Genomic DNA, 138,221 nt, shown 5'->3' with positions numbered 1-138,221 from the left:
AACTGACACTGCAGAAATACAAAGGATCATGAGAGATTACTACAAGCAACTATATGCCAATAAAATGGACAATCTGGAAGAAATGGACAAATTCTTAGAAGAGCACAACCTTCCGAGACTGAACCAGGAAGAAATAGAAAATATAAACAGACCAATCACAAGCACTGAAATTGAAACTGTGATTAAAAATCTTCCAACAAACAAAAGCCCAGGACCAGATGGCTTCACAGGCGAATTCTATCAAACATTTAGAGAAGAGCTAACACCTATCCTTCTCAAACTCTTCCAAAATATAGCAGAGGGAGGAACACTTCCAAATGCGTTCTACGAGGCACTATCATCCTGATACCAAAACCAGACAAAGATGTCACAAAGAAAGAAAACTACAGGCCAATATCACTGATGAACATAGATGCAAAAATCCTCAACAAAATACTAGCAAACAGAATCCAACAGCACATTAAAAGGATCATACACCATGATCAAGTGGGGTTTATCCCAGGAATGCAAGGATTCTTCAATATACGCAAATCAATCAATGTGATACACCATATTAACAAATTGAAGAATAAAAACCATATAATCATCTCAATAGATGCAGAAAAAGCTTTCGACAAAATTCAACATGCATTTATGATAAAAACCCTCCAGAAAGTAGGCATAGAGGGAACTTACCTCAACATAATAAAGGCCATATATGACAAACCCACAGCCAACATCGTCCTCAATGGTGAAAAACTGAAACCATTTCCACTAAGATCAAGAACAAGACAAGGTTGCCCACACTCACCACTATTATTCAACACACTTTTGGAATTTTTAGCTACAGCAATCAGAGAAGAAAAAGAAATAAAAGGAATCCAAATCGGAAAAGAAGAAGTTAAGCACTCACTGTTTGCAGATGACATGATATTACACATAGAGAATCCTAAAGATGCTACCAGAAACCTACTAGAGTTAATCAATGAATTTGGTAAAGTAGCAGGTTACAAAATTAATCCACAGAAATCTCTTGCATTCCAATACACTAATGATGAAAAATCTGAAAGAGAAATTAAGGAAACACTCCCATTTACCACTGCAACAAAAAGAATGAAATACCTAGGAATAAACCTACCTAAGGAGACAAAAGACCTGTATGCAGAAAACTATAAGAGGCTGATGAAAGAAATTAAAGATGATACCAACAGATGGAGAGATATACCATGTTCTTGGATTGGAAGAATCAACATTGTGAAAATGACTATACTACCTAAAGCAATCTACAAATTCAATGCAATCCCTATCAAACTACCACTGGCATTTTTCACAGAACTAGAACAAAAAATTTCACAATTTGTATGGAAACATAAAAGACCCCGAATAGCCAAAGCAATCTTGAGAAAGAAAAATGGAGCTGGAGGAATCAGGCTCCCTGACTTCAGACTATACTACAAAGCTACAGTAATCAAGACAGTCTGGTACTGGAACAAAAACAGAAATATAGATCAATGGTACAGGATAGAATGCCCAGAGATAAACCCACACACATATGGTCACCTAATTTACTACAAAGGAGGCAAGAACATACAATGGAGAAAAGACAGCCTCTTCAATAAGTGGTGCTGGGAAAACTGGACAGCTACATGTAAAAGAATGAAATTAGAACACTACCTAACACCATACACAAAAATAAACTCAAAATGGATTAAAGACCTAAATGTAAGGCCAGACACTATAAAACTCTTAGAGGAAAACATAGGAGGAACACTCTATGACATAAATCACGGCAAGATCCTTTTTGACCCACCTCCTAGAGAAATGGAAATAAAAACAAAAATAAACAAATGGGACCTAATGAAACTTAGAAGCTTTTGCACAGCAAAGGAAACCATAAACAAGAAGAAAAGACAACCCTCAGAATGGGAGAAAATATTTTCAAATGAAGCAACTGACAAAGTATTAATCTCCAAAATTTACAAGCAGCTCAATATCAAAAAAACAAACAACCCAATCCAAAAATGGGCAGAAGACCTAAATAGACATTTCTCCAAAGAAGATATACAGATTGCCAACAAACACATGAAAGAATGCTCAACATCATTAATCATTAGAGAAATGCAAATCAAAACTACAATGAGGTATCACCTCACACCAGTCAGTATGGCCATCATCAAAAAATCTACAAACAATAAATGCTGGAGAGGGTGTGGAGAAGAGGGAACCCTCTTGCACTGTTGGTGAGAATGTAAATTGATACAGCCACTATGGAGAACAGTATGGAGGTTCCTTAAAAAACTAAAAATAGAACTACCATACGACCCAGCAATCCCACTACTGGGCATATACCCTGAGAAAACCATAATTCAAAAAGAGACATGTACCACAATGTTCATTGCAACACTATTTACAATCGCCAGGACATGGAAGCAACCTAAGTGTCCATCGACAGATGAATGGATAAAGAAGATGTGGCACATATATACAATGGAATATTATTCAGCCATAAAAAGAAATGAAATTGAGTTATTTGTATTGAGGTGGATGGACCTAGAGTCTGTCATACAGAGTGAAGTAAGTCAGAAAGAGAAAAACAAATACCGTATGCTAACACATAAAATATGGAATCAAAAAAAAAAAGAAAAAATGGTTATGAAGAACCTAGGGGCAGGACGGGAATAGAGATGCAGACCTACTAGAGAATGGACTTGAGGACATGGGGAGGGGGAAGGGTAAGCTGGGACAAAGTGAGAGAGTGGCATGGACATATATACACTACCAAATGTAAAATAGATAGCTAGTGGGAAGCAGCTGCATAGCACAGGGAGATCAGCTCGGTGCTTTGTGACCACCTAGAGGGGTGGGATAAGGAGGGTGGGAGGGAGGGAGACACAAGAGGGAAGAGATATGGGGATATATGATATGTATATGTATAGCTGATTCACTTTGTTATAAAGCAGAAACTAACACACTATTGTAAAGCAATTATACTCCAGTAAAGACGTTAAAAAAAATGTATTACAAGAAAAATAAGTCTGTTTAAGTAGGTTTTACAGGCACATGATTAAAAGCATTAAAAATGTATTATAAGAAAAATAAGTCAGGTTCTGTGTTAGTTATCTAACACTGTGTTAATGAATTACCGTGAACTTAGAAGCTTAAAACAACACACGTTTATTATATCATTTTCTGTGTGTCAGGAATATGAACATGGCTCACCTGAGTCCTGGGCGTGGCTCATCTGGGTCGTCTGCTTCAGGGTCTCACAAGCTGCAATCAGGTTATCGGCCAGGACTGGAGTCTCATCTGAGGCTCAACTGGGAAAGGATACACTCCCAAGCTAACGTCATTGTTGCAGGATTTGTTCCTTGTGCTTGTGGGTTACCAGTCAGAGGTATCCTCAGTTCCCTGGCATATGACCTCTCTGAATGGCTGTTTACTTCATAAAATCCAGCAAGTGTGAGGTTCAGTAGAGTCTGCTAGCAAGATGGAAATTACAGTCCTATTTAACATAATCACAGAAGTGACATCCATCACTTTTGTTGTATTCTATTGTCTAGAAACAAGTTGCAGATCCTGTCCACACTTGAAGGGGAACGGATTACACATGGGCATGAATGTTAGGAGGCAGAGATGATTTGGGACCATTTTAGAACCTGTCAGTCACTGCCTCCCACTCCAGAGTTTCAGTTCCTATCTTTAGGGGGCAGCTCCTGTTACCTATTCCTTGTGAACTCATCCAGATATTCTATGCATCTGTGTGAAGTCACCCCGCCCCCTCCAACAAACAATCAAAAATTATAATGTTGTATTCACAGTGCTCAGCACCCAGATTTTTTCATTTAACAATGTATGCCTTGAAAATTCGTTCATATTAGTACCTACAGATCTGCCTCGTTCTTTTTTATAACTGCATACTCTTCCATTGGTTGGATATCCTATCATTTATTTAACCAATTCCTTCTTTCATGGATATTTAGGTGGTTTCAAATCTTTTGCTATTACAAACAATGCTGGAGGATATATATTCCTGACCAAAAAGTATATGCATTTAATATTTTGAGTTATTGCTAAATGGCCTTCCTGAAGAGTAGAACCAATTTACACACCTATCGGCAATGAATTACAGCACCTATTTTCATTCACAGTTTATGTTCTAGAAATACTGATCTATTTTGTATTTTCCCATGCTTTCTCAAGCCTTTTTTCTTTGCCTCATACTGTACTTTTTCTTTGCTTGTAGCATTTTCCTTCTGTTTGCTTTCTTTGAAAACTCCTACACATTCTTCAAGTTCTCTGCTCACATGTTACCCTTCCATGAAACAGCATTTTGCCAAGGATCCTATATGCTTAATGACCTTGTGCATGGCTCTATTAAGGTATGCAATTATCTTTATTTACAATATTATAATTATAATAGATAATTCCTCTCCTCCTCCACTAGAGGGCAGGGACAATTCCTTTCCCCCCCCGCCCCCAGTACACAGCACCACCCCTAGCTTGCAATAACCACCCAAGTATTCACTGAGTTAATTAAGATGAACGTGAATCCACAATGTATTCCAGATCCTTTCCCAGGGATTATTGCATCGATGACACTAAATCAGCTTCCTATAAGTTGTACAATTTGGGGGTTAAAAATATCTCTGGGCCAACCCCTCCTTTCAATAACAAAGCAATAACCTCCTCCAATAACTACAGGAACTTGTAAAGAACCAGAAAACACCAGCAACTGGCAAATAAGCTCAGGTCACTGGCTTTTTCCTCTAAAATCAACCGTGGAGAAAATGTAAAGCAAGAGGGAAGCATAGAATCCAGGAATGAACCACCATAGTCACTACCTCTGTGAGAAACCCTTAGGGAAACTAAAAAGTCTGTCTTGAATTAGAGTGTGTGGGAAGGGGGGAAGAAGGTTGGGTATCGAGGAGAGAAAGAGAGACTGGGGGCTACACTATGGTGGAGAGTAGCAGTGAGAAGGTAGGTGAAGAAAAGCTTCTTAAAGTTCTGCTCTTTCCTTCTGCAGAGTTGTTTTGAGACAGACAGTCACTGCCTGCCCCTTCGTGGTAAAACTAGTGGCAGCATCCTAGACCACTGGGGATGGTATCCATGGGGGTTGTTTCCATGCATGGCATGTCATGATTTTATCTGCTGTGTTCTCTTATCCACCCTACCAATGCTGCACACCAGTTTACCTCCAAATTCCCCGCCCATATTCCTTCAAATTCTTTCTTTTTCTGCTTAAATCAGTGGTTAGTTTCTGTTTTTTGTAACTATTAACCCTGACCATCAGTGGAAACAAGCCTGGAAGAAGGGAAAGCATTAGAGGTTATTATAATAAACCAGATGAGAGGCAATGATGGTGTGGGCAAGAATGTTGGCGGTATAAGAGGTTATTGGATTGGAGATATATTTTGGACATTAAGTAGACCAGACTTTCTAAAGGATTGGATGAGGAAGGGGAGGAAAATAAAGTAATCAAGGATGACTCTGAGGTTTTTGTCCAGCAGAACTGTGTGAATGGTAGTGCCATTAATTGAAATGGGAAAGATTGAGGGAGAAGAGAAGATTTTTTTTAAAGGTAGGAATTAGAAGTCCTGTTTTGGTCATGTTATACATGAGATCCCTATTAGGCATCCAAGTGGAGATAATATATGAGTCTAGGGTTCAGGACAGAGTCATGTCTGGAGATATAAACTGATGGGATCAGCAGCATATAGAGAGTATTTAAAGTCATGGGACTGAATGAGATCATTAGGGAAACAGAGTATATAAAGAAGAGGACCAAGAAATGAAGCCTGAGGCAACTGATCTTTAGAGATTGGGAAGAGAAGGAAGATCCAGTAAAGGAAATTAAGAAGCAGCAGCCGATGAAGTACAAAGAAACCAGGAGAATGTGGAGTCTCTGATGTCAGATGAAAGCATTGTTTCAAAACTAAGGAGGGGTTAGTATGTCCCATGTTGTTGAGAGTTCAATAAGACGAGAACAGAAAATTTAATAAGAAATTTGAAAATATGGACGTAATGGTGAACTTGGCAAAAGCATTTTCAGTACAGTGGTGCAGAGGAAAGCCTAGAATTTACTTCTTTTTTCCCCTCCTCCAATTTTCTACTTCTATTTGCCTGGAACGTAAAGTGTCTGGAGTACAGTAGCCCTATTGGGTCATGAGGTAACCTTGAGGCTGGAAGTTTTATGCTAAGGATGGCAGAGCAGGAAGACAGAGGAGCTTGGGTCCCTAGGGACAATATGAACCCATAATATCTACCTCTGAGCTTCCTTTATATAAAAGAAAACAATCCCTGCCTTATATATACTACTCTATTCTGGATTTTGTGTTATATGTGACTAAACGTAATTCACACTGACATTGACATAGGAGAGCAGAGAAAATAGGCAGTGTCATGGTAGAATCAAATTTTTTTTTCTCCAAAGATGGGAGATACTGTAACATATTTGTAGGCTATAGAGGAAGAAATTGATGGCGCAGAAGAGAGAGGGTATAACTAGAAGAGCAGAGCCCGTGAGTAAGGAAAAGGGATTGGAGTCTTGTACACAAATGAGGGGATTGGCCTTAGATGGTAGTGAGAATAGTTCATCCATTGTAACAGGAAAGAAGGCAGACAGGTATAGGCCCAGGTAGTTCGGTAGCTTGGTGAAGAAGACGAAGTAGTTTTTAGTTAGATTTTCCTATTTTCTCAGTAAAATATGAAGTGAGTCATAAACTTAATTCTAGTTCATCTCTAAAATGTGGATAATAGTGTTTGCTTCCAAGGGTTAATGCATGTGCAGGTAGGTCACGTACAGTATATAGGCCATGGCTAGGTTTGCTGTACTGAAATCTCTAGTAGGCCTAAGTGCCAGCAAGAGATGAAACTTGCAAGTAGCTAAGTTACATAAAATGCTTCATATGGGTTTCTTAGTTAGATTATATTTCTATGGCACAGAAAGGATCTATGAGCCTGGAACTCAGGTGTTAGCTGGGATGATGAGACCTGACAGAACTCCTCTCCCAAGATGGCAGAATGCTGTTCTTGGTTCTTACTACAGAGGTAAGGCCCTTACTGCTACACTGAACTCTGGGTGCAGCCCCATGAGGAACAAGGGAAGGTCTGGGAAGCTGCTTCCGCTTTTTCCTCATTCTCAAAGTCCTCATCCTCTCATTTTCAAAGTTCTTGAACTTTAGCCAGCCCTTGTAGTCTGTCGTAGCCTAAGTGGTCACTTTGGAATTTGTATTATCATCTGAGTTGACATAGTTTTTTGGAGAAAATTAGTGGTTAAAATAGTGCATTAAATTAGTTGTGACTTTTATCAGTCCTTCCTTTTGGTTCTTATAAAATTCCCTCATGCTTACAGGTCATATAGAAAAATTTCACACCCAATGTAAGAATTTTTATGATGATGTCTATGGTATGGCTCTCTAGCCGACTCAAAACTTGCAGTTAATTGGGAATTCTCTGCCTCACGTGGAAGACCATTCCTAACTAATACTAGATGGAAATCTGCCTCCAGATTAGTTTTGCTTACTGGTATCTAGTCTGCTCTCTGGAGTCACACAGGTCTTTATATATGGAGATCACTTTCATTTCCCCAAATTTTCTCTTCAAGCTAAACAACCACTAGACCAGTGTTTTCCAATGTGTAGTTAGTGGATATTTTGCTTCAGAATTGACTTAACAGCTGTTTTTTTAAAAAATAAAAATTCCTGAGTCCCATCCCCTAAAAAATGAATCAGCATTTAAATTAGTACTTTTAATTAATTTGCCAAGTAATTCCCATGCACCCTAATGTTTTAGGACCATCTCACCAAACTCCATGAGTCAAGGGACCATGCCACTCTTGTCCACCACTGTAATCCCCACACCTGGCATAATACCTGGAATGTAGTGCTCAATAATTATTGAATGAATGAATGAATAAATTATGGCAATCAGTCTTGATTATTCCTTCAGAAACCAGAGAACACTTTACCTTAGGGCAATGGTTCTCAAAATTTTTGGTTTCAGGATCCCAAACAGCTTGCCTTAGAAAATTCCAGTAAACACAAGACTATACAAACACATTTTCTATTATCTAGAGTGATGATGTCATCACACCTCCTATAGCCTCTGGAAATTTCCTCTGTATATTCATAAAAACATGAGAATGAAAAAGGAAGAAAAAAAATCTTAGTGTTATTTTGAGAATAGTTTTGACCTCCTGGACTTCCTGAAAGGACTGTCCTTTGTGAACCACAGCTGGAGGGGATGTTTTGGCCATAGAGGCAGTGTAACAGTGGTTAGGTGCATGAACTCCAGAGCAGGGACTCCTGGATGTGAATTGGCTCTTTACTGACTAACTGTGTGACCTTAACTTTCCTGTGCTTTATTTTCCTTAACTGTAAAACAAGGATAATAATGCCTGCTTTTTAGGGATGTTGTGAGGATGAAGTGAGTTAAAACATTAAAAGTGCTTAAGACAGGGTCAAGCACAGAGTAAGCGTGACAAAGGCACATGTAAATATTATCATTAAAAATAAAGGTATTGGGGGCTTCCCTGGTGGTGCAGTGGTTAAGAATCCGCCTGCCAATGCAGGGGACATGGGTCTGATCCCTGGTCAGGGAAGATCCCACATGCCACGGAGCAACTAAGCCCGTGCACCGCAACTACTGAGCCTGTGCTCTAGAGCCCACGAGCCACAACTACTGAGCCCGCGTGCCACAACTACTGAAGCCCATGCGCCTAGGGCCCGTGCTCCACAAGAGAAGCCACCACAATGAGAAACCACGTGCATTACAATGAAAAGCAGCCCCCACTCTCTGCAACTAGAGAAAGCCTGCGCACAGCAACGAAGACCCAACGCAGCCAAAAATAAATAAATTTTAAAAAAAGAAAGAAAATAATAATAATAATTATTATTATAAATGCTACATGACTGCTCATAACTGCTATTTTCTCAGGCCCCTTCTGAAGGCTTTTTCATGAACACAAACCACACTTGCAACCCATATGTCTTGCAACCCAGTTGGCAGCTGTAGTCAGAGGTCACAGATTTGGTCAATAGTTTTCTAATTTCTTCCCTGAGTTCTTTTTTAATTCCCTGGCACTGTTTGTTACAATCTATTGCAAAAGGAACTTCTAGTCTGTACCTCTTAATATGATTCTGTTGCATCCTTATTCTCTTTTCTTTGCTTGCCTTTCTCTTTTTGAAAGGTATTTCTCCCCTGCAATAACAACATCTTTGACTCAGTTAGCTATAAAAGAGATTTTTTCCTTTCTAAGCACATGTTTACTTGTCTCTCTGAATGTTCTCTTCCACCATAATTTTAGTAGTTTCCAGATTCTTTGGTGTTATTTACCTTTAAAACTCTATCAATTTTTCCCCAACTAAAGGTTTAATTTAACAAGTAAAACGAGTTTTGGGCTCAATATAAGGAAAACTTTTTTTCCGCTTCAAGTTGACATAACTTTCATTTTTCAGTTTGATTGGGAAATGGCATATTTATTTTATTTTATTTTTTTTAATTGAGGTAAGTTTCGTGTGTACAACATTATAATTTGACTTCTGAATACACAACAGTGTGCCTTCCACCAAAAGTCTAGTTTCTATCCATCACCGTACAGTTGACCCCATTTACTTATTTCACTCTCCCTCTCAACCCCCTTCCCAACTAGTAACCACCAATCTGTTCTCTGTGTCTATGTGGGGTTTTTTGAGGTTTTTTGTTTGTTTGTTTGTTTGGGTTTGTTTGGCCACGCCATGTGGCATGTGGGATCTTAGTTCCTGGACCAGGGATTGAACCCGCACCGCTTGCAGTGGAAGGGTGGAGTCTTAACCACTAGACCGCCAGGGAAGTCCCCTTGTTTTGTTTTGTTTGTTCACTTATTTATTTATTTTATATATTCCACATGAGTGAAATCATACGATAGTTGTCTTTCTCCATCTGACTTATTTCACTTAGCATAATACCCTCACGGTCCATCCATGTTGTCGCAGATGGCAAGATTTCATCTTTTTATGGCTGAATGGTATATATATACCACATCTTTATCCATTCATCCATCGATAAGAACATAGGTTGTTTCCATATCTTGGCTATTGTAAATAATGCTGCAATGAACATAGAGCTGCATATATCTTTTCAAATTAGTGTTTCTGTTTTCTTTGAATACCCAGAAGTGGAATACCTGAATCGTATAGAAGATCTATTCTTAATTTTTTGAGGAATCTCTATACTATTTTCCACAGTGGCTGCACCAATTTACATTCCCACCAACAGTGTATGGGGGTTCCCTTTGCTCCACACCTCTCCAACACTTGTTATTTCTTGCCTTTTTGATAACAGCCATTCTAACAGGTGTGAGGTGATATCTCATTGTGGTTTTGATTTGTATTTCCCTAATAATTAGTGATGTTGAACTTATTTTCATTTGCCTGTTGGCCATCTATGTCTTCTTTGGAAAATGTCTATTCATAGCCTCTGTCCATTTTTCAATCAGGTTTTTTTGTTTTTGTTGAGTTTCATGTGTTCTTTATATATTTTGAATATTAACCCATTATCGGATATATGATTTGCAAAAGTCTTCTCCCATTCAGTAGGCTGTCTTTGTTTTGTTGATGGTTTCCTTTGCTAGGCAGATGTTTTTAGCTTGATGTTGTCCCATTTGTTTATTCTGTTATTATTATTTTGTGGCCACGCCATGCTGCTTGTGGGATCTTAGTTCCCCAACGAGGGATTGAACCCAGGCCCTCGGCAGTGAAAGCACGGAGTGCTAACCACTGGACCACCAGGGAATTCCTACCCATTTGTTTATTTTTGAGTTTGTTTCCCTTGCCTAAGAAAACATATCCAAAAAGATATTACTAAGACCAATGTTAAACAGCGTATTGCCTATGTTTTCTTCTAGGAGTTTTATGATTTCAGGTCTTACATTCAAGTTGTTAATCCGTTTTGAGTTAATTTTTGTGTATGGTGTAAGACGGTGGTCTAGTTTCATTCTTTTTCATGTGACTGTGCAGTTTTCCCAACACCATTTACTGAAGAGACTTTCTGTTCCCCCATTAATGGTATGTTCTTGACTCCTTTGTCATAAATTAGTTGTTCATATATGTTTGGGGTTTTTTCTGGGCTCTCAGTTCTGTTCCATTGATCTGTATGTCTAGTTTTCTGCCAATACCATGCTGGGTTTTTTTGTTTTTTTAAAAAATAAATTTATTTATTTATTTATTTTTGGCTGCATTGGGTCTTTGTTGCTGAGCGTGGGCTTCCTCTAGTTGCGGCCAGCAGCAGCTGCTCTTTGTTGCAGTGCACAGGCGTCTCATTGCAGTGGCTTCTCTTGTTGCAGAGCACAGGCTCTAGGCACACGGGCTTCAGTAGTTGTGGCATGTGGGCTCAGTAGTTGTGGCGCACAGGCTTAGTTGCTCTGTGGCATGTGGGATCTTCCCAGACCAGGGCTCGAACCCGTGTCCCCTGCATTGGCAGGCAGATTCTTAACCACTGTGCCACCAGGGAGGTCCCTACCATGCTGTTTTGATTACTCTAGCTTTGTAGTATAATTTGAAATCAGGGAATGTGATACCTCCAGCCTTGTTCTTTTTTCTCACGATTGCCTTTTCTGTTTGAGGGTGTTTTTTTTGGTGGTTCCATATAAATTTTAGAATTTTTTGTTCTATTTCTGTGAAAAATGTCATTGGGATTTTGAAAGGGATTGCATTCAATCTGTAGATTGCTTTAGGTACTATGAACATTTAAAAATGGTTCTTCAATTCATAAGCACAAAATATGGTTCCATTTCTTTGTGTCTTTTCAATTTCTTTCAACAATGTCTTATAGTTTTCAGTGTACAGGGTTTTCACATCCTTGGTTAAATTTATTCTTATGAATATGGATAACCAACAAGGACCTACTGTATAGCAAAATAAAATAAAATAAAAATTAAAAAAATTATTCCTATGTATATCGTTCTTTTTGTTGCAATTGTAAATGTGATTGTTTTCTTAATTTCTCTTTCTGATAGTTCATTGTTAGCATATAGAAATGGAACTGATTTTTGTATACTGATTTTGTACCATGCAACTTTATTGTATTCATTTATTATTTCTAATAGTTTTTTAGTGGAATCTTTAGGGTTTTCTATATATAAAATCATGTCATCTGCAAATAGTGACAGTTTTATTTCTTCCTTTCCAATTTGGATGCTTTTTATTTCTCTTTCTTGTATAAATGCTCTGGCTAGGATTCCCAATGCTATGTTGAATAAAAATGATGAGAGTGGGGACTTCCCTGGTGGCTCAGTGGTTGGGAGTGGTTGGGAGTCCGCCTGCCAATGCAGGGGACACAGGTTCGAGCCCTGGTCTGGGAAGATCCCACATGCCGTGGAGCAACTAAGCACCACAACTACTGAGCCTGCATTCTACAGCCCGCGAGCCACAACTACTGAGCCCACGTGTGCCACAACTACTGAAGCCCGCGCGCCTAGAGCCCGTGCTCTGCAACAAGAGAAGCCACTGCAATGAGAAGCCCACGCACTGCAATGAAGAGTAGCCCCAACTCGCCGCAACTGGAGAAAGCCCGGGCACAGCAACGAAGACCCAAAGCAGCCAAAAATAAATAAATAAATTTATTTTTTAAAAAAATGTTGAGAGTGGGTATCCTTGTCTTGTTCCTGATCTTAGAGAGAGCTTTCAGTTTTTCACCATTGAGTATGGTATTAGCTGTGGGCTTGTCATAAATGGCCTTTATTTTGTTGAGGTATGTTCCCTCTGTACCCAATTTATTGAGAGTTTTCATCATAAATGGACATTGAATCTTGACAAATGCTTTTTCTACATCTATTGAGATGATCATATGATTTTTATCCTTCATTTTATTAATGTGGTGTATCACGTTGATTGACTTGCAAATGTTGAACCATCCTTGCATACCTGGAATATATCTCACTTGATCATGGTGCATGGTCATTTAAATGTATTATTGTATTTGGTTTGCTAATATTTTGTTGAGAATTTTTGCATCTATATTCATCAGTGATATTGGCCTGTAATTTTCTTTTTTGTGTTGCCCTTGTCTGGTTTTGGTATCAGCATAATGGCCTTGTAAAATGAGTTAGGAAGCATTGCCTCCTCTTCGATTTTTTGGAATAGTTTGAGGATTGGTATTAAATCTCCTTTGAATGTTTGGTAGAATTCACCAGAGAAGCCACCTTGTCCTAGACTTTTGTTTTTTGGGAGGTTTTTTATTACTGTTTCAATCTCCTTGCTAGAGATCAGTCTATTCAGATTTTCTATTTCTTCATGATTCAGTCTTGGTTGTATGATTCAAAGGATTTATTTTTTAGGTTGTCTAATTTGTTGTTGTATAGCGGTTCATAGTATTCTCTTATAATCTTTTGTATTTCTGTGGTTTCTGTTGTAATTTCTCTTTCATTTCTGATTTTGTCTGAGCCTTCTCTATTTTTTATATTTTCAAAGAGCAAGCTCTTAGTTTCATTGATCTTTTCTGATATCTTTTTAGTCTCTATTTCATTTAATTGTGCTCTGATTTTTATTATTTGCTTCTTTGGGCTTCATTTGTTCTTTTCTAGCTCCTTTAGGTGTAAGATTAGATTGTTTGAGATTTTTCATGTTTCTTGAGGTAGGCTTGTATTGCCACACACTTTTCTTTTAGTACTGCTTTTGCTGCATCCCATAGATTTTGGTATGTCATACTTTAATTTGTCTTTGTGTATTTTTTAAATTTCTCCTTTGATTTCTTCATTGACCCAATAGTTTTTCAGTAGCATGTTGTTCAGTCTCCAAATATTTGTGATTTTTCCAGCTTTCTTCTTGTAACTGATTTCTAGTTTCATACTGTTGTGTAGGGAAAAGACGTTTGATGTGATTTCGGTCTTCTTAAATTTACTGAGAGTTGTTTTGTATCCCAACATCTAGTCTATCCTTGAGAATGTTCTATGTGCACTTGAGAAGAACGTGTATTCTACTGCTTTTGAATGGGGTCTTCTGTATAAATCTATTAAGTCCATATGATTTCAGATTGATATTTTCTTGTTGGATTTCTGTCTGGATAATCTATCCATTGATGTAGTGGGATGTTAAAGTCCCCAACTATTATTGTGCTACTGTCAATTTCTCCTTATAGGTCTATTAATAATTGCTTCATATATTTTGGTGCTTCTATGTTAGGTTCATATATATTAATAAATGTTATATCTTCTTGATGGATTGTCCCCTTTGTCATTATATAATGTCCATCTTTATCTCTTGTTACCTTTTTTTCTTGAAGTCTATTTTGCCTGATATGAGTATTAATTATACCCACCTTCTTTTGGCTGCCATTTGCTTGGAGTATCATCTTCCATCCCTTCACTTTGAGCCTGTTTGTCTTTAGAGCTGAGCTGAGTCTCCTGGAGGCAGCATATAGTTGGGTCTTGTTTTTTAATCCATCCAGCCACTCTTTGTCCTTTAATTAGTGAATTCAATCCATTTGCATTTAAGGTGAGTACTGACAGATGAGGACTTAGTCCTGCCATTTTATCTTTTGTTTTCTGGTTCCTCTTTACCTCCATTGTTTCTTTTTCCTTGTGTTTCTGTCTGTCATTTTGGTTTGGTGGTTTTTCATGATGTTTTTCTGTTTCCTCTTTTTCATGTTTCATGTCTCTGCTCCAAATTTTTTTTGTAGTTACCATGAGATTTGTATAAAACATCTCACAGATAAAATAGTCCTTTTAGGACTATAGTTTCTTTTTCTGCTGATAGCATCTTGTCTTCATTTGCCTATACAGATTTTGTCCTTTTCCTCTTCCATGTTTTTATTGTCACAAATTGTCCTTTTTTATGTTGTGAGTTCATTATCAAATTGAAGTAGCTATAGTTACTTTTAATACTTTTTCCCCTTTAACCTTTATGCTATAATTGTTTAACAATCTATAATCTATTCTGATATAGAGTTCTAATTTTCTGATTCTATTTATCACCTTACTCAGTTTTGCGTACTTTTGCCTTCTTGTTTCAGGTATGAGAGCTCCTTTCAACATTTCTTGTAAATAGGTCTAGTGGTAATGAAATCCCTCAGCTTTTGTTTGTCTGGGAAAGACTTCATTTCTCCTTCATATCTGAATGATAACTTTTCTGGATAGAGTATTCTTGGCTGACAGTTTTTATCTTTCTGTATCTTGAGTATGTCATTTTGCTCTCTTCTGGCCTGTAGAGTTTTTGTTGAGAAATATGCTGATAGCCTATTGGGGTACCTTTCTAGGTTACTGTCTTTTTTCCCCTCAATGACTTTAAAATTCTTTCTTTGTCACTGACTTTTGACAGTTTTAATATAATGTGCTTTGGAAAAGGTCTTTTTTCATTGATATAATTAGGTGTTGTATTAGCTTCATGAACGTATATATCCAGTTCCTTCCCCAGATTTGGAAAATTCTCAGCTATTATTCCTTTAAATAAGTTTTTTGCTCCCTTCTTCCCCCCTTTTCCTTCTGGGGTACCCATTATCCTTATGTTGCTTTTCCTAAGGTAGTTAGATAGTTCTCATAGAATTTCTTCATTAAAAAACAAAACAAAACACAAAACTTAGTTCTATCTCCTCTTCTACATGAATCATTTCTAGATTTCTGTCTTTGAGCTTGCTTGTGAATTTTCTCTTCCATATGGTCTTCTCTATTTCCAGTGCTTTCTAATGCATTCTGCATCTCATTTATTGAGTTCTTCAGCTCCAGATTTCCTACTTAGTTCTTTTTTAGAGTGTCAATCTCTTTGGTAAAATATTCCTTCTGTTCATTGATTATATTTTATTTATTTGTTTTTTTGGCCACACCACCTGGCATGTGGGATCTTAGTTCTGCGACCAGGGATCGAACCCATGTCCCCTGCATTGGAAGGTGGAGTCTTAACCATTGGACCACCAGGGAAGCCCCTGTTCATTGATTTTATTCCTGAGCTCATTGAGCTGCCTTTTTGTGTTTTCTTGCTGAATTTCTTCATGACAGCTATTTTTGAATTCTCTAATAGTTAGATTAAAATCTTCTGTGACTTTAAGTTTGATTTCTGTAGACTTGTCATTTTCTTCTTTTTTTTGATACTGTGTTAGCATGTTTTCTTTTATGGTGCTTGATGAATTGGTCCTCTGCCAGCGTATCTGAAGTAGCGAACACCTTTCTTCTTTAGGTAGTTTTGTTTACTTTGATTTTAACAATTTAACAGATTGGTCACTAGAAGGCCTTTCTTTTGTTTTTCAGTAGGCGGCGCTATAGCACAAGTTTTTGGTTTCTCTTACCTGAGCTGTTCTGTGTATATTTGAGAATCGGCACTTTCCATCTTCCACTGCCTCTGCCAGAGGTGTCACTGGTGCCCTTGTCATAGCTGCTTGTGCCTCTGGCGTTGCTGGCGTCGCCACCAGGGACACTGGGATGGCGGGTACCTTTGCCTTGTCCAGGGTTGACTGGGTTGCAGGCATTGCCACCACAGTGAGGGGAGAGGATTGGTGGGGGATCCAGGGTCATGGGCACCTCCACCATGTCTGGGGTTGTTTGGTTTGCAGGTGTCGCTGCAGTGGGCGAGGGCAGGGGAGCGGGGGGAGAGTTGTGGGCGTCACTGCGGTTGGAGGGACTGAGTCTTGGCCTCACCAGTGCTGCTGCCCAGTTTCCTGTGCCCATAGGCACTGGTACAGCCAGGAGGCTGAAGTTGTGTCTGCTGCCCCTCCTCCTGCCACAGGGTTCTCTGAGGCTCCAGGTTCAGCTGCTGTGGCCAGGGGGCTGGGATCATGGGCACTGCCTCTGCTGTTCCCCCAGCTTCTACCTCCTCTATGTGTTCCAATGCACCCACCTTCACATGCACAGATGTGTGGATCTCTCTAGCATTCTGCTGTGTTGGGTAGGGAAATTTTCTTGAGTTAGGGATGTTTTACTAGTTGTAAATTGAAGGGGTGAGAAAAAGGGAGCTTCTCACACTACCACGATGCTCATGTATCCTCCAGGAAAACTTTAAAATAATATTTAAAACCCAGATTGTGGAGGTAATATATATACATATTAACTGGAAGAATTTTGAAAATGTATTTTTTAAAAGTAAATAAAATTCACCTATAATCACCCCCTGAAATATAACCATTAATATGTTGGCATATATACTTCCAGTAGGTTTTTGTTCTACGCAATATGTGTGTTTTTACAATAAAATTGGTTTTGTTCAAATATACTGGTTTGGATGCACCCCAATGCAGCATTATTCACAGTTGCCAAGAGGTGGAAGCAACCTAAGTGTCTATCAACAGATGAACAAATAAGAAGAAATGGTATAAATATTCAGTGGAATACTACTCAGCCTTAAAAAAAGAATGAAATTTTGCATTTGCAGCAACATGAATGGACTTGGAGGGCATTATAGGATGAACGCTCCTCTCTTTCATTAAATATTATTCTACAGCATGTTTTAAAAAGGAGTCAAGTAATCGAGGATTATTGTAGAAAAGTTAGAACATTAGTCCTAAATGACAACCATGGATGACCAGAGTAGTTTGATATTTATCGTTCTACACTTTTTTTTCCTATGCATATACTTCTAGAAAAACAAAACCAACTATACCTACTGTTTTGTAATGCACTTTTTGTATTGTGGTAAAATTCACATAATATAAATTTCACCATTTTAACTATTTTAAAATATACAATTTGGTGGCATTTAGTACATTTACAGTGCTGTGCAATCATTACCACTATCTAGTTCCAGAACACTTTTAGCATCACAAAAGGAAACCTCATAGCCATTAAGCAGTCATGCCCCATTCTCTCCTTCTCCCAGCCCCTGGCAACCACTAAAATGCTTTTTGTTTCTATGGATTTGCCTATTCTGGATATTTCAAAACTATTTTTTGTTTTAAATAAATTTATTTATTTATTTATTTATTTTTGGCTGTGTTGGGTCTTCGTTTCTGTGCGAGGGCTTTCTCCAGTCGTGGCGAGCGGGGGCCACTCTTCATCGCGGTGTGCAGGCCTCTCACTGTCGCGGCCTCTCCCACTGCGGAGCACAGGCTCCAGACGCGCAGGCTCAGTAGTTGTGGCTCACGGGCTTAGTCGCTCCACGGCATGTGGGATCCTCCCAGACCAGGGCTCGAACCCGTGTCCCCTGCACTGGCAGGCAGACTCTCAACCACTGCGCCACCAGGGAAGCCCTATTCTGGATATTTCAGATAAATGGAATCACACAATATGTGACCTTTTGTGTCTGGCTTCTTTCACTTAGCATAGTTGCTAGGTTCATCCATGTTGTACATAGTGGAATAAGAAGTGTTCCATTATATGGATATATACCACATTTTGTTTATCCATTTATCAGTTGATGGACATTTGAGTTGTTTCCATCTTTTCGCTATGAATATTTATGTGTAACTTTTTGTTTGAACACTTATTTAGTATATATCTAGGAGCAGAATTGCTGGCTCATATGGCAATTCTATGTTTCACCTATTGAGGAATCGCCAAGCTATTTTCCACAGCAGCATTTACGCTCCTACCAGCAGTACATGAGAGTTCCAATTTCTCCACATCCTTGCCAACACTTGTCATTTTCCATTTGTTGCCGTTGTTTTTATAGCTCTCCTAGTAGCTGTGAAGTGGTAAAGTAATATCTTGCTGTGGTTTTGAATTGTATTTCCCTAATGACTAATGATGCGCAACATCATTTTCAAGTGTTTTTTGGTCATTTGTAAATTTTTTGGAGAAATGTCTATTCAAGACTTTTGCCATTTTTTAACTGGATGCAATGATGCAATGTGCTTTTTTTTTTTTTTTTTTCCCACTTAGGAATATACCATGGACATCTTTTAGTCTTTTTTATGCCAGTATAATATAATATTTCAATCTCTACATTTATTATACTTTAAAAATCAACTACCTTATTGTTAGACATTTAGAACTGCTTGCACTTGAAAAATTAATGTTGTACTGAACATTTCAATAGGTAACTCCTTATACATGTCCAAAAGTATTCCTGCAGAAAATTCCTAGATGCAGAATTGCTGGGCCAAGGGTAGGTAATTTTTAACCTGTATATACAAGATGTTAAATTGCTTTCCATTACAGTTGTACCAATTTACCGTCCTATCAGAGGTATAAGAAAGTGCCTATTTCCTTGCACACTCACCAGAGATGGGTTTTGGGCATTTAAAAATAACAATGTGATTGGCACAAAATGGCATCGTACTGTTTTAAATTGCATTTATTTAGGTACTTCCCTGGTGGTCCAGTAGTTAAGATTCTGTGCTTCCACTGCAGGGGGCACAGGTTCGATCTCTGGTTGGGGAACTAAGATCCTTCATGCTGCAAGGTGCAGCCAAAAAAATAAATAAATTGTAGTTATTTAACTACTATGAATACAAATCATCTTTCATAGATTTACTGGCCATTTAAATTTCTTTATTTGGTAAATTGGCTGCTTTGTCTTTATCAGTTTTTCTATAAGAAAAGATTCAATATTAATACTAACAATCTTTTAGCTATATCTTACTCTCAGTCATCCTTTCTTAACTTTACATTTGAACTTTATCTTTATTGTGATTTTTTTGATAGAAAGCCTAAACTTTTTAATGTAAAATCAATCTTTTTTTTAGTTTCTGCTATTAGTGTTATATCTAAAAGCTCTCATCTGCCCCAGGTTATATAAATAATTACCTATATTTCTTCTCATATTTTTATGGTTTTGATTTTTTCCATTTAAGTCTAGAATTTATTTTGGTGCATGGAGTATGATAGAAGTGTAACTTAGTGCAAATAGTTATGCAGTTATTCCAACATCACTTATTGAAAAAAATTAGTTTATGATTAACTGACTGATAAGAAATAGTGCTACTAAAATATATTAAATCTTTGTATATACTTGAGCTCTTTTTGTGACTCTATTCTATTCCATTCATCTATCTGTCTATTCTGATGTCAATACCATAATGTTTTAATTTTTCATCTTTATAATATACATTAATAGCTGATAGACCAAGTCTCACCTTATTACTCTTCTTCTTAGAAGCCCTTTCTTCCTTCTTTCTCCCTTCCTTGCTTCCTTCCTTCCTTCCCTTTCTTTCATTATCATTTGTTTATTCTTCCAGATGCACTTTAGAATAACTACTGAAAACAAAACAAAACAATACAAAAAACTTGAAGCAGAAGCTGTGGAAATTTAGAACTGCCAATAGTAGTATTACGGGGTTGCCTTTAGGATCTAGTTGCAGTTTGAGATCATGAATTTTTTGTGGCACCAGATGCCATGTTTGAGTGATTTTCTCTAGTAGCACCATTACTGTTAATGTTTTAGCAGAGAATGAATGACTATCAGAATGTTACACAGGAGTTTCTGTGTTGAGTAGAATGCCTTCTAAGACTCCTTCTGATTTAATTTATTCATTCATTCAGTAAACATGTATTGAATGTCTCCTTATGCCATTCACTTAGCTAGGTTCTGGGGTTATAAATGAATAAAACACGGTTCTCTCTTCAAAGGTGGGCACATAATGATAATTTCAATTGTAGGGGAAGGAAAAACTTTTCTCTACCCTGTTTGGTTTAGTAGCTGGAGCTTGCAAATTAAATTGACAAAAGGCAAATTAACAGGAGAAAAGGCATACACATTTCACTTGATGTTAATAGTTCAATTTTTATGTACACAGAGGATCTTTACAGAAAAGAAATGAAGGCTCAGGGTGATTAGACACAGGGTATTATATACCATTTTTTTTTTTGCATTGGGTCTTCATTGCTGCGTGGGGGCTACTCTTCATTGCAGTGTGCGGGCTTCTCATTGCAGTGGCTTCTCTTGTTGAAGAGCACGGGCTCTAGGTGCGTGAGCTTCAGTAGTTGTGGCACGCAGACTCAGTAGTTGTGGCTCATGGGCTTAGTTGCTCTGCGGCATGTGGTATCTTCCACATGTGGACCAGGGCTCAAACCCGTGTACCCTGCATTGGCAGGCGGAGTCTTAACCACTGTGCTACCAGCAAAGTCCTATATACCATTTTAACAAAGAGTGAGAAATTGTGGAGAAGTGACAAGACAAAGGAAAAGCATTTTGGGCTTCTAGGGGTCGTAGATTGCAGGAAAGTAAGTATATAGGGGAAATTGATGGAAGATAAGTGTGATTTTAGTAAGGTTTGTTTGTATGGACCCATTCATGGTGCTGACTCTGTCTGCAGTGTAATGGTTGTTTTTCTTCCTCCTGCTATGAGAGAGGGTGGGGAAGACCTTCACAAAGGGAAATTTACAGCCCATTTTTATTGAGATAGGGGGAGGGCAGAGAGCATTTTCTGAGTTTGCTGCTTCTTATTTGTCTTCCAATAAAAACAATCCCCATGCCAATGTGGCACATTTTGGGGTGGTGCATTCTGATCCTCTTCACAATACGTATAGAACTATGTGTAGAGCACTGTAAGAGTACAGTCTTGGTGGTGATGGGAGAGGTCAGGGAAGCTTCCCAAAGTAGGTTAAGTCTAAGCTGGGTCTTAAAGAAACAGTACCAGTTAGCAATATGGGGTTAGGACTAGTTACAACAGCTTGAATAAGGCATAGAAGTAAGAAACATATGTGCCATTGACCCAAGAATTCTACTTCTAGGAATTTAACCTGCTGATAATACTATGAATGTATGAAAAGATGCATGTATAGGAATGTTCAATGCAGCATTATTTGTAATTGCAATAATAAAAATTACCAAAGGTCCAAAAAAAAAAAAAGAAAGAAACATATGTGCCAAAGTGAGATGTTTTGACTTAGCTATTTTGACATGACACGGCTTTGACTTATCACTGGTGTTTTAATTGTTCTGACTTCCTATTAATGTGCGCAACAAACAGCCCTGACCCCCACCCCGCCCATCACTGAGTCATTGCTGTCATCATCATCATCATCCTTGGGCTAATCAAAAAGAAAAAAAAAGAGGGAGAGGGTAAAGCTCAAAGATGGGGTGGAAGTGTTTCTCATACATATTAATAATTAAAACAAAATTTTAAGGCTGCACGCCAATGCCACCTTCTTCAGATTGCTGTCACTGAAGAGTGTAGTGCAAGGGAGGGGATGTGAGAGATGACACTGCAAAGGCGGGGGCCAGATCACAGGGATCATTGCACCATTTAAAAAAGCTTGGAGCTGATCTTATAGGACAGAGATGACTGAAGAGCTTTTAAGCAGGGAAGCTATGTGGTCACGTTTATGTGGCTATGTGAAAGATAGAAACTATTTAGGAAGCTTTTTCTGTAGTAGGTGAGAAGTGGTGGGGGCCTGAACTAGGACAGGGGTGGTGGTGATGAGGAGAAGACTGATTCAAGAGCAGGAAGAAAACCTATAGAGTGTGGTGAGCATTTGGCTACAGGAAATGAGGGAGAGGAGTTTAGCATTCAGCTTATATGACCAAGTGATCACACCAGTTAAGATGGAAAATTCAGGGACTTCCCTGGTAGCGCAGCGGTTAAGAATCCGCCTACCAATGCAGGGGACAGGGGTTTGATCCCTGGTCCAGGAAGATCCCACATGCCGTGGGGAAACTAAGCCCGTACACCACAACTACCGAGCCTGCGCTCTAGAGCCCGCGTGCCTACAGCCCGTGCTCCGCAACAAGAGAAGCCACCTCCATAAGGAGCCCGCGCACCGCAACAAAGAGTAGCCCCCTGCTCTCAGCAACTAGAGAAAGCCCGTGCGCAGCAATGAAGACCCAACGAAGCCAAAAATAAATAAACAAAAAATAAATAAATTTATTTTAAAAAAAAAAGAAAAAAAAATGACGGAAAACTCAGAAGGGAGAATGGGGGCACAAAGAGAAGATTTAAGGTTTTGAGTGTGCAATATGGTTCTTGCAGGTCTTTGTAGGTTCTTTTTAAATATAAGAATCTTGGAGAAGTTAAACACTAAGTTCTTGAAATCTTTCTGATCATATCTCTCTAGGGCATTGGTTTTCATGCCCTATGAGGGGGCAATTTTGCTCCCCAAGGGATACTTGGCAAAATCTCTGGAGAGATTTTTAGTTGTCACATTTAGGGGGAGGAGTGCTACTGGTATTTAGTGGTTAGAAGCCAGGGATGCTGCTAAACATCCTACAATGCAAGGGACAGCCTTCCACAACAAAGAATTATCTGGCCCAAATGTCAGTAGTGCCACAGTTGATAAACTCTGTTCTAGGGCCTAGAGGAATACTTTACACTTTCGCCCAGCGCCGGTCATTCAGATGAGAGAGTATGGATGGGTCTACTAAAAAAACACCACCACTGCTGAGAAACCAAATCTTAGTGTTGGAGGAGAAATTAAAGGTTATGTATTCTAACCATTCAGTTGATATTTGAAAACTTGCTTCAACAACCTATCTGTGCAGAAGTGCATTGCACAAAACACCTCAAACATACCCAGAGGTTGACAGCCTAACTTCAAAGCAGTGCATCTTTTGAAAGGTGTTCAGTTTCTCTTTTTTGGTCTAAAACTGGCCTCTCTATAATACGTAACCATTGGACCCAGCTTCACTTCTTAGGTTCACAAAGAACAGTTTCTCTTCCTCATAATTATCTTTGAGATTTACAAAGACATCCATCCCGTTTCTCTTATGCCATGACTTTGAGTCCTCTCACTTTACCTAAAGCATAAGAGTGGGTGCAAAGCATTTTCCTTATAAAGCGAGCATCTTCCTTATAAAGTGACCACATAATTATAAAGAAGCAAAACAAATTAAATCATATCTGGGGAGCTTGGACTTGTGGAAAAATATTATAAACAAGAAAACTTTACAAAGGCAACGAAAAACAAACAAGAATCAACAAAGACGACTCATTCCCTCTGGACAGAACACAGGAAAGGTTTCTGATAAGAAAAATAAACCAAAGATTCAGATGATAAGTAGAATCAAGAATAACATGCAACACAAAATATAAATATGGCTGAAAAAATGTAGGCAAAGAAGGAAAAATAAGAGAAACAGAAGACAACTCTCATTAAGTAAGCGGCACCTGAATTTTAAAGAGCGGCAATGCACACCAGTTTTAGTAGCCTAGGAAATGGCGGAGGCCATACAAGGAGGCCCTTCCCCCTGAATTTTTATAAAGGGAAAAGCAGATTAAAACAAACACTAAAGGCAGCGGTTTCTCCTCCCCCCTCCTCCTCCTTTTGCTCCTCCTCCTCTCTTCCTTCCTCTTCCTCTTCCTCCTCCAATTCTGGGGTTAGGGATAAGGGGGGCCTGGTAGAGTCAGGGCTCTCCAGAAGAAGCCGAACATGTGTAAAGCATATAGGTGGGGCTAACAACTAAGGGACAGTTCTACACATTTACTTTAACAATTGGAAGGTTTTAAACACATTATTATAATGAAAAAAAATTAGCACCAAATAAGATTTTCCTGCCTTTCCTCCTGCATGAGTCACTCACTGCTCAGTCACCAGTAACCCAGCTACTAGGGCAGTCTCCTAGATTCCCTGTGCCCTGGAGATGGACCTCTGATCACTACAGTGCTCAGATCCTGTCATATTTATAGGAGACACTGCCTAACAGTGACACACTGCCACTGTCCTGCTCAATCCAGCAATCAAACATCGAAATTGAGGCAGCACCGCTGGGCAAGTCAAGAATGAAGCGCGTGTACACAAAGCAACCCAAAATGGGCCTAGACAAGAAAACGAAATCCAGAAACCTGACGGGGTAATCATCTCTTTTCACTAAGATAAAGAATATCCCAGCCCCGGCTGGCGACTGGCGAGAGGCTGCGGGGCATTCATCAGGCCAAGCAGGCGAGGTCAGCTCCGATTACTCCTGGGTAGTTGAGTTTACTGATTTCGTGGCTCGAGTCCAGGATTGCATAACACATAGAGGCCCAAGGGGCTGAGAATGACCCGGAAGGGCCCTGCGCCTCCAGCCTACTCGTGACGCACCAAGCGGCATGTGTGTCTGCCCAGGTGGACTCACAGCAGGGGAGGGATTTGGGAGCACGCCCCACAATGAGCAGAGACTCCTTCTCCAACTAAGCCGCTGACACACGCCATTACCTTGCGGGAAGGCCCTTTGTGAGACCTTGACCGGGGCAGCAAAGAGGCCACAAGATGGCAGCAGAGGACGCAGCCCAGGACACAAAACCTGAACCATCTGCAAAAGCAGATATTTCACTGGGGAAAGGTCACTTGTCTATAATCATGTATTCGAGGCCAGAATACATTACTGAATTTCAAAGAAATGAGGGTAAAATTCATCAACATGGAGAATTTCCCAACCACCACAGAATTCAGCTGCATATGAAGCCACATATTTCTCCAATGCTTAAAGCACGGATAGGGGTCAAGGCCTTTAAAAACTGACGTCAGCAGGAACCTTGTCACAGTCACTTCTTTTTGTGAAGTTCCAATGGGCAGCAATTCAAGTAAAATACGAGTGACTTTCACAGAGGCTGCCAAACTGATGAAGGGGCAGATACAGAGGTTGCTGGGCAGCATTGCAGCAAAGCAGACTGCTTTCATGGAGCAGCTAGGGACTCTGGCAATAGGCAGCGTTGGGTGGGATGGGGGGTGGGCATAATGAGGCCCACAGGCCAAGTCTCACACAGTCTTCACTTGCAGTTGGCAGAGGATAATGCACAGGAAAGGGGGATCAGTAGCACTGGGAGTAAATCTCTGATCTTCCAACTTATCACCTAATGCTCCTTTGGTTATATATTCCTCCTCCCCCCAAAGCTGTCACTACCAAAAACTGCCAAATAACCCCTGGGGGCAAAATGCCCCCTCCCTGAGAACCAATATGAGAGGGATGATAAAAAAAAAGGTTTTAAGAACCTAATGTTAAATCTCTCCAAGACTCTTGAATTTCAGAACAGGCCTCAAGGGCCTACAAGAACCATATTGCATATCTAAAACCTGAATTTCTACTGTATGTTTGTATAATGGAGAGACAATAACTGAAGGACTATGGGCCAAATCTGGTCCTCAATTCTTAAAAAATCAGTTATCAACATTTTAAAATCAGAAGATTTCACATTTAAAAAGTCAGAATTTCTGACTCTTATAGGAAAATTGGAACAATGGCAATACCAAGCCCACAGTCCCACATGGCAATTGGGTAGAGATGAGTGCGGTCAGTCTTTAAACAGAATGTGGGCTCTCTAGTTTGCCATAGTTCCCACCACTCCCTATTAACTCATACCTAATCTGCTTCACTCATTTACACCACTCCTCGTCCCTATAGGCAATTTATTTTCAACCTCTGAAGTGCTTTATAGTTTTAAAGTATTTTTTCATGTGTGATTTTATTTGAGCCTTGGTACTCCAGTAAGGTAGAGAGGGTAAATATTATAATCTCCATTTAAGCAAAATGTAGTTCAGAGAGGTCTGACTTGCCCAAACTTACACATCAAAACCAGAGCCTAGATTTCCTGACTCCCAGTATTATTCTGGGAGGAAAATTTCTATTAAGAACTTCATTTTAGGGGCTTCCCTGGTGGCGCAGTGGTTAAGAATCCACCTGCCAATGCAGGGGACACGGGTTCGAGCCCTGGTCCGGGAAGATCCCACATGCTGTGGAGCAACTAAGCCCGTGCGCCACAACTACTGAGCCTGCGCTCTAGAGCCCGCGTGCCACAACTACTGAAGCCCGTGCGCCTAGAGCCCGTGCTCTGCAACAAGAGAAGCCACTGCAATGAGAAGCCCGTGCACCACAACGAAGAGTAGCCCCCGCTCACCCCAGCTAGAGAAAGCCCCCCGCGTAGCAACGAAGACCCAACGCAAACAAAAATAAATAAATAAATTTAAAAAAAGGAACTTCATTTTAGTGGTTCATGGAACAAAACCAAAGAAGTAGATATGGGCATAACTGCTGGAATGGATGAATTCCAACTGCTAAGCTGTTCAAGAATCATTGCAAATTACTACCTCCCCTTCTTTTAATGAAGTATTTCTACTCCCCTTCCAGGCATCTGAAGAGATTGCCCTTCTAACCATCCTGAAATTGGGTGTGGCTATATGACTTGCTTTGGCCCATGAAGTGTGTGTGGAAGTGATATGTAACCCTTTGAGGCAGAAGCATTTAAGAGCGCATGAACAATTCTTCATGCTTACTTCACAACTGGGGAAGGGGGTGGAGATAGGGGGGATTAGTCTCATGGTTACAAGATAGGATCTCAAAATGGTGGCGCTCCATGGGCTTGGTTACCTGAATCACTTACAAGGAGCAGAGCACCCTGCCAGACTACCCTAGACAAGTAGTGTGAGAGATAAACCTTTGCAGTTTTAGGCCACTGAGATTTTGGCATTGTTACCACAGCATAACCTAGCCTAACCTGATACAAGGTTCATCTGCGTGGTGACTGAACTTCTCCAAGAACTAAAATGCAATTTCTAGACATCTGATCATATCACTAAAAGCTGTTGCTCCTAAGCGGAAGACAGTGAGAATGAATTGATTTTTACCCCCAGCTTCCTCAGCTACCACCACCTTCTGATTTTGAAGAAAGCATTTTGAGTCCTTCACAGATGAGCTTTCCATTACTCTGGCATTTAGACTGGGAGGAGGAGAAGGGGGAGGCCCAGATCTTGTTTTCACCATTCCAGAGCCTAATCCCAGAACTGTCCCCACCCACTAACAGTCACACAATCTTGTCATAGGGCGACTATTACCACTCCCAAGGTGTCACAAACAGAAAGGAGCTGCCGCTGGCGCCACTGCAATGTCAGGGCAACGCAGCCAGGCTGCGCTCTTTCCTCACTGGTGCCTGGGCTTGGCTAAGCCCGGAGAAGCAGCATTCTCTAGGGAAAGAAGCCTTCTCAAGTGGGAACAAAAATGAGTGTGAGGCGCACACCCATCCTGGGCACTATGTGAATTTGGGGTGAGTTCTTTTAGTACTGCAGCTCTGGTCAACTTCTAGTTTTTCTAGCCGCTAGTAAGCTGTTGGGCTGGTGCTACAGGGTGCCCCCGTTTTCCTGGGCTTTTCTCAAGCCCACCTGAGCCTGCCATCCTTGCACACTTGCAAAGATCATAAACGGTGGGGTTTGAGCAAAACCAGAACTTCAGCAACCGCCCCGCAGCTGGGATCAAAGGTCGGCTGGGCTGCCGAGAGGCTGAGCCTGCGCAGTCCCGCTCCCACCTTGGAGAGAAAGGGTGGCGGCAACGCGGGCTCCTTACACCGGCGTGCTCACAAGAGGCGGGAAACCTTAGGTCGCCGTGTCCCTCCCTCTTCCTGCCCGGTCCACCCGTCTGCCCAGCCAGTCCGTCCTCCTCAGGCGCGTAGGCCCCGGGGGAGGGGGATGAGAAGTGCCCTGGCCTTCTGACTCATCATCTCCAACCCCTTTCTCGCGCGCGCTCCAAGTCTCAGGACTTTGCACCTGGGCACTGTGGGAGGGGGCACGGCGACAGCATCTGGGAAACCCTAGCTCTGCCGACGGCCAGCCCTCAGCCCCTGCCCGTCTCCGAAGCTGCCGGATGTAGGAATGTAGACCCACAATCAGCTCTCCGTTACCGAGGTTGGGGTGGTGGCGCCCCCGCGCAGAATAGCCCGTCCGGCTCCTCCCTGCACGCTGGGCCAGTGGTCGCGTCCGAAGAAACTCTCAGCTAAGCCCCGACTTCCAGGGTTTCGCGTCACTTATCAGATGCACAGCGCCCCTACCGCGGAGGGAAGGTTCTTTATTTCCCAGCGGGCCACAGGGTAGCGGGGCATCCTGGGATTTGTAGTCTCCGCTAGAGTAGAAAGGAACCGGATCGAAGCGAGAGAACGAAACCACCCGTTGTGAATCGATTTCAGAGAGGGGGCGTGTACGGGTTTTTAGGGGATGGGATTGTGAAAGGTGGAAATCTTGGAAATAGTGAGATGAGGCACATGTGAAGCAGGATGGGGAGGCAGTGGGGAAGGAGGGTGAGGATAGAAGGGAGAAAATGGGTCTAGCTGAAAGTTGGTTTAAGGATATCCTGCAGGCGGGCAGATTTTCAGGGCGGTGAGGTGGTTTAAGACTCGGTCTAGGTATTGCTTTCCGCAGCAGGGAAGGAAAAAGAAAGGGGCCTAGTCTGAGTGAAGATTGAAGGCACTCCACCAGACTTCAAGTAGGTCTCAGGGGACTCCATCTAGTTTGAGTACGGTGGGATGGGGTGCAGGAGGGTCTGGAGAACGCTCCCGCCGGGTAGGAAAGCAACACCTGTCTGCTTCCCCTTGCCAGCTCACTCATTTGTTCTGTTTGCTCTGCTAGCCACCGTGGGACCAGTCTCCAAATCAGGAACTTCCTCTAATTCTGAGAGACCCTGAAAACCAGACAGGTGTGAGGCAAGCAAACTGTAAGGGTGAGAAATGAGGAATCCCAGACAGATGCAGCTTCCTCCTCTCCCATTTTTTTTCTCGTGTTCCCATAGCCCTTCCAATATTTACGCAGATTTCTAATGCTCTCCCACATTTTTAGCCCCATTTAGATACTCAATTCACTCTTACCCACCACTAGGGGAGAAATGTCCAAAGCCAGAAAACCAATCAGTTTCAGTTTAGGACCCCTTCCTTTCCCTGCTGCCCCACTGTTTTCCCTTAAGTACCATCGACCAGGATAGCCAGTGAAAAAATGAAGTGCTAGCTAGCTGCTTCCTCCCTGCCCTCAATACCTCCTGCAGCTCCTGGTAGTGCAGACTCTGGCTCCAGCAGCATCCTGGCTTCCTCTGGCTCAGCAGGAACAGGGAGTATGCTGAGACCAGCACTCCCCCTAGGGTGAAGGCCTCAGCACTGAGCTCCAGCACCAGCAAGCCGGCTAGCTGTAGGTAGATAGGGCTGAGGGTGTGCTGCAGGGGACCCTGCACCTATTTGCCCCTGCCCTTTCCCCTCCTCTTGCCTCCTCATCCTCCCACATTCTCCTTTATTCACTTGTACCTGGGAGGGGACAGTAGGGGCAGACATCAAGGCTGTCTTCACCACTTCGACCACCAACGCGATGAAGCCCAAGATCAGATTGAAGGTGTTGAATAGCATCATGGCGTGCACCTGCCAGTGAGTTAGTTCAGCCCTGCCCAGCCTAGGGGACTCACTGCAACCCCAAGCCCCACCTGTAGCCTAGCTGAAAACAAAACTCAGCTCCTATTCTTCCACCTCCAAACGGGACCATCAGCCCTCTAACTTCCTTGTTTCCCTCCTCAGTCTTTTAGACCAGTCACGGGCAGATAACTAACACAATTAGTCAACAGTTAGAAATCCACTTCCTGGGCTGAGGTGTGTGTGTGTTTTAGGGGGTGGGAGAATAGTACTGCATTCTCTTCCCCTCTCACCTTCCAGAGACGGGGTGCTCTGCGCAGCTCAAGAGTTACAATCCCAGTGAGGAGACCCTGAATGATGAGAAAGGCAAGTGGTGAGCTCTGGCCCATTAGGGAGGGGCCCCCAGGACCTTCCTTCCACCCTCCCGTATGGTAGTTCTTACCAGTACGCCAGGCCCAAGTGGCAGTGCTGTGGCCATGTGACAAGCAGAGTTCAGGCAGGCAACTGAGATAGCAAAGGGCACCACAGCCACTGCCAGCCATAGCTGGCTCACCTGGAGGCCGGATGCAGGGTAGTTGAAGGAGAACTGTTAGGGGTTCCCTTCCTTCCTCCCAAGTGGTGGAGAGTAGTCAACCAAGAGCCATAAAAGAAGGGGATATCATTTAATTTTTTCTGCCTCATGTCATAGTTCAGTTACTTAACTATGTGTTTTCCCCACATGATGGAAGCTACTTGGAGATGAAGGGTCTTGCATTGTTTATTCTATGTTTCCTCCACCCTCCTCCCACTCAGAGCCTAGCACAGTTTCAGGCAGATGATAGGTGCTCACTAAACATGGGTGGAATTGAATTGGGGTACAAGTTGGGGTGGGGCAGCCTGGCCTCACCGCCAGCACCAAGAGGTGCCCACTCTGCCTGTGCCTGGCCCAGTGCTGTAGCTTTTCCAGACGAAGGCTGGGTCTGTCTTGCTCTCGCTGACCAGCTCTCTCCTCCATGGCTCCCTTGACCACTAGAGCTCAGTGCTTCCTAGCCTGGGAAAAATTCATTATGGCACCTATCAGGAGACAGGACATGCAGCAGCATCTCTTTCAGCTGCCCCTCTGCCTGCTTCCAATATCCAGGGAGTTGAGGCTCAGGGCCTCACACTTACCTAGTCTGAAGCAGCTGCTCCAAAGGGATGGGTCCCAGCTGGCCCTGGAGCTCCTGGTAGGGCCCGGTAGCTCAGAGCAGAAGACAAACTTGTCCTGGCAGAGACAGGCTATCAGGGCTGGGGTGTGGTGGGGCAAAGGTCCCTATGAGGGCCTCAGGATCCAGGGAGTGGTGCTGGGTAGACACCAGCCTCAGTTCACTCCACAAGACACCCAGCCCTAACTCATTCTGTTCCTGTTTCCTACTGACCCCATCTCTGCCCATCCTGGGTTCCTCTTCTGATCACTCACCTTATCCGCTCACCTTATACATGGACACTACCACCCTGGGCCCCAATTTCCCATTTCCATCTAATCTTTCTCCTTTTTTTAGGGGGCTTCCTCCTCAAATTATTTGCTGTTCCCTAGGGAAATCCCACATTACTCTCTGAATTAGTCCCGTCATTACTGCTTGAAGATTTGTCCCAAGACCAGCCAAGACCTGGCTTCCTGTCTCTCACTTTCTGGACAGTTTCTCCTCTCTCATTCCTTTCTTGAAGGATTTACTCTGGATCGGACACTGACTAAGTGGATGGAGAGCTCTATTTATAGTAGGGATTGCTTTTGACTCAGTGATAACCTGCAGCTAGACATGTATAGAAGATGGTCCTTAAATGGTCAGTCTCGGGAAGGACACTATTGCAACAATTAATATTTTTGAGGGACAGAAGTTGCCTTGCAGCCGGGCAAACTCTGCCACTTTCCGAGCTGTGTGGCCTTGGATACATTATTCTACCAATTGAACCTCAGTTTGTTGAAACTGAGTGATTAAAAGTGGGATAATAATATGACTGTGAAGGGTTGCTGACTCAGGGTAGGTGCATAATAACCATTAATGGTGCTGATGAGGTCATACTGATGTACCTCATATACTACAGGGCTTATTCAGAAGCTAAGCTAGGGTCATTTATTCATACAATAAGAAGCAGAATCACATGGGCCCAAATATATATTCTGTACATCAAAAATAGGAAAAGTCCATCTTGGTGCAGAGCCTGAGGTCTGGGGGCAATCAGACCTATGTTCAAAGCCCAGATCTACCTGGGTGACCTTGGGCAAGGTACTTAATCTCGCTGTTTCCTTATCAATAAAGGGAATACCAATCTCAAGAGATTGCCTTAAGTATTAAAAGAGAAAATGCATATGAACCAACCCAGTCCAGCACCTGGCACATACATGCTCAATAAATGTTAGTGGCTATTATTATTATTATTGATTACAGAAGACGACTGAGCCAGAAGACCCCCAGCAGTTAGTACCAGGAGGCAGGGTCCTGGGAGGCAAGTGGCCTTTGTAAGCCACTTCTGCCCTGCTCAGTGCTGGGCCAACACTCACTGGAACACTGTGCCCACTCTTCTTTCCTGGGGAGTGGAAATCACATTTAAAGGGATCCTGAGAACTGTTGTGTGTCTACCCCCTCCTTGATCCTTATGTACATTAATTTTATCTTGTGGCAATGGCCTGATAGAATGTGAGATGTTGGGCTGAGCATCCCTGAGCTGGTAGGCCAGTGGAAAGCGACTCTTTTAGCCTCATTTCCCTTACCTGTAAATGCAGACCAATTATATTTCACAGTGTTATTGGAAGGATTATATACTATTAAATATGTGAACAGGCATTCGGTAAATATTGATTAAATCTAAGTATCCTACTTACAAATTTGTAGTCCCTGTCTGGATTACAATCTCCTCCAGGGAGGGTACTACATTCCCCTCATGTGTTCATCCCCCACGGCGCTGAGCATAGGTGCCTGGTACTTAGTAAACACTCAGTAAATATTTGTTGTATTGAAGAGCCATTAAAGTGACTTAAGGAATGGAAAAACAGAATTCGAGAGGAAGGAGCAGGAATTGTTTATCAAGAAGAGAAAGGACCGGAGAGTAACTTTAATAATGTTTCTTATACGGCAGACATTAACTATCTCTATAATCGCCCCTCCTCCTCCCCCAAAAGAGAGACAGAAATTGTAAGGGAGAGGCTTTGAGATAAAACCCCAGGAAGAACTTCCCGAGTCTGCATGTTGGGGCAGAAAGAGCGGCAGAGCCAGCTCCTTCCCTGGTATGTCCGGGTTTAGGGTGGGAGGGGCAGTCCGCTTGGAGGCTGGGGGAAGGACGAGATGACCTTTCAAAATCTCTTCCAGTCTCCTGTTGGAATCATCCGTGCGCCCCACCCCCGCTCCCTCCCTCCTTCCCTCCGACAGCGCCCCCAGTCTCCAAACGGCCCGCACCCCGCCCCTGGCGGCCGCCTCTCGCGGCTCCCGGGGTCCCCAGCTCCCTGTCCCCGGAGCCAGAGCCCCGCTCCCGCTCTCGCTCCCGCGCGGCTCCCAGCCCCGCCGCACCGCCCCCCGCATGCTAATGGCCGGGCCGCCTCCCGCCGCACACAATGCGGGCCAGGGCCGGGGGCGGGGGACCGGGGAGGGGGCGGGGGCCGGGCCGGGGGCGGGGGGGCCGGGGCCCGGCGCATCTCCCCCGGCCCCACGTAACGCTGACGCCCGCGCCGCCGGCCCGCCGCCCGCCGCCGCCGCCGCCGCCGCCGCCGCCGCCGCCGCCGGCTCCGCCGCCGCCCGCCCGGGGCTCGTGAGTAGCCGCTCCCCCCACTCCCGGCCCCCCCTCCGCCACCCGGCCCCCGCCCCCGGCCCCCGCCCCCCGCCCCCCCTCCCGGAGGGGGGGGCCGTTACGCGCTCCCGGCTCGGAGCAGGTGCAGGGGGCGGGGGCGGGGGAGGGGCGCCGGCTCGGCCCCAAGCAAACTTCGCCCAGAGCTCCTGGGGGGGCGGGGTGGGGGCGGCGGCCACGGAAGCCTGGAGAGCTAGGGGGGCCTCGAGGGAGGGGGGGCAGGTGGGGGAGCCGGGAAAGCGGACACCAAAGGGGAAAGGCCAGCGGGGGTGGGGGGGCGGGCGTCTTTGTGGGGGCCCGAAGGCAGGGCGCGAGGGGCCTGGGGGTGCGGGGCGGCAAAGCTGGGAGCCAGAGTGGATGAGTGCCCCCCGGCCCAGGTAGGGCTGATGGAGGAGGGGGAAGGGACCCAAACTCTCCGGGAGCGGGGGGTGGGGGAGGGGAGAGGATGGGGGGGTGCTTCCCTCTCTGCGTCCCAAACAAAGTGTCACAAAGAGCTCGGCCGGCGGCAGCGGCGGAGGCGGCTGCAACTCAGCTTTTGTTCTCCCGGCCCGGGTAGCTGAGCCCTGGCCTCCCAGTCTCCCAGCCCTGTCCCCCATCATCCTTCTGGTTTATCTTCCCCGGGAGGGGTCTGGGGTGCTGCTGGAAGAACCTCTTGTGCAGGATGAAAGGTCTTGCCCTACTTGCCAATCTACTTCTGGGAGGGAGATTTTCCCAGAGGCTCTCCTACCCACTCCCCACCCCCTAATCTGAGAACTGAGGTTCATATGGGTGCCAAGACTCTGACCTTTCTAGGGTCAGCTCCAGCTAAAGGGGCTTAGGGCTGGCTACATGCCCCCTCCCCCAAATCCAGGTGTTCCAGAACTTTCAGAAGAGGGGTCAAGTTGGGACATGCCCCGGGGATAAGATTCTCCATGGTGGGGTGGCAGTAGGTGAGCAGGTGTACCTTCCTCTCACCTCATGCTGTACATTTGAAACCCATGACTGAGGTCTGTAACCCCAACTCAGGGCAGTGAGGATGGAGGGAAGGAGGCTTTCCCAAGAACTCGATCTAAAAGGTGGGCAAGCTATGCTGTGGGGTCAGTTTGGGGGAGCCACCTGAGCAATGAGGTTCAGAGGGCCATGGAGAGGAGACCATAAAAGTGAACTACTGGCATGTCTGTGTGATAAAGGTGGTCTTGACTCTAGACCACCTAAGGAGTTCCCTTTCCTTTTAACTCCATCTAGTGCAGCGTTAATCAGCTGTTAGGGGACTTGGAAGGTATAAGGATTCTCAGAGGGAAAAACATCAAGTACAATATTAGAAATGACCAGAGGCAGAGACCTAGTCACAAATATACTTCAAGTCCTGAACACTTGCCCCTTACACTTTGGCCCTAAAAACTTTTGAATCACAAAGCTTGAGGGACAATCTTCATGGTCCTCCAGTCAGCAGATGCTTCTATGTACTTGTCCCAGTTGTTTCTAAGAGTCTTATCACCAACCCTTCCATCCTTCCCTACTCAGTAAGGTTTGATGGTCCACACCAGCTCTCCTAGCACATAAAAGGAATTGGCCTGTTGCTTTGGAAAGATTTTAGATCCCTATCCCTGGCCCTGCATCCCTATAGAACCCAAATAAGGGTAAGGTAACCCTTGATTCCCAGTGGGGGTGGAAAGTAGGTCAGTGCTACTGTCTGGCTAAGTCTCATGGCTGGTGTTTAGGGCCTGACTATAGAAAACTCTGACTATTGCCCACAGGCAGTACATGCATGATCTAGGTCCCAGGTCAGTTCATAAAATCTGGGGCTCTGTCAGTGCTTTCTCCTATTGAGAAAAACTCATGGGATCAGGTTTTTGGGACCCCATTTGGTGAGGAGATGATTCAGGAGATCTTGACTGGGCCTAGGAGGGTCTCTCAGTGGTTTTGTTGATTTGAGGCCACCCTCTGGGGAAACTTTCCCTTCTTGGGAATTCAGCTTCAATTTGGGCCTTCTTGTATATCACTGGATTTCCATCCTGGAAACTGCTATGTGCAAAGCAGGTTTTTTGTTTTTGTTTTGTTTTGGGGGAGGAAGCTTTTGCCCAATTCCTACTCTACTTGCCTTGGATATGAGGTCAGCCTCCCGTGAGGTATTTTGTTTACTATCCTATAGGCAGTTTTAGGGGCCCTAGAATCTTCTCAGAATCAGAGTATGTGCCCATAGGTTAGTCAGCTATGACCATGCAGTATTCCCAGCCTCCCCCCTCCTCCCCCACCATCTGCTTCCTCTGAATATACCAGATTGGCTGTACACCAGGATGTTCCGGGAATCCCCAGGAGAGCAACAGAATGTGATGGACCCACATACGATGCCTCAGTAACTCATTCCAGGATGTACAAACTGTAACTGTCAGAACACTCCTTATAGCTAATTAAAATTCTTCTAGTTACATCTATTTTCTATTATATCTGTCTACTTTCAGTGACATCCAAAAGGCCAAAATAATCCCTCTGGTACCACTATTTTTTTTCCCCCTCTATGGTTTCCAGATGGGAATTTTTACAAATCCTCTGGCTTTTCTCAGTGCCTTATCTGTGGTGCTAAAATGGCAAATGTGGCCCCTCTAGTACTTCATTGCTCTATGGTACGGAGGTGGCCAAAGTGGCTCCTCTGGTAGCCCACTGCACTCTCCATGGTACTGAAGGAATGACCATTTGTTTCAGCATCTCTCTGGGGTCCAGAAGAGTCCTGTGACTCAGAACCACAAAACTTTTGAACTGGAAGGGACCATCAGTATAAATCAGTCCAACCCTCTTATTTTACAGATGAGTAAACCAGGAGGTTAAGTGATTTACTGAGGATTGCAGGGCTATTAATGGTCTGACTGGGCCCACAATAGTCTTGCACCCCTCAGTTGTACTCTAATTCACCTTTCATTATACTACTCAGCGAACTTGGCTAGGCTCTTGGTCTCAGGAAAGGGGCTTATTTCGAGGATCCAGAAAATGAGGGTGGATGCCTTAATTTGGAGCTACAGAAATACAGATATTAAAAGTGGTGCTGGAGGTTGTTTACTGATCCTTGGACAAAGACATTTTGTTAATTAATCTCCTCTTAATAAAATTCCCATAACACAGATTCCACATGTAACAGGTACCTGCCCCTTCATAGAGTCTTATCCTATCTACTAAATGTCAAAAATTAAAGAAGCCTTGGATCTCCAGAGCCTTTTCTCATTGCAGGGCTGACTCCTGGCTCAGTTCTCTTCTATTAAAGATCCTTAAGCAAAGTAATGCTGAGTCCTTTTCTTTCTCAGTAACCGATTTCAGTTTCACAATGCCTATTGTAAGGAAGTTCTTTATATCTCAAATATTCTTTCTGTCTCAGGCAAAAAAAAAAAAAAAAAAAGGTTAGGCCCACATTTGTCTAGCCTTGACCAGATACAATTCTATATGTAAGTAAGAAAGATAGACTGGATGACTTCTGGTCCATTCTCCTAGGCCTATCTCCATGAATCTTAATTCTGGGGTTGCTTCTAAGTCCTAATGCTAACCTCCTCTGCAGCTTAGAATCAGGAGGTTCCACCCCCGACACCCCCCCCTCCAGCCACCAAGTCCTCTTCCTCTCACTGCTTTTCATCCTCAGAACTGGAGCTCTGCACATCCCAGGCCCAGAGAATTTTAGCCTGGAGAACTTTAACCCTTTCCAGCTCAGAGTATGTGCTGAGCCCCTATCTGTGCAGATGGCCCAGCCCCGCCCCCCGTCCCTCACTCCAGCCTCTTGAGCTCAGAGCCTGTGTAATCCTCCTCTTGTGTGAGGGAGCCTCTCCCCTGCAGAGAGGAGGAAAGCCTGCTTTGGAACAGCCCTGGACAAAGGGGCTGAGATGCCCCATCAAACTGCAGGCTCCAAGGCTTGAAACAAGGGGATGAATCCTATCCGGTATTTGCAGTTTTTAACCCCTTCCCAAAGCCAGCAGCGCCCCTTAACTTCCACTCCTCCCCCAACTCTTCATTCCCTCTCCCTCTGGCTCTCTCCCCCTTCATGCCCCTCCCCCTCTGTCTGTCTCCAGACTCTCTGCTGCTGGGAGGTGTTTCTCTCCCATGCATGAATGAGTCTCTGTAATGAATGGAAATGAATGGATCAGGAATCCAGGCGGAGGGAGGAAGAAAGAGGGGGAAAGACAGAAAGACAGGGTAAAGGCAGAAGGAAGAACTATGGAGCCTGGAAGAATGTTTGGCTGGCTGGTCAGTTAGCGGTCTGAGAGCAACTGGTCCCACTTGGATAACTGGGGAGCATGGCAAGCCCACCCCATTTGCTCTTCAAGCTGCACCGCCCAACCTAAATGAGAGAAGGGTATACTGTGATGGTCTCCTCCACCACGAGGGTGGAGAGGAAGTGGTGGTGGGGGGCTTGGTGGTGGTAGTGGTTGTTCTGGACAAGGCATTTAATATGAATAGTTTGGGGGAAGAAATCTGGGTTATCAGGGAGACTTGTGGGCAAATAAAGGAGTACAAGTTTTGAAGACAGCAGCCCCCTCCTGTCTCAGGATGTAAGGAAGGAGAAGGGATAGGTTTCAGGGTGCTAAGAGTCTGGGGGTCGGGGTGACTCTTCCCACTGCTGAAAATCAGGGCTCACCTCTTCCTCCAAATCTGTCTCTCTTGCTTTAGCTCTTCAGCACCTGTTGCCTTCACTAGCAGCTTTTCCTCCTCCTCTTCCCTGCACTCCTCAGAACCAAAGAATGTGAAGGGGGTCCATGGAGGTGAGTGAAGCTCTGGCCTGAACCTATGAGTACCTGCAACTATACTTCCTCCCCTCCCTACCTCTCTCTCTTTCTCTCTCTGTCTGGCCTCCCATTATCAGAAGTTGTTTTCGTGGCCCTAACAGCTCAATTCCCATTCATCCCCCAGCCTCCCCAAGGTGAGTGGGAGGGGCACCCGGTGTTCGTGGTTCAGGCCCTGACCCACCCTCCCTCGGGTTCCTCTGGCTCTCCATGCCCTTGCTTTCCCCACAGCTCTCCCTTCTCCACCTTTTGCTCTACTCACATCTTTCTCCACAGGGCTCACGTCCCCGCGCCCCGGGCGGCCACCTAGCGCCGTCGCCACCGGCCTTCGACGGCGAACTGGATCTGCAGCGCTACTCCAACGGGCCAGGCGTAAGCGCCGGGTCTCCGGGGATGGGAGCAGTGGGCTGGTCTGAGAGTCGCACAGGCGAACGGCGCTTCCCGTGCCCTGTATGCGGGAAGCGCTTCCGCTTCAACTCTATCCTGGCTTTGCACCTACGGGCGCACCCAGGCGCCCAGGCCTTCCAGTGCCCGCACTGCGGCCACCGTGCTGCGCAGCGGGCTCTGCTGCGCTCGCACCTGCGCACGCACCAGCCTGAGCGCCCGCGAAGCCCCGCCGCGCGCCTGTTGCTGGAGTTGGAGGAGCGCGCGCTACTGCGGGAAGCGCGGCTGGGGAGACCCCGAAGCTCAGGGGGCCTGCAGGCCACCCCTGCCACTGAGGGCCTGGCGCGGTCCCAGGCTCCTTCGTCGTCCGCCTTCCGTTGCCCCTTCTGCAAAGGCAAGTTTCGCACCGCAGCGGAGCGCGAACGCCACCTGCACATTCTGCACAGGCCCTGGAAGTGCGGCCTGTGCAGTTTCGGCTCCAGCCAGGAGGAGGAGCTGCTGCACCACAGCCTGACGGCCCACGGAGCTCCTGAGCGCCCCCTGGCGGCCACCTCGGCTGCACCCCAGCCTCAGCCTCCACCCCAGCCTGAACCCAGATCCGTCCCTGAGCCCGAGCCGGAGCCTGAACGTGAGGCAACCCCCGTCTCCGCTCCTGCTGCTCCCGAGGAGCCCCCCGCGCCTCCGGAGTTCCGCTGTCAAGTGTGTGGCCAGAGCTTTACGCAGTCCTGGTTTCTCAAGGGCCACATGCGCAAGCACAAGGCCTCCTTCGATCATGCATGTCCTGTTTGTGGCCGCTGCTTCAAGGAGCCCTGGTTCCTTAAGAACCACATGAAGGTGCACGCCAGCAAGCTGGGCCCACTGCGTGCCCCGGGGCCTGGTTCTGGGCCTGCCCGGGCCCCCCAGCCTCCTGACCTAGGCCTGCTGGCCTATGAGCCTCTGGGCCCCGCGCTCCTCTTGGCCCCGGCGCCCACCCCGGCTGAGCGCCGTGAGCCTCCGAGCCTCCTGGGATACCTGAGCCTGCGAGCCGGCGAGGCCCGGCCCAATGGTGAGGGCGCTGAGCCTGGGGCTGGCCGCAGCTTTGGAGGCTTCCGCCCACTGCCCTCTGCTCTCCCAGGCCGGGCTCGCCGGCACCGCGTGGAGGAGCCAGACGAGGAAGAGGAGGTGGTGGAGGCAGAGGAAGAGACCTGGGCCCGGAGCAGGGCGGTGGGCCCTCTGGCTTCACTGCCCCCGCGCCCAGGCGAGGGCCCAGGGCACTCTGCGACTGCTGCGGGGGCCCCGGCGAGGTCCACCGCCACGCAGGGTACGTAAGGGTCTCCTTTCTCTGAGGATTTCGGCATCCTGGGCGCACTCTGACGCCACCACTGCCCTCCTGTCCCCTCCTTTTAAAAAAGGACCTGTTTCTTATTTCCCAATTTTCCTCCCCTGGAGGCTTTACAACCTTTTGAGGGTACATTTCCACTCACAGCAAATCAGACCCCTCAGGTTCCCGCAAACATGCTGTTTCCTTCTGGGCTGGGAGGGGAAGCAATCCTGTGGGTGGGTATGGGGACACACGGCCCTAATAGGGTTAGGGCATAGGGTCCCTCTGACTTCTTTTAATGTGTGTATTGCAGAAGAGAATGGGCTCCTAGTTGGAGGGACCCGGCCTGAAGGTGGCCGGGGGGCCACCGGCAAGGATTGCCCCTTTTGTGGAAAATCCTTCCGCTCAGCGCATCACCTCAAAGTGCACCTGCGAGTGCACACAGGTGAGGGGGGCAGCCTCCGGGGTGGGGAGGGGACTGGAGGGCAGGAAGCGGGGTGAGGGAGCTATGGGAAACGCCGGGAGATGACATTCGGCTGCCTTCGGATTGTCCAGATGAGATCGTTAGGAAACGCCTCTTAATTAAATCGGAGGGGTGGGAGAGGCGCGGTTTTCTTCCTGGCCCGGAGGTCTGTACGTGGAGTGAATTGCGGGTTAGGGCTGGCAGTGATGGTGACTCGGGCCCTGTCGCACCCCCCTCCCTCCAGGAGAGCGCCCCTACAAGTGTCCGCACTGCGACTACGCGGGCACCCAGTCCGGGTCGCTCAAGTATCACCTGCAGCGCCACCACCGGGAGCAGAAGAGCGGGGCAGGCCCCGGGCCTCCTCCAGAGCCGCCACCCCCTTCCCAGCGGGGTGCAACCCAGTCGTCGGGAGCCAAGCCAGCTGCGCAGCCTGCGACCTGGGTGGAGGGCACAGCGAGCTCCCCGCCTCCCTCGAGCGGCGCCGCGTCGGGGTCCCGTCGGAAGCCCGCCAGCCCCGGGAGGACCCTGCGCAACGGGCGAGGCGGTGAGGCCGAACCCCTCGACCTGTCCCTGCGGGCAGGGCCGGGAGGCGAGGCTGGGCCGGGGGGTGCCCTCCACCGATGCCTCTTCTGTCCCTTCGCCACTGGAGCCCCCGAGCTCATGGCCTTGCACCTGCAAGTGCACCATAGCCGCAGGGCTCGGGGCCGCAGGCCGCCCCAGGCCGATGCATCCCCGCCCTATGCCCGGGCACCGTCCGGAGAGACCCCTCCCAGTCCTCCGCAGGAAGGGGAGGAGGGCCCCGGGCTGTTGCGTTCAGGAGAGGCTGGGCTGGGGGGGCAAGAAAGGTAGGGAGCCCTCTTACGGGCTGTTAGCTTAGTGAGTTTACCCCGCAGGAGCGGGGCCGCGCTAGAGGTAGTTGGGTAGAGCAGCCAGCAGGGGGCAGCGTGGGACCCATATCCCAGCCCCGGGCGGACCAGAGGTGGAGGGGGCAGAGGGCGTTAGGAGGGTGGGTGGGCGATACCCACCCAGCCCAAGAGAGAGTCACAGTGCCTTAGAAGTGGCAGGGGTGAGGATCAAAGAACGGGGTCCCAGGGCTGGCAGAGAGGAGTGTTCCTGGTGAGGGGCAGCTTTGCCAGTCTTTGCTGGTCCATAGGCGTGAGAGTTTATTTTTGTACAATGGGTGGGGGTGGGGGCACTGTACCCTTCTAGCCCCTCCAGGGGCCCTGTAGACGTTGCTATTTTTGGTACGATTCCTGTCATCCCTGTCGCAGAGTTGTGTCCCCAATAAACAGGTGTCTTGAGGCACAGGGCACTGTGTCTGCCTGCCTATGTCCTGTCCTCCTTGGGCCACTGTGTCCAGAAAATAGTCATCTCTTCAGGCACTTTTTATCACCCAAAGAGCTTGGTAAGAAACTTGGGCTTTACCTTCAGGCTTTGGCTTAAGTAGCTCAGGGGCGGGGCCCAGGAACGAGCATTTAACAAGTAGCCTAGGGGGTTCTCATGTACTGTGATCTGAGGACCTCATTTTGAGAACTGCTGAATGGTGCTGGACCCCAGCTTGACTGTGACCAGCTCAGCCTCAAGAAGTGGGTGCAGCATGAGAGCAGGAACTTCAAAGGGTGCATTGAGCCTCTGGGGGCCACTCCTCTGGGAGGGCGCACATTCACCCAGGCACGGGCCCAGCTTTGGCCCAGTAAGGGGTACAGGGTACCTTGCAGCCTTGGTTTTATCTTCTGTGTTCTAGTTAATGGTTGGGTGAGCAGAAGTGCTCAAGTTAGTGGTATCACCCCAACCCTGAGGTCTGCTCTAGCTCTTCGGAGACAAAGTGTGAGTAAATATATTTAATATAACAATAGTATTAAAATAACAGTTATTACATATATAAAGTTTGCAGTTCCCTAGCCCACCCTTCTATAATGGTTTGCATAGCTCCGTTTCCTATGACACCCCAGAATGGAGTCACCAGGAACTGGCAGAGATGAGTCTTCTCAAGGAGAGTCAGGGGGCAGGACGAAGGGGCGAACACAGGCTGTCGGGGAAGGGCTGACACGGAGCGGTGTCTTGGGAGTATGCAGTGGCCCCGGATGGGGAAGGACTGGATGAGGGATAATTTCCCCACCTCCAGGGTATGAAGGCAAGCAAGTGTGGACACTCTGGTTCCTGCAGGAAGGCACCTGGCTGGGGAGAGCTAGAGACAGCAGTAGCAGGGAAACACACTGGTCCTTTGACCTCCTTTCTGTCCAAGAAGCAGAGGGAAGGAATTCAATGCTCTTCCAGTCCTCCACTATGTCCCCCCAGCATCCCAGCCCAAAGCGTGCTGAGAGGAGGGGCTGTAGCCAAGTTCCGGATCTTCTCTAGAAGCCAGGAAAGAAGAGGGAAGATGGGTTGGGAGAGAGAAGAAGCTGACTCCCAAGCAGCTGGGGAAGGGAAGAGGGAAGGCTGTAGGATGTGGTAGAAAGCGGGTACCAACTCACCCAGTCACAGAGGTGTGGTGGGGTCACTCAGGGCTCGGGCATGACTCTGAGGGAAGAGAAACTGCGGTGAATTTAAAGGATAAGAAACGACCTCTTATATAGAGAGGTTATATAACCTTTCTCTCTCTCCCAAGCCTGTCAATTAGTTCACCCCTCTTTCCTCCCCAGTGTTCCTGAATTTTGCTGATATAATCCAAGTCCAGGCTGTTGGAATTCTCCCCTTTCTATCACTCCTGCCCTCCACTCCTTATTAAAGATTCACTTCTGACCTTGAGCCCTCTCAACCAGGCCTGGGGAAGAGGAGAAAGGCAGACTGGACAATACATCCATCCAACCTGTAGCCTTGCTGGGAGCACAGGCTCACTGGTCCCCCTGCCCCTCATGGGTTGAATGATCAACCCATGAAAGTGTCCGAAGAGACTACCCCGTTCTCAGCCCTATTGCAAGGACCTACCTGTCGGGATAGCCCTAAGATCCCTCCACTGGCCAAGATGGGAGTGCTGCTCCCAGGGTGTGGGCGTTGCAGGCTGGGGCTGTTTCTTGGTCCTGGGGACACATCTCCAGAAGAGGCAAGTGTTTCTGGGGCTGGAGGGGAAGCTAGGGTGAGAGCAGGGTATAGAACCCCTCTAGATTACCTTAAGTAACCAAGCTGCTCCATCAGGGAAGAAAAAGCTCCAGAGCAACAGGAAGCTGTAAGTCACCATAGCAATCCAGTTGCAAGAGAACCCCCCTACCAAGAGGCAGGAAACTGTCAGCAGCATCATTAGAGCAACCAGAGAGGAAGCGACAGGAAACTATAAGGATTGCCGTGGTGAACCAGGAGGGTACAACAGGAAGCTGAAGCAGTTTCCATAGAAACCCAAGGAGAGCTAGAGAGAGAGAGGTACAGAGGAAGTGCTTCTTAGCAACAGGCTGCTGTAAGCATTACCCTAGCAACCAGATGGAAGGCTCTTTTAGCAATGGGGAAGCTGTACATAGTTGTCATGGCAGCTGGGCCCCTTGGCTAGAGAAAGGAATTGCTCAGCAGCAAGCAGCCTGAACTTCACCATGATGACCCAGCTGTTGGGAGCCACCCCTTGAGAGGTGCCTCACCCAGGGAAATTTGCTTGACGTCCAGATCCCAGGCCTCCTCCTCGACGCGGGCAGGCAGGGAACAGGCTCCCGGGGAAAGACCGGGAAGGGAGGGGCCGGCATGCTCAAAAGAAGACACGGCCACCGAGGCCCGGGTGCGGGCGGCTGCAGAGAGGTGGGGGGTGGAGGGGTGGGGTGCTGGCGTGGGAAAGCCCTCCTGGCTCCCTGAAATGGCCCTCAGCTCATAGAGGGCCTCCCAGTCAGTCCCACAGTTTCTGGGAAGACATATCCACTCATGACCTTTCCTCATTTTCCACCATGCCTCCTTACTGTGCTTTCACTCTCAAGGTCTTGACTGCTGGAGGCCACCCCCCCCACCCCCCCGCCACCAGCACTCTGGCCCTCACCTCTTCCAGTGAGCAGGGCACTCAGCGTCCGCTCCCCAAGGGCCTTGATGTCCAGGAAGGGTTTATTCCCAATGCCCATGGAGACCATCTGCTGCACTCGGAGCTCTAGGGAACAGAGACCCTGTTACCAACCTCTTTGCTCCTTCCCAACTCTCATTCCTCCCTCTCATTCCTCTGGTATCTCTTGTCACTCTTCCTGTTGACTGTTATGACATGGATGGTGATCGTGGTCCTCGACTTCCCCCTCAGACATCTGTCTCTTCTCTCCTATATGTTGCATCCTGCCCATTTGTCATTCCGGCTTCCCAACTTCTCTTCTAATACCTTCTTCCCTTTATCTTGGGCATTAAGGGCAAAACTCACGTTTTTACATACCTTTACAGTTTATCAAGTGCTTCCATATATATCACCTTATTTAATCCTTCCTATCATACCGAGATGTAGATGTTACTTTCCATTTTTCAGATGAGTGGAATGAGGTTCAGAGAATCAAAAACAAAAAACAAAAACTAGCAAAAGACCCCCCAAAACAAAACAAACAAACTAGTCCTGGTAACACCGCAATTAAGTTCTGGAAGGCAGGTCCGGTGAGCAAGCTCTCACTCTCTTTTGCCCAGCCATTTGCACTTGCCTCCCTGAAATTTGCTAGTTTCCTCTTTCCTTTTGGTGCACCTTAGATTAAGTTCTATGTCAGCAATCTCTCTCATGTCAGATCTTCAGTCTTCTCATACGTCGTTCTCCATCCTACATCCTCTTTCCCCTGGGCACTCTCCACACTCTCCAGCTAACCTGCCATAACCTTGATCCCAAGCACACCCTCTCCCGGCTCTGCCTGGTACCCTTGTTGTGGGCCGCCTGTCTCCACAGCAGCTGGGCAATAGAACTTGTCCACTTGAGTTTGATCTCTGGTGAGGCTGCTTGCAGAGTGTACGCCTCTCGTGCACGCCGCCGCCGAAACCACAGCTCAAAGCAGAGCCCGCTGTCCCCAATGTTTTCTGTTAGCCCCATGTCAGCAGTCTGAGAAAAAGCGGAGGAGAGTGGGTGAAGACGGAGTGCATTCTGGCTAGATGGTACCACGTGGAAAAGCACTACACTTAGCCTGGCATCTGGTAGATGCTTAGTAAATGTTTGCTCAACACCTACCATGCGCCAAGTGCTCTGCATTTAGTCTTCATAACAAGCACGATTTACAGAAGGGGGGTGCCCAGACACACAAAGCAACTTGTCCAAGGGCTTATCATAGCTTATTGGAGAAAGAGTTCAAACTCATGGCTATGTTATTCCAAACTTAGGCTTTTTTCTCTATACTGGACTCTGCTGGAACTAGTGTAGGGGGACAAAGTCAGAAACTCTTAAGAGTCATGCCATACCGCCTGATCTGGGACTAGGCCGCTATTGATGTTTATCTGGATATCAAGGCTGTTTCCCTAAAGCAAGGCCTCCCTCCTCTTGGGTTCTTCAGTTCCGTCAAGTTAAGCTATATTTATAGTGTCCTTTCTCTTCCTCCCCCAGGGACCATCCCTAACTTGGAAAGCATGTGTGTTCTTAATGGGAAAGGTCCTCCCCGCTTCTGGTGTGGAATGCCTCATGAATCTCCTGCATGAATAAGGAGAACCCCATGGAGTAGACCAATGACAGGGACTTCTGTCACCTCGACACCCTAACCTGATGTTTGATTACAGGCCAAAGCCTGTTCTAGAGGATATAGATTCTGAACCTGGGTTGGGATTGAATTTCCAGAACATCCTGCGTTCCCAAGAAGAGCATGACTTCCTGTCCCATCCCCATGGTTTCCCACCCCCACCCCACCCCCCAGGCATTGTACCTTAAAGGCCTGCTTATAAACAAAGGTCTCTGACCCGCCCTCAGGGCCCTTGAGCTTGCTGAACAGGAGGAGATGCTCAAAGAGAAAGACGTGGCGAAGGCACTTTTTCCGGCCACAGATGACTGTGAAAGGGTCCCGGTGCAGGAGTTGTCCCTGCTCCTTCAGATCTATCTGGGGAAAGCAAAAGGAAAGGTCATTGGCCCTGGAGCCCTTTGTATATATTATACTGGGAGTAAAAATGGGATTTATAGGGCCAGGGCCCGAATGCACTGGTTCTCAGGCAGAGTCAGGAAATCAGGGAAGCCCTTGGCCTAGAATCCATCCACTGGTCACCATGCACAGCACACCTGGCCCAGAAGCACAGCCCTGCCTCTGAAGATAGAAGGTACATCACACAGTAGGGTTTATAGCCTCCAATGGGTAAGCCTTTGCGTGTTGGGGACCAAAGCACCATTTTGCCCCAGGAAGAGAATCAAATCAGCAAAGAACTGAAGAGAAAAGAGGTCTATCCTAGAGGAGGTAGGTTTCCAACCTGTTCTGGAACCTCAGGACTGGAAAGAGACTAAGGAGAGGAGAATAAGGTATATGTTGAATGTTGAGATACAGTATGAAGTTCAGGGTAGATAGAGATAAGAATTAGGAAAGGAATAGGAAAGCACAGGCAGATATAGGGTCACAGGATGTCGGGCAGGACATAGTTTCTTTATTTATAGACAAGGAAATTGAGCCCCAGTGAAGTTCAGTGACTAGACCAAAGCTATCCAGCTGGTTAGAAATTACAGCCTGGAGCCCTCTGACCTTGAGTCTAATTTTCTGGTCACCAGCCCACACTGCTTCTGAGGCTACAAGGCTAGGCAGCCCGAGCTGGAGCGTCTGGAGCCATGGCCTCACCTCGCAGCCACGCACCGCCTCCACAGCCAGCAGGTCTTTGCCGCGGGTCTCTTGTTCCCGGAGCAGTTGCATGGCAGCCCCAAGGGCCTGGCGCTCAGAACTTGGTTCAGGCCCAGCTTCCCTTAGGAGCTCCTCCAGGAGCCGCCCATACCTGGCCAGCTGCTCCAGGGGCTGCTGCAGGGCCCGGGGCAGATGAGGGCCCCCCTCCATGGTGCCCTAGTTTGGGGCGGAAACAGATAGGAATGAGGGGAGGGGCTGGAGCTGTTCGGGTCTGAGCCCTTCGGGGAAGATGCGTGGTACTCTGGGTTTTTAGGGGTAGGTCAAGCCCAGATACACCCAAAGGTAAGGCAAAAAACCTTCCCCCAGCAAGAAAGGAGGCAGGAGGGCTGCAGGAGATTCAGCTGTCCTCTATATCTTGAAGGGGAGTGGAAGAGGAATACAAGTAATCCCTTATATTCTCTGGCTTTTAACTTTTGAAATCACTTTCACATCTTTTGGTGTGAGGCCTTTTGACCCTCAGAGCACTCTCTTAGTTAGCTAGAGTGAATACTGCCACCATTCACAAGATGAAGAAACAGCGGCCCAGAGGAATCAAGACTATTGCCCAAAATCCTCAGGTGGGCTGGATAAGAACCCGGGTTCACCTGGTTTCCAGTCCAGTGCTTGTCCCACCCTCATCAATTCTGGGAGATTATTGGTAGGTGACGTTCCTGGGTACATCCAGGAAAGATTTTCTTCCCTGAGAGATTTTGAGGTTGGGTGGATTTTAGGTCTTCCTGGCCCCTCCCCTTCTCATAAGGGTTGGAGAAAAAGTTACCTTGGTTGGGGGGCTGAGGGCAGCCAGACCATTCTCCAGTTTGTGCCGGTGCTTCACATACTGGGCGTAAAGGCTGAACTGGTCCCCCTGTGCCGGTAGGGAAGTGGTAAGTCATCTCCAGTGAGGCCCTGCAGACAAGCCTCTCCCTTTCCTCCTCCGCATCCTGTAGAGCCCGAAGGAGGGACAGGCCACCAGGGGACACTCAGTCTGCCTGGGGAATGACAGGCTCCCGTGGAGAGAGCGAAGGCCAGGCGGCACTGGACGTCAGGGACACATGAGCTGAGTGGATCCGGGAGCCCAGCAAACAGCAGTAGGCGCCGGCGTTTGGGGCCACACGTTCTGGTGGTGGGTGGGGTCGGGGGGCGGATACTGAGAAGGAGGGACAAGCAGATGGGGCTGAGACGTGTGAAGGGAGAAGCCCTGGAAGGAGTTTCAGAGGCTGACTCACGTGGCGAAGGAAGCAGGCCCCAATGCGCAGGGGGTGGGTGGCGCAGCCCTGAAGCTCCCGCAGAAAGTGTGTCCGGTGGAAACTGCGGAGCCTCTCCCGGGCACTCAGGGCCGCGGCCCAGGTGCCCCGCAGTTCAGGGGTCAGCTCAGGCCCAGCGGGTGGCACTGGCTCACTCAAGGTGGCCACGTACTCCTGCTCACAGGCAATCAGCTCAGACACCAGACGCTGCTGGGCGCTGCAGGTACAACGAGGAGTGACAGGGGAGGTTGTGGCATGGGAGGAACATGCCAACAGTATCATATTCTTTTCCTGCGGGCCAGCTGGGCCTGACTCTCGGGCACCAGCTGGGCTGGGCTCTCACCTGATGCTTCGCTTGCGCTCCATCCGGGGGGTGCCTACTCCCCAGGGCCCTTCTGGGCCCCCGGCCCGGCCCAGCAGCACGTGTTCCCGGGGTGAGCACGTCCTGTCTACCACCTCCGTACTGGTGACCTCCAGGCCTCGGATCAGCACGGTCCTCGGCGGTCTGCCCTCTGCTTCCGGAGCCAGCTCGGGGCCCTCCTCCTCACAGTCCTCCCCACAGGGGGCCAGGGAGCAGTGGGACGGGGCTGCCCGCGGCCCGGGACTGCTGGGGAGCAGCAGGGAACGGAGGCTGGGTGAGGGGCTGTGGGAGCCCCGCTGGGCCCCTCCGCTGCTGGCACTGTCTGCCCGTCGTCGCCGGTGGCCCCGTGGACTCGCCTCCGCTCCCAGCTGTTGCTGAACTCTCTTCTCCAGCTCTTGGCAGCGGGCCCGGCAGCGGCCCCACTCTCGCAGGGCCGCCGGGCTGCCCAGGTCCAGGGCCAGGGCCCGCATCTCCTGGAAGGTGCCGGCGCTGGGCTCCGGGGTGCGCCGCAGGGCCAGGGCTGCCAGCACTGCTTCCCGCCCCGGCCCAGCTCCTGCTAGCCTCGTGGAACCTTCGTCCACCCATTCATGTGCCTACAAGGCCAAAGGGGTGGGGAGTGGCGAGGGGAAGGAGTGAGGTCCTGTGCCCCTCCCACACACTGCCCGGTGACAGCTCCTGTCCTCCTTCGCTGGTGGCTTCCCAAGGCCCACCACACCCCAGTCCTCTTAGAACACCTCCCCTCACTGTCTCGGCATCATGGCCTAGCGTGTCACTCTGAGCTGGTATGGAGACAGAGGGGCCTAGATGAAAGGATGGCCGATGCTTACACAGAATTTACACGTGGCAGACTCTGTACTAAGTACCTGTTACATACTGCTTATGTAATCCTCACTCAGCCCTGTGAGGTAGGTGCCACGAGGCACACTCAGGTTTAGTATCCTGTCCCAGGTCATTCATCAAGTAGGCGGCAGAGCCAAGAGTCAAAGCCCAGGAGACGGCCTCCTAAGTCCCTGCTTCTAACAACTACCCGATCAGCTTCTCCAGGCAGAAGAAAGGCAGTGGTGGGCATAGAAGGAAGAGGCTCAGCACATACCTGCTGGAAGAAGCGCTGTAGCCGCAGAGCCCGGTGGAGGCCACTCTCAACCTGCTCCAGGCGCTGTTCAAAGATATCCAGAACCTTCTGGGAGGCAGGGTCCTCCTCCAGGGCCAGGGCCTCCCTCGCCTGAGCCAGGCGCTCCTGGAGAAGGGAGGCTGCTCTCAGACCTGGCCCTCAGTCCAGTCAGTCTCCCCTTCCCTCCCCGCGTGTTTCCTCTCACCTGCCCCTCTCCCCCTTCTCACCTGAACCTCAGCACTGAAAGCCCGGAATCGAAGCTCTGTCTCCTGCAGGGCAGACAGGGAGTCCCCGGGCACAGCAAAGCTCACCAGCTGCTCCTCCCCTGGGCCCGAGAGCCACTGCAGCACCTGGGGCAGACAGGGTGGGAGAGTGGGGCCATGAGGGAGAAGGGGCCGTGCAGTGGAAAGGAAAGCTGAGATCCAGCTCTGACCCCACCGCCCCACCCTGTAGAACCTTGGGGGAAACCATTTCATCTCAGCTGTAAAGTGGAAATGATAACAGGGAATGGTGGTAGTTTCCACAAGGGTCAAGTAAAGTGAGTAAGCCATCTTTGTAAAGCACCAGTTGAAGGGGAGGCTGGGCTGGAGGAAGCACTGAGAGACGCATGCTAGGGTTCCAGGGCTATGCCTCCGGGTGAAATAGATAAAACTGGTGTGAGCCAGAGGCACGAGGGCCAGGAGAAATTTCACATTCATAGAGCCTAGTGACAGGGACCAGGCTTGGAGAGACAACCCAGGCGTGTGTGTGTGTGTGTGTGTGTGTGTGTATGTAGCTCCAGTTGCCTATTATGGGGCTCTAGGTACTCTCATGTTTGTTCTGGGATATCTGACCAAAAAGGGATGGTAATTCTTCCCTCTGAAGAAAGGCTGGAATCTGGGGCGAGACAGCCTGAGGACGGGAAGTTTGAGAATGTTCCCAATAACCCGTGCCAACAATAAACACTTCTACAGTCCTTTGCTGAAATCATTTGATCACCCGAACACCCTTGTGAGGTAAGCCTTACTATCACCCCCATTCTGCAGATGAGGACTTGGGAACTCAGAGATGCTTCCAGACTTGTCCAATATCTCACTCCTAGCAGAGAATAACTCAAGCTGAACACTTTAGACTCCAAATCCTGTGTGCTAATAGTTTTTACACAGGAGGAAAACAGCTAATAAGCAAACAAACAGTAGGAGATACAAACCTTTGGATGCTGGGATGGAGGAAGCTAAATATGCAGAAATCTCAGGAACAGAGAGCCCTGCCCCCACCCTCCTTTAACACTGACCCTGAGATGACCTTTCCCCTGAGGCCACATGCAGGTCCATGAGATGTTCACTCACCACACTTAGGAGCTATGGAGGAGCAATCAGATTTCAGTGCCCCTGCTACCCCACAAGGTAGGGTGGAGAGCAAATCCCTATGGGGTTCTTAACCCCAGGAGAAAAGAATCAAGGCTCAGAGAAGCCAGCTTTATTCCTGAATCTTTCCCACAAAGAGGCCTTGGTTTCCAAGGCCTTTAGCAGTTTCCATTGTCCTCTCCTTCCAAGGTGGAGGGAGGTGGGACCTTTCCATCCTCAGGTTTGGGGATGACATTGCATAAGGGGTGGAGGGAGCTGGTATCAATAGACATTTGTTGCTTTTAAGCTAAGGAGGTAGGCACTCAGAATCAATCGGCTCTTCCCAGAATCCCCTAGGGCACCTAAGCATCTCTCACAATCTCTAAGGATCCTTGATCAAACATCAACAGTGGGAGGGGGAGATCTGGCTTCTCTTCTTTGCGGGTGCTGAGATGCTATCTCCCTCTTGTTGAATCTCACAATGACCGTGATCAACTTCCAGGGGAGATGAGGAGAGAGGGAGGGCCGTTCGGCCAAGCCAGGTTAGAAGAACACCATCAACTGTAAGTATCAGTGGGAAAGGGTGCTGGAGGCCAGGCCCCCAGGTGGAGTTAAGAAGCATGGGGGAGGAGGTCCTGGCTCACCTGCTGAAGTCGGTGCAAACGTTGCCGCTCCTCCTGCTGTTGCACATGTAGGTTGGAAAGGCGCACGAGCTGGTGAATGGCTTCGTCCACCTCCTGATACAGTGTAGCTGGGCCTGGGCCCTCCAGCCTGGGTAGGGAGGGGGGCAGAATGAACCACTGCCTTTGTCAAGCCTCCCCCGCAACCCCATCCCATCCTTGCATCCCAACGTGAGGGGTGGCACAGCATCCTGGGTCAGAGTATGGGCCTGGATCTGAATCCTTACTCTTCCATTTACTGACCAACCTTGGCCAAGACATTAAACATTTCTGATCCTCCAAATCCCCATTGATAATCATAACTAGCACCTAGGGATGCTGTGAGAGTTATGAGATAAGTGGAGAAGCATATCTTGTCCAGATACATGCTTAGTAAGAATTATCTGGCAGCTAAGGTGAATTGGCAGCCCTCTGCTGTGTCTCCATCCTCCATGTCCACCTGCACCCACACACCCATCCCTCGTACTTGCTGCTGTGGGTGGAGCGCAGCCTCATCAGGATGGCTCCCCCATCCCTCTGCAGCTCCGTCAGCCGGGGATCTGCCAGTACCTTCTGTAGGGGCTCAGGCATTCCTGCCGCCTCCTGGGGGGTGGGGAGAAGTTGACAGTTGGGGTTCCACCAGGAGGTCCTCAGCTCAGCCCAGCCCCATCCCCACCTCATCCCCTTTTGTCCCATCTCATTTCCTACCTCTCCCTCTGGCTCTGCTGCTCTCTCTAGCTCCTCAATGGCTCGCCGTACAGAGCCCAGCACACCTCGGCACAGGCGGCACAACCTTTCCACTTCCTGAGACAAACACACAGGAATGGAGTCCAGGGACAGAGTTCAGGATAAGGGACCTAAGCCCTAGGGTGGAGGAGGGGCAACCCCAGAGACTTTTATGGGGGCAATGCTGGGTTCAGTTCCTGACTTTGTCGCTTACTAATTGTATGACCTTAGGCAGGTCCAGAAACCTTCCTGAACCTCAGTTTCCTCAACTGTAAAGTCATGATAAGACACACTGGATTTAAAGGTTTAAAGAGATGATGGTAGGTAAGCAGCTATCATGGGCCTGGCACATTTTACAGCTTAGTAAACATGAATCTCCTTTCCCTCATCTGCACTGGCTCTTGACCCTATAAAACCCTTTTTCTCTGCCTCTTCAGATGCACTTCCCCTTTGATCCACAGCTTAGAGACCATGTTACAGACCCCCTTTAATACTTGGCTCAGATCATGCTCATACCTCTTTTCTTGAATACTCACAGAATTTAGATTCATAGAATCAGAGATTATGTCACAGTTGCTGTACTGTGAGGGCAATGATCTTGAGGCTGGAATGCTGGTGCAGGGAGCAGGTACAGAAAGGCACCATCTCCGGAAGTAAGGTACATTAGCTTGCTCAAGGTCACATGGAACCAGAACCAGCCTCTCTGACTCTCAGCTCTTTCTAGAACCCCAGTGATACTATTTTGCACTCTTCTCCAGTTGTTTCTGACTTATCATCCACCAAAAATGATATGCTGTTTAATGTCGTATTAAGAATTGCAAAAAGAGAAAAATACAGGCCAATATCCCTGATAAACATAGATGCAAAAACACTCAACAAAATACCAGCAAACCAAATCCAACAGTACATTAAAAGAGTCATACACCATGATCAAGTGGGATTTATTCCAGATATGCAAGGATGGTTCAACATCTGCAAACTGATCAACGTGATACACCATGTTAACAAAATGTAGGATAAAAATCACACGATCATCTTGATAGATGTGGAGAAAACTTTTCACAATATTCAGCATCCACTTATGATAAAAAACTCTCAACAAGGTGGGTAAAGAGGGAACATACCTCAACATAATAAAGGCCACTTACGACAAACCCACGGCTAACATTATACTCAATGATGAAAAGCTGAAAGCATTTCCTTTAAGATCAGGAATAAGACAAGGATGCCCACTCTCGCCACTTTGATTCAACATAGTTTCGGAAGTCCTAGCCGCAGCAATCAGAGAAGAAAAAGAAATAAAAGGCATTCAAATTGAAAAGGAAGAAGTAAAATGGTTACTGTTTGCAGATGATATAATACTATACATAAAAAATCCTAGAGACACCACCAAAAAACTACTAGATCTCACCAATGAATTCAGTAAAGTTGCAGGATACAAAATCAATATATAGAAATCTGTTGCATTTTTATACACTAATACTGGACTATCAGAAAGAGAAATTAAGAAAACAATTCCATTTACAATTGCATCAAAAAGAATAAAATACCTAGGAATAAACCTAACTAAGGAGGTAAAAGACCTGTACTTGGAAAACTATAACACAGTGATGAAAGAAATTGAAGATGACAGATGGAAAGATATACCATGCTCATGGATTGGAAGAATTATTATTGTTAAAATGTTCATACTACCTAAGACAATTACAGATTCAAGGCAATCCCTATCAAAATATCAATGGCATTTTTCACAGAACTAGAACAAGTAATTCTAAAATTTGTATGGAAATACAAAAGACCCTGAATAGCCAAAACAATCTTGACAAAGAACAAAGTCAAGGGAGGTATCATGCTCCCTGATTTCAAACTATACTACAAAGCTACAGTAATCAAAACAGTATGATACTGGCACAAAACCAGACACGTAGATCAGTGGAACAGAATAGGGAACCCAGAAATGAATCCACACACATATGGTCAATTAATCTATGACAAAGGAGGCAAGAATATACAATGGGAAAAGACCACCTTGGCAATAAATGGTATTGGGAATACTGGACAGCTACATGCAAAAGAATCAAACTGGACTACTCTTTCACACCATGCACAAAGATAAATTCTAAATGGATTAAAGACTTGAATGTAAGACCTGAAACCATAAAACTTTTAGAAGAAAACATAGGCAATACACTCTTTGACATCTGTCTTAGTATTATTTTTTTTGATACTTCTCTTTATGCAAGGGAAACAAAAGCAAAAATAAGCAAATGGGACTACGTATAACTAAAATGCTTTTGCACAGCGAAGGAACCATCAACAAAATGAAAAGACTGCCTACTGAATGGGAGAAGATATTTGCAAATGATATATCTTATAAGGGGTTAATATCCAAAATATACAAAGAACTCACACAACTCAACATCAAAAAAACAAACAACCCAATTAAAAAATGGGCCAAGGATCTGAATAAACATTTTTCCAAAGAAGACATACAGATGGCCAACAGGCACATAAAAAGATGCTCATCATTACTAATCATCAGGAAAATGCAAATGAAAATCGCAATGAGATATCACCTCACACCTGTCAGAATAACAAATGTAGGTGAGGATGTGCAGAAAAGGGAACCCTCATGCACTGTTGGTGGGAATGTAAATTGGTGCAGCCACTATGGACAACGGTATGGATATTCCTCAAAAAATTAAAAATAGAACTACCATACGATCCAGCAATTCCACTCCTGGGTATTTATCCCAAGAAAGTGAAAACACTAATTAGAAAAGATATATGCATCTCTGTGTTAATTGCAGCATTATCTACAATAGCCAAGATACAGAAGCAACTTAAGTTCCCATCAATAGATGGATGGCTAAAGAATATGTGGTATATACATACAATGGAATATTACTTAGCCATAAAATAAGAATGAAATCTTGTCATTTGTGACAACATGGATGGACTAGAGGGTATTATGCTAAGTGAAATAAGTCAGACAGAGAAAGACAAATACTGTATGATTTCACTTATCTGTGGAATCTTAAAAACAAGTGAACAAACATAACAAAACAGAAGCAGAGTTATAGATACGGAGAACAAATGGATGGTTGCCAGAGGGGAGGGGGGTGAGGAGAGGAGAGAAATAGGTAAGGGAGATCAAGACATACAAACTTCCAGTTGCAAAATAAATGAGCGACGGGTATAAAATGTACCATGTGGGGAATAGAGTCAATAATTATGTGACATCTTTGTATGGTGACAGATGACAACTAGACATTATGGTGAAATGATAGAAATATTGAATCACTATGTTGTGTACCAAGAACTAACATAGTGTGGTAGGTCAATTAGACCTCAAAAACAAACAAACAAAACAAACTCATAGAAAAAGAGATCAGATTTGTGGTTACCAGAGGCAGGAGATGAGCGGGAGGGGGAATTGGATGAAGATAGTCAAATTTCCAGTTATAAGACAGGTAAGCACTAGGGATGTGATGTACAACATGATAAATATTAATATAATTAACTCTGCTGTATGTTATATATGAAAGTTGTTAAGAGTAAATCCTAAGAGTTCCCATCACAAGGAAAAAATTTTTTTTCCTATTTCTTTAATTTTGTATCTGTAGGAGATGATGGCTGTTCACTAAACTAGTGGTAACCACTTCATGGCAGTATGTAAGTCAAATCATTATGTTGTACACCTCAAACTTGTTCAGTGCTTGTTCAATTATATCTCAAAACTAGAAGGAAAAAGAGAATTTATTTAACATACTCGTCCCATCTCCCCAGTAGCCCAGGGCACATGCACAGTCTTTTGCTCATAAATACTTGTTGAATTGAATTTGCTCATAAACACTTGTTGAATTGTGAACCATAAATATTTATTGAACTAAATGGAAGGGAAACCACTTTTTCTCAACCCCTTGGTCATGTCTCAGATCTGTCCTCTCTCTCCTAGAATGTCCTCTGCTGGGTCACTCCTGGCTCCCAGTGTCCTGAGTGGGGGAGGTGAAGCTTACCTTGTGTGTCTCTACCCAGTGGCTGGGAGAGGGGTCCCTGTGACCTCCCAAGTCCCACTGCAGCTCCTCTGGCTTGGCCACTCTTTTCAGATCACTCTCTGACAGCAACTCAGCACCCTGTAGACATGTGAAGGCAGGGGGTTTCTGGCCTAGGCACCTAGGGATTCAGGGACTGGCCTGGGGCTTCAGCCAGCCTCTTCTTCTCTCTCCACTACTGATGGGGACTAGGTGGGAGTGAGGGGCTCAAACCTGAAATCCATGGAGTTCAGTTGGAGGATCATCATGAGTGAGAAGCAGCAGCCGCTGAATGAGGGGAGGGTCTCCTGAGTCCTGAAGGCAGAGAAGAATAACCCTAAATTGTGAGCAATGGGGTGGCCTGGAATGACCACTAGGGAAGAGTCAGGACCCAGAAGAAGTACTTGTCTCAAGGGGTTGCTTACCTGAAGTTGACTCAGGACAGGAATGAGTGCTGGAGGCAGTGCGGGTGCCTTGCGAAGGTCCAGCAGGACTGACAGCCCCAGTACCTGTAAGTCAGGCCTGTGGGGGCAGAAGAGCCAAGGAGGCTGTGTGTGTGTGTGTGTGTGTGTGTGTGTGTGTGTGTGTGTGAATGTTACTCATCCTCAGGAAAAGTTAGTTCCTGGCGATGGGCAAAGTGTCAAAGTCTCGGACATATGTCCAAGAGGTAGTGACCTAGCAATTAGGAGTCTATATTCACGTGGCTACTGGGTCATGGGATCAGGGATTAAAAAGTTAGGAATTCTGTACTCTGGAAGGGTATGACTTCAATGCCAGCACCTAGCATACTGCCTAATAGGTTCTGGTGCTCAAGAAAGAGTTGTTGAATGAGTTAATCAAGGTTCTGATAAACTAGGTTTTGTCTCAGGATACTGAAAGTCAGCAGTGTTGATTTTGAGGATTGATGAAGATATGCTGCAAGTCAGGGGTCGGTAAGGTCAGAGAGCAATGACTTGAAAATCTGAGGGTTGAAGAAGTAGGTATCCTAGAGGTCAATGTCTTGAGGAGAGAGGAGAGCAGGGTCCTCACGACCCAGGAGGTTAGTGTGCAAGCTGCCAGCCTGGGCCTCAGTTACCTGAGCAGTGAGTGGAGGTAATGAAGAGCAGTGCTCAGCACGTCTTGGGAGGGTGGAGGCTCCTCAGGAGGGCATGGTGGGGTAATGGTCAGCAGAGCTCGCCCACTCTGATCCACCCCTCCTGAAGACACAAAGTGGTCCCGGCTGGGGGCAGGCCTTGCCTACCTCCCATCCACCCTGCCTCCCTCCCCAGCCCACCCAGGAGGCTTCTCCTTCCTCGACCCCTTTCCCTTCAGCCACTGCTGCCCACTGACCAGTCAGGACGAGACATCCAGACGACATTAAGTCCCAAGCTACACCAGGGTCATCAGAGCTGGAGACTGGAGTGGCCTCTTCCGGGATGCTGTCCCCTTTCACTTCCTGGACAGTCTCTGGGGATGGTGCCAGGGGGTCAGACAGGAGCCCTTCTGGATTGCTGGGCCCTGCAGGCACAGGCAGAGCTATGGGCCTGAAGTGAGGACAGGTCTGGCTACTCTGCTCCCACCCTCACCTCCGCTCTTCCTGCAGCCCCGTTCCCTAGGCCGCACCTACCCTGGCCCTTGCCCCACTGGCCTCGGTGTCATCTCACCTGCCACGCGCACCAGCCTCGGCCCCTCCTGCTCTCTTTCTCTGGCCCTCTCTTCTACAGGCCCACAGGCTTCTGGGGGCCGAGGCTCTTTTTCATCTGCTGGTTTGAGCTCCTCTCTCGGCTCAGGGTCTGGCTTCCCCGAGCCTTCATGCTCCTCCTTAACTGGGCCGCATCCTGGAAGCTCGTGTTCACTTGCGGGGGGCAGACTGACAAGGGCTTCCTGGTGGCTGGTCTCTTCCTTGTCCCCAGGGCTCAGTGGGGCACTGTCTCCTCCTCGGTTAAGAGCCCCTCTGCCTGCAGCTCGCTTCTTTCTTCTGTTTCCTTTGCCTGCTCTCCGAGGGGTACCGGGCGGCCCTTCAGGCCCCTGGCCTGCTCCTCCTCCAACCTCCCCTGGCCTCAGGGGGCAAAACTCAGAGGCTTCCCCCAGCGCCTCTGCTGGGGGCTCAGATACTTCCAGGGCAGCTGCCTCAGGGAGAGCCTCAGCCTCGGCTCCCGGGGGAGACCCAGGGGAGGCTCCAGCGCTGCTCCCCTCACCGGGCGGGCGGGCTCCATCCTGGTCCCGAGGCCCCAGGCCCTTCTGGTGCATCCACGCCCGGTGTCTCCGATGCCGGCCCTTCCCCCCAGCACCCTTGCGTGTGGGTACCGTCCGGGTCCTGGAGAGGCCCGAGGAGCCGGCAGCATCCGTGGGGCTCCCCCTCACAGGCAGCGTCACCTCCAGCAGCTCCACGTACTCGCCCTCAGGTCCTTCAGCAGGGGCATTGTGCCCATCGCCGGGACTCCGAGTGCCCAGGGCCTCCTCAGGGAGTGGAGGGCTGGGGAGCCCTGGGGGTCCGGAGGGCACTTCTGGGGGTAGTGTGCTTGGCCGATGTCCAACCATGAGGCCCCCTTTGTGTACAAATCGAGGGCAGATGAGCTCGGCCCAGGGCAGTCGCTGAATCCCACAGGGTGCGGACAGAAGGCAGGTGCTGAGGCGACCTGTTGGCCTGTCCTTATTGACGCCTTGTAGCCACTCAGGTGTGAACAGGTAAGCACAAGCCTCATTGGGCACAGGCAGTTCCTGCACTCGCCCACCCCCTGGGGCCAGGCACTTGAGTGCCAGGCGGGGCGCTTGGGCTGCTGAGGGCACCACTTGCAGGTAGAAGTCTCCTGGGCGCAGCAGCTGCCAGGGGAGTGCTGCTAGCTGCACCACTACCTGCTCGTGCAGGCAGAGGGGCCAGCCCTCGTGGAAGAAGAGGAAACCGCTGTACTGGGCCTGGGGAGAGAGGTGGCAGGCTGTGCTCAGACCTCTGCTGATGAAACCAGCAGGAGGGGGCAGTTAGAATGGGGCTACCCTAGGCAGGAGTGGCCTTATGCCTGGTGGGTTATAACCCCAGGGGAGCCAGAGGAGATATCTTGGGGTGTGCATGTGACAGAGGAAAGGATTGGGACTGATCAGTTTTCTGGTGGTAGGAAGCTTCTCTAGGAAGCTAGTTCCATGAGTGGGAGGGTAAGAACTGAGTCATTATAAAGACATGGTCAGCAGATGCCATTGTCTTGGAGGAGCCGGAGATTCTTAGGAGTTCTTTATATCTGTAGAAGTGACTCTGTTGAGTCATTTCTGGGGGAGTTGGTATCTTGAAAAATTGATATGAGGAGGGAAATGTCTGGAATTGGGTCTGGAGGGTCAGGGTCTTCGGGAGCTGATGTTTCTTAGGGGTCAGTATTTGGGGAAGATGAGTGTCTATGTGTTAGCATGCGAATGGCAAGTGCCTCTGGGGGGATCAGTATCAGGGGAGGCGATGTCTCTGGGTGAGGGGAAATTAGTCAGTCTGACTGGTGTCTCGGGTGAGGCAGTGGCTCTTAGGGGAGATAGAACAGGGATGCATTCACTCACACAGGCTTCCTGCTGGACCTTGGCAAGCAGGTGCTTGGCGGGCACCAGGAAGTCCAGCGTGTACCTCAGCGCATCCTCCCGATAAGTCCTCTCCACCACCTGGAACACTTGGCCCAACAGTGTAGGGGCTGTTGCCTCGAAAGGTGGGTACAGGGCGGCCAAAGTACTCTGCACACAGTCCTCTACTGGCTCAGGCTCCTGGGAGAGACAAGACCAGGCTGCAGATCCCTAGAGATCACCCGAGCATGGCTCCTTGGAGGCTGGCTGTGTCCCCCAGGGGCCCCATCATGTACAGAGTGTGTGCAGAGAGATGACAGGAAATGCTGGCTGAATGAGATGGGAGTGGGGCTGGCCCAGTCGGAGTGCACAGCCCTAGCAGTGTACTCTGAGACCTTGGCTTTGGAGATCTGAGGAGACTTTTTTGTGAAGGACTTTGATTAGGGCTGCGCCTAGTTCTTGTAAATTGCAAGGATTGCATAGGCCCTCCTCAGGAAGAGATGGGCCCCTGGGCCATCAGGGAAGTCACTGATGGCTGAGAGCTCTGGAGGGTGGAGCCCTTTTACACAGCCCTACTGCCAGTCCCTCTTCTCAGGGCCTCCCACAGAGACCCCCATCTTAAGTAGAGGTGCCACCACCCATGAACAATCATATGCTAGAGATGATCATTGGGTGGGAAGAAGGAGGACTGAAGGGCTATCTGTCTTGAGTCTTTCGAGCACCCCTCATCCTCTCCCAGAGTGGCTCTAAAGCAATCATCCATTCCCGGAGCATGTGGGATTGGGTTACAAAGACTTGGGTGGGGACAGTTGAAAGAGGAAAAAGTCACAAAAGGAACTTGTAGGGAAGGGAGGAGGAGGCCTTGCTGGTATGTATTGGAGCTGAAATATTTTCTGATTCCTGTAGGGCCTCTCCACCAACCTCCACCGGGAGCCACTATCTCAAAAGTCTCAGCCCTGCTTCCTCCAGACTCGTGTCCCTAAGTGAATCAGCTGGATATCTTTCTCCATCTCATACCCTAAACAGCCACCCCTCAGGCTATTCCTCTGCAAACCTATTTGTCTTTCAAGGTGGCTGTGAAATTCCTTTTATCAGATTTCTTTGCTGTAACGGGGCAAGGGGGATGCTCGCTGAAGTGTTTATCTAGTTCTCTACTCCCCAGTGCAACCCGCCCCCACCCCATCCCCCGCCTTCGCCCTGAGGACAATACTGCATATTTCACTTTAAGTCCTCTCAGCCTGAGCGTTGCCTGCCTGTCCCGACCGTCTGAGAAGCGAGGCAGCCACTCCGGAGACGGACAGTCAGTGCGTCAGCATAGAGACCCGGCCCCAAGGTGTGTGGGCGAGCAGACAGACCCCCCAGTGTTCCGGGGACCCGGCCAGCGCCGGGAGCGTGGGTGGGGGGAGGGTGGAGATGGGCGGGGGGGGGAGGCAGAATGGGCCGTCCGCTCCGAGGCCTGCAAGGGGGAGCTAGAGTTGGAGCTGCGAGGCAGCTGCAACCCATTAGGGGCGGTGAGCTCATGGCTGAGTGAGAGTCCCAGCCACAGGAAACGGCAGCGGCAGGAGGGGAGGAGGGGTCTGGGGTGGGAGGGGGCGGGCAGGAGCTCAGAGACCGGCCTCCAGCCGGCCCGGACCAAAGAGGAGACCAGAGAGACTGAGTCAGCTCTCCCTGGCCCAGTTCCTCTTTCTTCTTGTTCCAGCCTCCCTGCCAGGGGGTGCCCTTCCTTCTGTAGAGGAGCAGCCCCGGTGGTGCTCCTCCCCCTCCTCCACCCTGCGGTGAGCGCCCCCTGGCAGGGCCTCTCCCCCTCCTCCGTTCCCTGCGGTGAGCGCCCCCTTGGCCGTGCCCCCCCCCACCCATCCCTCCCGCAGTGGGCGCTCTCCCTGGCAGTGCGCACACCTGCAATTACTCTTCAGAGAGTACTTTTGGAGCGAGAGTTCACAGGATAGTGTCCACTCCTGTTGGCATGGACGTCCCTTAATAGCGCCCTCCTGCTTCCTGTGCCCTGAGTTGCTGCTGCCAGGGTCCCCAACCCGCGGCAGGGAGCTTGTGCCAGTGTCCCCTCCCCTCTGCAGCGGGAATGCTCTGGGACAGTGTTTCTGTTCCCTGCAGCGTGAGCTCGGGGGCACTCCTCTCCCCCCGCACCGCATCTCGTGTCGCCTCTGGCAGCGTCACGCCCCCGGGCACTGTGAGCCCCCTCCCCACTCTGTCCACCACTCTGAGGCAGCCTCTCTTTCTCCGCGGGAATTTCCCTTTTTGGCCAGGTCCCTGGCCCCAGCCCAGCCACAGCTGTGGCCGGTCCCCCAGGGCCGGATGGGTGGGCCCGGCTCACCGGGCTGGGGACTGGGGTGGAAAATGGTGGTGCCAGGCAGGTCAGTTCTCATGACCCGAGCCCGGGCCCCTGCCAGGGCCGCTGCAGCCCAATCCCGCAGGGGTCTCCCGCGGGTACGGAGCTGGGACCGGGAGGGGGAGGGAGGATCCTGCAAAGGAAGGCACAGGTCGGGACAGAGGAGGGCGAGGGGAGGTGTGTGGATTAGAGGGAGAGAGCTAAGGGAGGTTGGGGGAAGGGGCGGAGAAGAGGATGAAGAAAGGAGTGAGGGCAATACCCAGTGGGGACAGAGCCAGACAGCGGGGCAGACAGACAGATCAAAGAAAAGAAGGGGGGATGGGAGGGAGGAGAGTCCCAGGAGCGCTCAAGAGTTCCAAGCAGGAGCAAGAGGCACCCAGCTGGGGGCTGGCGATCCACAGCGGGCTGCGGGAAGGCGGAGGGGACACCGGGTTGCGACGCGGGACTCACCATGGCTCGGCTCGGGGCCGCGTCCGACGCTCGGGCGGGCGGGCGGGGCCGGGCGCGCCGCCGCCTCCCTCCCGCCGCTCGCGTCTCTCCGGGTCTGGCAGCTCCGGCCGCGGTGGCGGCTCGGCCAGCTCGGGCTCCCAGGCCGCGGGGCCCCACCAGGGAGGGTCGAGACGGCCGCCCCTCCCCGCCCCGCCCTTCAGTGCCCGCCTCCGCCTCCGCGTCGGACCCCCAGCCGGGACTCCCTCTCCCGCGCCTTGCCTCTGGCCGCTCCCCCTACGCCCCAACCCGATCTGCCCAGCTCTCCCGCAACCCTCTTCTTCCTTCTCCCCGCCCTCCAGCCGGTAGCCCCGACCCTGACCCTCGGAGGCCCGTCCCGCCGAGGACGCCCCTCTTTTCCCGCCACCGCCTAGCTCCCTACGGGATCAGTTTAGTCTCCGCAAGGGACAGTCCAGAGGCTGGGGCGTGCGCGAAATCCGTGGGGTCCCCAGCCTAGGACTGGAGTCATTTGATGGCCGGAAGCCTCCTGACTCTAACTCGCCTGGGAACCTCTTCACCCCTCCATTGCCAGACTTCGGCAGCACCTGGGGCTCAGAAGAGACCTCCCCCCAAAACCCCTGCCCGCTTCCCGTGGAGCCGAGGGCAGGAAAATCGGGGGATTCCTCCCACTCTCCAGGGCCTTGCCCGCCTTCCTCCTTCCCCTCCCATCTCCTCGGGCCTCGAGCCTTCGGGCTCCGACAATGGGCTCCTCTGTGCGGCCTGGGGAGGGCGGAGGCGTGGGGGAATTAGGGAGCGGTGAAGGCCTGGGGAGGGGGGTGGGTGTCGAGGCTGAATGCGCGCAGGGTCCCGGGATCAGGATCCTCCTGCAGGGGCGTGCGCTTCGGCGGACGTTTTCTGAGTTCTTTCCTCGCTGCCCCGTCCCCTCCACATCCCCTATCTCTCCCTTAGCTAGCGGAGGGAAGGCACCAGACCCCCGTTCAGCCCCACGATCCGGTACTGGATACCAGACCCTTCCTTCTTATGGCGTGGCGAAAGAGAGTCTCCCAGGGCCGCTAGGGCTCTTGACAGCGGGGATGGCTGTCTGACGCAGTAGACAAAGGGGGTAGGCTAGTTAAGAAAGTTCTATTCTCACCCATCCTCCACCGCGTCTGGATGGGAAATGAAGTCCTGGCGAGGGTCCCCCAGGAGGGCTGGGGGAGGCTTAGGCGTAGCAGGGAGATGCCTTGCCCCTCCTCTGAGCAGGCACCGGGAAGCCCTGCAGGGGTGGCGGGCGTGGGGAGGGGCGCTTCTAAAGGGTGGGCATTTGAGAAGATAGGAAAGCCAAATAGACCCCAGAGACGGACGTGAAGGCAAGTACCACTGCGACTGGGGGGTGGCGTTTGGAAAGCGTCCTGCCCGTGGATGCAGCTCCTACGAAGCCAGGAGGCCGGAGCCTCAGGGAAGTCTTTGGCACAGAGGCGGGCGGAGGGGGAAGGCGGGGGGGTGGGGTGGGGCGCGGCGTCGCCTAGGTGATGGGCTCTTCTCTCACCTCCTCAGAACGCTGATCTCCGTCCTTTCTCCACTCCTCCGGGTCTGGAAAAGAGGAGAGAGAAAATGTTCATCTTTCTTGGAGGCAAGAAGATTCCTCTGCTCCATAGCATCAAAAAACAAACAAACAAACAAAACACCCAAACATAATCTAGGGCATCAAACCTCAGTGACCATCTTCCCAGCAGAGTTAGAGGCAGGGAGCTGGAGCTCTTTTCCATCAATGGGTTATGGGCCCTCTAGTCATCCAGACTCTCCAGCTTCCTTATAATTAGTGCCGAGAACTGGGAGAGTGAGATTTTGCTACCCCCTGGTGTCCACTCTGTAAATGCTGCCCAGTGGTTGGTTACAGAGACCAGAATTTAGGAAACTTTCTTAGGGGGTGTATTATGAACCTTATTCACTTGTTTCAAACCCAGCTTGCCCATTCCTAGTGTTGACAGAGTCTGAACCTTCCCTTACCAGGTCTTACATTCTTTATACTCAAGCAAATTGGGGAAGAGTTGGTAGAATCCAAGGTTCCCACAATTAGGAAGTGGCATACAAATTAAACTGGCTCTTGGAGTCTGTGGACTCCTGGGGAAAAAATGAGTGGATCATTTTTTTCCCCTTGGAAAAAAGGGAGTTATTGAAAGTTTTTGAGCCTATGGGGTGAGGGATTTTGGATGCAACGTCTGGGATCCAGTTATTCCTTTCCAGGAGTTTTAATCTGTGCTAAATTAGAAAGGTTTATTTTATTAAATAAGGTGACAGACATGCTTACAGTGGTTAAATACCACTTTCTCCAAGAATGCAGGCTCTTACCTAATAGTGGGTGTATGTGTGTGGTACCTGTGTGTCTGTGCAATAGAGTGTGTGTTGATGTGTATGTTTTGGGGGAGATGTGAAGTGGAAAGATTAAAATGAAGGAAATAGAGGCTGGGAATAGACCAGATTTAGAAGCTCTCTCCAGTGTTCACAAACAGTTCTCACTATATTTCACCAATTTCAGAGTCTTTGGAGCTTATCAAACTCCCATTTTACAGATGAAATTCTGGCTTATTGAAATTAAAAAACTAGCTGTAAGCTACACAGTAAGTGGAGAAGCCAGGATTTGAACCCCAGCAGTCTGACACCAGAGGCTTCATTCTCAACCAATAAGTTATAGGGTTTCATCTAAGCTGTCAAGAGTCCATAAAAGAAGCGTTTTGAACACTATATCACCTTTTCCACCACTTAACCATCATGTTAAAAAGTGTTAACTTTATAGCTGATTCACTTTGTTATAAAGCAGAAACTAACACACCATTGTAAAGCAATTATACTCCAATAAAGATGTTTAAAAAAAAAAAGTGTTTATTTTTGTAGTAGCCAGTGCTGAAAGAGTTTCTAAAAGTGATAAATATGTCACTGTGGGTCAGAAATTGAAACCATTTCCCCCCTAGTCTAGTCTCGTTCTAGAGTAAGTGATAGTTAAAATAATCCCCAAGAAATTTCCAATATGGTTCTTATGGGGAAGTAGTGTTATGCAAACATGAGAGATGGTGAAAGAAACATTTGTGTCTTTAATGTTTATTACCTGGCTTATGTGCACCAAGAGATGTAATGGCCATTCTACCTAGGGTTGGGACTTTAGGCTGCTCACTACTTGTCCACTTGGAGAGTAGAGTGACTAGGGCTCTGCTTGAGCTGCATGCCTCAAGTTAAGGGGGAATTAATGAAGAACCACAAAGGGGAATTTGGGGGACAGGAAGGGACAGACCTGAGGGAACATGTTCTTGTTACTCATGCCTTCCAAGGAAACTAGGGGCCAAACCTTAGCTATTGCAGGATAAGAAATCTGTGTAGTATACATACGTTGATTCTATTTTTTGTTTAATTTCCCCTTAGTTTTGGTTTTATTTTATTGCTAATATTCCTTTAAACATTTATATTTAACTTGTCTGCTCTGAACTAGGTGTCGCCAAAGCCCACACCACCACCATCTTGCCTGCACTAGTGCATTAGTTTCCATACTGGTCTACATGCTCCACTCTCGCCGCCTGAGAAGGCGTTCCCTGCACCCTCACTAGAGTGATCTTCTGAAAACCTCAATCATATCACATCAACCCTTTCTAACGGCCTCCCATTTGCATCATGACTCCTTTTCTCCTCTCTCTCCAGCCTCATCTCTTACCACGACCCTGTTGTGGGAAGCCACTAGTGACCCTCCAGCCGTGGTGGCCTTCCAGTTCTTCACACAGGCCTTGCTTATTCCTAATTTGCGGCCTTCTTACTCTCTTTTCCTTCTGTTTGGAGGCTTCTTTTCACAATTCTAAGGGCTGGCTCTCATCCTTCAGGTCCTAACTGAAGTTTTACATCCTCAGATGTCTTCCCTGACCTAAAGTGGACTAAACTGGTCTCTCACCTGTTGTCCCTCCCAATAATGTATGTTTTTGTTTTGTTTTCCTCACAGCATTTATCTCTATTTGATTACATATTCATTTCTTTGGATATTTCTTGTCTCTCATAATAGGCCCACCTCTGCCACCACATATCATTTGAAAACAAGCTTTGTGAAGTCAAGGACCTTGTCTGTTTTGTCACTGCTGTATACTAGATAGTGTCTGGCAAGTTTCTAAAAGACGTCACCAATCCAGGTGAAGACTGTAAGGGGAGCAGAAATCCCCATATAATAAGAATTGTGGTGGGAACAGGTGAGAGATAGAAACCAGGAGCAAGTGGGGAGGCCAAGGCATGGAGTCTGCTGCTCAGCTTTCCTTTCTTCCTGGCCTTAGCTCTCACAAGTTCTTTGTTGGTTGATATTTGCAAGTGGAAAATACACAGGACAGAATTAAAAAGAAATGTGGGGTGCAGCCCTTATGGAAAACAGTATGGAGTTTCTTCAAAAAATTCAAACTAGAACTACCATATGATCTAGCAATTCCACTTCTGGGTATTTGTCCAAAGAACATGAAAACACTAACTTGAGGAATTCCCTGGCGGTCCAGTGGTTGGGACGTCTTGCTTTCACTGCCGAGGACCCGGGTTCAATCCCTGGTCAGGGAACTAGGATTCCCACAAGCTGCTCAGTGTGGCCAAAAAAAAAAAAAGAAATGAAAACCTAACTTGAAAAGATATATGCACCTCCATGTTCATTGCAGCATTATTTATAATAGCCAAGATATGGAATCAGCCCATGTGTCCACTGGTAGATGAATGGACAAAGAAAATATGGTATGTATATACAATGGAATATTATTCAACTGTAAAAAAAGAATTAAATCTTGCCGTTTGCAACAGTTTGGTTGGACCTGGAGGGCATTATGCTAGGTAAAATAAGTCAGAGAAAGACAAATACTATGTGATCTCACTTACATGTGAAATTAAAAAAAAAAAGCTCATAGATACAGGGAACTGATTTCTGGTTGCCTTGCCAGAGGCATGGGTGGGGGAGTGGGTGAAATGGATCAAAAGATACAAACTTCCACGTATAAAATAAGTCATGAGATGCAATGTACAGCATGGTGACGATAATTAATAATACTGTATTGCGTATTTGAAAGTTGCCAAGAGATTAGATCTTAAAAGTTCTCATCGCAAGAAAAAAAGGTTTTGTAACTACATATGGTGACGGATGTTAAGTAGACTTATTGCGGTGATCATTTTGCAGTATATACAAATATTGAATCATTATGTTGTATACCTGAAACCGGTATAATGTTATATGTCAATTATACTTTAATTAAAAGAAAAAGAAAAGCACATGTGGAATGTCTTCTGGGTCAGATGTAGGTTCACTGGGCTAGATAAATCTGGAGGAAGCATTGGTTTCGAGATGGAATTCTGGAAACGTTCCAAATTCACTTATAGACTTTATTGGTGTACAAAACCAGGGATTCTTTTACAGAGTTGTAATCCATTTGAAAATACGGGTTTTTTATTTTTGTTTTTTGTTTTTTGGCCACGAGGCATGCAGGATCTTAATTCCCTGACCAGGCATTGAAGCCGTGCCCGCTGCAGTGGTAGGGCGGAGTCTTAAACACTGGACTGCCAGGGAAGTCCCCTGGAAATACAGTTTTATGTTCTCTTTTCTTCATGTAGCATTGCCCACACACATTTCCATGCATCAATGTAATTTCTGTGCATTTGTCTTCAGTTAAAGTGATGACTTGACACTTCATTTAAAGCACTATAAGTAGTTGCCCCATCATTTGTTTAGTCACTCAATTTTGGGGAATTTGTATTATTTCTAAGCTTTTTTTTGGTTGCAAAAAGAAAAATGTAAACGGGTTGCACAAGTTTACTCCTCCTCACTTTGAGTTAGTTCCATTTAGCATATTTTACCAGGTAGAATTATTGGATCAAACATTAGAGGCCATTTTATAGCTTGTGTTGTTGTCTGATGAGGCAATTTTGGAGGGCAAGAGGCATGAAACACTCTTGAAAATATTTAAAAAGTTGAGTGTGATGAGGAATTTGATTTATTCTGAACGGCTCAAAGTGACAGGCCATCAGTGAATTGCTGTAGTGACGGAGATATAGATTAGGTTCTCTATAGGAGAATTTTTAATATTTAGAGCTGCCAGAAAATGGCACAGGCTGTCTCCATAGGTAGTAAATTCCCCCTCTCTGGAAATATTAAAGCATAATGAGAGAGTTTTAAAATAAATTGTTTTATAAACTTTCCAGAGTTGTGATTTGTATATTTTCCTAGCCCCATTCCTTTGCTCTGAAAACAAATTGTGTTCAATGAACATTTATTAAGATCTAAATGTGCCAGGTATATCCAGTGGCAGCTGAAGCTCTCATTGGCAGACTCTCAGCTGAGCCTCCAGGGGCTGGCAACCTGGGAATTACAACAGTATGAAGTCATACCTCCATCCCCACTCCCAACGCCCCAGTCTTCAGAACTGCTAAGCAGGTGGGTGCAAATTTGTCTCCAGTTCCTTGACATCTCGTTTTCTGTGCTCATTTTCTACTTCCACATCTCTGCCCATATTCCACCTATTTTAAGGACATTTGTTACAAAACTTTCAATACACTATGCAATGCATCCAAATGCTCCCAAGCCAAATGCACCAGTACCTAAGTGATTGATTCCAAGTAATTGTTACATTATCTTGTTTTTTATTTCTGCCAAAAGATATTTGTACTTCAAATGAGGAGTTTTGGTCCCCAAAGAACCTGTAATTGGTGGAATATAGCACTCCTAATTCCACTAACATAACTTCTCCCCACCATGAACACGTGTGTTTACACACACACACACACACACACACACACTTACACACACACACACACTTCCAGGCAAGCAGCCTGATTTATTGAAGGAACCAGTTGCTTAACAATCTGTTGTTTTTTTGTTTTTGTTTTTTTAAAGCCACCTTACTTGGAAATATGTAGTCTCAAAACTCCAATTTTGGCCAGGGAGGAAAAGTCCCTATTGAGGATGGAGACTCAATTATATAGTCTCTGAGTTTTACTTTTTCTTAGAGTATATTTAGCTGAACTCCTCTGCAACGACCACACCGGCCTCAGGGGAGCCCTGCTCCCCTTTCTCAGTTCCTCCACATTGCAGTGGGAGACCCTCTTCAAGTCAGCAGAATGATCCACCTGGAGGCGGCACAATGCAGAGAAAGGAGGGCGCTGGGGAGAGACAGTTCCGGGTTCAGTTCCAGTGCCACCACTGCCAGCCCTGTGCCCGAGCCTGGCTTCAGCTATTGCATCATCAGAGGCCACTCTCTCTTCTGAAGGCTCAGTGAAACCAGCAAACATGGGAACACCAGGAAATACAATCAATGAAACTACTCTGCATGAAACTACTCTACTCTAGATGAAAACAGTCCAGAAAATGGACTGGTCTCGCAGTGTCAATACGAATTTTTAAAATGTTCTTTTGTGCCCAGGAAAGAACATTTAGGGGGCTACTTTGGCTTTTTCAAATGTATGTTCCCTATGTTAAAGGTGCAAATCAGAAGCTCAGTTCTTCCTTAAGCTTTTAAGTTTAACTTACAAACAAGTATATTTTAATAATCACTTTAAATGGTTGTATTTGATGACTATTTGGTACCATTTATAAATGTAGTTTAAAAGACTCCTTTAAACATTTAAAAATATACTTTATAAGTTTAACATATTCCATGTCCTTACAAAGTAATTCAGTTATCTGAGCTAACCAACTACACATTCCTGAATACTGAAAAAAATTCTTAGAAATCTGACAATTTATGAATATGGTGATTAAATTCCTGTTTTCTTAAATATTCCAAAACTAAGTTTAAAGGAAAATTCTATTTCAAACCACACATCTAAACTAATTAAACATTTAAAATTAGAATGGCGGACTTCCCTGGTGGTGCAGTGGTTAAGAATCCACCTGTCAATGCAGGGGACACTGGTTGGAGCCCTGGTCCGGGAAGACTCCACATGCCGTGGAGCAACTAAGCCCGTGCGCCACAACTACTGAGCCTGCATGCCACAACTACTGAAGCCCTTGCGCCTAGAACCCATGCTCTGCAACAAGAGAAGCCACAGCAGTGAGAAGCCCGCGCACCGCAACGAACAGTAGCCCCCGCTCGCCGCAACTAGAGAAAGCCCGTGTGCAGCAACGAAGACCCAACGCAGCCAAAAATAAATAAATAAATAAATAAATGTATAAAAATAAAAAGTTAAAAAAAAATTAGAATGGCAAGACCAATTTCTTACTGTAACAGGCTAAATTCTCTTAAACACTGCAAATACCTAAAATACCAAATATGCACAAAGTCCTTAATACAGACACATTAATACCATGTATTTGATTCATGTAAATATTTTTATCCTTAATTTAAAAATTTCTGGATATTAAAACAAACTTACCCACTAGGTAATAATTATGTCATCCTAAATATCTGGGAAGTTCCTTCCTGAGTGACTTTTTTAGAAACACATTCTCAGTGGCTCAGAGAGTATAACCAGCAGAGATTTAGTCCCAAGGCTTTTGGGTAGCTCTTCTCAGGCCCCAACTTCCCCACTGGGCCCTGTTTTATGGATGCTGTGTCATTAGTCTCTGAATGGGCCAGTTTCATAGTCCATGGCCCCTAGATTCAAGTTACACTCCATCTAATTCTTCAACCTACACACGGAAGTCAGAAACTCCTACCCAGGCTGCTACACCATTTGTTTGGATATAATTAATCTATTTAATGATCCGTTCTATTCTGGATTCTTTCCACACTCTTGCCAGCTTCTGGAGCCACAACTCTTACAGATATTGAGTGGTTTAATTTCTCCTGGTGTTGCCTGACTCTGGTTACAGACCTAACGTTATGTCAGAGACATGTATCAGGAATATTAACATTTAACAGGGAACAAACTTTAGGTTAGGATGAATGAAACCCTGGGAGAGGTGGGAGAAAAATGTTACAGAATCCATTTGATTCATTATAGTCTTCTGTTATTGTTTGATAGTGTTTTAAAGGTATTATTTTTTCTTGCCTCCTAAGCTAGACAGTAAATCCTTGATTGCAACCACCTAGGTGTCTTTGCTTAGCTTCAATTCACAACCCCCTCCAAAATCATAATGTGTGTTGGACCCATGTAAGGAACCCAGTGATATATGGAAAAAAGAAAATCCAAGAACTTTTGTGCCCTCCTAAGGTAGTATCTGGGATAGATGGGGAATCTGGAAAAGGAAGAAAACAAAAAAGAATAAGTAGACACAGGTGTCTCTTAGATTAGGATCTTGAATGATTGGCTCTGATGTTTCCCCTAACCAAGACTGAGAGATGGCAGGAGAAGGGGCGAGTTTGGCAGCCAGTCAGATTTGAGCCCAGTTCTGAGTGTTTTTGTTAAGATGTCTGCAGGATGCTAAGGCAGCTAGTAACAGTAGGGAGATGGATATATGTGCCTGGAACTTGGGAGACTGGAGCTGGGGAGGTGCTTTTGGGAGCAGGTAAGTGGCACTTGAAGCCATGGAACTTTATCAAGTCACTCAAGAGAGTACAGTGTGAGAAGAAAAGAGAGCTAAGAATAGGACCCTGAGAAACACCATCGTTTAAGGTGCAGACAGAGAAAGTGGAGCCTGCCCAGGACACTGGGGCGAAGCCAGAGGAGTAGAAGAATGTTGTTTTCCTCTCATTTTCAGTATCTTCCTTGGTCAGAAGCACAGGGTGGGCGCAATAGTGATAGTGATGGGCAGAGTGTGGTATGGCAGGGCCGCCTAGATGCTGTTGGGGAAGCTATATTTGGGATAGGATAGAGTGGGTGTGGTAGGTAGCAAGGAGCTCTGCCTTAGATCTCTTTCTAGAAAGCAGGGAAGCGGGCTGGGAGTCAGAATTTTTGGATTCTCTGCTTTTCCTGCCATTTCCCGTTTCACCAATCATCCTTTCCTTATTCTGAGCCCTGGTCTGTGTAGGAAAATCGCTTTCTAAATATGGGAAGGGAAGTGTATGGGGGAGGCAGAGTCAGAAGAGGGAAGGACAGTGGTTGCCTTATGGTTGAGTGTGTGTACTTGTATACGTGTGTTTGTATTGTGTACACACGTGCACGTATGTGAGTATGTGCCCCTGTGTATGTATATGTGTATGGGTGTGTATGTCTTATGTTGGTGTTTAACTTATATGTGTACATGTATATATTTTTCGCCGTGTATCTATCATGGTAAGTATAGAAACTGAGAGGAAGCACTGAGAAACTTTTATGCCAATCTGTCACGCTGATTTTATGTTAATTGAATCTAATAATAAAAAAATTGGCCTTGTGTTTTCTATATCTGTATGTTCTGTTTCATTTATCCAGCAATTCATTTTATTGTATTTTATGAAAGTGCTGGTCTGTGGCAGATTGCATATAAAACTGCTCCTTCACCACAGTTAGTTGGAGAAGCACTAATTAGAACCAGATCAAGATTTTTAGAAGGTCCTGATTCTGAAATTTCCAAGGCGGGGGGGGGTTCACTTCAGAAGTCTGAGGTTCCTGCTCTGGGTCATACCAATGAGGCATGAGGTCAGGTCTTGAGCATAAACAAGGGGGTCCAGCCTCAGGTCTGACTGGCATCCCAGGGCTCCGCCTGCCCTTCCTCGCCTTCCTCCCCTTCATATGACGTGGGACCACCAGGCAATTTTCAAGGGGGTGGAAGGCAGAGCCCAGGATGCTCCTCCAAGCCCAAGCCTGCTCAGGGAGCTGCCCTCCCTTCTGCCTGCAGGGCATGTGATACTGAAGCTTCACAGAGATAAGGAGGGGTTTCCAAACCTCCATACTTTCACTTGGATAGTAATACACACACTCAATCAGGAAAAGCAGGGTCTTTTGTTGCAGCAAAATCAGACACATTCCTTTGCCCAACACAGGGAACCCGGCACAGATTCTCCGGCCCTCCTTCCTTAGATAATCTCCCCCTCCCCCGACGGGGTTCCCTCTGAACTGTCCAACCACAGCTCTTCTAAGGTCCTGACTGTATTCTTCTTCTTTAAGATGGTCTCCAAAACTGCATATGCCATAAGCCCCACAAAACCTGGATCCACCTCTGCTAAGAGCCTTAGTGCTTGAAGGGCCACATGGTATCCACACTCAGACAGCAATGTAAGCAACAGTGAAGGGCTAAGGAGAGTCACCTCTCTTCCCTCACCATTTGGAGCATCCACAAAACCCCGTAAGGAATTAAGAGTATGTGAAGTTGGCTGCGTGGGAGAGAAGTGGTATTTGCAAAAAGGGTAAGGATTAGTGAAGAACTCAAGGGAGGAAATGCAGCTGTAGCATCGGGAGTCTGCAGAGCTTGGGGTGAGGGAACACCTGGCCTTAGACAACATTATCCAAAAGCACAGGACCAGCTGGTACCTTAGGCCATCCTTCTGTTGTGGAGGATCACAGGCCATGATGAAGAATGCATCCAGTTGCTTCTCCTTGTACCTGCAGCCTGAGCACCCCCCTGAGATGAGCTTATACGTGGTCAGGCATACAGGCTTCTGGCTCTGGTGGCAGTTTTTACAGCCATTCTTGCAGGTTATGATGGGAGTCTCCATGCTGGAGAAGGATTCATGCAGGAAGGTGTTGAGGCCTTTGCAGCTTTTGGAGTACTTGCTGATGTTGCCGTCGCAGCATTGCATCCCTGAGGCCTGGGCTGCACGTGCTGAGTTTCAAACCACCGAGCTGAGGTCATGTTTCTGGGCTTGGCACCGACTGGGTCCTCGGCCATCCACAGTCCCAGCAGCAGGAGTAGCGGCAGAGGGCCGAATCCTGCTCTGGCTGGTGCCATCTTTCCCAAGGGGCACAGTGGCACAGAAGAAGTGGGAGGTATGTGACTGAGTCACCATGGGTGGTGCCCTGCTAGCCCCTCTAAGAATTTCATACTGTAAGTCAATTATTGCAGGGCTCCTATAGCCTCAGATATTTAAGAACACTACTGGCTGTTTATCGTTCAGTCCCAGCAAATAATGTACATTTTTATGCCCCCAATAAACACTTATACTGTTTTTCCCTCATAAGAGAGTTATGAGGTATGATTTCTTTCTTTCTTTCTTTTCTTTTCTTTTTTTTTTGTAATATATGAGCAAACTGAGACTCAGAAAAGTTAAGGAAATTGCCCATCATCACACAGCTAGGGAGTGTCAAACACAGAATTTGAATCAATGCTTCTTGGCTTCCAAAACCCCTGTTCTTTCCACACTCCCATGTTTCTTGTTTGAAACTCTGAGAAGTCAGACCACAAAAGGAAACTAATCTTGGAAGAAAAGTAGGCCAAGCGTCCGTACCTCACTCTCCCAGGCTAGCTCAGTCATTCCTGAAAGTCAGTATTAAGATTGTGGAGTCAGGCTAATTCCTCTCTGCTCTGTGGTCCAATTTCTCTCTGAAGCTAGAAAAAGTCATTCTCACTGCTCTAGCCAGCAAAGCAGTACGGTGAGTTGGGTTCTTTCCGTGGCTGACATATTGCTCTATTGGAGAAAGTCTTGGAATGATAGAGAATCAGAGCAGAAGAGTTTTTCAAGATCATCTCAATCAACTCTATTTTACAGATGAAAGGGCTGGAGGGCCTGAAAGAGCAATTGCCCTTCCGAAGGCCACCAGGTGAGTGGCAGAGCTGGGGCCGGAGCTTCTTGACTTTCAGCCCATCCCCTTGGTCTAGTGCCAGGCTGAAAAGGGAAGGAGAAAAGTGTTTCCCATAGAAACAGAGCACAGTGAGTGTGTCTGTTTGTGGTTTAAATGAAACATGAACATTGCCTTCGATAATTCTCTTCTAATCCTTCTGATGACATTTAGAAGAAGGTCTCCTATTAGAGCAAGAAGGTAAGCCTTTGTTTCTCCCCACTTTTCAGTACAGACAACAGACCCCAGGCTGAGCCTTCAGCTGAAAGCAATATCTGGATAGAATTTTTAAAAATTGGATGGCATTCATTATATTTATTTTTACTTCTATTTATTAAGTGACCCTAGTATTCTTTGAAATGTGATGTTACACAGTTTCATTTTCAAAGAAATATTTGAACTAAATGCATACATACATATTTAGTAAATATTATACTGGCAGCATTGAAGCAATTATCAAGGGAGGAAGCAAATGACTGAAGTGAGGGATCTTGCTTTGGCTATAGCCTCTCAGGTTTTTGCTGGTGTGTTGAGCCCTACCCAGCATCTTGACCTCCATGTGACTTCACTGCCTTTGAGATAAAATGCTCTGCAAAGTGACAAAAATCACTTAGGCTCCTATGATCTGCATTGCCAGATGGGAAACTTCTGAGATGTTTGCCTTTCTGTCTCCAAGGTGGAGCCAGGTTCATCAACAGAGCTCACCGTTTTCATAGTGGGGAATCCCTTCCTGCATTCCTCCCCACAAAGCTAACAAAACATTGATTTTTCACCCCAGGAGAACATTATCCAGCAAGCAGTTGACTTGGGCCTCAGAGAGCAAATACATATATATATTTATTCAGGAAGTCATTTCTCTTTTGCAGGCCCTCAGCTGAGCCTTTCCCATGGGGATGGAAGGATTACCATGTGATTATTCATTTACAGTTGCAGGCCCAAGCCTCTGGGCTTTTGTGCAAGAGGGTAGGGATGGCAGCAGGAGCCAAGGGTTGGCACGAACATTTCGTGCCGACCAAGATGACTGACCACAGACTTTGCAAGCTCTGAATCCAGTTAAGTTGCAAACATGCTTTTCCTCAAGTAGGTGCTGACCCTGCAGCTGGCCAGCCCCACTCAGGGAGGCCTGAAGAAGGGGTTCCTTTGATTGTGTATTTGATCCTAGTTATTCATCACATGTCTTCCCAACTGCTACAGTCTCAGGGCTGTTTTATCCATTAAGCACTGGAGGCCCAGTGACTAGGGTCTGGGAGGTTTTCAAGGGCCTACAATATTTGAGACTAGGAAAAAAAAAAAGATTGGCTCCCATATAGGAAAAGTCAACTATAAAATCAAATTTAAAATATTTACTTATGTGCTACCACAGTAACATGGTGGTAGCAGGTAAGTTGATTTCACTTATTTTGGAATTTGGCACCCATAAGAAGTTTACTACGTTGGAAAACAATCTTAGGTTAGATTTTTTTCTCCTTTTATGGGAATTCTCAATACCACAATTGCAGAAGGAGCAGTGCCAATCCCAAATTACTTGGAGTCAAACAATTTCAGAAGTAAAACTTTAAAAATCATTTCAGGTACACATCTGCAAGAATGATACTGAATGAGGAATATACATTTTATATATTCAATATGGCATGATAAAATGTTAAAATGCCTAGTGTGGTACGGGCGTATTAAACATAGCCCTTGACATTCTAGGGCCAGTTGCCTTGAGTGTATCACTTACTGCTCTCCTAAAGTCAGCCAGGAGAATACACGCCACCTTACTTTAGGGTCAGGTCAGCACAGGGCTGTACCACAGCTGCAGGAAGAAAGGAATACTGTTAACCACCATTTAGTGAACATGTAATATGTGCTTGGCACGGTGCTAGGTACTTGGTTACGGATAATAGCTTTCATTTAAAAAGTGCCTTCTGTGTGCCAAGGCCTTGTGCTTTATGTGTAATGCTATATGCAAAACAATATTGTGTGTTCCATGTTATTATCTCCATTTTAGAGAAAAGGAAACTGAGGCTTGGAGAGGCTAAGGTCACAGATGTGTTAAGTGGCAGGCCCAGGATTGAAAATGAGGGAGGTCTGCCTCCAAAGCTGTTGTTCTCTTCCTGCCACACTGCTTCCCTGTTTACTGATAGTTACCTTATGGGCTGACAGTCACTCTGTGACTATTCTAATAGATAGGGCTCCTTTTTGTCTCCTGGACAGGTTTTGCTCTCTTCAACTTTACTTCTGTTTTTCTTTCTCTTCCCTAAGGGCTCTCCCTCAACTATTACCATCCTTCAGATCTCCGCTTGGTCCTATGAGCTTGTGCATAACCACCTGCATGAACCTTCCTGTACAACTCTACCTCGGGTGAATCCTTCCTGAACGTAACCTCCTTTGGCATTAACTCCTGGTACCACTCATTTGGGTGCTCCATCATGTACTACATTGTTTTGTTATTTGACTCTTACGTGTGTATCAGGTCTTCCCAACTAGATGGTAAACTTGTGGGAAAGAAATCAGGCCCTTTCATGCTTCTGTATCTCCATAGTGCCAGGCATATGGATAGCTCAGAGGGATACTCAGTAGCTGTGTGTTGAACTGAATCGCCACTCTGGTCCTCTTAGTCTCCTCGTCATTTGTAACCCAAAGAGTTTCAGCTGAATAATTTCTAAAAAGCCCCCCCACCCTGCCCGCTTCTAAGACTCTATGAGACAAGATGAAACATCAAAGTGCTAGTAGCCAGACTAGAATGTGAAGAGAGGCCCTTCAGGAAGACCCCAAAGGTAGCTCAGAAGAGGGGGAGTAGAGAGTACTCAATGATCCTGTAGAGACTAGTTTTTTCAGGATAGCCTAGAGGCACGGGTGAGGGGGCCAGAAAAGTCTGTCTGGGTTGCTGGCCTGAAGTAGTCTTTGAACTCCAAATGCCACCTCGAGGATGGTTGTCAGGCTTCACCCTGGAGGTGAGAGGTAGCTTCTTCAGGAAGAAGGGCGTTCTGGAAGAGCGGGGCTGGTATAGGAGGGGCCGGGGCCACTACAAATGACCAGCAGTGGCTAAGGGGAGAATGGGCTGTGCATTTTCTGATCCTCTGCTTGGGTCCTGTGTGAGATTGTCCAGAACTGATTCCTGGCCCCTCAGTAGAGGACACTGTTGGGATCTTTTCATAGAGGTTGTGTCTGAGGACAGGTTCAACTGTGAGTAACCAGGTGGAAGCTTCGCTGCTCTGCTAAGTCACTCCTGACAGCCTGTGAAAAGAGCTGTTGCTGACGCCTCTGTCCGCTTTCCGTAGGTGCCAAGGCTGAGCCGGGCTGGGGTGCAGATACCCTGAAGTGAAATCCACCGGAGAGACAAGCTGAATGAAGGTGTAACTTTAGCTTCAGGAGGCAGGTGGCTGCTGATAGTCTTCTGTTTCTCTGAGCACAGCACAGAAGATTTTCAGCTAACTTTCTGCCAAACATCTCACACATCCATGAGGACCACCTAGGGCTAGGACAGCTGACTGGAAGCAGCACTTACTCCTAATGCTGGATGCCCTGCCGCCCTGGGATTTGACTAGCTCTGTTGTGAAACACTATTGCGATGCTAATTCAACAAGGAGACTGAGACTGTGAATACTCAGCTCCTCGATTACTTTGTGAGTATGTATAAGGATAGCCCCAGGAGAGAGGGAAGAGGGAAAAAAAGAGAAAAATGCAAATAGAACGACCGTCCAGGAAGCTGGGTAGAGGCAAGCTCAGGCTGGAGAAGCCCAGAGGGAAACGAGAAGGGTGAGCAGCCTGCAGGGCAGTGTCCTGCTCTGGAGGACAGCAGGGCTACCTTGCCCCACTTCTCTGAATGTCCTCCTTGCTCTGCTTGCTGAGACCTGTGGTCTTGGCAATGAGTCAACAGCCAGGCCAGAGGAGTTGGGTTGGTCTCAGATTGCCAGAAGCTTTCACAGGGAATCTCTCCAAGAAGGAATCTCCTCCATGAGGGGTCCCTGACCCTGAAGGCCCATGGCCATGAGATGTCCTGGATCCTGGTTTCTAAACTCCGAGCCTCAGCACAGGAAATCTGGTTGCTGCACTCCTACTGGGAAGCTTCCTTCCGTACCCAGTGGCTGACCCTCTCTCTTACCAGGTCCATTTTTCTTTACTGTGTCGCTCTTTGGGGCCTGCTCAGGGAGCCCAGTGCCACCATGATCTTGCTTCAGTGAGTGGAATGCCCCCCTTAGTTCCTGACTGTAGGATCTGTCCTCAAGAAGGAGAGGAGGTAGTCTTCAGTCCAGCCAGAGTGGAGGCATGTGGCTCCCCTCACATGTGTTTTGTTGCCTTTGACTTATTTCAAGCCTGTGTTCAGTGTTTGGACCTCCCAGGGATGATGATGACGATGATAAAAACAGAGCAAACACTTACTGAGGGGTTTCTAGGTCCCAGTCACTGTTGCAAGTGCTCGATGTCTATTTTCTCATTTTTTAGCATATGAGGAACCTTCCTATTGCCCTGGATCCATGGCTACCTTATCTTCCTCATTCAGTTCCTAAAGAGAAATACTGGTCAGAGGCATAGCCCATAGTGAGCAAGTTAAGGAAAACCTCATTAAGGCCAGTATACTCCTATCCTAGGTTGAATGCAGATATGCACAAAGTACACACAAAGCCACAAGATAAATGTCTTCTATCCCAATTTTACCAAAACTATTTTTTTGGGGAAAGGAAGTAATTGAAAACATTGTTTTTATATAAAATAAAACTTTGGTGGAGTATATTGAAAAATTCAAATCAACTACTTTAAAAAAATAATTTTAAATGGTTCTGATTTGAAATAATTTCAAATTTATATATGTTTCAGAAATAGTACACAGAGCTCCCCTATCTACTTCACCCAAATTCCCTAATTATTAACATTTCTGAACTATATGAGACTAAGTTACAGACAAAATGCTCCATTACCCCTTTATACAGAAATGAATATTTCCTAATTACAAGTACTCTTGCCTACATAACCACAGTACAACCATCAAAACCAGGAAATTAATGTTGATCCATTATTACCACAAATGATATTTGAAGGTAACATATAAAACATCTTTGGGGGAATTCCCTGGTGGTCCAGTTGTTAGGACTCCACACTCTCCCTACCGAGGGCCCGGGTTTGATCCCTGGCTGGGGAACTAAAAATCCCACAAGCCTCGCAGTATGGGGGGAAAAAAATCTGTGCACTTGGTTATTTTATAAATATTAGTTAAGTAAAAGAAAGAGGCTTCAGAGAAAGCTCATTCCTGCTGGGCATGACTTTAGGTGCTTAATTCCCCTTGGCCATTACTACCACTTCGGGGAAAAGTGTGAGAAACATTGCTCTGTGGGCTCTAGTTGACCATGAAGACCCAGCCCTGGATGTGCCAACTTTGAGGGTAAAGAATGTTGATCCTACCTAGAAAAATGGTACAGATGAACCGGTTTGCAGGGCAGAAATAGAGACACAGATGTAGAGAACAAACGTATGGACACCAAGGGGGGAAAGTGACTGGGGGTTGGTGGTGGTGGTGTGATGAATTGGGAGATTGGGATTGACATATATACACTAATATGTATTAAATGTATAACTAATAAGAACCTGCTGTATAAAAAATTAATAAAATAAAATTCAAAAAAAAAAAAAAAGAATGATGATACTTACCAAAGATAAAATATTTCGATGTTTCAGGCCCATCTGGAGGTCCACCAAATGCGATCTCTGCAATGTTTTCACCCTGGCCCCAAATAGCAGATGGGAAGTGAAGACTTTTGTTCTTGCTGCATGCCCTTATTTATGTCTCCAACATCCAATGGCATGGTCCAGAGACATGCTTGACTAGTTTACCATCAAGTTCTTGGGTGCTACTTTTTTTTCCATCTCACTGATACAATGTGAGCATTCAGGTGAAGGGGATGTGGTCCACAGGTGAGAGGCAGAAACGTAAACACCTCAGGATCATGGGCACTGAACACTCTGTTTTGAATGAACATGCTTTTGTCTCAGTCTGGGAATCTGCCCATTTGCTGATTGATTTGCCAGTCCAGGTATAGTGAGTTTGACCTTGGAAGATGTCTGAGATCCATTCGGGACCATTAACTAGAATGACACTTTGGGAACATCACTGGACTGGTTCAAGAAACCTGAATCCTCACTTAAACTAATCATGTGATCTTGGGTCCCCTCGGTCTTTTTTTTGTCATTTGCAAAATGCGGAGGGCAGGACTAGATGATCTCTGAGGTCACTGGATACAATCTCTTAAGACATGATTTTATGAATATCTACTGAAAGAGCCTAAAGCTATGCAGATGTGAAGTTCTGTCTTGTGCTAAATGCCATGGCCCAAGCAGGAATTTGTATTGATTCTCACCAGGTCAGTTTGTTTGCTTGTTTGTTTGTTTATAATGGAAATATAGTTGATTTACAATGTTGTGTTATTTTCAGGTGTACAGTTTATGTTTTACATGTGTAACTTCAACTAAGTTTCTATGTGAAGACCATAGAAAGTAACAAGTGTGATGTTTTCCCATTGTAACCAATCCTTTGGAAAGCAGTGGACCACCATTGGTGGTAGTCTTGTGTAATGGAAGACAAACTAGGAAATGCAGCTGCATCAGAGGGTGGGAGAAATACAAGTGATCTTCCACAAGGGAGGTGAAGGGACAGTAAGCTTACCTAAGGACTAGTTTAAATGACTCAGGAGGGGAAGTTGGAAATGTCACTAGAGCCTTCTCTCCATCAACTGCTGTGATAATTGAACCCTTTGGAGAGGAGCTGGTAAGGAGGACACCCTCAAAAGTTAGTGGCCCTAAATCTTCTGCCTTCTTTCCATATCTTTGGATTCATGGAAGGTAGAGATGAGAAAAACCCCCTTAAGTAGTCTTAATATAAATACTCAGTAGCCTTTTTTTCCCCCTCTAATTGAAAGCATTGCCCCCGCCCACCCCACTCCAAATTATCTTACCTAGAGAAATTAATACATATTGTCCTTTTTGTCTAACCTTGAACCCTACCTTATATACTCTTGGCTAGGAAGTTTTTTTTGGCAAGAGGAGGCTGAGGAGGAGTTTGGCTTCCTTTGTTTAAGTCCTTTGTTCTTCTGTCATGGAAGTCAGGCCTGCTCCATCCATCACAGGTTTGACCTCTCAACATTTGACATCACAGTAATAAATATAAATGATTACATCTCTCAAACTTTTCCTACACACCAGCCACTGTACTAAGCCCTTTATATATGTTGCCACATTAATCTGCATAATACTCTATGAAGCAGGTGACCTTTGCATAGATGAGGAAATTCCAATCTCTCTAAATCAAGAGGACTTTTCATCATGGGTGTATTTCCATTATGGGTAGACATCTTTCCTTATCTCACCTCTTGTGAACTTCCTACAAGGCCTCACTAGCAATGTTTTCTCATGCCCCCATGGCTTCATGGATGCTCCCAAGCTTACTGGCTTTGGAGTCCTGCACAGGAACACATCCTGGTAAGAGCTGTGACTGCTCTTTCTATCTCTCCATGGTAGAATGTGGGGGTGGGATTGGGCGGGTGGTGTAGGAGGAGGACTTTAAAATGAGGATATGAAGTCTTCGAAGCCCTTTTGGAGGCCCAGTTGTGCAGGAGCGTAGGAGGAATGTGGTGAAATGGGCCAGGGTTCTCACAGAGAAGTCTCCCTGGACGCTGTTGCTGTGTTGGTCTGTTTTCTGCTGCTGTAGCTCTAAGATCATCCCCTAGGGCCAGAGACACTATGAAGAGGGCTGTCTGAATCAATGTGAGCAAAAGGGTCCCAGTCTCAAGGGCATTTCCTCTTCCTACACCCTGCCCTTGAGATCAGGACACTTCTCTCTCTGTTGACTCAGCTGGCCCTCTTCATAGTGTCTATGGGTCATTTTCTTCAGAGTGTGGAGACTTTGGGGAACTAGGGTCACGTAGAAAAGTATCCTACCTAGGCTATCTCAGATGGTCTCACTCCTAGAAAGCTAGTTCACACTAGCTCCAGTTCTTGGGTTACATTCTTTACAGGACTCTGTTTCTGCTCCTTAGATCCAGGTCAAAACAATTTTCTTTAGAGCCATCTACACAAGGCTGGGCAATACTCCCCTAGACACCTTCCTCCCCCCTCCAAGCTCCCATCCCCAGCAACAGAAATCTCATAACTAATCAGTCTCCTTTTCCCATTTTTCAGTCTTTAAGTAGGAATGTATCAACATGCAGCCTTGGTAACTGGCGCAAACCTGATATTCGTTTTGGACCTCAGCTTCAGCCTTTGAAAGGCTGAATAGCCAAATGCTTATTTCAACATAATTCCTGGCATCCCTGAACTTGGCTGTGATCAGGATCATGTGAAGGAAAGGGTGACTGTCAAATCTAATCTGTTAAAGCATCGGTATGAAAACAAGGCAGGTCATTTGGGTTCATTGTTAATATCTGAATAATCTCTTTCAGATACTGGTGAGTACACTGAATGTGACCGGAAGTGAAATTTTCCTTATGAACTTTAAAAATGTTGAAAGGTCATTACCTCTATCAGTCAGGGGAAATATAAATGCATATTTATTATTTTAAGAAAAATGTTGTAACAATTAATGGTAGTAAAAGCTTGTACTACATATAAATTTTATTAAGAATTTTCACATAGTTAAATAGGAAAATTAGTTGACAGTTATATAAGTAATAGAAGAGCATGGATTAGCTGGATAACTTTAGGAAAAAACCTTATATACTTTTTGAACCAAAAATATTTACAACAATTTAATAATTAGCACAACTACTATTTAATTTAACAAATAGTACAAAGCAGAACAATAGAAATTAGATTAGCTCATGAGTCTATGATTTCATTATATTATAATCTTTGTGAATTGATATATTAGCATTTCTCATGTTAAATAAACTAATCCTTAAAAACTATACTTTTTAGGAAGATTTTTAAATTGAGGTATAATTTGCTTACAGTAAAGTACATAAATCTTAAGTGTACAGCTCAATGAGTTTTCACAAAGTAAGCATAACCAGAGCAAGAATAGAATATTTCCAGCTTACCTCCTGCACCTTCCCAGTTAGCACTCCCCAAGGTTACCACTATTCTGACCACTATCACCACACCATAGATTGCTTTAGAATTATGTTTAATGTTTAGTTATTTAATACTATTTAGATCATGAGTATTTCAAGAAAAAGCCATATTTGGAAATTCTTCTTATTTCGAGAGGATACATTAAAAGCATAATTTTAGCCACTTAAAAAGTTTGTGAGGAGGATGTCTCCAAAACCATAACACCCATAAGAAAAATCATCAATAAAAAGTAAAAAAAAAAGAGTTGTGAAGAAAGAATAAAGTGAAAAGAAAAATCAGCTACCCCTAAAGAGACTTGGTTTTCTATGCACCTCAGTTGAAAATCATGTATTTAGAATGATAAATGTCTAGTACAGTGACCACCGGATATATAGATTTTACATTCAGTCATTTGGCATTTGGCTATAAAGTATGTTTATTGACCCTCTACTTTCAAGACTCATCAACGTATTGGCCCCTCACTCTACTTGAATTGAATTGTTCAATATTCTGCTCCCCTTTCTTTTCATCATCCCTTCCCTACCTTCTCTCCTCACCATCTCAAACCACCCAGCCCACCTAGCAGGACTCTGCCTGCAGACTTATTCTCTAGCCTACTCATAAACATCATTCTAGCAGAAGAAAGACCTCAAGGAGAATTGAATGGGGTATTTGCCAAAGGGGTATCTGCGTGTTTGCCAAAGGTGAATATGACTGGACAGGGCTATTGCTACCGTTACCTACAGCTAGCTATCATTATTGAATGCTTACCAGTGCCTGGGGTTGACTAAGGCCTCATAAATGTCATTTCTAAATCTTCCTGAAATCCTGTTGGGTAGGTAGTATTACTCCCATATATGGAAACATAGTTGCAAAGAGGTGCAGTTTTCTTGAGGTCATGTAGCCACAAAGGACTGAGGCAAGATCTACACCCAATTGTGTCTGGCTCCAAAGCTTACTCTGACTCTGGTAAGGCATAAGGGAGCACTGGAGTGTGGGAGAGGGATAGGTAGAGAGTAGACTCCACAGCTGGGAAGGCAAGGTCTAACAAGGTAGTAATTTGGGTGCTCAAGTAGGGTGGGCATGGGGCGGGCATGGGGCTTAGTGCAGTTTGTCTGGAACTGAGATTAAGGAAGAGAGAAGGGGCTGGTGACGGTCAAGGCTGCAGGCAATGCTGAGTGTGGGCTAGGAGTGGGAAGCTATCAGGACCGAGCCTACATAAAGCCATAGCTTCTCCAGTTCTTCTCACCAGGAAGGGAGAAGTGGTGTCTGCAGCCGGGGTTTGGAGGGGTGGGGGGAGGACGGGGAGATGGCATTTCCACATCTCAACCCCTCCGGCCTGGGCGGACGGCCAGAGCAGAGAGCAAGGGAAGCACCAAGGCAGGAGAGATCATTATCGGGAGGAAGGAAGCTCTGGCAGCTCCCACCAGCTTGTTTGTGACAAGCAGGCACTGGGCCACGGAAGTCCCTTGAGGTCAAGGGAAATGTGATCCCAGAGCAGGGGGGTGAAGCTGGGACACTCCCCTGACACTGTGCCTTCAGGGCTATAGGCGATCAAGCTAGAGCCAGGCCCAGGGCCCAGGAAGAAAGAGCAGTGGACAAGAGAAGGGGGAGGGCAGAGAGGTGTGGTGGGGCAGAGAGAGAGAGAGAGAGAGAGAGAGAGAGAATTAAGATCCTTGGAGCACCTCATAAACAGTCCCTTGGCTAGAGAGGTAATGACCTTTACTGCAGCCAACATGGGGTAACTGGCTCTTCAGAGCTCTCGGGACATTGTTTCACAGGTGAAATCTTACCTGGTTCCCCTGTGGTCCCTGCAGAGGTCTCTCCTTTTCGGCCCAGTGGTAAAGTAGAAAGTGCGCTGTATTTAGAGTCAGGAGACCTAGTTTCAAGTCCAGCTTCTGCTACTAACCAACCTGACAAGCTCTTTAATTAACAAATCTTTCTGAAATATCAACGTCCTCATCCCTAAAGAAGGTCAGTTATCCTAGTCAGGTCTGTCTCACAAGGGACTCACGTGGATACACTGTGAAAAGCATGAAATGCTATGTAACTATGAAGTGGTGCTGCTTTGTCTTCTTCCCTTCAGGCCACCTCCCTGCCCACAAGCCACCTCACTACCACATCAGAGCTGGGGAAGTGGCCTCGTTTAGGAATAGGAGTGGCTCTCGCCATAAATCCCCTACACTCCTTTTCCATTTCTTTCCTCCTCTCGTCATGCTGCCCTGAGAAGATGGGGAAGGGGAAAGATGTAGGAGGCACAGACCAAGGAACCCACACCCCTAAGCTTCTTCGGGATAAGCTTCTGGAAAAACAGCAACGAAAAGCTGAGAGATCACCATCTCTTCTGGAGCTTAGCCTACTAATGTATCACCTCAACTCCCCACAGCCCCACCCGCTCAGAGGAGCCTGAGCTAGGAAGGGCCCCAAGAGATGTGAGAAGAGAAGCTTCTGGGCTGAGGAGGAGTGGTCCAGAGGCCTGCAGAGGGATTGAAGGCGCGGCCCAAGCACGCGGCTGGCTGGAAACCTACAGGACATCGTCCAGGTGGACAGGAGCCAGCTTGAATTTCCTGGAGTCCCCTTTCTGGGGAGCGTCACAGGCCACGATGTAAGCAGCGTGCAGCTGCTCCTCCTTGTACCTGCAGTCTGGGTACCTCCCTGCGGTGAGGTTACACACGGTCAGGGATACAGGCTTCTGGCTCCGGTGGCAGTTTTTACGGCCTCTCTTGCAGGTTATGCTGGGAGTCTAAGTGGCGGCCACACCGGAGAAGGATTCATGCACGAAGGTGTTGAGGCCTTTGCAGCGACTGGAGTACTTGTTGATGTTTTGCATCGCCGTGTTGCATCTCTGAGGCCTGGGCTTCACGTGCTGAGTTTCAAACCACCGAGCTGAGGTCATGTTTCTGGGCTTGGCACCGACTGGGTCCTCGGCCATCCACAGCCCCAGCAGCAGGAGCAGCGGCAGAGGGCCGAATCCTGCTCTGGCCGGCGCCATCTCTCTTAGGGGGAACAGTCAGAAGGGGGGGCTGGGGTCTCTGGGGACAGAGGAGGTGGAAGTTAGCCTTCCTAAACCTGCTCCTTCTAGCTAATTGCCATCTCCCTCCCCTACTGTCTCCTTCCTGCCTCACCCTGTGTCTTTCCCCTCCCTTCCCCTCCGTGTGCCCCAAACCACTAAGACCCCACCCCTAACCCTAGGGCTCCATCCCCCTCACCTTGAATCCCTATCCTCCTTCATTCTGTCCCTCATGCCTCCCACTCCTTGCTCTATCTCCTCTCCCTCAGGTCCATCCCTCTGTGTCCCCATGTCCCTATGTCCTTATTCCTTTCTCTGTGTCTCACGCCCTCCATGACCCCATCCCCATCTCCTCCATAGCCCCATTTTGTGCCTCCATCCCTCAGCATCTCTCTCCTCTCTCCCCTGTGTGTGTCTTCATCCCTTCCACATTGAGTCCCTCCTTTGTCCACCTTGTCACTCACTTGAGTATACTGCTCTCTGGCCAGAACCCATCCCTTCCCTGTCCTCTCTCCTCACTCACGTCCTGCCACAGGCCTTACCTCCTCACCAAATCCTCGTGTTGTGGCCCCTGCTCACTGGGATGCACCTGCCTTCCGCTGGGCCTCAGATCTCTGAGGGCCTCTTCTCACCACCGAACTCCTTAAGAGCTGGCCTGGCTTGTGGTGCTTCTGTTTGGGGGCAGGCTGGGGAGTAGCCGTGGATCAGGAAATGAATCAGGTTCATGACTCTTCACTTACATGTCCCAGGTAAGTGGATACCTGTGGAGCTAGTACACCTGTCTAAACATCCTCAGCAGTGAGGAAGCCTGAATCTTCACACTCAAAGACTAGACCTGGCCCCTAGCCACATGGTTCTAATGACTCTAATAATGCACCTGACTCAGGTGTCAACCTCGAATGAGAGCTGTCATTTATCATCTCCTATGTACACCTCTGGCTCTGATTCTGGGAAGAGCCAATCACTGTGGTGGTAAGGATTGCTTTTTCTGATCCGAGATCAAGATGGAATAGCCTAGAAAGTTACTTCCTGTCATCAGGACTTACTGCTTATCTTTTGGAGGAGGTGGAGGAGACAGGGAAGTGGACCAAGCACCAGAGTCACAAGTCGCAGCACCATCCCACCTCAGCTGTTCTACAATGATTCATCCCTCTGGGTCCCTCCCGTTCCAGGGTCAAGCAAGGTCATCTGGCTTTACCTGGAGATGGCACCCGACACCTCTCACCCTTCACTCTTTCCCTTACTACTGTATTAAAATTTGCAACGCTTAGTGTCCTAATTTGAAAATGCTATTTTGTGGTGGTGCTGCTCCACAGCCAGCCTAGACCTTCCTCTACCGTGTATTCCCTGTTCCTTGCGGCAGTTACACTTGTGTGGAGAGCTTGGGTCCGTGCTGCTCCGGCGGCTCCAGTGAGCTTGGCATGGGAGACTCAGAAGAACTGAGACACTGAGGAAGAGAAGCATCACTATCTGTGGATGGGAAGGCCTGGAAAACTGAGATGAACAGTGTTCTTGTTTTCAGGTTTCACCTGTAAGTAGTAGGTGGTCTCAGAATAGTGGGCTCAGGTTCATTCACGTAGTCAATATTTATTGAGCATCTACTATGTGCCAAGGTGCTTGGGATATATCAGTGAATAAAAGAGACAAAAATCCCTACCTTTGGAATCCTTACATTTCATTGGGGGAATAGAATCCTTACATTCCATTGGAGGAAAGGCAGTAAAAAATACACCATTGCTAAGGAAAAAAGAACAAATGGAGATTGGTAGGCAGTGATTTAGATTTTTATTTATTTTTTATTGGAGTATAGTTGCTTTACAATATTATGTTAGTTTCTACTGTACAGCAAAGTGAACCAGCTATACTTATACATATAACCCCTCTTTTTTGGATTTCCTTCCCATTTAGGTCACCACAGAGCATTGAGTAGAGTTCCCTGTGCTACACAGTTGGTTCTCATTAGTTATCTATTTTATACATAGTAGTGTATATATGTCAATCCCAGTCTCCCAATTCATCCCACCCCTCCCTTCCTCCCTTGGTATCCATATGTTTGTTCTCTACATCTGTGTCTCTATTTCTGCTTTGCAAATAGGTTCATCTATACCATTTTTCTAGATTCCACATATATGCATTAATATACAATATTTGTTTTTCTCTTTCTGACTTACTTCATTCTGTATGACAGTCTCTAGATACATCCATGTCTTTGCAAATGGCACAATTTTGCTCCTTTTTATGGTTGAGTAATATTCTGTTGTACATGTGTACCACATCATTTTTATCCATTCCTCTGTTGATGGATGTTTAGGTTGCTTCCATGTCCTGGCTATTGTAAATAGTGCTGCAATGAACATTAGGGTGCATGTATCTTTTTGAATTATGGTTTTCTCCAGGTATATGCCTAGGAGTTGGATTGTTGGATCATATGGTAATTCTATTTTTAGTTTTTTAAGGAACCTCCATACTGTTCTCCACAGTGGCTATATCAATCTACATTCCCACCAACAGTGTAAGAGGGTTCCCTTTTCTCCACACCCTCTCCAGCATTTACTGTTTGTGATTTTTTGATGATGGCCATTCTGACCAGTGTGAGGTGATACCTCATTGTAGTTTTGATTTGCATTTCTCTAATAATTAGTGATGTTGAGCATCTTTTCATGTGTTTGTTGGCCATCTGTATGTCTTCTTTGGAGAAATGTCTATTTAGGTCTTCCTCCCAGTTTTTGATTGGGTTGTTTGCTTTTTTGATATTGAGCTGCATGAGTTGTTTGTATATTTTGGAGATTAGTCCCTGGTCAGTTGCTTCATTTGCAAATATTTTCTCCCATTCTGAGGATTTTTTCGTCTTGTTTATGGTTTCCTTTGCTGTGCAAAAGCTTTTAAGTTTCATTAGGTCCCATTTGTTTATTTTTGTTTTTATTTTCATTACTCTAGGAGTTGGGTAAAAAAGATCTTGCTGCGATTTATGTCAAAGAGTGTTCAGGCAGTGATTTTTAAGTAGGGTCATTGAAGTAGGTGACTCTGGGACAAAGATTTCAAGGTGAGCGTGAACTTATGCTTGTCTGGGGAAGAATGCTCCAAGCATAGAGGACAGCACTGTAAAGGCCCTAAAGCAGATGGATGCCTGGGGAGTTGGAGGAACAGTAAGGAGTCCAGTGTGGCTGGAGCGGATGAGTGATGGGGTCAGAGAGGAACCAGAGGCCAGATCATGGGACGCCTCAGAGACCATTAGGAGTTTTGCTGTGCACACAGTGGGGAGCCCTAGGAGGGTTCTAAGCAGAGGAATAAAGGGAGTTCCCTGGTGGTCTAGTGGTTAGGATTCCAGGCTTTCACTGCCATGGGCCGGGTTCAATCCCTGGTTGGGGAACTGGGATCCTGCAAGATCCCACAAGCCGTGCAGCATGACCAAAAAAAAAAAAAAGTAGCAGAGGAGTAAAAGCCCTATCTGTTTAAAAATCCCCTGGCTGTTGCGTGGATGTGACTGCAGAGAGGCCCACGCAAACCATATGGGTCATACAGTTTGTGTTCTGGTCCAGAAGATAGGATTTTGAGTCAGGAAGATGGGTGTTTGTTTTGAGGTCAGGGGACATCATTTTAGCAGATAGAGAGCATAGCTGTGGGTCAGGATGAAGTATCTTTGGAATAAAAAATGGTGCTGGAGGGAGAAACACCACTAGGTGGCAGCAGAGAAGCGGGAGCCAGTTCACCCAGGCCTCTTGCTCCTCCGGTTCCCCCTCTGTGAGGCCTTGGCTGGGCAGCAGCATTCACTGCTTTGTTCAGGTGCCTGAATCTTTGTAGTTGGAACTTCTGGGTAGAGAATTATGCCTCTGCTGCTGTAGAAATGCAAATGTTTGGAGATAAAATCCATGGTTTAAAGCAGACTGTGGACAGAATGTGGATCAGGCCAGCCCTGGACCGGAGGCTGGGGTCAGAGGAGGGGGTGGGAGGCCAGGAGCTCATTTGGATTCCTCGCCTGCCCGGACTCCTCCTCACTTCTCATTATTCTAGGGTGAGATGTTTCCAAACCATGGCTTGCACTGCCCTCTGCTCTTGTATTTTCCTGTCATTATAATTATCCCAGTTTGCCCTTTAACTTCATCACGTGGGGTTCTCCAGAAGGCTTCCTTAGGGCTCTGTGAAAGTAAACACAGCCGTGCTGTCCCAGTTCAAAGGGAAGAGGGAGTAAAGGGTTAGGTTTGCGTGTGAAAACTGAAAAGTCGAACCTACTATTTGCACAGTTCAAACTGAAACCCTTATTTCACCTCCATTATTTGGATAAGGCAGGTGATTTTGTTCATTTTTTTCGCCGAAACTATCCAGCTTCCAAGATCCGCTTCACTTTGCACTCGGTAGGATAATTTTGCCATGTTTCCTTCACTACATTCATAGGGCGAGAGGAAAGGATGGAGGAAGGGGAACAGGGTTAGGGAGAACAAAAGGAGTCAGGCATCAGGCCAAGGACTGGGCAGGGAGTCTGGCAGAAGAGAGAAGAGAAAAATTAAAGAAGGGAGAGCAGAAGACAAAATGGTGGGAGAGAAGATGGGAGGGAAGAAAGCCCCTCACATGGCAGCCTCTATCCAGGGATGTGAGGTAGCTCCCCAGCCTCCTTCTCCTTCTAGCGGCATAGTCACTGCTCTTGGCCTAACCTCTCCCCAGGCTGCTGCTGCTGTGTGTGTGTGTGTGTGTGTGTGTGTGTGTGTGTGTGTGTGTGTGTTTAAAGTTGTTCGGGTGGGTGTTGTGAAAATGCCAATAGTGCCAGGTGGACCTCTGCCTGTCTTCCCCACAGGACCACAGCTGCTACTTCCTCTAGCCTGCATTGGGAGGGGGTGAGGGGGGCTGGGAGAGAGGAGGGCCAAGCCTGGATTGGTGCCCACCCTTCAGAGCCCAGCCTCTCTCTCTTCCGGAGTTCCACACAGCCTCTGGATACCGATGGAAAGCCCGTGAGAGTTTCCCTCCAAGCAGGAGCAGATCCAAGTTCTGTTATCCCAGGATAAATAAAGGTAGTGGACTCATTTTTGTAGACGGGGAAAGTGAAAAAAACAGCAAGTCGGGGTCAGATGTGGGATTCACTTTAGGTCTTTGAATTCTCATGACCTTTCCTGGAACAGCTGTGGATCTGGAGGAGGCAGCAGGGACAGAAGGTTGGAATCTTTGGCTCCCAGACCAATGCCTTTAGACAAGCCAGGATGTAGGAGTGGAGGACCTGGTCTGGGGTTGAGAGGCCTCACCAGGTCACTCTGTCTCATAAGCCATTGCCAGTTCCTCATTTATCTATAGAATAAAATATAAATTCCTTAGCCTGATATTCAAGGTCTGCCGTAATCTGGCAAACCCGTCTTTCTAACTTTATCTCTGACTTTTCTCCCACTGATTGCCTCAACCCCAGCCAGGCTGGTTTTCTCTCTTTCCTCAAACATACCTTTCATAATTCTCTTTATCTCCACTTAACTCAACTGTTCCTTGAGATGCATCTCGAAGTCCCAGGTGACTCCCTCTCTCCCCAGAAAACTTTCTCTGACCCTCCTAATTCAGAGGGATCTCTCTCACTTCTAAACTCCTACAACATTTACTATCTTCAAGATGTATAATTTTCTGCCTTGAGTCATTGGTTATTTCTTCATATATATTTATTGCTTTCCTCCAGTTTAGACTGTCAATTCCCAGAAGACAGGGACCATCTGTTATACTACTTCTGTACCTCCCACAGGATGTAGCATAGTGCCTTGCATATAAGGGACCCTAAAGGATTCAAATTCTACATTAGAAGGCATTCATTCTGCCCTTGAATCATCCCAGTCCCAGCTGAGGAACTGACAAGGCAGCTCCTGAACTTTAACCCTGGGGTGGAGGTGAACCTATGACAAGAAGGTTGAAATGGCTGAAGCAATCCTTTGGGTTCAAGGACAACCCAGGACACGGTTTGCTATTTGAACAATATGAGTTGGACAGGGCAAAAGTGATGCCACTGAGATTGTAGTGAGCTCACTTGGGGCAAAATCTTGGGGCTCCCCCTCAATCATAGGGAATCATCCCTGCACTTGTCACTCTAGCCAGTGGTTCTAGAAATCCTACCGTTGGGGAGGGGAGGAGGGAAAGAATGTGTAGATGGCTTTATGCAGAAAGTCACTTTTATGGGAAAAATAATAAAAAGTTGTTTCAATGATGAACTATCAATAATCCTTTTGCTGGTAGAAGAACCAGCACCATCACAAGCAAAGTCTAACAAAAATATTTCTAAGTCTTGGATATTTACCAATCCTTTTCAATATATAAAGTATAAATAAGTCTGCTTTTGTTAGGAAATCTGATTCTCTCATTAGACCAGAATTTCTCAACCTCAGCACAATCTACATTTTTGTCTAGATACTTCTTTGCTGTGGGAGCTGTCTTGTGCAATGTAGGATGTTTAGCAGCATCTCTGGCCTCTACCCACTAGATGCCAGTAGCACTTCCCAGTTGTGACAACCAAAAAAAAGTCTCCAGACGTGATCCAATTGCTCCCCATTGAGAACCACTGAATTAGACATATGACCTCAAGCAAGCTACTATCCCTCTCTAAAACTTAGTTTCTTCATCTCTAGGATGATTCTTGCATATGTAAAGCCCAGTGTAATGGGGTAACAATTCCATAAATCTCAGGCTTTGTCAGAATGGATGAAGCAATCCTATGGATCAGTTCCTCTGGGATAGGATTTTAAAGACCAGACCAATAGGACTGTAGGTTGGAACCTGAAGGCCCATCGCACACTCAGCACTTTTCCTGGTCCCGTGCTCATGCCTTTGTAACATATGTTCATAAGTGTGTTGTTCCTACTGAATTGTAAATTTAATCTGGACTGGAACTGTCTTATTTACCTTTCTATTTTCTTAGTATTCAACAATTTAAAGTATTTAAAAGTAATCAACGTGGGGCATGACTAATAGAAAGCTTGGTGAAGATGAATTTAAGTCAGGTGTTAAATAGGGCTCTAGATTGGCAGAGTGGGGATGTGGGGAGGTCACTTGGCTCATTTGGGGAATATAAGACTTTGCAGGGCTTCCCTGGTGGCACAGTGGTTAAGAATCCACCTGCCAACACAGGGGACACGGGTTTGAGCCCTGGTCCGGGAAGATCCCACATGCCGCGGAACAACTAAGCCCATGAACCACAACTACTGAGCCTGCGCTCTAGAGCCCACGAGCCACAACTACTGAGCCCACGTGCCACAGCTACTGAAGCCCGCACGCCTAGAGCCCGTGCTCTGCAATAAGAGAAGCCACCTCAATGAGAAGCCTGCACACCGCAAGGAAGGGTATTCCCTGCTCGCCACAACTAGAGAAAGCCCGCGCACAGCAACAAAGACCCAACGCAGCCAAAAATAAATAAATAAAATAAATACATTAAAAAAAAAAAAAAGCAGAAGGCTTTGCAGATGTTAAGTGAGTTGGGGAAAAAAGTGAGTTGGTATAAGACCTAGGAGACCATATCCAGTTATCCATTTATATATTGTTTAATGGCTAAAAGTCACCTCCATATTGACCATCTCATTTTATTCTTGCAGCCTCATGAGGTAAGGAAGGCTTCCATTTTAAAGAAGAGGAAACAGAAGCTCAGTAGGTTATCTGAGATCAAGGCCTAAACTCTTTCCTCTACTATGTGCTGTTCCATCTCTGTAACACTGTGTGCAGAGGTGAGCGGTGGTGGGTGGGTAGGAATGAAGAAAGAAGAAGACCAAGAGGCATGAAAAGCCCCTTTCTCTTCCAAGGGAAGCTGCAGCCTTGAGCAAATAAGGAAGAGGTGGCACACGCTGAGGCTGGGGCCACAAAGTGCTAGTTTCCTCAAAACAAAGACTTGAGTCAGCCAGGCTCTGGCCCCACCCTGCATGGATTCCCACTGGGTGTTGGCTGATACACCAGCCTGAAGGATACAGATGAGCCACCTGCCTGTGTGGGCTTTATCCTCACTTACTTGGCTGTGCACACTTCCCTGGGGAGGTGCTCCAAGCAGACGCTTCTTAAACAGGACGTCCGGGCTGATCTTCACATGAGCTGGCTCAGTGGAACTGACGGGGGTGAGAGCAGGAGGAGAGAGCAACATGCTGGGTAGAGGAGATAACGTGAGCGAGAGGTGGGGTGGGCACCAATGGGGGAAGCAGGCAGAGATGGAGATGTAGTTGGAGACATGGTGGCGGCCAGGTCATGGAGGTCTTCTGTCTTATGCGGTGTAGAGTCCTCCCGGAGTTGGAGAGTGTGTGGTGTCCAGGAGAGGGGAAAGCCTGAGCAGGGGAAGAAATAGGAATGGAAGAGACTAGTTTGGGAAAAGTTTTAGTTAAGATTGTCAGGGCTGGGACTTCGCTGGTGGTCCAGTGGTTAAGACTCCACGCTCCCAATGCAGCGGGCCTAGGTTCAATCCCTGGTCAGGGAACTAGATCCCGCAAGCCGCAACTAAGAGCCGCATGCCACAACGAAGATCGCATACGCTGCAACTAAGACCTGGTGCAGCCAAACAAACAAATAAATAAATAACTATTTTTAAAGAATTAATAAGGGCTTCCCTGGTGGCGCAGTGATTAAGAATCCGCCTGCCAGTGCAGGGGACACGGGTTCGAGCCCTGATCCGGGAAGATCCCACATGCCGCGGAGCAACTAAGCCCGTGAGCCACAACTACTGAGCCGTGTGCCACAACTACTGAAGCCCACGTGCCTAGAGCCCATGCTCTGCAACAAGAGAAGCCACCGCAATGAGAAGCCCGCGCACTGCAACGAAGAGTAGCCCCCGCTCGCCACAACTAGAGAAAGCCCGTGCACAGCAACGAAGACCCAATGCAGCCAAAAATAAAAAATAAAAAAATAAAAAAAAGAATTAATAAAAAAAAAAAGATTGTCGGAGCTGCGTGACTGATGGACTCATGCTCAGATTGAGTTTTCACCATGTGCCAGGCCCTGGGCTGAGAGCTCTTGATATACATCTTAATGAATCCTAAGACTGCCACGAGGTACAGAATATTATCCTCATTAACTGATGAAGAAACTGTAGCTTACACTGGTTTAGTGAACTTAGACTGATGGTGTACAGCCTGGAAGAAGTAGAGCCAGGATGCAATTCCTGGTCTGCTTTACTCAAAAGCTTTGCTCTTAACCACCACGCAGTACCGCCTCCAAACAGGTGGGATTAAGGAGAGGGCGGGTTCGAGGACCACTCTCAGATTTCTTGCATAAGTAACTGAGGAAAGGGACAAGGCAGGAGGGAAAGCGAGCTGGGGAAGGACGGGTTCAGTTCTGGACTCTGCTTTGTGCTGTCAGAAAGAGAAAGTTCAAGGGGGCTGTGAACAAGGAACACCCATGCGTCTCTCTCATGCGCCCTCCACCCTTCCTGAACTACACACTGGCCTCGGGACACTCAGGCTTCTCTGTTCTGACTCCCTTCTCCCGCTCTCCAGGGAGACAATGGTAAGCTGTCCTAAGCCCACAACCTGGACAACAGGTGCGTGGAGGCAGGGCTGAGAGGCCTGTGGGCATCAAGGACGGTGGCTGGCAGGCTCTAGGGAGCTAGCTCTTTGGTTCTGATAAGGGGCAGGTGTTGATGAAAAAGAGTTAGGAGCCTGGCCCTTTCTTCCAACATGACAAACTACAGCAAGAGTCTGATCTGCTGGACACAGGCGGTCCACACCCCCTCAAGTCCAGGCTATGCTGTCTAATCCCACTTGACAAGTTTGAGGCTTCGGGGTCAGCATGCAGAGATTTCCAGGAGTGCTGTGACTCTGAGAGGGCCTGAGGTTACAGGTGAGAGTGTCCGTGTGATCACGATTGGAGTGAAGTTGATGGTGGGGATGGTGGGGGGGGTCCACACCGAGGTCTTTGATTCTCAGCCCAGCACTCAGGCGGGAGGCCCTTGCGTACCTGGCCTCCGGGGATCCAGTGAGTGGGATGAGAGAGCAGAAGACCCTCTGTTCTCTGAGGGTCAGGAATAAGCAGCACCTTGTTTCTCAGGAACATGACGGTGCTTTCCTTGTCACCTTTCCACAGGAGCATGGGCTATGAACCAGAGAAAACATCAAAGGAAACCCAAGAACTTCGGGACTTCTCGCAAGGAGGCTGGAACTAAGTGTTCTGATGACACCAGAGAGGAGGAGACCAGAAAGCAATGTCTCTTTCCTCCCCCTCATCCACCCCCCTCAGCACAGGGGCTCCTCAAACCCAGGGGACACTCCTTCCTCCCAGACTGGTCTTCATCCAGAAACCTTTCTAGCCTCTTCTTACCTTTGGGCTGTCCTTGGCCTCAGGAAGGAAGAATCCCACCCCTGCCCTGCTGCCCTCCAGCTCCTGTCCTTCCACTTCAGTCAGAGAAGTGTAGCTGAGCCTGTCCCTTCTGGACCCTCCGCATTTTTACCAGAAGGATTAACTGGGCCAGGGATAGAGGGGAAGCGTCTCTCACCCAAGGACCAGTTGGACCTCGTATTTCGTAAGTGTTACAGCTCCCGGACTGGGTGAGGCTGAGACCCTAAGGTAGACCAAGCTAGAGGTGGCTGACCAGATGGGTGACCTTGGGCAAATGTCTCCTCTCTCTGAGGCATGAGGACTTGGGCCGGATGATCTCTGAAGGACAGTCCGGCTTTGAGGGCATAGGGGAAGGCACATGGGGAAGGCTGGGGGCACACTGGAAGCTCTGGGAAGGGGCGGACAGCCACTCGAGACCCACCTCTGCTTCCAACCACCTTAACTCTGCCAGCAGGAAGAATGGCACCACCTGTGGTCCAGCTCCTGTTCCTCCAGCTTGTTCTAGAGCCAGCTTTGGTCGAAAACATCCAGCTACAGCTTGCCATCAAGAACTTCCGTACCTTACATATCGACTATCCCAAGGTTAACTACGCAAAGGGTTTCCGGGGCTACTGTAATGGTCTGATGTCCTATGTACGGGGCAGACAACAAACCTGGTATTGCCCAAAGATCCATTATGTCTTACATGCCCCGTGGACAGCCATCAAGAAGTTCTGCAAGTACAGTGAGAGCTTCTGTGAGAATTACAATGAATATTGTACAGTCACCCAGGACTCCTTCCCCCTCACAATCTGCTCCCTGAGCTCCAAGCAGCCATCCACCAGCTGCCACTACACCAGCACCCTAACCAACCAAAGGCTCTATCTGCTCTGCTCCCAAAAGTATGATGCTGAACCGATAGATATCATTGGCCTCTACTAGGGATGGGAGGTGCTAAGTCTGAACTAGCCCCCCTACTGCCGCTACGGACCAGCCTGTCCCCACTCCTGAAGCTCTGATCCCTGGTACAAGGCTTCCTTCCTGGCTTCAAAGGTAGGCAGGATCCCCTCCCAAGAGACCAGGGAGATAGGAAATATGTCCAGAGCTTTGGTCACCATGCAAAGTTGTACTGTCTTCTAGGCGCTTTCTAACTTGTTTATCTCCCCGCATCACTCCTGCCACCATCTTCCCTCTCCCACAGACAGTTTCACCCACCCAAGAAGCTGACTGTGTCCAGTTGGCAGTGACTGTTCATCTACTGGGCCAGATCCTGTATCGTGGCTGGAGGCCAGAGCCTCAGCTCACACCATGGTACCAGTTCCGAGTCTCAAACCCCCATCCCTGCCACCCTTCCCTTTTCAGTCTTCCCCATTTCCCTTATGATTCCCTCTACTCACTCACTCACATGGTAGGTATCTCTAGCTATAGGGACCTCCCTGAGAGTCTTAGACTCATAGTAGCTTCATTTCTCAAGGCCATACCCCCTCCCCCAAGCTCTCAGTCTGCTCCTCTCTATGGAATCACTGATTTCCTCTTCATGTAACCTGTCCTTTCCATCCTCCTTCCACCATGGAGCCCAGTGCAGTCTCTCCCCTACACACCCAACCTCTTTAGTCACCCTTTATTCTTCTCTGACCTCTTTTCCTTCCATCCATCTCAGCTTGGCTCACTGGAGTTCCAAGTTATCTTCTCTGACCTATTCCCCCCAGATTCCTGCATCCTTTTACTTCCCAACCTCCTCCTAACATCCCCCAAACTCCAGAATCTGCCTCTGACAAGGCAGGGGTGAAGTGGGCTCAGCTGTAGTCACAGAAGGTTTTAAAACCATATCTGAATTATGTAAGATATAACCATTGGATGAAACTGGGTGAAGGGTACATGGGACCTCTCTGTACTTTTTGCATCTGCCTGTGAATCACTGCAAAATAAAAAGATTAAAAAACACATCTGAATTAGTTCTGATTTCATTCCTTTTTCCTCAGTGCACCAGAACTCCTACTCTCAGAGTCCTGGAGGCCACGCACCTCTGGCCATCTTCCTGGGCTACCCTTGGCAGTCAGTAGGATCTTCCATGCCATGTCTACCATGATGGAGGTGGGGTGGGGTAAAACTCAGTTCCAGGCTGGGTGTTGAAAATGGATTCTCCCTCCCCGTCAGCTCTAGAATAAACTCATAACAGCAGTTAGGCTAAGTAGATCTTTGGCCCACCCTCTCTGGTTTCTATTTCTCCCCAACAAAACATGGATTGCAACAGATGAGGAAGGTGGAGGGACCGGGAAGGGTCTAGTTGCTAATATCTGGGTCCTACTAGCTCAAGTCAGGAATTTCTATTCCCCTTTGGCAGGTCGAAGGGGATGGATATCAGTATTATGTGAACACAAGTAGCAAATACTTCTGCCTCCACATCTAGCTTCTCTCTTATCTCCAAATATATTCCTCAGCCGTGTTCTTAGAAGCAGCTGTTGAAGGCGTTGCTACCTAATGGCGGGGAGGCCAAGTAGAGTAAAGGGTGTGGTGCTGAGAACCCCCATCCTTGGGTTTCTCGGCTCCTCTCTCTGTCTCTGCACCAAGGGGCCCCTCTTCCCTCACCCTGGTGGAAGACAGAGCCCATGAGCTGCTGCACACACAGATATTTATTGGCCCCCAAGCTCCCCGGTGTTAAAGATGCAGGGTCGAGGGCCGGCAGGCTAAGGTGAGGCTACTCCCTAGTTGCTGCCCTTCTTATCATAGGTGCCAGCACCCTTGTAGCCACTCACGTAGCCTGAGTTGTCAGTCATGTCCTCCCGTCCCGCGATGCCTTTGCCCTTGCCACTCTGGTCAAAGCGCTCCTTGTGGGTGCCCGTGTACTTGCTGGTGTCCGTCAGCCGGCTCACCCCTCCCACCGTCGTTGCTTTCTGCAAGCCAGAGGATGAGGCGTCTGAGCCCTCTCCCTTCCCCTCCACCGTCACGCCCCTTCTCTAGACATGGCCTTCTAGTAGTTCGACTAGTTCTCAGAGCTCTTGTTCAACCCTTGGCACGGTGCTGCCTGCTTAGGGCCCAGGTGCAGCTGTAGGCAGGAACTATAATAAGAACCATCCACTTGCGAGGAAGAAATCTGGTGTATGGGAATGAGGGGGGGGTGTGTGTGTGGATTTTTCTGCTTCCAGAGGAGCTATTTTGACTAGGCTGCAGCCAGAGGACTTCAACCCCAGACCTAAAACACAAAGTCTGTCCTGTTGGGAAGGCCCTATTTGAAACCTAGAATAGGAAGAGCTTTTAGTAGAGAGGGGACAAGTAGGGAACAGAGGGCGGGTGAGAGGGAGGAAGTCAGATATTTCACCTTACATAAGAGCAGGAAGAGGAGTGAGGCTCAGGTACCAAGTCGTCCACACTCAGTGTCCCCCAGAAGCCAGCAGGCCCTAGTTGCCTGGCCCAGATCCTGGACGCTTGGGAATGAGTCTAAGTTTTACTATTAACATAGCTGTGGACCTTGGGTAAGTCATTTCCTCTCACAGTTTCCTCACCTATGTAATGACTCGATGATCTCTAAAGTCTGTTTCAATACCAACAGTGCCCAGAGGCCTCCGCCCTGTCTCTCTGCAGTGCTGCTATTGGCAGGGGTTAGGGACATCGGCATGGAGGAAGGGACACAGGAGCAGCAGGGACTCAGGGAAGTAGGGTCAGGGGTCAGGAATGAAGACTCACTCACAGTAACACCGGTGGTAGCTGGGTCCTTGCCCTCCATGAGTCTATAAATGTTCTCCAGGGCTTCATCTGGGCTTTTCCCCTTGAACTGCTTCTGGCCCAGTTCTTTCATTGCTTCCTGGAACTGTTGGAAAGTGATGGTTCGGGCATTCTTGGCCCTGATCAGTCAGACAGAAATCCAGGAACTCAGGAACATGAACTCATCACCTTCCAAGGTCCAACCCTCCCCTTACTCAGACAGGGCCTCTACACACTGAGTGCCTTGACGACAGGGACTAGCACAGTGCCAGGCACCCAGTAGGTGCTCAGGAGACACATTACAAATGTTCCACCACAGAAACCCTCCCACATCCCACCGCCTTGTTAGTTCTGCTCACCACCCCCCGCTCCCGTCTCTGGTCCCTTACTTGACTTTGCTGAACACGATGTCCACGTCAGTGGAGGTGACCGTCTTGTTATCTATGATGCCACAGTCTTTGCACAGCTTGGAGAAGTTCTTGTTGTTCATTTCAGTGCCACTGCTTGACGATTCTCCAAAGACAGCAAACCGCTGGAATGTTCTTTCTGCTTCTGATGCCATGGTCAACTGGAGGTGGGGGAGGACAGTATGGGGGGAGACTCGCGGGTGAGGGAGGAGGGGAAGGGAGGATTGAGGAGTAATAATGATGAAGGTTAAAGTAAAATCAGAATCAGCAACAGGAACAAACCCCGTTTTCCCTCTCCCTCTCTCCCCCCTTCCCTCTGATTCCCATCTGACCTACTGTTCCCAGTACGAGGGATACTAGTGTGGATCCTATATACTGAATAATCACCACCACCACCCACTGCCCCATCACTTCTGTGTACCTGAGAGTACCCAGATGGTGTCTGACCCTTCCCAGCCTTTGAAAGTAAGTGTGTGCAGATCTGTGGGAGCCAGCTGGCTGGTGAGACTGTGTGGCAGTGGGAAGACTGGGGAGAAGACGGAAGCTTCTATGACCTCAGCAGTGTTTATGTGACATCATTTTCAGCCCTTGTTACAGCCCTAATCTTTGGGGGTGGGGTTCTTAGGTCCCTACCTTGCATGCTGCTTTGAGCATGTTGCCAACCTCCTGATCTCTGCAGGTGATCAAGCTTCCCTCATGGTTTCAGCCCTGCTTGACCCAGTCCTCTGGGTCTTGATCAAATTGCCTTATGCTCTGTCCCTCAACAAAAGCTGAGGAGAGGGCTTCCCTGGTGGCGCAGTGGTTAAGAATCTGCCTGCCAATGCAGGGGACACGGGTTCGAGCCCTGGTCTGGGAAGATCCCACATGCCGCGGAGCAACTAGGCCCGTGAGCCACAATTACTGAGCCTGCGCGTCTGGAGCCTGTGCTCCGCAACAAGAGGGGCCGCAATAGTGAGAGGCCCGCGCACCGTGATGAAGAGTGGCCCCCACTTGCCGCAACTAGAGAAAGCCCTCGCACAGAAACGAAGACCTAACACAGCCATAAATAAATAAATAAATAAATAAAATTAAAAAGAAAAAAAAGCTGAGGAGAGCTCAGGGAAGGAGTTAATGGAAACAGGTTGACATCAGTCCAACATTGTCCTTTTTTCTAGTCTCCAGGCCCAGGTTCATGACCAACATGGAGAATCCCACTGGCTTTGGCAGACCAGGTGTAACAGGAGCTTTAAATGGCTTCCAAAGTTGGGCCCCATGTGGAAAGAGCATGGGCCTTGGAGGGTCACACATCTGGGTGGGTCAGGGTGAGGTTGAGCCTCAGACTCTAGATAATTTTCTGTGCAGGTCAAGGATGTTCTTTTTTTGTTTGTTTGTTTGTTTGTTGTTTTGGGCTGTGCCGCGTGGCTTGTGGGAACTTAGTTCCCCGACCAGGGATTGAACCTGGCCCCAGCAGTGAAGGCACTGAGTAACCACTGGACCGCCAGGGAATTCCACCCCCCCCGCCCCTTTTTTTTAAAGTAATGCTATAATTTTATTCAGTTTTTTCTAAATGTGTTGTTTTTTCTTTCAGAAGGGGTTTCTCTTTGGCCTTTTCTCTGGCTGGAAACCATACAGATGAATGAACTTCAGGGCCCCTAAAAGAGAGCAGCTAGGTTGGTGACTTCCCTCTCCTTCCCATCTAATCAGTCACCAATTCCTATAATTTCCCTTGTCTTACAAATCCACTCCTTTCTTTCCATTGCTATTACTCCCACACTTTATTCAAGTCCCTGTCATCTCATATCTAGTTGATTATCCTGACTTCTAAATGACCTCTTTCCTAAGTCAAATGCTTCACCCCTATCCACCCCATAATCCATCTCTTTTAAACCCCCCATCAGATTAATTTTCACAGAACAATTATTTATCCATTGCTCCTACTCAAGAACACTCTATGGATCTTCAAACCTTTCTGAAATGCCAAACCTTTTTGCCTGTCATTCAAGGACCTTCACACTTGGCTCCAATCTACCTTACCAGATTTCAGTCTTAGATAAGTCATCTACTAGCTGAGTGGCCTTGGGCAAGTCACTGAACATCTCTGAGCTTTAATTTCTTCATCTGTATAGTGAGGACAATAGTACTTACCTTACATAGTATTAGGGGACAATATATGGGAATTACCTTGCACATAGTAGCTACTATTCAATTCATCAAAGTAACTTGTGTATTTCTGTCCCAAAACTTTCCTTCATGATCTCTCTCTGCCTGGATAGAATGCCCCTCCTCACCACTCAAGTACTCCATTGTTGTACTCTTCATAGGGTTTACCCTAGGAACAAAACCCTTTTCCTGGGACTTCCCTGGTGGCACAGCGGTTAAGAATCTGCTTGCCATTGCAGGGGACACAGGTTCGAGCCCTGGTCTGGGAAAATCCCTCATGCCACAGAGCAGCTAAGCCCTTGCGCCACAACTACCGAGCCTGTGCTCTGGTGCCCGTAAGCCACAACTATTGAGCTCGCGAGCCACAACTACTGAAGCCCGCACGCCTAGAGCCCGTGCTCCGCAACAAGAGAAGCCACCACAATGATAAGCCCGCGCACCGCAAGAAAGAGTAGCCCCCACTCGCCACAACTAGAGAAAGCCCGTGCGCAGCAACAAAGACCCAACGCAGCCAAAAATAAATTCATAAAAAAAGCCCAAAATGAAACAGCTTGAGCACTAGTTGCTTTAAAAGAAAACCAACCCTTTTCCGCCTCTGAATTATACTAAGATAATGGTTCCTAGCCTGTGGGCTGCAGCCTCCTGGGGCAAGGGTTTCTGAGTTATTGCAAGGACCTCTGCAATCTGTATGTACACAGAAGACTGGTCGTTGAGTAAATAATAAGCTTTGCACGTGTAGGTGCATAGATGCATAGATGTTGTGATTATCAGAAGACTGAACAAATTTATTTGAAAGTATTGCTGAATTCACGGTTTGTCCCCATCAGGGGATTCTAAAACCATCATTTGGAAATGGAAATCTCTGATCTCCCATTTGAAAAGGGTGGGAAACTATTGCTATAGGACTTATTGTCTAAACAATTAATTTATATATACATCACTTCTTAATTTTTTCTATCTTTATACCTTCACTCAACTACTGGATCCTACGCTCTAGAGAGGGTATGACTAGATATCACACTTCTTTGAATTCCATCTATACAGTGGCTTGTATGGAGCAGGTACTTAAAACTGTGGCTTAGGGGCTTCCCTGGTGGCGCAGTGGTTAAGAATCTGCCTGCCAATGCAGGGGACACGGGTTCGAGCCCTGGTCTGGGAAGATCCCACATGCCGCGGAGCGACTAAGCCCATGAGCCACAACTACTGAGCCTGCGCGTCTGGAGCCTGTGCTCCGCAACAAGAGAGGCCACGATAGTGAGAGGCCCGCGCACCGCGATGAAGAGTGGCCCCCGCTCACCGCAACTGCCGCAACTGGAGAAAGCCCTCGCACAGAAACGAAGACCCAACACAGCCAAAAATAAATATAAATAAAAAAAACCCAAAAAACAAAAAACTGGCTTACTGGAAGGTATAGTTTGAAGCTGCTTCTGGCCCAAGAGAAGGAAATTAGAGACAGAAGGTATTCTTGTTGGGCCACTGACACTGGGCCAGGCTGAGACCTGCCCTGACAAGGAGGAACCCCATCTTAGATCAGAAGCAGCCTCATTACTGCCTGCGGCAGGCTGAGACCCCAAGCCTAGGAAGCAAACAGATCCCAGTGGAAATTTCCCAACTCCTGTCTGCCCTACGCCCCTGCGTCGGCCCCTTATCAGGTTCCCCCTGAGTCATCCTGACCCAGAGACGAATTTAGATGCTGGAACCTCCAGGTCCTTCCCTCCCCCACTCCAAGTAAGACTACTTTAGACACATCAGAGGAGGCTGCCGGCAGAAGCTCTCACCCTAGGCTCTCTTTCTCCCCCAGTTGCAGTCAGGCTGGGGAAATCTCTCTTCTGTCTTATGCATCTTTATCTACAGTCCCAATTCCAGCAGGCTTTTCCTTGTCCGGGAGAGTGTTAAAATGACATCAGAGGCGAGAGGGGACTAGGTGAGGAGCCAGGGTGCCCACCTGCTGTGCCAGTTTCTGGGTAAATAGTTATGAAGAGAGTGGGGGAAGGGAATGGAGGAAAACTTGGGTGCTCCAAATTGGGGGATCTAGGGAGATCCTTTAGATGTGGGGCTGCTGAAAGCTGGGCTTGATCCTGACCGGTTCTACTCTGGGTCACCTCCTCCCTCTTGGGCTCTCCTTTCCAATAGACCCTGCCAAGTGGGGATGAAAGGGGCATTGATGTTCCTTGGATGGGATTGGGTTGTGAGTGGTGAGGGTGGTGGTGGTGGGCAGTTCCCAGGCAGGAGGGGGCAGGCACTTTGGGGGTCTTGGGGGGGCAGTCTGAGCTGGTGTTGCAGTTGGCAGCTCCAGTTCCATTGGCCATTGTTCCCAACTGGCCTGGTGCCCAGCCCCCGAAATGGCAACTCGGGAGCCAGGCTGAAGGAGGATAGGGTGGGGACCTCAGCGGGGGAGGGGGCCTGGAAGGGGTGCAGGTGGGGAGAAATTCAGTCTGGTGTCCTTTTGTCTAAGACAACTTTGAATCCCTTTAGCCACATAACGATCCCTTTCTGGGTGGCTTTCCTCTTAGGGGCACAGGGAGGGTGCATGTAAGTGGGGGGAGGGCAGGGCGAGTGAGGGGTCCAGGACATCAAACCCACCCAGGCCCTGAGAGACGCAGCAGTGCCTGAGAAACCAGCGCCTGGGCAATGCGATTCTGCCGGGCCGAGCTGGCCTCACCGTCCTTCTCTGGGCCAGACTAGAAGGGGTTAGCACTGAAGCCACAGGGTCTCTTGTGTCCCAGCCCAGGACACTGCGTCCTCCCCAAGCCCCTACTCCACCTCCACAGAGTTAACTCCACCCCTGCGCCTGTTTACCCAAGAGTCAGAACCCCTGGGGGTCCCTGGCCCCTCCTCCGCCCCCCCTTGGGGCCTTGACCCAGGAGTCCCCGTTGGCCATCCTCTCCCCCCCCCCCCCGCGATCTCCCTCTATTTATAGCGGCCCCCGCAATCCCCGTCCCCCCTCCCCGCCTTGTTTTCCAACTCCTCAGGGAGCGGCCGGAGAGCAGGCGTCGGGACACTGCGGAGAGAGAGGAGGTACCAAGGGCCCTGGGAGCCCCGGGGCTGGAACTCCTGCGCCCTCGACGCTCCCACCTCCAGCCCCCACCGCCCAGTCCGCGCAGGCACACCTTCCCCTCCCAGCAGGCGAGACCCCCGCCTCCTCAGCAGCGATCCTCCCTTAACCTAGTACTCTGTTTCCGGGCGGGTGGAGTCAAATTCGTGGGATGCCAGCGCCCTGGATTCGCCTCCCTTTTATCCGTCCCCACCTCGAAGTCTGGGGGTGAAGTAAGGAGCCTGAGTGCGACAGGCAGAGCCAGGTCACGGGTAGGGGCAGTGCTGCGGGCGGGCGTGGGGATCCCCCGCGGGACTAAGGGATCCCCGCGTACCCCACAGCCGCCCCATTGCGGGTAGCCCGGGCCGGAGCCTGGAAGCACCCAGCAGTTTGTTTTCCTTAGAGCTCCCTTCGGGCCCCCAGCACAGCCCCTCCCAGAGCGGCAGGCAGGCTGGGGCGGGGAGAAGGGGGGCGTGTTTACAGGGGGTCTGGGGCGGATCTGCGGGGATCCGGCGGCCCGTGGGCGGGCGGGGGCGGGCCGGGGGCGGGTCTGTGGGGAGCCCGAGCCGGGGCGGGTCGGGGAGTCAAAGGCAAGTGAAGGTGGAAGCGGCCGCGGCGGCAGCAGGTAGGGGGAAGGGCGGGCGAGGGGCCGCGGGGCCTGGCTGGCGCCGGCGGGGCCGGGGTGGGGGCGGGGGGCGGTTTGATCCCGATCCCTCGGAGTTGACGGCTCGCGGGAAGGGACCCGCCGGGAGGGCCGCTGGGCCGCCGCGCACAAAGGCGGAGGCTCCGCGGGCTGCAGGGCGTGTTTGGGACGTGCGCGAGGTTGTGCCCGGGGTCCAGGGCGCTCCGCGCCAGCCGCGCGAGCGTGTCAGTCCCCACGCGGACGCGCAGCGAAGGGACTCGTAGGGACAGGTCCCGGGGGCTGGGCCCAGTCAGTCCCTTCTGTCCTACTCATCCCTTCCCAGCCGGCGCTCGGCCTTTGCAGGTCGTCGGGGCAGGCTGGGAAGAGATTGTGGGACCGCCCCTCACTCCCCGCTCCACCACCCCCCCTTCTCCACTCGCGGGACCCACACCGAGACTGGGTGGAGGGGAGAAGCGAAGGCACGAGGCTTAAAAAAAAAATTTTTTTTTTTAATAGTGGAGAGAAACAGTCGTGCTCTGCTACCCCGTCTCACTCGAGAGCTGTCAAAAATCTTGGGGATCCCCTAGTCCCCACTTGTAGTTTGCAAATGAGAAATTGAGGGCAAGAGTAGTGACAGGCTGAGCCAAGGTCGCACTGGTAGCAGCAGAACCCCGGACTAGAATCCAGAGGTTCTGACACAAGCCACGCTCTCTCCTCCACATCAGCACTTCCTTCTCTCCTCTCCCCGCCCCGCCCCCCACCGCCTGGACTGATACCTGCTCTCTGTGTTGCCCCGAAGACCACTCCAGCCTGTACTGATTCTACTTGAAGCCTAGAGAAGACTTGTTCACTGGACTCGGGGGTACAAATTGGGGAGGGTTAGTGACCTGGCAAGGGTTGGTGACCCAGGTAGTCCAGGTCTTGGCTTAGGCTTTCTGTCCCTAAAAGACCCAGGGTCTGTCTCCCATGTCATTCACCTCATTGCCTTGTTTTCTCAGACCCCAGAGCCAGGAGGAGTGAGAACCCTGACCCTTAACCCCACTGCATCCAGCCAATAGGAGCCCAGTAAGTGACCCCACCCCCGGGCTGGGGGCCCTTTACTGTGCTGGTCTGCACAGGTGCTCTGCTCCTCGCCCCGGTCTCAAAGATTGAATATATGCTAATTTATTCACAGTCAGGAGGAAGAGTCTTGAGAGGAAGGGAGGCACTGAGTCAGCTGGACACAGATGTCCCTTGTGCTTCTTTTCTTGTTTCCCCCTCCCCCTCTTGGTCATGTTACTCAGGTCATTTTTAGCCCCTTTCCCTTTGCGCTGCTGACCTTGGGGCTTTAGTTGAAGGTCACAGTCCACGGTGAACTCTCATTACCCATCCTTAGTATCTTTAGAGTACCCAGTCACTGAGCCACGAGTTTCACCCCCTACCTAACTAGGAGTGTGGGGTGGCCCCTAAATATAGCCTGGGACACCCGAGCTGCACTGCTGCCCCACCCTGGTATTTCCATCCAGGACAGGGGACAGGGGTCCGGAGGTGTGGGTGTTGAGGGGTGTTGGGGATGGCCAGGCTAAAAGGAAGTGGTGTCCTGAGCCCTCCTCCACAAGCCCTCCTCCCCCGCTGCCTGGATCTGGAGCTGGGGGCAGGAAAGGCCCTCTCTGTGTCCCGAAGTAGTCCTCAGCTCCTGGGGCCCTCTGCGCCCTATTGTCCAGGGCTGAGAGAGGAAGCCAGCTGTTCGAGGATGTGCGGGGGTATGGAGACAGCCTCCCCAGTCTCCGTGTTTCCTCACCCTGCCAGGCCACCATGGCGGAGCTGCAGGAGGTGCAGATCACGGAGGAGAAGCCGCTGCTGCCAGGGCAGACACCTGAGGTGGCCAAGGTTATCAGAGACCCTCTGACTCCCAGGCCCGAATTCCAGACCTTCAGGCAACCCCCTCACTCCTTACCTTCCCAAATTCATGATCTCCGTCTAACCACACCCCTGCTTTCTCCATGTCTACCCGCGTTTCTCTCCCCATACACCACAACTGAGAGTCCAGGCTTCTGTCCTGTAACTACGCTAACCTTCATCCTCTCCGTGTCTCTTTTTGTCAATCTCTTTCTGTCTTTGGTCTCTGTTGGTCTCTTTACCTACCTTTCTTTATCTGTATCTGTCTCTCCATCTGACTCTGCGTGGCTGTGTGTTTCCGTGTGTATCTGTCCGTGTGTGTCTTTCTCCAGGAGGCTGAGTTAGCTGCCCGAATCCTCCTGGACCAGGGACAGGTAACGGCTTGGGGCAGCCGCATGTGGGAGGAGGGGCTGTCCTCTCCCCAGGAAGGAAAGGGCCGCTACCTGGCTCTCTCTCCTCTCTGCTTCCTCTCCTTCTATTCCAGTCCTTTCCTGTCCCCATCTCTCTCCTTTCGTTCCTTCTCCTCCCTTCTCAGAGTTCCCTGATGCTCTGCGATCTTTCATTATTCTTTTCCACCCTCAAAATCATCTTGCAGTGTCATTTTTACCTAAACTGAATTCTTGCCGATCCTGTTTCTATTTTTTGGTTCCCGTCTCCTCTCTTTGCCCCTCTCCCCTCAACTCCTTGACTTCTGTGGAGATTCCTCTCCTGCCTCTTTTCCTCTTAGCCTAACTCCTACCTGATGGTGACCTGTTTTCCTGCAGACTCACTCTGTGGAGACACCTTATGGCTCCGTCACTTTTACTGTCTATGGCACCCCCAAACCCAAACGCCCAGCGATACTCACCTACCATGATGTGGGACTCAACTGTAAGGACCTTCACTTCCCCTCCCGTTTCTTTCTGGGAAGAGGCTGCGGGGAAGGGTAAAACCCCGGTCAGTGTGAGGGGAGGGGTCAGTATGGGAAGGGAGCCATGTGGCATGTCAAGGAAAAGTTCTCTCCTAGCCTGACTGTGGCATGAAAGAAAGAGGGTGGGTTCTGACTTGGGGACATTTTCCCTGTCTAATTCTACTGTTGGGGTGATGGGGATTCTCTTTAGATAAATCCTGCTTCAAGCCGCTGTTTCAGTTTGCGGATATGCAGGAAATCATTCAGAACTTCGTGCGGGTTCATGTGGATGCCCCTGGAATGGAAGAGGGGGCTCCCGTGTTCCCTTTGGGGTGAGAATTAGCTCCTTCCCTCCTCATCAGACTGTGAGGCACGTGGCAGGTATGGAGAAGATTGGACCGGGGAAGAAGGAAGGGAGGGCGAGTGGTGATTCTGGGAGAGGAAGAGTAGGACACTTGAGGTGGGGGCCGTAAGGGCAGGTTGCTGTTTTCCTCAACATTCCTTTCTTCCCCAGATATCAGTACCCATCTCTGGACCAGCTTGCGGACATGATCCCTTGCATCCTGCAGTACTTAAAGTGAGAGGCCTGGGGACCCCTCCAAGCCAGAGTTCTCTTTCCAGCACAAGGTGGCCCTTAGAACGCCTGTGTCCACGGCTCCTGGGCGAGTTCTGTCTGGACTAGAAGTATCCTCCCTTCTCCATGCTCCAATCTGATTGCCGAGAGGAAGTGGGTGGGTGTGGAAAACTGGCTTGAGTCAGCAAATTAGCCCTAAGGGATAGAGGAGAAGAAAAGTAAGCTGTGTGCCTGGCCCTGCCTCAGGCTGAGGAGGGGCTTCTCTGATCTGGAAGCTAAAGAAGAGGAGGGGGTGACACAGTCCCCGAGGAACCAGACAGACCTGTCTTTCCCTCCCACCCCCTCTGCCTCCTCCAGACACACACCTGGTGCCCTGGGCACCGTGTGTGTGAGGGGAGTGGGAGAAGGAAAAGAAAGCCGGGCAAGGCCTCCTTGATGCTCTGTCCTTGGCTTGGCTTTTCCTGGGCACCAGGGCCCTGGGCAGCTCTGGTTCACCCTTTGGCTCTCTTTCTCCCCATTCTTCCTGTTGTTCACTAAAGTTGTATCTTTTTTTTAACATCTTGCTTCAAGTTCCCTTCTTCCCAGTTCCTCTAGAGGAAGCAGGAACTAAAACAGAACAAGTTGAACTAGCTCCTGAAAGTTGAGAATGGACAAACAGCTACATAGGAAACAGTGTCTGGTTGGTTGGCGAACAGGTGTTTCTTTTCAAGACACTCACTCTCCCAGAGGGAGCTGGGGGAAGACTTCAGGGACTGATGCTGACCACCAGTGTCCATTTTTAGCTCCTTGGCACCTTCTTTTTCAGCATCCCCCAAAGGAAGGTCCCTTTCTGTCCTTTGTGCCCGTGGCCTTGGGAAGGAGGGTGAGGAGTTTGGAGAGTCAAAGTTTTGGACACCAGGACCCATTAGACCTACATTTCTCTTTCACAGTTTCTCCACAATAATTGGAGTCGGTGTTGGAGCTGGGGCCTACGTCCTGTCGCGATATGCCGTAAGAAATAAAAAACCCCAGACGAGGGAAAGGCAGGTCCAAGGCTCAGGCAGAGTATTGTTTACTAGTGTGTGCTTAGGGGGAGGACGTGGGTAAGAGGGTGGGGAGACAGGCCCTGTGGAGCCTGGGGTGGATGGAGCTCACTGGGGAGGGGGTAGGGCCATGTATGCCTCTGATTTCCGTTCCTTCTACTGCCCCTCAGCTTACCCACCCGGATACTGTTGAGGGTCTTGTCCTCATCAACATCGATCCCAATGCCAAGGGCTGGATGGATTGGGCAGCCCACAAGGTTTGGAGGGGCCTGTGTGCTGAGATCTAGGGCGGGCTTCCCCCGTATGGGTCCATTCAGGCTCTAACAACATAACTGATTGGCCTGTGAGCTTCAAGGAGGGAGGATGGAGCAGGAAAGAAGCCATGTCACTTTGCCTAGGTCTCTTCTCCACCTAATGTCCTGAGCTTTCTTACCTGCCCTTTCCATGTAGCTAACAGGCCTCACCTCTTCCATTCCGGAGATGATCCTTGGGCATCTTTTCAGCCAGGTAAGTGGTTGTGGAAGTTGGAAGAAGTAGAGGGGACCAGCAGAGACTGGAGTGCTTGGGGTTACTTCCTTACTTGGGATAGGATCTGGGGAGGGAAGAGGGCTTGCCTCTTCACATCCAGTAACTGTTGACTTCCCTTCCCAGCCCTAATTATTCTCCCTCTTCTTTCCTTCAGGAAGAGCTGTCTGGAAATTCTGAGTTGATACAAAAGTATAGAAATATCATTACACATGCCCCCAACCTGGAGAACATTGAACTGTACTGGAACAGCTACAACAAGTGAGTGGGCATGTAAGAGAAATGTAGAAGCAGTAACAGGGGTCATGGGAGGCACAGAGAAGGGGAGGGGAGACTGGGAAGTAGGCCGTGCAAGGCGGGCAGGATTCGGTGGTCAGCTGGGGGCAGCTGGGGCAGCTGCAGGACAGACCCAAGGGGGAGAATTATGAGGAGCCGGCCCCCTCTCTCCTGTTACTTCCTTAGATTTTTGGATTCCCAGAAGTTAGATGATCTCGTATCCTTGTGCCCTTCATCCCCTTCACTGCCCTCTGACCAGGGACCTTGGGCACAAATGACCATAGGGCTCATGCTTGAGGCCTGTCTGCCACCTTCTCCTTCAGTTCCCACCTGTAATCACCAATATTTGACTCTAATTTTGGGGAGGAAGATAACTTCCTCACGGGGGAGCTGGCTTATGTCTGGATGGATAGCACTACTTGCCTGAAATTCCTACTCTTCTTTTGCACCCTCTTTAGTCGCCGAGACCTGAACTTTGAGCGTGGAAGCGATATCACCCTCAAGTAAGACTTTAAGGGATAAAGCTTTGCCTCTCTCCCTGGATCTTCCCTGGATCTTGCCTCTCTCCCTGCCTCCATCCTTTAGAAGGAGAGTCTTTTGCCAGGGAATTTTCTTGTCACCTGCCCCCCCCCATCCTGTTTAGCAAATCACGACCCTCTAGGTCTTACCACTTTGAACCCTGTTAGTGGGGTCAGCAAGGTTCAGAAGGATGTTTCCTCTTTGGAGCCAACATCTTCCAGCTGCTCTTCTGGGAAAAGACGGGGGAGGGAGTGCCAGGGGCTCACCGCCTACTCCCCGACACTATGCCTCTAGGTGCCCTGTGATGCTGGTGGTAGGAGACCAAGCACCCCATGAAGATGCAGTGGTCAGTAGGGAATCTTGGGGTGGGTGAGGGAGGGTGGCAGTCAGAGGGCTGTCTTGCCAAGAGGCAAGCTCTGTTTGGGACAGGGAGAGCAACTTTGGGGCATAAGAATTTGATTCCTGGTAAGAAGGAAATGGGTAGGGGGCTGATAAGAAAGAAACTGGGTCTGGGTCCCTGGGTCCCTCGGTTGCGAGGGGCCACAGGGAGTGTGACCTCATTCATTCAGCCTCTTCCTTACTCCAGGTGGAATGTAACTCGAAACTGGACCCCACCCAGACTTCTTTCCTCAAGGTCAGTGACCGTACCCCGCGCCCAGCCTGACTCCTGGCCCCCTGTCCAGAGCCATAGCTCCTCTCTAGATTCAGCTGCTAGGCTTCCAGGGTCCTCCATGGGAGCAAGTGGGTGGGTGGATTAAAAAAAACAAAACAAAACACCCTAAAGGCCTGGAGTGGGGAACCTGGGGAAGAGAGACCCTCTTCTACCTCTCGGCATGGCTTTTTATTTATGTGTGTATCATTTTTTCTGGATGGCTCTCTCCTGAACAGATGGCTGACTCTGGAGGTCAGCCCCAGCTGACTCAGGTGAGTACCCCTGCCATCTGTGGAGTGGGATATTAGTGGCCCTGAACTATACCCTTCGCTAACGTGCCACGGCCGTGAGCTCTAGCTCAGCTTCTAACCTCCCCTCGCTGTCTCCCTCTCCTCGTTTTACCGTTACAGCCAGGCAAGCTGACCGAGGCCTTCAAGTACTTCCTGCAAGGCATGGGCTACAGTGAGTATGTGGGTCAGAGGCTGTCATGAGGACAGGGGGTGTTGGCACAGGAGGAGGGAGGGGCACTGAGGGGAGCAACCCTTTCAGGCTAATTCCTGGATTTACCACCATCTGCCGAATCAAGCTCATTGACCCCCGGGCCCCATCTGTAACTCTCGTCTCCAGCCAAGCATCCCAGCCTCTCTTCCCCTCTCCTCTCTGACTGCCTGCTTCTCCTTCTGTCTCCACAGTGGCCTCGTCCTGCATGACTCGCCTGTCCCGGTCTCGCACCGCCTCCCTGACCAGTGCCGCATCCCTGGATGGCAACCGATCCCGCTCTCGCACCCTGTCCCAGAGCAGCGAGTCTGGGCATCTCCCTTCAGGGCCCCCAGGGCACACCATGGAGGTCTCCTGTTGAATGACCCTTGTTGCCCTGGTGTGGGACCCAGCCCTCATCTCCCCCAGCACTAACCTGGGAGGTGCGTAGGGCACTGGGCCAGAGTGAGCAAGGGAAGCGGGGCAGATCGTGTGCGGAGAGGAACTTGATCTTTGATTGCTACCCTAACCTTGACCTCTAACCTGTGATTCCCCTCAGCTCCTGGGAGAGATGTCCTAATATCTCTTAGGGACGCAGACCCCTAAATGACCCCCCTCCTTCATCATGGTGTTAAGGCAGAGAAGGCACGTATCCCCCCTCCCCACTCTGGGTGTCTGTAGCTAAGGGATAAGAGGTTGTTGTAGTTGTCCGTGGCGCCTCCTCCGGATTCTGCCTCCTTACGCCATATTGCAAGAGTCGGGGGCTCGGGGCTGGGGCACCACACTCACCAAAGCTGATATGGCTTCTCATGAACCCTTCAGACTGCTGAAGGGTATGGGCCTAAATGAATGTGTGTCGGGAGAACTGCTGGTGGGTTGGTGGTCCTCAGGATGTGACAGAAACATTCAGTGTGGAAATGGAAGCTGGAATGGGAAGTGGTGGGCAGTGAACAAGTGTGACAGAAGGATTGGAGCTGGGCAATAGGAAGGGGGCTGGGGCCATTGGCTGCTCTAACTTTGGTAGCTGTCTAGACAGTGTGTGTCTAGAGTGGGAGGGGGGAGGGAGCCAAGCTGGGCAGGGCTGCTTGGGGCTTGGCATCGCGGTGGGAAGGGCTGCCTTGGGGCTCTGACCACAGTGCGTTATGTGTGGGGGGCGCCCTCCTGTCTCCCACAACTTCTGCTGTAACAATAAACTGTAGAGGAATCTGAGTTCCATTATTCTTCTTTGTCTGAGTATGCCTGCCTCATGCCCCTTTCCTGCCCTCTCCCTGCCCAGCTCTCACATTCTCTTCTCAAAGTGACAAAAACCATGGGAGAGGGCTTATATAGCATAGACACGCCACAAAATGTGACCTCATAGTTCCTGGTCCCTATTCCAATAGAATGGTATTGTCCTCGATATTGATAGTATTTTCAAGTTTGGGGTGGATACTTAGGACACTTCATATCTGTGGAATGGACCATTGAGAAATGCCATAGGATTTCAGAGACGTCACCAACATCGTGATCTTAAAGAAGGAAGCGTAGAAAGCTGACTGAAGTGATCAAGGACATCTTGTGACTCATTTTCTGGCAGGATCCTCCCTAGGGTCACATAGATTCTATTTTAGATGGTTCAATACAATCAGTAGACCAGGCCTCATGCAGTTGCTAGAGGGGTTGGGTTGCTCATAGTTGATCCCAATAGGAAGACTCCTTCAGGAGAGTCACAGCAAAAAAGACTTCCTCTCAGAAATCTCTCCTTTGAATCAGGGAGTTAATTAGACTATGTTTGTGATTCTCTGAGAAGCTTTTCAAGTATGAACAATCATCAAGAGGACTTCAGATATTTTGTGGCTGATGCAGGCTGATTCTTGGGCTCTTGGGGCACAAGAAGTAAAAATGAGGGCTTCCCTTGTGGTGCAGTGGTTAAGAATCCGCCTGCCAATGCAGGGGACACGGGTTTGAGCCTTGGTCCGGGAAGATCCCACATGCCGCGGAGCAACTAAGCCCGTGCGCCACAACTACTGAGCCCGCGCTCTAGAGCCCGTGAACCACAACTACTGAGCCCACGTGCCACAACTACTGAAGCCCGCGTGCCTAGAGCCCGTGCTCCGCAACAAGAGAAGCCACCGCAATGAGAAGCCTGTGCACCACAACGAAGAGTAGCCCCCGCTCAGCGCAACTAGAGAAAGCCCGTGCACAGCAATGAACACCCAACACAGCCAAAAATAAATAAAAATGAAGATAAACTTAAAAAAATAATAATAAAGAAGTAAAAATGAGAAGGAACCGTATAGCATTATTGGCAAGAGGATTGTGGATAGACTATTACAAGGTCATTTGCCAGATTACCTTATAGAAACCCCACAGGCAATTACGGTTTCCTCAGTGGAACTGAGCTGAGGACTAATGCAGCTTGGTGTCTGGTGCCAACACACTGGCATAAAAGTGGAGCATGGAATATGTTCTTGAATCTTGAGCTTTTCCTCACTCTCTCACAGGACCAAGTCTATTTTAAATACAGTAGGTCAGGACCAGAAGGGGGCAGTACTAGGTGACCAGTAGAGTTATACAAGTTATACAGCTAGTTATTGATGGTGAGGGTGTTGGCTAACCACACACAGGGCAGGCAGCAAGCAGTGCTTAAATGCCACACTAAAGAAAAGAAACAGCATAATTGGAGTCAGTGGACCAACCAGCTCCTAGATAAACATGAGGGAAAGGCAGAGAACTCACAGCCTTGACTGGCAATAGCTGCTGTTGCTCGTTATGGAAGGGAAGGCAGGTCTTCTCAGTACATTTGCCTAAAAAGATAACACTGTTAGCAGGGTAATCTTCGGAAGAGGGAGTAAATTACAGTTGTGTGTACATAGGAGAGAGTGTGTGTATGTATCTGTCATGGAGGATGTGTGTGAAATGGGTGGTGACCGTGTGCGTCTCTCTCCTATAGATGGCTCTGCATCTATAAGAAACCCAAGAGTTAGGTAGAGGGAGAGATGCTGTCTGCTGGGAGCAAGGGAGAAGGGCTTTGCTGTCCTTGACTGACCTCTCTACTTTGTTGGTCCTGCACACTCCAGGCTAGCCCATGGGGATTCAGTGCCCCCCTGTGGTTGGCATGGTTCCTCCTAACTTTCCCCAGCTCCCAGGTCCCTTCCTGAGTCCCCCACTGTTCTTTGTGATTCTAGCAGTAGCTATGGTGGGAGGGCCTGATACCATGATCAGCAGTGGTCTGTGACTCCTGCCCATTCTCAAGATCGGCGCTCAGAGGCTCAGAGGAGAGGTGGGGCGACTTCACAGATGTTGAACCGCAAACTACCGCCCTTTTGTCTCGGCTTCAGGCTTAGGACTCTGTTTCTCCCTTCCTCTCATTTTCAAGGAATGTTTCCCTGACTTTAGGAACAGAAGCCCAAGATAGCTAAGCAAGGGTGCTATGGGAAGGAGATTAAAACTAGAAGAACACGGTCATGAGAGCCTTGGGTTGTCAGCTTGAAAATTCTGGAACTCATAAAGAGATATTAAAGGGTGATTCTCTAAAGGAACACACAAAGCAGTGAAACTACAGCAGGAGGGATAGATGTTAAGCTTTAAAGAGCACTCCTCTAATAGGGAAAAGCCAGAGTGGGAGACATGACCTTTCTAGACAGATTTTAGGACTAACTGGAAAGTGAGAGTCTATTCTGACCAGAGGCCAGGGGTGTGGTCAGGGTAAACCATGCCCAGAACAATGTAGTCGTTTACACACTTTCTCCTCACCAACATCAGAATTTTCGGCCAGTTGGATAAATATACAGTAAAAGTAGAATGCTTTCTGTTTTTGACATTCAATGAGTCTAAAGACAGTAACTCAGAATAAAACTGAAATAAAAAGGAAAGCATTGACAACTGGCGTCTTTAGATTTAGTCCTTAAGCATCCCCACAGACTGGGGATGGGCATAACCCCTGTCTGCACCCCTTTGGCTTCACCTTTGCTAGTAACCATGGGCTCTTCCTCAGGTCAGCGGGGGGAATGTGAGGGTATCTGGCCGGTCGGCACACTCACATGTACCAACCCACTCCAAATCTGGCAGCTGTTTCTTGTACTCTGTCATCCAGAGCCAGGAGCAAGGGACCATTTCCTCTGGTGAGGGAGGCAAGACACTGGAAAGCTGTCCTTCAGGGGAGGGCAAAGTGGCATGAATTGTCTCCTAAGAATTAGTCTGGAGCTCTTTGGTTTTTGTTCCTGGATGTATCTTGTTGACGCGTGTTCTCTAACTGGCCTCCCGCCTGGCTCTGGGGTATTCACAAAACTCTGGTTTCCCTTTGATGCTGTTCCTCGTCTCCCTTTCTTCACAAATTCTTATCTTACAACTGCAATATCCAAGCCCGATCCTCAACTTGTAAGCAAGGGAAAGGTGGAAAGCTCCAGGGGGTTGCTTCAGAAAATCATTTATTGGTGCAAAAATGGAAAGCTGGCTCAAAGCGGGAGGGCAATTGGAGGTCTCATTTTTTTGTTTTTGTTTCTGTTTGAATATATAAAAATAGATGGGGTGGAGAACGAGGGGTGGGGAAGGGACACAGGAGTTGAGAAGACTTGAAAACTGATTCACATAAACTCTCTTGTGACTATTCCAACTAGCTTCTCCTCTTATCTACTTTCCTAACCTGTATATCTTCGCTCCTATTTTTATCTTTCAACTCCCATGATTCTAATTTTCTTCAGTTACAACCTATCTCTCAAGGCTGAGAGAATCAATGTTCACTCCTGAATCTGGCTTCTAGTCACCATGCCCCAGCTAACTCAGCTGTCCCTCCTGTCCTATGGTTCTCATGCCTGTTCTTATTCCATTCTTCCTCATTTCCAGCTCATTCAGAAATCACGTTCATCTTCTGCTTCCTTAGAGCCCTCTCTGGCTCCTTGCTGGAGATTCAGAGCTTTTGAAAATGATCAAGATTGTTCCTTTTCCTGATCCCAATGTTCTCTCTCTGCAGCATTCTCTAGCTCTATTCTAGCTCTTGATACAATATGGTTCAAACTAAAGATGATTCCAGTCCTGGTTGGTAAGGATCTTGGGAAAGGAAAAGGAAATGGTCATTGGAAGGATGGCTGAAAGCAGAGGAGGCTAAAGGGGAATCTAAAGTCTCCTGGGATGGGAGGAGGCAAAAAAAATGCATGACCCACCCATGCTCGAAATCTCCAGCCTCTGCTCACTGACCTCAAATGCTGATAGCATCAGTGACCCAGAAACATGTGAAGAGCCTCGGAATCTAATGTGCTTCTCCTCAAGCCTCCTTTCTATAGCCATACAAATCCTCTGTACCAGAAATAGCTCTCTAACTTCCATATAATCATGTCCCTTCCAATTTCTCCTTCCAAAGTCTGGGCAAGATCACTGGAGTTGAAAGCAGCAGAGAATCAGTGGTGTGTGGGACGTCTTCTGTTTGCCTCTCCAGACTTCTTTAGGACCTGTACCTCACAAGGCTGACCTATCTGCAGTGCACCAACAGACATTTTCGTCCTTGGCTTCTTTGGTTTGGCTTCTTTCGTTCTTGGTTTGGGTATGGCCACAGGAGACATTGGCAGTAGGTCAAAGAGTAGAAGGAGAGTGAGGGTATTCCTCTGGCTTCCTCCTGGTCGAGTCCCTGCAGGTTGGTTGCATCCCTGCACCGAGGCCACACCTCTTATTGGATGGCCCTCTAGTTTTTGGTAACTGCTCCCTCTGTTCAGCCTAGGTAACAGCATTGTTATTATTCAGCCCCAGGGGATTACACCATCCCTTGTTGCTCTGTCTAAACCCTGCCCACACCTTTCTATATACTCCCTTTATTAAACTTGCCTCACTTATCCAATGTGCTCTCCGCTTTCTTATGAGACCCTAACGAAGAAGATGGGGAGGGAAAGGTAAGGAAGAAGAGAATCTACATCTTGAGCTTTTCTTAGAGTCACAGAAACACGGGTTTGAACCCCAGCTAGCTATCAAGTTATTTCACTTTTCTAAATGCACTTCCCTAGACTTAACATAGGGATAAGATCTACCTGGAAGGGTTGGGAAGGGGAGATAATGTATGTGAAAGCAATAGCACAGTGCCAGGTGCTCAATGTAGAAATTCTATTATTACTACCTGTGAGTGTATTCCACATGAGAGCATTTAATACTGAAGGGAAAACGGAATAGGATGGTGCTTCAGGGAGATTATTTCCCAGGTCAGACATTTTAATTTAGCTTTGCCTGAAGCTTGCCTTCTCGCTGACCCCTGTGTGTGTAAGCTGGGCTGCTGAGGAGGTGTGTGTATCTTAATTTATGGGGAGGGGGATGGGACGGACAGAGGACAGACTGAGACAAGAATGAAACTCGGGAGACCTGGTCCATGTTAAGGCCACTTGGGCTTCCACACCGAAAATATGAGAAGGGGCAAAGTGGTAAGCTGTTGAGCTCAAAGGGCACACCTTCTCTTTCCCAGTTTCTCCACTAAGTCTGATATATTCCTCCATCTCGTGGGTCAGGGGCTGGGCAACAGCCATCCTGCTCTTCCTCAGTTGCACATAATGTACATGTCCTTAGCAGCTTCTAAGAGAAGCAACACATTGTGGGAGTTACTCAAACTGAAAGGCAAATTGTCCAGCAGGGAGCGGCTGGAGCCCTAGCGGCAGGTCAGGCATGCAGAAGGAAAACCCGCTAAGTCGTGGCAGAGCCAAGTAATCACCCCAGGCATTTCTCTGGTGCCTTTCTCCCTCTCCAAACACACTGCTTCTTAATCTCTCAGCACAAGGCAGCTGGAGGGAGACAGAGACTCAAAGAAGAGCAAGAGTGGCCCTGAAGCCACACAGGGCTCAGCGTGAAACATAGCAACCAGATGGAAATAGGCTCCATTTAGCCTTATCTGAAGAGTCTGTTGAACACTTTGTGGGAGACCGATAATAGGCACTGGGAGTGGGGTGGGTGTGGTTAGCATAGGAAAAAAATCTAGATCCCTGTGGTTTCTGTTTTTAAACCTCTTCTCTCTAAATGCTGGGAACTCTGGCTCAGTTTCTCAACACCTGTGCATAAGGTGGTAGTAGGTCGTTGGAATTTCAGCAATGCTCCCATGTCTCGAGAGGCATGGCCTGCAACTGACAGAATGGCTGGGGGCCCAATTCCAGAAAATAAGACTACATCCCACACTCACCCTTCCCGCTCTCCACTCCACCACACCTCCTGTACCAGGTACCTCCTAGGCAACCCGGAGAAATGAAGTATAGCATGGCTGAAGGGGAAGGATAAAATGGACATTTTATTACACAACAGTAGGATAAACGGGACAAGAGTCAAATCTGGAGTGATGGTCTTTATATCAATCCTCCAATTTATAGGCACTCAACTGAAACATCCTTTTCTCAGTCCTGCATAAGAAATGGCATCTCGCGTAGCGAAAAGCTGGGGTCCAGGTTACGGAATGATGCCTAGTGAATGTCACTCAGTGAAGAAATGTCAGAGGGCTAAAGTCATTTGGGAGGCATCTCTTGGGGGTAGGGAGGTCATCTTAGATCCATCAGAAAAGTCAGGAATCTCTCAGGCCCACAAGGCAATAAAGGCCATGAAAGCAAAACCAGCAGCTACACAGCCCCACTTGGCCAGAGGGGCTTCAGGACCTGCGAGCTCCCGGGGCAGAATTTCCAGGAAGGTGACATACAGGAAGGTGCCAGCTGCCATGCCTTCTAACACAGCCTGGGCCAAGCCTTGCCCCCCTTCAGAGACTCCCTGAGGCACAGCCAGCCCTAGGGCTAGGCCCACGGGGGACATGAGAGCTAACGCCAGTATGGAGAGCATGGCCCAACGTGATCCAGTGCCTACCTGCACCAGCCGCAGTCCTACACCAAACACTACGAGCCCCTTGTGAGCCAGGATGGCAAGACAGAGCTGCACGGTAGCTGCGACTGTTGGCTGCAGTCCCACAGCTAGACCTTCAAACACGGAGTGAAAGGAGAGTGAGAGCAAGAGGACGAGGGCTCGCAGGGGACCTCGTGATGGTGAGGGTAGAGGTCCATGGCTATGGGGTTCAAGGACATTAGCCATACCCCATTCTTGCTCCTGCACTTTTGACCTTCCAGCAGCCCCAGGACAGCACTGCAATGCCAGTGACTCCAAAAGGAAGACAAAGAAGAAGCCCAGGGAGATGATGAGCTCTCCATAGGGATACTCCATCTAGGAACAGAAAGAAGGGTTGTGAGATGGGAAAGGAAGGGAAGAAATTGCATTGGATGGACATGGGATTGGGAGACTGAAGAGAATGGGAAGTGTGGTAATAGAACGAAAAAAAGGGAAATGAAGCCAAGAGTAGACACGGACATTCGACAACAAGAATACCAGAGGAACTAAGGGAAACAATATCAATTGGTTTAAAAAATGGGAAAATGATATGAAGCATGTCAAAGGGTCCAGAGAAAGAATGGAAGGCTAAACAAGAGTTCTTTCTGGGGTTTCATAAGCCCAGAAGGATTGGGTGGCTCCTCTTTTCCTCCACAATGCCGGAGCTGAGAAGCAGAAGGAATTCCTGGAATTCCACACATAAATCCTCTCCAAAAGGTCTGGGCACGAAAGGCATCTCTGGTTCTCCTTACTCTCCAGGTAGGGGCTGGTGGGAGATACTTACATAAGCTGAATCAGCATCATCAGAATTCCCCTCATTGTTTGTGCTGTTCTAGGGAGAAAAAAAGCACAAATTAGACGAGGGAAAGAGCAGCTCAGCTTCCCGTCCTGTGCCTTCGGCTCCATCACTTTCCTTAAAGGCCAGTCTGACCTGTTTCCATCATTCCGCGCAAGAGCTGTCATCTTCCCTGCTGTTCCTCCTGTGTCCTTGGCTTCATTACTTTCCCCCCTTTCTACTCCTGGTTCTGTTCATCATTCTGGCCTCACAGCCCTGCAGCTCAGCAACTCTGCTGCTCACCTGTATCACCAACTTCTGGATCTCTGATTCAATTCCCTCCAAGGCTTCAGCAGTCATGTGCATGAACCCCGCTCCCAGGAAAATGCCAGCAGAAGTGCAGCTCAGGAGGCTGAGGACCCGGCGGTGATGACCTAATAAAAAGCAGGAGTTACAATCCAGCTGGCAAAGAGGAGATAGACAACGATGACTAAAGAGCCACAGGCAGCACCCCATGTCCCAAGCTTGGGGATGATGAGAGAATCAGAGCAAGATATCAGGATAGGGTGACAAGGCTGAGTCAGACTTAGGTTATGGGGACAAAGACGTGGTCGGGCTGTACCTGTGGCTGTAGCAGTCTGGAACCATTTGAAGCAGATGGGGAAAAGGCCACAGACCAGAGTGAGAACCAGCAGGGAAAACAGGCAGCCAATTTTTACTCCTAGTAGTGGCTCCATCCTTGTGGTACAGGGTAAGTAGAGGCCTCAGAATAACAAATGGAGTTACAATCTTTGCAGCAGGAGTGGTGTCTCAGGTGGTCAAAGCTGGAGCGTCCACTCTTCTGAGTTTCAGAAGGCTATTGGGTCTTCTTTCTGGTCTGTGTGGCCTCTTCTTGCGCAGCCTTGCATAGAAAACTTGCCCAGCCCCAGCTTCCCGCCCTTCCCCTACATGGAGGCCCCTCCCCTGGCTGACGCCTTCCTGAATTTAGAAATCAGAAACTCCAGACTCCCTGCCAGGCACAGCCTGGTGCTGTGTCTTCTCCTCCTCTTCAATGCTCCGACTAACCCAAGGGCTGTGGAGTCTTAGTTCTAGCCTGGGGCTGTTCTAATCCAAAACGGGAGTCTATGGTAGCTCTCCCCAGCTGTTTTGTGTTGGGGACAATCTGGTCCTGCCTCACTCAGGACATTTGATCTAAGGCTTCCATACCCTCTCTACCCCACCTCAAGTCTTATAGGTTGCTATGCTGATACCTGAACTGCACCCTTTCAGAGGGGATTTGGGGCCACTTGGGGTAAGGAGGAGGGCCTGGGAAGTGGAGCTGCCACCACTCTGTGGGAACTAGCAGAGGAGGGGGACTCCCCTATCTTGTAACCCCAGAAAAACAGCTCCAGGCATGGAAATGTCTAGAAGGAAGATTTCTAGTACTACAACATCAATACTGTTATAACTTTTGACTATGCCTGTTTCCTGATATAAATTATAGGAGAGGGACTGAGAGTTTTAAGACAAAGAAAGTTGCTCTAGCTCTGAAACAGCAAGGCCTAAGGGAAAACTGAAGGCTCCTGCCTGGATATATGAGGGTGGAGATAGATTCAGGCCTGAGGGGTATCAACTCTTGAGAGAAATGTATGAAGTGAACTCTGAGGGAGTTGAGAAAGTTGAAAGGGAAGGAGGGAGAAAAAAATAGAAGCCAAGCAGCTGCTGATTCCCCTATGCAGGTGGCCTGCCTAACAACCCTGAGACCTGCTGAGCCAGTTCTCAGGGAGCTGGGGGTGGCTTTCCCCACTACTCCAGATTATCTCAGGACTCCCTGGGAAGTCCTGGAATCTGGTGGAAGCAGCAGGGTTCTTCCAGGACAGGGTGAGCTGGAGATTTGTGTGGGAAGCATTGAAAATCTGAGGATTCTCTTCATTATAGGATAGGCCATGACAACAGACTTCTACACCTTTTAAGAATCACAAGATCCATTTCCATTCTTTGAAAACTTTTAATTATTATTAAAACCTAAGCGAACACAGCTATATAGGGGTACTGTTGCTGAAACTCAGCCTCTGTTCACCGGTGCTGAACAGAGACGCAGAGACGGAGTTTTTGGTGAAGTATAAAAGAGTAGCTTTTATTGCTTTGCCAGGCAAAGGAGGCCACAGCAGGCTAATGCCCTAAAGACTGTGCCCTCCCTTAAGAGAGAACAGCAAGGGGTCTTATAGTTTGGAAGTGGAAAATAGGGCCATAGATAAGGATCAGGGTAGATGCAAGCTTGCATTCTTCACTTCTGGAAAATTTCAAAGCTCGTGTTAGGTGCTCTCCAGACTGGTTCTGGTGGTCCTTGAGATTATCGCATGGTGACCTTCTTTCTGGAATGAACAATGCTCACAAGGGAAGGGAGTGTTAGGGAGTGTTTCCTTGGCGGAGTAAACACCAGGTGCATAGTACAATTCTAGCTAGAAGGCAATCATCTGCAAAGTGCAATTAAACAAGAAAGAAAATCATCTGTGAGAGGATGGCCGAGTGAGCTAAGAGAATAAGGCCTACTATAATGGAGGCTACTTTAACTAGTTTTTTGCTGTAAAAGTACCAGCACTCCCATCCTGGATACCAGGTAGCTTCAGCCTTGGCAGTCATGATAGAAGAAAACACTCGTTACACATCCTTGTCAACTCTCAGGGGGATCTTGAGCAGGTGATGGAGGAAGCTCAGATGGCGTGATCACAGGTAAACGATCTCCCCAGGAGCTGACACGGGCACAGCGATACAAATCCCTACATAAAACAGAGGGTCAATGTGGGCTGCAGGTTCTTGCTACCTTCCACTAATTTTGGTCACACCCTCTATACCTGCCATGTCTGCGGGCTGTGATCACAGCATGCTGCATATGCCCATCTGGACAGCACAGGTGACAATGCACATGGCGTGGCCGTTTAAGAACAGGCTGAGTGATTCGGGGCCAGCGATTAGCCTCCTCCAGAGACCCTCGGGCAAGGATTACCATCGAGAACTTTTCCTCCTTTGGCTTCTTGTTCTAAGTTAAGGATATAGAGATGGCTTAGAGGTAAAAGACAAGGGAAAAAAAAATTTTGAACCCCATTCCTGCAGCCCTTTTCATATTCTGTAAGTCATGCACATTCAAGGCCTAAAATCTCCAAGCTATTCTCTGAATTTTCCAAATCCTCCCGCCTCTCAGTCTTTTTCATTGTGCTCTCCCAGGCTATTTTCTCCCTACCACAGCATTCCCAGAGTACATACCCAGCTGAAGGGGATGGGATGGTAGGCCTGGGAAAAGCTACAGGCCAGGGGCTTAGAGGCTGTCAACTGGGGACAGGGAAGTTCATGGGGACACTGTGAACACAAACAAAAGACATGAGGTAAGACAAAAGAACGGATCATAAAACTGAAAAACTAAGAGTGAGAGTCAAGAAGGGCTAGGGATAAGGGAGCACAGGAGCAGAGGGTAGGAAAGCCAGAGGAATCATTAAGAAAGAAACTGGATAGGGACACAAAGTAGTGGAGGCGGCTTAGCTTTACTCTCTTACTTTTCCTGGCCACAGCTGAGTTCAGATCTTTGCGTGCTGGGAAAGGGAGAAGTAATACTCACCGGGGCAAAGACAAAACCAGGTCGAGGGTCCAAAGGTGACTTCTCTTTTCCCTGAAATCAAAGGAAATCAAAAATTTAGGTTGGGCCTGAGGGGTCTATTCTCATAACTCAATCTCTGCACTCAGTAAATTGAGGACTCCTCTAACATTCAATTCTGGTAATTATTAACTATGTTCTTTGAATTAAGCTGGCTGCTTCTTTAATACTCCAAACAAAGAACTTTCTCTTTGCAGCAGGAGAAAGGCAGAAACTTGGCACATAGTATGGTGCTCTCCCTTGTCAGCAACCTCCACTCTCAAAAAGATCCCACTCTAAGACAATTAAATTTATGATTATACACTGGCTCATACTGTCCCAAAGAGATAAGGTTCTTGGCTCAGAAATGCCCTGGATCAGGGGTCGGCAAACATGTTTTTTTTAAAAGGCCCAGAGAGTAGGCAAAATCTGTTTCTTTCCTAACTATTCAACTGCTGTTTGTACTCTGAAAACAGCCATAGACAACAGACATACAGCCACAGACACACAAACAAGCACAGCTCATATAAAAACAGGTGGCAGGCTGGATCTGACCTACAGGCCCAAGTTTGCCAACCACTACCCTATATCATAATTACTTCATATGCCTACTATCGTGAGAGTCATCCTCACCATTGTATGACAGAGTCCCTTCAGTTTTCACAGGCGTGCCAGTAACTGGTGAGAATAGGTGGGGTATGGAGGGTAAGGTGAAAAAAGGAGAAAGAACCTTACGTTAAGGACCAGGTCCCTGGCGTCCATGAGAAGGGAGTGCCCAGCTTTTGTTCCATTCTCCACCAATACCTGATTACAAAAGGGGAAAATAAGAAGCCCCGAATTACACGAAAACATAAATGTCAGTAGCTCTGTAAGAACATTCCCAGATGGAATAGGGATCCTAAAAGAAATGGGCATTATATATAAGATGTGGATGGAGACCCTAAAAGAGGGACAAAGGGATCTATGTAAGAGAAAAATGGTCAAGAATGAAGACACGCTCCAACGGGGAGAAGGAAAGGCATGAAACCCATGAAGCTGCTTTAAAACTTGAAGGGAAAAAGGGGTTTCTACTCACCAGAAAATGACCTGTCTTGCGCCACAAGGTTTGGACTATGTCAGTGCGGTTGGCCTTGCTGGGCAGTTCACTGAGAGAAAAGGCTGATACCACCACATCGAATTGTACCTGGTGCACAGGACAAGGAACATGACAGACCTGACATCTCCCTCTTCTAAGAGTACAACAAAGGTCTATCCCACTAAATTTCTTCTGCTTTCTTTTATTTTCTAACACTTAATGCTAGGTTGCAAAGCCAAGGCCACAGTTTTCCATGTGCATACTCCACATTTAGCATACTTTAAACATCGCCACTTGCCTTGGGTGATACAGGTAGAAACTGTCTGAAAAAGACACCTGGCACATAAGGCATCCCAGATCCTGAACCACCTGTAGAGGAAAGTAGAGATGTGGCAACTATGAGTGTACAGGTGTAAACTGAAGTGACATTCCGATAAGAAACATGGCCCCGAGAACAAAGAAAAACGCTAGCTGAGGGTGAGATGCAATAGAGTAAGCAACTATAAAAAAGGGCAGAGAGAATACTGGGTCACCTGTCCTGTTATTCTTACCCTACCCATTCACAGTCCAACAAAGGCCTCCAGCATCTTCTGCTGGACTATCGCATTGGAAGATCAGACTCATTTTTAACTTTTAGCCCTCTCCTCTACTCCCCAATAAAAGACCCTCTCTTGTACTCCTTTCTTTTTTAACTCCTTCAACTTTGGAAAAGCCCTTCCTTATACTTTGTCCTCACCTTTCAGTAGCTTTTCTGCCAGTTCCAACATGGCTGCTGAGCTGTCCACGCACATATATTCACGTAGGCTCTGGCCCCAAGTACTATGAGCAGCCCTAAAATGGCAAAAAATAAATCGCCAGTTCTCATGACAGAGTCATCCCTACAAGAGACCCCTCTGTTCCCAACCCACCCTTGGAGAAACAGAGTGCTATGTTAAAATAGTTGGAAAAACTAATAGTGTTACTTTCTTATTTCATTTACAACTCCTTAAAAAAAGGCAGACTCAAAAACTATTTGTGCACAAAAAAATCTTGATGATATGCAAAACCTCCACCCTAGACTAAATTCCTTTCCTTTTTCATCCTTCTAATCGTGGATCTTTTTTTCACTTGACATTTCTTCATGTTCTGGCCCTAATCCACATACCTTCTCATGCCTTGTCTAATCTGAGGGAAGAAACATTCCAGTCCCCAACTTTCCCACTCTCCCTCTGGTTCTGCAGTCTCTTGATATTGACGTGGTGTAAGCATGGCTCTCTAGAGCTAGAACTGACAGAGAAAGAGAAAGATACTCACCAGGTGACAGAGCCAGTACCTGTGCCAAAGTCCATCAAGGTTTGTGGCTGGAACTCTGGAAGTCGAGCTTGGATCTAAAGAAATATACAACACCCCACAGTGGGGAAAGTAGACACTTGGTCAACATGAATTAGGGGACCACAACAGAGAAAATGAGATATGACTGCCTTTTAAGATTCAATGTAAATGCTTTATAGAATAGAAAGCTCTTAAAACAGTGCTTCTAAACCTTTCTTGGGTCAAAAATTCCTTTCAGAGGATAGAGAACCTCCTAAAAAAAAAAAATATGCACATGCAACGTCCCAAGTATCCTACCCCAGAAGACTACTTTATGAATAAGGGAACTAACGGTAGGAAATTGAGCAAATTTCACCTCATGGAATGCCCTGGAGACTGCTGCAAAGCCACCATCCAGTCTTGCTGCCATATACACCAGGCTCAGTCCCTCATTGTAGCTGCCAGAAAAACCAGAGAGTCATACCACTGGGAAATAACCTCTATCCCGTAGCTACCCTCTAGACTTTTAGGAAATGAAATCTTTGGAAAGGGCTCTTCCAGCTCAACACTTTCACTTCTCAACACAGAAGAGTCCTAGGGAGGCTTACAAGCCCGGTCTCTTTTTCAAACACAAAATTGTGTAACTGTACTTCCCCAAGTCTCCTTCTTCTGCAGCCCTTCTAGTCTCCCTTACCTCAACTCTTGCCAATGATAGGTAGTTCTACGCAGAGCATGCAGCACTTCTCCACAAAGTTTTTCCATCTGACATGAGTCTGGGGTGAGAACAAGGACTGGAAGTGAGGACCTAGGAAGAACAGGGCTCAGATCCAATATCTGAATAGACTGGCTGCCCATTCATCCTCAATTCCCACCTGGGAAAAGCCTCAAAGCTTAAGAGAGAAGTCAAACCTAGAGAAAAGTTTCAGGTAAGAATAACAATGACCACCACCACCACCAAAGTGTAACAGATAGTATATTTCCTCTAACAGCAATTTATTCAACTCAACCAACTCTATCCCACAGGTGTGTTCTATATTAAAAGGAGGTGTAACAAAAATTTAAAGGCTAGGATAAACACAGTACTTTGTGGATTTCTTCACTTCCCCAAAAATTAATATTGTGACGTCTCCAATGCTCCTATAGGGAGGAAAGGGGCTTGAAAAACTAAAGTCTCATGATTGTGTTTTGTTCAATACTATCTTATCTACCGAGCACCGACTATGAACCAGATACTATGAGAAGTTCGGGGAATACAAGAGGAATAAAAGGCAGGTTTCTTAATAAGAGACAACTCATAACCATAAAAATAACCTGATAAATTATTCTCCTTTCCCTGTAGTGGGTTTTAGTACTGGAGACGAACTTTATTTTACTTGAACAAAAACTTAGATGGTCTTAATCCAGTGGACTTGGAGGACAAAACCAAAGATCTAAGTTTCGACAGGATACTGAAGCACTCACTGACCTTTATTCAAGCCCCAAGCGCAATCTCTGAAATAATCTGTCTTCTCTTAGTAAGGCATCAGCGTAATAACTGCTCTCGCGAGAAAGGCAAATAAGAAATTGCAGTATCTATTTAAGAGACTGCGAAATTATTTCTTGCTCTTCATTTCCCTCTGTTTTTTCAATTTGGCCTACTCTTTATTCTTAAGCCCTACCTGCGTTTTCCAGGAATTTTTTCTCCAGATGGACAGCCCGTCTTTGCAACTCCTCTGGCTCTACAGGTAAATGCCGGCTCCAGAGATAATTGGTCAGTGCTTGCACCTGCTTCTCCATATTGTGCATCGAGCTCTCTAAGGCCCAAAAATGAAAAGTGGAATCACTTGCACGCAGGCCCAGTTTCCTCTTCTTCTCGAGCCTCCATTTCCCACCGTTACTCACCCAGCAGCAGTAACTGCGCGGCGTCAACCAATACTTGCGGCAGCCGCACGCGCGACAGCTGCAGGATGCCGGGGTGCCGGCGATGGGGCCTCTTCCCCAGGAAATCAGACTTGTTATCCACCTGGGATACGCCGGGCACGAGGGCAGCGAGCGCCTGCAGGCCGGGAAAGAAAAGCTGATTGGGGGGCAGAAAGCATGGCTGCGGACGGTGGCTAAGGAAGGGGCGGCCGAGAGCGCTCCTCCTCGGAGCGGAGCTGTTTCTGAGATCCACAGCCTCTTCGACAGCAGGAAAAGTAAGCACTCACTCGGGACTGGGGAGCTATTCCAAAGCCGCGGCGCCATCTGCCTAATGTCAGCAGATACCGCGGTCCTCTAGCGGTCGCCATGGAGCCAGAGGTGAACCGGAACCGGAAATTTAGGTGCAGTGACCCTCTCACTCGCCGCGGCGAACATCCTCCGCGGAACGTCGGCGCGGGGCAGAATCAGCCAATGAGGAGAAGGAGTGCTTGCTAGTAACCAATAAGCAATCGATATGTAAGTCTCCTTGAAGACCGTACGTGCGCCTCAGTTCCGACGTAGCCAGCCGGAAGCGAGGTGGCCTCGACTCTGTGTTGGGATTTGTCTCCGCCTCCAGAAATCGAGAGGGCGGGAGGAGGCGGGGGCGGGCTTTTTGCTGCGGTCTCTAGAAACGCGTCAGAGACAGGCAGAGTTTCTGTTTGTATTAACTACCTGTGTTCTTCTTTTTCTCTTCTGGAGAACGCTGACGTCTTGGGATTTTTACTTCCTGTGTGAAACGGAGAGAATGCAGTATCGGAAAGGTGAAATAAGGAAAGTCAGATTTAGGCGTCCGAATTTAACAGAATAATAGGTAATACTAGATTTAATGTTTTTTGCATGTTAGTTTCTCTTAATATTAAACCAGTACTCTTAGATAAATAGCCACCATGAGAACATTATGTGCCAGATAGTGTGGCAAGCACTTTTATATGGTACTACCTCATTTAGTCCCCACAATTCTATAGGGTAGGTTACTTTAACCCCATTTTGCACCCAAGGAAAGTGAGTGTTCAGGTGGCTATTACGCCCAAGATCACAGAGCTTGTTAGGTGAAAACAAGATTTAAACCTTGGCAGTCTAAGTCTGATCGTCACCTTTAAACATATGCTGTACTGCATAATGTTGGTACTTAGAATGCAAGTTACCAAGTGCCAACTACAAATTGGCACTTGCCATCTACCTCTACAAGGATTAAATCATGAGCTGCTGCAAGTGCTGAACTTTAACACTCTCTGAAAGGAGTTCAGGGTGGAGATCAAGAATGAGGCACTCTGTGCTCTGGGAAGAACTGGCGGAGAAGACCTTCAGAGAGTTAGATATTTTCAGGAGATGATTTTTATGAGCCCAATTCTTGCATCTCCGCATATCTAGAAAAGCATTAAAATCTTTCATGGTGAAGTCTGCTCCTCATGACTAGAAGTAACCTTCACGAGAGTAGCAGCAACCTTCTGCAAAAATGTGTGCTTGGGACCTCCCTGGCGGTCCAGTGGTTAAGACTCTGCGCTTCCACTGCAGGTGACACGGGTTCGATCCCTGGTTGGGGAACTAAGATCCCACATGCCATGTGGCTTGGCCAAAAAAATAAATAAATAAATAAAAATTTTAAAATGTGTGCTTGATTGCAGGTATCCCCCGCACCCCTCACCAAAATCACATATATACTGACCTAACCCCCTGCCTCTTTGGAGCAGAGCTATCTGAAATGCTGTCTCCCGGGCTATAGTCCTCATTTTGCCCCCAAATAAAACTTAATTCACAACGCTCACATTGTGCGTTTTTTTTCAGTCGACACAAGTTAACTAAGAACAATAAGCTAAATGTTCTGAAGTATTAAATTAACATGTAGCATTAAAAAGAACTTACCCACTCTAACCTCTTGATTCCTATAGCAAACACATTAGTTAGCTATGGTGTATTTTAACCTTTTGGGATAGAAATCTGGTGGCTGAATGGGTAGCAGTATTGTCTTTGGTGTAACTGCAAGCGTCCAAATATGAAAATTATGTGATAAAGTATGGGGAACTATATCAGTTGGAGAGTTAAATGTCTGGTTTGCATTTGGGTTATTAAACTTTGCTTCTAATAAAGGAGGCCTTTCCATAATCTGAATGCTCCGGAAGGAGACTTAAGGGGCGCTTAAGACCGCTGTTGTAAATGCCCCACTCACTGCTCTCTTCCCTTTCAGGTTCACCTTCTCTCCCCACCACCTCACCACTTTGATTCATGCTGCCACACTTAGTCTCATTTCTTGTGACACTTTGTTTTACTTTATATTGCTGGCTCAAGTGTTAGCAAGATAAACTATATCACTGTAGGTTAGCTATAGCATAAGATTGGCTATGTTATTTTTTGACATAGGGAGGTAGCAGAACATGGATAAAGTGCTTGGCATCTGGAGTCTGGCAGTCTGAATTTGAATTCTAGAGCAGCAAGACAATAATAGTTGCTACCTCACAGGGTTATTGGAGTGAAGATTTAATAAGATAATGTCTGGCCCAAAGTAAATGCTCAATGTGTTTATGCTATTATTATTATCATATGTATTTTGGGAACTTAAAGGGACATGATCACATTTTAATTTTTATTATGAATTCATGTCTTATTTCCAAGACAAACTTGAAAATGGGGATATTTGGGACCAAGTAAGACAAAGCACTGGAGACTGAGAAGTAATGAGCAGGAGAGCTTGGTGGTGCCTCTGAATGTCCCTCCTGCTTTTCCTTTAGAACTACCAACGTAGATGTGGCTTCATGTATTTTGACACTGGCCTAATTAGGATTGTTCCCTTCCTTCGATAATACAACATCTCAAAAGCTGACATAGTTCTGAATTTATGTGTCTTTGTTCTTAAGCCAAAGTGTTGTTCATAAAAACAAAATAAAACAGAAACCTCCACAGCAGCCTCCTCAGGGATCAAGGATGTCCTTAACACATCTAAAACAGTGCACATAATTTTTTGTACATTGATAATGCTTAATCAATATTTGTTGATGATGTTAATAAAATGACATATTTGTTTCCATGCTTGGAAAATCTCAGCAGGATAGACTAGGTTGAGGAGCTGAGTCTAGTCATTTAACCAGGTCACAATCCCATAAAGCATAGATGAGCCCATTTCATACCTAATCCATGAATTCTACCAACTTAACACTGGTCATACTTTGACCTGGGTAATATTTACAATTAGTGGCTCTACATTTAAAAAACAGATAAAAGTGTGGAGAAACTAGACAATATTAAAGAGAAATACCACCACCACCCCCAATTATGTAAAGGAAAATAAGAAAGATTCTTTGAGGAAGGTTTGGATAAGTTGGTTAGAGATGGATAATGACCAATGGAAAGAGCTAATAATTAGATCTAGAGAAAGTCTCAGTAATGAAGATGTGAAGCAACTGGAATAATATCTTGGGAAGTTAAAGAAATTCTACCATCAAAGATCCCAAGTAGTACCCTTTTTATTGCTTTCTTCATTTCTTTTTGTTGTTTTCCTTTTTAAAATCTTCTCTTAAGGCATTATTTGTTGTGTTTATTTGCATTTGTGTGTCTTCTAGATTAGTCTTTATCTTTTAAACAATTTTCACTTTTATTTGTAACTTTCCTGAATATGTCACCCTTTTTTCTGAATTTTTTCTAATTTTGATACATGTTCTTTCATGTCTTGTATTATTTTCTTAGCCTGTTTTGAAATCATGGATTACAGTTTTAATCTGTTTTGTGGACAGGTCTATGTTGGTTTATGTTCTTAAAGAAGCAGACATTAAGATGGAATTAGATTTATGTGAGATTTATTGGGAGAATGCCTGTGAGGGGGAAAGAGAGAGGAAGCCAGAAGAGGCAGGAAGAGCTGTCAGACTGTGATGCAGGTCTGACCTCTGTGAAAGAGGGAGGGAAGGAGAACAGGTTGGATAGGCACAGGTCTAAAAGTTTCAGCCAGGTTAATGGATGTTAAGGTGGCCATCAGAGGAGTCTTGCATCCTGAGAAATGGATCTGACTTAGTATCCCTGCTACACTCAGTCATTGTCTGAGACAGCCCATGGGAAGTGTAGCAGATTCAGAGGGTGGCAGTTGGGGCCATCAGTTAATTATGATCCCCACAGCAGGAGATCTGAGTAGTTCATTTCCACAGCTGCCCTAGAGCCACACAGATATAGTTCTCCAGATAGGTTCAAGAGACAGTTCCTTCAAGCTTTGTATGGGACTCTGTTTTTGAAGAGAAACTTAGAAGATGGAGGTTAGTGGGGAAAATTATAGTCATTGTTACTGCAGTTGATCTCAGGGCTGCAACTGGCACCCATCCTCTCCCTCCTTTACTATCCATTCTCATTTCCCCTCGCCCTCAGCTATTATGTCTTATTGGCTTGTCTGGTGTTATGACCCAAACCCTTGTTCCTGAGTGGTCCAAACTCTTGATAGTCATATCTTTCTTTGGCTGACGTTGCTGCACATATACACTTACAGCTACAATGGAGCATGGGAATGCTGAGAAGCACCCAAGTAGAACACTTGGGTTCCATATGAATTCTTCTCTACTCCCATTGTGTAAAAACAGCCCTACCTCTTCCTGCTAATTAGGGTTACTTAGCCCTGATAGTATGGTAACTCCTCTTCTCATCTGCTGCTCCCTAGACCCAAGAAATCCAAAGTGTCGTGGCAGCAGCTGTAGCTTGCAGTTCAGTGAGACCCTTGATATATCCCCTGGCAAGAGTGCATCCTCTTTGGGGACCTGGACCTTCGACCCTGCAGAGCCCAGAGTTACAGAGATGAAAACATGAAATTTCTGTGGGTCAGTAAGAGTGATGGTAAGTGAAGCCATTCCTGCTTCTACTTCTTGATTACCAGACCTGTGTATTCTTCCTTTTGGGGACACAGTATCATTTAGAGGTTTCTGGTTCAATAAATACACTGCATCCTGAAGGACCGTACCCCATCCTTTCAGAATGTTGCCTCCAAACTGTTGCTTCAGCTGTGCCTTTAGAAAGCCAGCCTGTTACCCTCCCCTTTCCTCCCCTTCCTTTCCCTTCCTTCCCCTTTTCTTCCTCTCCCTTCCTCCCTCCTTTCCTCCTTTTTTCTTATCTATCTACCTATCTATCTTTTTTGGACCTGGAGTGACCTTCACTTTCTCTTTTGTTTTGAAGTAAATACCAATTAACTCTTCCCATTAGTCCCTTACTTTCCTCTAGAGGTAAGTGATATTATTGAAGTAACTTCAACAGAAGTTAGGGGAGCTCTTATGAACTGTGATTAAATAGAATGTGGTAGTTTAGCTAATTCTTCTTGGTTATAGCCCTCTGTATCTTTGATTTTACTTATCAAGCCAGCAGAGCCACCTGGTGATGACTGCACTACCTTTTCGTCTTATGATATTTGACTTCTATCTTTCCCAGATTGGATAAATAATTTATCCTCACCTGATTCACTGATGCAGGCCACATAGGAGGTCCCAAGCAATAGTTTTGATGCCAAAGGCAGGGTCATTCTTCCCCTTGCAGTGTCCATGGTTATGATGGTAATGAAAGTGGGCTCTCACTGTGGGTATTTAATTGCTGCAACAGAAGGATTTTCTCTTCTTAGTTCAAATATACCCCACTGAACTAGTTTGAGAAATATCCAAGGTATGTGGGTGAAACCAAGCGATGCCCTGTGGGGCTCCTGGGCACGGAGGCCTTTTTTTTTTTTAATTTATTTTTGGCTGTGTTGGGTCTTCGTTGCTGCGCGTAGGCTTTCTTTAGTTGTGGCAAGCGGGGGCTACTTTTCGTTGAAGTGCGAGGGCTTCTCATTGCGGTGGCTTCTCTTGTTGCGGAGTACGGGCCCTAGGCTTGCGGGCTCAGTAGTCGTGGCACACGGGCTTAGTTACTCCGCGGCATGTGGGATCTTCCTGGACCAGGGCTTGAACCCGTGTCCCCTGCATTGGCAGGCGGATTCTTAACCACTGCGCCACCAGGGAAGTCCCACGGAGGCCTTTTTGTCCCCCGTTTCTTGTAGGCAAGACTCCAGCCTCCATGACCTTCCCTCAGTTCCAAAGGGCAGATTCGAACAGTTGCTAATCAAGGGAGGAGCAGCCAAGAAACCACCTGAGGCCAGATTAAAGGGACCAGAGGAGCTCATCCAGATTAGGGGACCGACCACCTGAGACGAGATGAAGGGAGCGCAGGCCCTGCTTACCCCTGACCTTGTCAGAGACCCCGCCCTTGAACCGTTGCTATAAAACTTCTCCTCAAATCCTCCCGGGTTGGGATGCATAGTTTTCAAGGACAGGAGCCCACTGTGTCCCCCTTTGCCTGGCAAAGTGATAAAGCTATCCTTTTCTACTTCACCCAAAACTCTGTCTCCAAGATTTGATTCGGCACCGGCGTACAGAGCCGTTGAGCTTTTGGCATCATGGGGACAAAATTTCTAAAATGCAGGCACCTGTCTGTTTTGCTCACTATACGCACAGCACTTAGAATAGTGCTTGTCACATCAAAGACACTCAGAAAGAAATGTCAGGGGCTTCCCTGGTGGCGCAGTGGTTAAGAATCCGCCTGCCAATGCAGGGGACACGGGTTCGATCCCTGGTCCGGGAAGATCCCACATGCCGTGGAGCAACTAAGCCCATGTGCCACAACTACTGAGCCCACACGCCTAGAGCCCGTGCTCCGCAACAAGAGAAGCCACCGCAATGAGAAGCCCGAGCACCACAACGAAGAGTAGCCCCCACTCGCTGCAACTAGAGAAAGCCCGTGTGCAGCAACGAAGACCCAACGCAGCCAAAAATAAGTAAATAAAATAAATTAAAAAAAAAAAGAATCCGCCTGCCAATGCAGGGGACAAGGGTTTAAGCCCTGGTCCAGGAAGATCCCACATGCGGCGGAGCAACGAAACCCATGCGCCACAACTACTGAGACTGCGCTCTAGAGCCCGCGAGCCACAACTACGGAAGCCCGCGTGCCTAGAGCCCATGCTCCGCAACAAGAGAAGCCAACGCAATGAGAAGCCCGCGCACCGCAACGAAGAGCAGACACCTCTCGCCGCAACTAGAGAAAGGACGCACGCAGCAAGGAAGACCCAACGCAGCCAAAAAAAAAAAAAAAAAAAAACAAAGAAATATCAGTTAAATAAATATTAGTAATCTAAGAATGACTCTGTTGTCTTCACATAAGAATACATAGTTAAC

General features: G+C 47.7%; 9 protein-coding genes and 1 pseudogene across 24 annotated transcripts; 3 read left to right on the top strand and 7 right to left on the bottom strand.

The window, feature by feature from the left end:
- Nucleotides 1-28,614: 28,614 nt before the first annotated feature.
- Nucleotides 28,615-32,808, bottom strand: TMEM253 (transmembrane protein 253). Its single transcript, XM_061180589.1, has 8 exons — nt 32,723-32,808; nt 31,030-31,123; nt 30,767-30,910; nt 30,323-30,433; nt 30,174-30,230; nt 29,782-29,892; nt 29,520-29,666; nt 28,615-29,171 (listed from the first exon to the last, which is right to left on the bottom strand). The coding sequence occupies exons 3-8, from the start codon at nt 30,872-30,874 to the stop codon at nt 29,091-29,093; spliced, it is 615 nt and encodes a 204-aa protein (XP_061036572.1). The 5' UTR covers nt 30,875-30,910; nt 31,030-31,123; nt 32,723-32,808; the 3' UTR covers nt 28,615-29,090.
- Nucleotides 32,809-33,181: 373 nt separating this feature from the next.
- On the top strand, nt 33,182-42,440 carry ZNF219 (zinc finger protein 219). 3 transcript variants are annotated; one of them, XM_061180587.1, is made up of 5 exons: nt 37,753-38,396; nt 38,694-39,846; nt 39,916-40,101; nt 40,415-40,546; nt 40,809-42,438. In XM_061180587.1, the coding sequence occupies exons 1-5, from the start codon at nt 38,391-38,393 to the stop codon at nt 41,411-41,413; spliced, it is 2,082 nt and encodes a 693-aa protein (XP_061036570.1). In that variant the 5' UTR covers nt 37,753-38,390; the 3' UTR covers nt 41,414-42,438. The 3 variants fall into 3 exon arrangements, with proteins under 3 accessions (XP_061036571.1, XP_061036570.1, XP_061036568.1); XM_061180588.1 differs by lacking the exon at nt 37,753-38,396 and adding an exon at nt 33,182-33,642 and having other exon boundaries at nt 38,694-40,101; nt 40,809-42,440; XM_061180585.1 differs by having other exon boundaries at nt 38,694-40,101; nt 40,809-42,437.
- On the bottom strand, nt 42,160-63,137 carry ARHGEF40 (Rho guanine nucleotide exchange factor 40). Of its 4 annotated transcripts, none has more exons than XM_061180581.1 (24): nt 63,039-63,137; nt 60,248-60,445; nt 58,375-59,626; nt 58,061-58,228; nt 57,807-57,927; nt 57,157-57,253; nt 56,966-57,046; nt 56,717-56,833; nt 52,680-52,775; nt 52,459-52,574; nt 51,957-52,083; nt 50,215-50,337; nt 49,970-50,113; nt 48,859-49,469; nt 48,498-48,732; nt 48,050-48,136; nt 47,233-47,448; nt 46,342-46,512; nt 45,356-45,533; nt 44,517-44,621; nt 44,131-44,274; nt 43,493-43,623; nt 43,039-43,084; nt 42,160-42,918 (listed from the first exon to the last, which is right to left on the bottom strand). In XM_061180581.1, exons 1-23 carry the CDS (start codon nt 63,039-63,041, stop codon nt 43,043-43,045), a joined length of 4,563 nt encoding a protein of 1,520 aa, XP_061036564.1. In that variant the 5' UTR covers nt 63,042-63,137; the 3' UTR covers nt 42,160-42,918; nt 43,039-43,042. The 4 variants fall into 4 exon arrangements, with proteins under 4 accessions (XP_061036564.1, XP_061036566.1, XP_061036565.1 ...); XM_061180582.1 differs by having other exon boundaries at nt 42,164-42,918; nt 58,061-58,177; XM_061180583.1 differs by lacking the exon at nt 44,131-44,274 and having other exon boundaries at nt 42,162-42,918.
- An 846-nt stretch (nt 63,138-63,983) lies between these two features.
- Nucleotides 63,984-74,757, bottom strand: LOC133084672 (ribonuclease 7-like; annotated as a pseudogene).
- A 12,375-nt stretch (nt 74,758-87,132) lies between these two features.
- Nucleotides 87,133-87,600, bottom strand: LOC133085346 (ribonuclease 7-like). The gene is given in 1 exon segment (XM_061182335.1): nt 87,133-87,600. A coding segment is annotated over 1 exon segment (468 nt).
- A 10,737-nt stretch (nt 87,601-98,337) lies between these two features.
- RNASE13 (ribonuclease A family member 13 (inactive)) lies at nt 98,338-99,249 on the top strand. Its single transcript, XM_061182334.1, has one exon. The coding sequence runs from the start codon at nt 98,338-98,340 to the stop codon at nt 98,797-98,799; it is 462 nt and encodes a 153-aa protein (XP_061038317.1). The 3' UTR covers nt 98,800-99,249.
- Nucleotides 99,250-100,345: 1,096 nt separating this feature from the next.
- On the bottom strand, nt 100,346-108,617 carry TPPP2 (tubulin polymerization promoting protein family member 2). 4 transcript variants are annotated; one of them, XM_061180578.1, is made up of 4 exons: nt 108,538-108,617; nt 101,949-102,127; nt 101,546-101,699; nt 100,346-100,751 (listed from the first exon to the last, which is right to left on the bottom strand). In XM_061180578.1, exons 2-4 carry the CDS (start codon nt 102,119-102,121, stop codon nt 100,563-100,565), a joined length of 516 nt encoding a protein of 171 aa, XP_061036561.1. In that variant the 5' UTR covers nt 102,122-102,127; nt 108,538-108,617; the 3' UTR covers nt 100,346-100,562. The 4 variants fall into 4 exon arrangements, with proteins under 4 accessions (XP_061036561.1, XP_061036560.1, XP_061036562.1 ...); XM_061180577.1 differs by lacking the exon at nt 108,538-108,617 and adding an exon at nt 107,216-107,548; XM_061180579.1 differs by lacking the exon at nt 108,538-108,617 and adding an exon at nt 107,271-107,548.
- NDRG2 (NDRG family member 2) lies at nt 107,021-115,782 on the top strand. Of its 7 annotated transcripts, none has more exons than XM_061180571.1 (17): nt 107,068-107,123; nt 108,561-108,623; nt 108,760-108,826; nt 109,550-109,630; nt 110,404-110,509; nt 110,740-110,860; nt 111,043-111,105; nt 112,032-112,092; nt 112,295-112,381; nt 112,575-112,631; nt 112,807-112,910; nt 113,384-113,428; nt 113,739-113,790; nt 114,031-114,078; nt 114,333-114,368; nt 114,507-114,558; nt 114,789-115,782. In XM_061180571.1, the coding sequence occupies exons 4-17, from the start codon at nt 109,556-109,558 to the stop codon at nt 114,953-114,955; spliced, it is 1,074 nt and encodes a 357-aa protein (XP_061036554.1). In that variant the 5' UTR covers nt 107,068-107,123; nt 108,561-108,623; nt 108,760-108,826; nt 109,550-109,555; the 3' UTR covers nt 114,956-115,782. The 7 variants fall into 7 exon arrangements, with proteins under 7 accessions (XP_061036552.1, XP_061036554.1, XP_061036558.1 ...); XM_061180574.1 differs by lacking the exon at nt 107,068-107,123 and adding an exon at nt 107,750-107,764; XM_061180569.1 differs by lacking the exon at nt 108,561-108,623 and having other exon boundaries at nt 107,021-107,123.
- A 6,133-nt stretch (nt 115,783-121,915) lies between these two features.
- Nucleotides 121,916-124,057, bottom strand: SLC39A2 (solute carrier family 39 member 2). The gene is made up of 4 exons (XM_061180568.1): nt 123,777-124,057; nt 123,458-123,588; nt 123,164-123,211; nt 121,916-122,715 (listed from the first exon to the last, which is right to left on the bottom strand). The coding sequence occupies exons 1-4, from the start codon at nt 123,889-123,891 to the stop codon at nt 122,083-122,085; spliced, it is 927 nt and encodes a 308-aa protein (XP_061036551.1). The 5' UTR covers nt 123,892-124,057; the 3' UTR covers nt 121,916-122,082.
- An 853-nt stretch (nt 124,058-124,910) lies between these two features.
- METTL17 (methyltransferase like 17) lies at nt 124,911-131,427 on the bottom strand. Of its 2 annotated transcripts, XR_009699409.1 has the most exons (15): nt 131,313-131,427; nt 131,008-131,161; nt 130,785-130,919; nt 129,821-129,899; nt 129,503-129,584; nt 129,130-129,203; nt 128,573-128,667; nt 128,135-128,205; nt 127,837-127,944; nt 127,497-127,565; nt 126,747-126,797; nt 126,398-126,490; nt 125,989-126,173; nt 125,730-125,913; nt 124,911-125,610 (listed from the first exon to the last, which is right to left on the bottom strand). XR_009699409.1 is itself a non-coding variant. In XM_061180567.1 (14 exons), the coding sequence occupies exons 1-14, from the start codon at nt 131,391-131,393 to the stop codon at nt 125,808-125,810; spliced, it is 1,383 nt and encodes a 460-aa protein (XP_061036550.1). In that variant the 5' UTR covers nt 131,394-131,427; the 3' UTR covers nt 124,911-125,807. The 2 variants fall into 2 exon arrangements, 1 of the variants encoding a protein (XP_061036550.1); XM_061180567.1 differs by having other exon boundaries at nt 124,911-125,913.
- Nucleotides 131,428-138,221: the final 6,794 nt, after the last annotated feature.

Source organism: Eubalaena glacialis, chromosome 2 (assembly GCF_028564815.1).
Source record: "Eubalaena glacialis isolate mEubGla1 chromosome 2, mEubGla1.1.hap2.+ XY, whole genome shotgun sequence".
Lineage (NCBI taxonomy): Eukaryota > Metazoa > Chordata > Mammalia > Artiodactyla > Balaenidae > Eubalaena > Eubalaena glacialis.
This window is presented reverse-complemented; position numbering and strand designations above follow the sequence as displayed.

Excerpts from the sequence above, each read along its gene's own strand:
- TMEM253 (XM_061180589.1), bottom strand. The coding sequence starts at position 30,874 with ATGGAGGAGAGAGCTGGTCAGCGAGAGCAAGACAGACCCAGCCTTCGT. Across the intron at positions 30,434-30,766 it reads GGCACCTCTTGGTGCTGGCG|GTGAGCCAGCTATGGCTGGC; the intron begins GTGAGGCCAGGC and ends TCCGGCCTCCAG. Across the intron at positions 30,231-30,322 it reads CACTTGGGCCTGGCGTACTG|GGTCTCCTCACTGGGATTGT; the intron begins GTAAGAACTACC and ends CTCATCATTCAG.
- ZNF219 (XM_061180588.1), top strand. The coding sequence starts at position 33,415 with ATGCTAATGGCCGGGCCGCCTCCCGCCGCACACAATGCGGGCCAGGGC. Across the intron at positions 33,643-38,693 it reads CCGCCGCCCGCCCGGGGCTC|GGCTCACGTCCCCGCGCCCC; the intron begins GTGAGTAGCCGC and ends CTTTCTCCACAG. Across the intron at positions 40,547-40,808 it reads GCACCTGCGAGTGCACACAG|GAGAGCGCCCCTACAAGTGT; the intron begins GTGAGGGGGGCA and ends CCCTCCCTCCAG.
- ARHGEF40 (XM_061180581.1), bottom strand. Across the intron at positions 49,470-49,969 it reads TACAGCGCTTCTTCCAGCAG|GCACATGAATGGGTGGACGA; the intron begins GTATGTGCTGAG and ends TTGGCCTTGTAG. Across the intron at positions 48,733-48,858 it reads GAGCGCAAGCGAAGCATCAG|CGCCCAGCAGCGTCTGGTGT; the intron begins GTGAGAGCCCAG and ends TTGTACCTGCAG.
- RNASE13 (XM_061182334.1), top strand. The coding sequence starts at position 98,338 with ATGGCACCACCTGTGGTCCAGCTCCTGTTCCTCCAGCTTGTTCTAGAG.
- TPPP2 (XM_061180578.1), bottom strand. The coding sequence starts at position 102,121 with ATGGCATCAGAAGCAGAAAGAACATTCCAGCGGTTTGCTGTCTTTGGA. Across the intron at positions 101,700-101,948 it reads ATCGTGTTCAGCAAAGTCAA|GGCCAAGAATGCCCGAACCA; the intron begins GTAAGGGACCAG and ends CTGACTGATCAG. Across the intron at positions 100,752-101,545 it reads CAGCTACCACCGGTGTTACT|AAAGCAACGACGGTGGGAGG; the intron begins GTGAGTGAGTCT and ends TCTGGCTTGCAG.
- NDRG2 (XM_061180569.1), top strand. The coding sequence starts at position 109,556 with ATGGCGGAGCTGCAGGAGGTGCAGATCACGGAGGAGAAGCCGCTGCTG. Across the intron at positions 111,106-112,031 it reads TGCATCCTGCAGTACTTAAA|TTTCTCCACAATAATTGGAG; the intron begins GTGAGAGGCCTG and ends TCTCTTTCACAG. Across the intron at positions 112,382-112,574 it reads TGGATTGGGCAGCCCACAAG|CTAACAGGCCTCACCTCTTC; the intron begins GTTTGGAGGGGC and ends CTTTCCATGTAG.
- SLC39A2 (XM_061180568.1), bottom strand. The coding sequence starts at position 123,891 with ATGGAGCCACTACTAGGAGTAAAAATTGGCTGCCTGTTTTCCCTGCTG. Across the intron at positions 123,589-123,776 it reads CCAGACTGCTACAGCCACAG|GTCATCACCGCCGGGTCCTC; the intron begins GTACAGCCCGAC and ends GCTTTTTATTAG. Across the intron at positions 123,212-123,457 it reads TCCAGAAGTTGGTGATACAG|AACAGCACAAACAATGAGGG; the intron begins GTGAGCAGCAGA and ends TTTTCTCCCTAG.
- METTL17 (XM_061180567.1), bottom strand. The coding sequence starts at position 131,393 with ATGGCGACCGCTAGAGGACCGCGGTATCTGCTGACATTAGGCAGATGG. Across the intron at positions 129,204-129,502 it reads TCTCCAGGGCATTCCATGAG|ATCCAAGCTCGACTTCCAGA; the intron begins GTGAAATTTGCT and ends ATATTTCTTTAG. Across the intron at positions 126,491-126,746 it reads CTGGTTTTGTCTTTGCCCCG|TGTCCCCATGAACTTCCCTG; the intron begins GTGAGTATTACT and ends TTGTGTTCACAG.